At 50.8% G+C, this 120,353-nt stretch overlaps 3 protein-coding genes and 2 long non-coding RNA genes across 7 annotated transcripts; 1 reads left to right on the top strand and 4 right to left on the bottom strand.

The window, feature by feature from the left end:
* Positions 1-6,578: 6,578 nt before the first annotated feature.
* On the bottom strand, positions 6,579-13,131 carry LOC113607153 (uncharacterized). Of its 2 annotated transcripts, none has more exons than XR_003427827.1 (3): positions 12,519-13,131; positions 9,353-11,979; positions 6,579-6,841 (listed from the first exon to the last, which is right to left on the bottom strand). It is a non-coding gene; the product is annotated as an uncharacterized LOC113607153 (long non-coding RNA). The 2 variants fall into 2 exon arrangements; XR_003427828.1 differs by lacking the exon at positions 6,579-6,841 and adding an exon at positions 8,511-8,604.
* A 513-nt stretch (positions 13,132-13,644) lies between these two features.
* On the bottom strand, positions 13,645-18,057 carry LOC113607152 (uncharacterized). The gene is made up of 3 exons (XR_003427826.1): positions 17,804-18,057; positions 16,557-16,636; positions 13,645-13,820 (listed from the first exon to the last, which is right to left on the bottom strand). It is a non-coding gene; the product is annotated as an uncharacterized LOC113607152 (long non-coding RNA).
* An 82-nt stretch (positions 18,058-18,139) lies between these two features.
* ANKK1 (ankyrin repeat and kinase domain containing 1) lies at positions 18,140-31,703 on the top strand. Of its 2 annotated transcripts, none has more exons than XM_027082278.1 (8): positions 18,140-18,397; positions 24,296-24,590; positions 25,987-26,138; positions 26,389-26,438; positions 27,061-27,216; positions 27,919-28,037; positions 28,674-28,710; positions 29,607-31,703. In XM_027082278.1, the coding sequence occupies exons 1-8, from the start codon at positions 18,216-18,218 to the stop codon at positions 30,818-30,820; spliced, it is 2,205 nt and encodes a 734-aa protein (XP_026938079.1). In that variant the 5' UTR covers positions 18,140-18,215; the 3' UTR covers positions 30,821-31,703. The 2 variants fall into 2 exon arrangements, with proteins under 2 accessions (XP_026938079.1, XP_026938078.1); XM_027082277.1 differs by having other exon boundaries at positions 29,604-31,703.
* Positions 31,704-39,584: 7,881 nt separating this feature from the next.
* Positions 39,585-41,567, bottom strand: LOC113606965 (uncharacterized). The gene is made up of 3 exons (XM_027081847.1): positions 39,928-41,567; positions 39,755-39,838; positions 39,585-39,629 (listed from the first exon to the last, which is right to left on the bottom strand). Exons 1-3 carry the CDS (start codon positions 40,939-40,941, stop codon positions 39,585-39,587), a joined length of 1,143 nt encoding a protein of 380 aa, XP_026937648.1. The 5' UTR covers positions 40,942-41,567.
* On the bottom strand, positions 41,326-54,338 carry DRD2 (dopamine receptor D2). The gene is made up of 7 exons (XM_027082276.1): positions 53,797-54,338; positions 48,698-48,807; positions 47,508-47,644; positions 46,157-46,347; positions 45,169-45,255; positions 43,280-43,607; positions 41,326-41,547 (listed from the first exon to the last, which is right to left on the bottom strand). Exons 1-7 carry the CDS (start codon positions 54,202-54,204, stop codon positions 41,354-41,356), a joined length of 1,455 nt encoding a protein of 484 aa, XP_026938077.1. The 5' UTR covers positions 54,205-54,338; the 3' UTR covers positions 41,326-41,353.
* Between the last annotated feature and the right edge of the window lie 66,015 nt (positions 54,339-120,353).

The raw sequence follows: 120,353 nt of genomic DNA, 5'->3' as shown, positions 1-120,353 counted from the left end.
CTCAGTACCATCACTTGACTGTTTTAGGGTAGGAGGTGGGACCTGCACTGTAGAGTGAATGCCAAGTGTCCCAGACCAAAGTTCCCAAGGCCTGTGGTCCTACTTACCCTGCTACCTGGCAACTGTGTGACTTTGGGCAAGACACTCAACCTCTCTGAGCTTTGGTTGCTGCTTTTGGAAAAGCTAGAGTAATACCTGTCCAACCTATCTCCAACATTACCGTGAAGATTGAATGAAGTTTTGGAGGTAAAGCCACGAGGAACTGCAAAATGCTACACAAATATAAGAGATTTCTAGGCTCCATCTTGAGATTGAGGGGGTTGACTTTGATGTCATCTGAGTTAAATTTAAGGCGGCTGGAAAAAGGTAAGCACACGTCCTTTAAGGAATCAGAACTGGATGTTTTTGGACCATGTAAGAAAGGAAATCCTCTTCCTGCGAGATTTTTTTCAACAAATGGGTCTTCGCAAGTGTGATAGCCCTTGGAAACCAAGAGAGAGAATTGTCACTTTGTGGGACTGGAAGGAAATCAGTAGCCCTGAGAGTCTCACTCTGGGATCGGGCTCACTGGAGTACTCTGTGTTGGTGCCCTACGGTCCCTGGGTGGCAGGCAAGTGACAGGCCACATTAGAGAGGCTGGGACTTGCCCACTCAGTCCCATCATGTGAACAAACACACTTCAAGAGGCTACTGAATTGCAGAGGGAGATGGCTTGGTGCTAACTAGAGCACAGAGAAGAAAATTAGAGGCTGCAAAATTTGCTGGTTTTGGAGAGATTCAGTGGAGCTTTAAAAATGGAAAAGCCTGCCTGTGTACGTAGCCAGCAGGCTTGTCTCCTCCGATTTGAAGTTCAGACCCCTCCTTCTCCCTCTCTTTGGCTGCACTCCTCCTCCGCGGCTCATGAAAATGGCTATTATACATGTAATCTCTTCCCCGAAGAGTGGGGAAAGCCAAATTATATTATTAGCTTTGCCTCGGAGAGCCTGCCAAGGGCAGCCATCCCTCTGCTTCGGAGGAGGGTCTGGCTGCACCTGAGGAGTGCCCTCCTCTCGCAGGTGGAGAGAGATGTTTACACACTGGTGTCTCCGTCTCGCTGCGGAGCCAACCCGCCCTAGCCTCGTCACCTCTAACACATGCTACCATACAGGGCTCCCAGGCAGGGCTCCCAGTTTCTTTTCCCTGGAAGAAACTACCTACGTGTTGAAGAAGGGGCTCCTCTCCTCGTGACTGGAGCCCCTGCACCTCCTAACCACCCTCAGGATCGTGGCTTATTCTGAGAAGGTGGTCTGTTGGTTCCACGGGCAGTGGGATTGTCCATCCTAAAGAGATGTGACCGAGATGGAACTTAATAACCATCCTGAAGCCACAGCAGAGGTGTCAGGTCACGGATGGTGAACACCTGTCCTAGATTAGGTGACACCGGCTCTTCTACAGGGCAGCAAGGCAGGAGTGAGGTTAGATACTGGGAGGAAAGGGTAGGACATGCTGTTGTAGGCACTTTCCTGAGGATCTGTTAGGACAAGACCTTCCTGGCTTGGAGAACCAAAGGAAGAGAGTGCCACCTGAAGTATCCTGAGGCCAGGTGACGTTTACTCCTCATGACTTTTTTCAGCAAAAGTTCTCATTTTCTAAATGCCTTGAAAATACGGGCTCTTCAGAGGGCCCAGTAAGCGGAGAGAGTATTTGGAGGTGAGGAAAACATTTACAAGTCACTCCCTTTCCCAAGGCGAGAGGCTCTTGGTCCTCCTGGGCGGCGACTGGCCAGCCTGTTCTGCACCAGGCACTGTAACAAGTGCCTGAAGATCCAGCCCATATAAGCCTCACGAAGACCCAGCGGGGTGGGCATTAGCTCACTTCATGGGTAAAGAAACTAAAATGTGAAGACAGTAAGTACTTCTTACCCAGGATCACCTAGCAGGTAGGTTAGGGAGTCCGAATTTGACCCCAGCCTGGATTTTAACACCTTCTACATTAAAAACATACCTCCACTTACTCAACGTGGTTTGAAGGAAGATTATCTAGTTTCTCCAAACCTCAGTTTCCTCTCTGTCAAATGGGAGGAACGGTCCCTACTTACAGAGTTCTTGGGTTTGGATATAACATATATGCAGTGCCTTGCACAGGTGACTGGAAGAGCAAAGGCATTTCCTTAAGAGTGACTATTATTTTGAAGCCTGAAATTACCGTGATCACGTTATCTGCCGCCTTCCACCCTCACCAATCTGCTCATCCTCCTAGGTATTCATCTCAAGGCAGGCAAGCAGCTGTGTGGCACTTATGTTTGCTCTTCTCTGCCTCCTATGCCTGACGGCAAACATGAGGATCCCTCCAGACTGGGCTGCCGACCTGCCTTCTTATACTACCTCGGAGGCGGGGAGGTCTGAAAGCCCCAGGGTGGGGCAGGGTGGGGTTCTGAGTAGAGATCACGGCAGCTCAGCGGTGCTCCTTGCCAGCAGCAGTGTGACTGGGGCCTTCCAAGACCTGGGGCCGAGCTGCATTTACGCCAGCAGGACCCAGTGTACAGTGGGCTGGGAGCCCTATGCAGGAAGGGCCACAGGTGCTGGGATCAGTGCCCCCAAGTCCCCTCCCCAAACAGATGCTCCCTGTCACTTCCTATTTGACCTCAGTTTAGAATCAAGAAAACCTATTGATTCCAAGGACTGTGCCTGCGGTACCCACTCATCAGGATATTGAGAGTTCTTTTTCCCTCAAGCCCAAGCCCTGAGTGCCCTGGAAAGGAGGTGTGGGTCACAGAAGGACCCACAGGGGACAGCTCCCACTCCTGTTGCTGCTGCCATGTGCCAGGGAAGAGCTGGGCTTCTGTGATCTGAAGCCTGCTGGATGACATTCTATTTTAACAAGACCTCAAATTTGATCTCCATTTCAAGAAGGGGAAATGAAGAATGGGTTCTCCCTGGAGCCCGTCTGCCCCTTGGTCTGATTTGGCCCTGAGGCCAGGATCCCACTTCTCTGGCAGCTCCCTGGTCTCAGCTCTGGCCGGGGGCGGGGAGAGGGCCTTGGGCGCCAGCTGGGTGTGGGAGCAGTGACTGCTGATGCGCCCTGACAGCCACCCCCGCCTCAGGTCGGCCCAGTTCCACCCCCGCCTCAGGTCGGCCCAGTTGCGGAGAGGGACCCCGTCCCCTCGTGAGTGTGGCTGTCTGCCCGCTGTGCCTGACTGCGCTCAGCCTGAACATTCCTCCCCGTCACATGTCTGTTGGTCTCCAGCTTCACACTTGCGCTTTTAATCTTCAGCAGCTCTATCTGCTCATTTAGATCCCTCACGTCCCCTCAAGCCACAAGTCCACCCAGACACACGCACACACAGGCAGACTTCACGTGTCTGCATCCGAGAGATGAACTTCCATGTAAAATGGATGAGTTCACACGCAATGGGGATGTAGGCTAGATCAAAGGCACGGCAAGAGAGTGAGAAATGTTGGAATGAGTGATGAGGACAAAGGTTCCTAGAATGTCCAAGCTGAAAATAATTCAGGGACCATCTACTCCACTATCAGCTTTATTGGAAGCCATCTGATTTCAATTGCTAAATACAATTCACTGCTCAAAAATGTGTCACCCCGCCCACCCTCCCCCATTTTACAAATAAGGAAATCAAGATTCCAAAAGGCCAGGTGAGCCGTCCTCCATGTATGAGAGGCCTCTGAACCAAGGTGCAGAGAAGGGCAGGGACCCAAGGGGGCCGCTGGGAAGCAGTAAATGCAGCGGCCGGAGTGCAAGTGCCCCGCATACTGATGCCTGGTTTCAAAGCCCAGCTTCACCTCTTACAATTTCATACCTTCAATTGCCTTGTCTGTAAAAAGTGGGGGAGGTATGACAGCTATTCATGGGTTTATGGTAAGGATTAAATGAGATGATTTCTGTAAAGTTCTCAGCATCATGCTGGGCATACAGTAAGCCCTCGGGAAATGGTAGCTACTACTGTTGTCATTATATTGGAGCCAGCTGCCTCTGTGGATGCCCCCTCTCTGTGCCTGCGTGTATATGAATAAAGGGGTGAAAAGAATGCTTTTTCAATTTTCTGAAATTTTGCTGATAAAGCATTCACATTTTTTCACTTAAACTACTGTAAGATTTATATATATTCCTTACACTGGATATGAGTAAGAGCCATGATTCATAAGTTTTAGGTACAATTTAAAATAAGCATATCTATTATTACCAAAATTACACATGGCCTTAGCACATGACCCATCCAGGGTGATCTCACTGAGTCTTGGAGTTGGCTTAGTTTTAGGGTCATATTCTGGTACTGTTACCAAACCAAACTTGGGTCCACCCGCCTGCACACAGTAAAGCCAATCTACTAACACTGGGTTGTGGTGAAGGAAAGTGCAGCGTTTATTGCAGGTGCCAAGCAAGGAGTCCAGGCTGCTCATGCTCAAAAGACCCAAACTCCCCAGTGGTTTTCAGGCAAAGGTTTTTAAAGACAGGGTGAGGGAGCGGGGGGATTGTGAGGTTCATGATCAACTCATGGACATTCTTCTGATTGGTTGGTGGTGAGGTAATCGGAATCAACATCATCAACCTTCTGGTTCCAACCAGTCTGGGGTCTACCTGCTTGTGGTCAGCATGCAGTTAACCTCTTCCACCTGGAAGGGATTTCAGTCTCTGTAAAACAGCTCAAAGGATATGGCTCAGAATATGGCCTCAGAGGAGGAACTAAAGGTCCTTGACTTTGTTTAATAGCTAAACTATTATTATTTTGTCTTGCTTGACTGTTTTCTTTTCTGCATTTTCTCACTTTTCTGATTAAATTTATTCTTTGGAAATCAGGGAAGGCCTAGGAGGCTAAAGTTTTTCTACAGACAAGAGGCAGGCAGAGGACATGGGTGGGGGGGGGGTCTTTCCCAGGAAGGTCCCATAGGGTCCTGCTGGGTTACAGGACTGACCCTGGCTCCCACATCTTTGTGGTTCATCATGGTGCTCCAGCACCTCCAGGAAGCCTGAGGAAGATTTGCTGAGTGGCAGTGCCCCACCATGCCCTCTTTTCTCTTAGGCCAGCTCCCCAATGTGTTCTGTCTGCATATATTCTGCTCGTTCCCATCCTCTTGATTCTGCTTCTGCTGTTCCCCCAACTCAAAAGACCTTCATCCCTTTCCTTAAATCTTACACATCCTCAAAGCCCTGACGTAATAAAAATGGCAGGTACCTTTCATTAAATGCTTACTAGGTTTCAGATCCTGGCTAATGAGGTGGGCACTATAATTATTCTCTCTTTACAGGGAGGAAACTAAGGCATGGAGGGGTGAAGCAACTTGTGGAAGATCGGTCCCTGAAACTGAGTCCCCCTAAGTCTGAGTTCCTCTGCTGAGTTTATGATTAACCTTTCTATCCAACACTTTACTCCTTTTCTTTTCCTGAATCTGTTCCCCTCAAGATTGAGGAGTATCAAAGAAAGGGGGGAATTGAACAAACCCCTGTGTCCCTGTCCTTTGAAGTAAAGGCTTTTGATTTAGTCTCCCAGGCCTCCCTTGAGTCTCAAAAGGCTGGCTCAAGAGTTAATGATTAGGAAATGTGAAGATGTAGAAACAAAGGGCAGCTGTTGGGCTGGAAAACTGGTAACAATTTAGACTATAAATCCACCACACAGCAGAACCACTGAACTCCCAGTTCCCTGAAAGATACAGACAAAGGCCTGACACACGTTCCTAAGTTGTTTTTACAGGAAGCAGACCCCACCAGATGGAAACTGCTGACTGCAGGCACAGACCCCAGACTGGTTGAAACCAGAAGGTTGATGATGCTTGAAACTTCACCTTGATGCCAAACAATCCGGGAATTGTGCACAAGCCGATCGCTCACCCTGCAGCCTCCTCCCTCACACTGCCTGTAAAACCCCTTCTCTGAAATCCATTGGGGAGTTCAGGTTTTTGAGCACGAGCTGCCCATTCTCCTTGCTTGGCACCCTGCAATAAAGTCTGTACTTTCCTTAACTACAATCCAATTGTCAGTAGATTCACACTCAGGTGAGTGGACCCAAGTTTGTTTTGGTAACACCCTGGATCCTTCCAGGCACTCATACATTTGTGCCAAGCCCTTTCTAGCCCACACTTTTTTGTCCTTCCTCTGAATTTCTGTCTCAGTGTGCTGCACTTTTAAATACTTCGATGTGAAATTCTTGTCTGTGTCTTTATTTTTTCTCTACAACTAGAATGTAAATTCTAGTTGGAGGACCTGGAAGATTTCTCCCATGAGAAGTCTTGTGAACAAGAAAAAGAGAGTTAGGCATAAATAGAAGGCGTTTAATAACCTTATTCAAAGGCTATGTCATCTGGAGGGCACATCCTTGAGTATGTGCTTGGCTCTGTCCTCAAGAGCATGTGGGTGAGTCACCAGTAGTGACAGTGGCTTCCCTCTCAGTCATGACATTATCTTGTCTGGATCCCAAGCCACTGGGTCCCCCACTCCTCAGAGGAGTATGTGGCTGCTGCACATTTCTTCGTCATAATATCCACAGGACATGGAATGAGATGGTCCCCCTTTGTGTTTCCTCTTGTTACCAAGCCCAAGCTCATACTTCTCTCCACATGACAGGCCAATAAATTAGAGATGAGGTGTTGGGGCAAGGAATAAGGACTTTATTTGGAAATCCAGCAGACTGAGAAGACGGTGGACTAGTGTCCCAAAGAACCATTTTGCCCAGCTTTGGATGTTAGTTTCTCTTATGGAACAAAGAGGAGGAGGTGAGGAGGTAAAGTTTAAAAGGCAGTAAGTTGTTGCCATTGTTTCCTGGTTCCAGTCAGACTCTGGTGGGGGTGTGTTAATTTCTTCTTTCCTGCAGCCATTCCTGGGTGGGCCTGGTCAGGATGTTTCCTGTGAACTAAACAAAGGTATTTTAGCTCAATGCTCGGGCATGGGAGGCAGGGTTCCCAGAGATTATGTATACTTTAAGTTATTGGCAACATCCCTTTAGTGGTTAACTTGTCTCAAAAGCAATAGAATACAAAGATTAAACTAAAAGGAACAGATCCAATATGGAGTCAGATATGTTCTTCCCTGTTACGCTCTGGGCAAATGTAAGCCAGAGCCTTATTGAAAAGTCCCACCCAGCAGTCCTGGTGTCTCAAGCAGAGGCTTCAGCCCTGCCGTCTGTTTCCTGTGGCAGGAAAATAATAGCCTCACACAGGGAAGTACTTTTAACTTCTTTAAAGGGCTTTCATGTCATTGCTCTCATTTCATGTGTACAATACCCCTGTCAGGTAGGTATTATTATTTCCCATTTGAAGCTAAGGAAAGAGAAGCCCAGAAATTCAATGTCTTGTCCAGAATTTCCCGAGGAAACCATGGCTGGGCCGGAACCAGAATCTGGCCTTTCCCTTGAACCTTGTTGCCCACCACCCAGCCCTGCCTCCCCTCTCATTCATTGTCGGCCCCAAACTATGGCAACAGTGAAGCAGCAGTTCTTCCCCCTGAGCATGTGGGAAGAATGAAACTCTAACCCCTTTAAGGTTTTATCTGAAAGCCTTGCTAATCCATCAGCAGTCTGTTAGATAGCAGCTTAAATCTCCCCACCACTAAGGAGGACCCTCCCAACGGATTCCCAAACACATTAGAGGAGGTGTGAGGTGGCATGAGCGCGGAAGCTGGGGCACTTTCTCTGAGAAATGGAGGTGCTCAGATTTCCAGACACTGCTGTCCCCTCTCAGACAGGGTGGGGGAGCCCAGGGTCTGCCCAAGCAACTCCTCAGCCAAGGTCACTTAAATGACAGATTGATCCTGAAAAGCTCCTCGTTGATCCTGAATAAGCCCCTTATTCATTCAGTGAGCACCTACTATGTGCCAAGCACCGTGCTGGATACTGTAAAATGACTCTGGGTGAAATGGATGATATTTCCTCATCCACTGCTATGATACTTATAGCAGGGCAGTATCAGGGTGACAAACAAGTCAGACACAAGCAAAAACTCTCCTTGGAGCTATTGTGATCTTGACCTCTGATCCATTCACCTGACCTCAAGGATTAGAGGAACATCCACTGAGGACAAGGATCCTCCAAACCCCAGCCCTTGGATGACAGGAGTTATCACTCCAAAGTCCAGGTATGGCAAGGTGCCTGGTGTCCTTCAAGCAAAAGGAAACATTTAGAAGACTTCAGACTGCTGTGGGAGTGCTCTCAGTATTACAGTTTATAAATGGAGGGATCATATGTCTGATGAAACAGTTCCTCTCCTATATGGTCTTTATTCCTACTGAACTCAGCTGTGACTTTTTCTCCCAAGGGCAGTTTGGAAGTGCATCAGGAGAAATGTGGTCTTCCCTCTTTACCCAATCAGTGGAAGGCACTGACCCCCTCTGAGCACCAGTGAATAAACTCTGATAACTAGAGCTAGACTTGGTCTCACCTTTCCCTTAGATGTTTGCTGGGGACAACCTCCTCCATGAAAGTGCTATGTGTTTAGGATCTCTAGTCCTTGTTGGACCACACATCTGAGGCTCTGGATCATTAAAAATGCAATTTAAAAAAAAGGACCTTTTTTTTTTTTTTTTTCTTCTCAGAACTGGCGGAATCATATTCAGGTCAGGAACTGAAGCAGGAATGGTGTTTTTGAAATAAAGACTTTCAAATAGTTGGGCTGTTTGCTGCTGTAACCTGAGTCATTGAGAAAAGAAGATCAGCATCTGCAGGGGTGGCCAGGGAACACTGTGTGTTCAGCAGCAGGAGGCCAAACAAGGTGGCCCCAGTGGGTTCTTCCTGAAGGCACTCTGGGACCAGACTGGACCAAGAGCCTGAGGCCCAGCTCTGCCCTAGTCATGTTTATGACCTCAGACTGACCAGCTACCTTCTCTGGGTCAGGACCTTTGACTTGCTATTTCCTTGTAGACTGGACAGTTGATATGCTTGCCCAGCACCCATTCCCCCTGTTGTACAAATGACACCTCAGTCTTCCTTGGGGAACCACTCCTCCCCATGCGTGGACCACATGATTTAGATGGAGCTGATTTGTTTGTTTGTTTGTTTGTTTGCGGTACGTGGGCCTCTCACTGTTGTGGCCTCTCCCGTCGTGGAGCACAGGCTCTGGACACGCAGGCTCAGTGGCCATGGCTCACGGTCCCAGCCACTCCGCGGCATGTGAGATCTTCCCAGACCGGGGCACGAACCCATGCGCCCTGCATCGGCAGGCGGACTCTCAACCACTGCGCCACCAGGGAAGCCCTAGATGGAGTTGATTTTAACCCTGGTTCCAGAGATGGGTGTGGAATTTAAGCCAATCATAGCATTGTACATCCCTTTCATCATAGTGATTGGTTCAGAGGTGGTCATGTGACCTGAAGAGGGCCAATCAGAGCTCAGCCCAGACATGGAGAACAAAGGAAAGAGAGGAGCACTTACGTTCACTGAGGTTGCTCAGAGGACTAGGACCCGAGTTTGGAGCTGTGCTGGTGGAGATTTTGACATCCTTGAGAAGGCCTTCACTGAGAATGGAGTCAGCATAGAGGAAAGCAGAACCAACAGATGGAGTTAAAGAGAGCCCTGACATCATTGTTGGAGCCCCCAGATCCAGCTGTGCCTGAGGTTATCACTGGGCTTCCCAGTTATGTGAGATAACAAGTCCCCCTTTTGCTTCAGCCAGTTTGAATTGTCACTGTTACCAAAAGAGCACTTATCAATACCCTCCACCTGATTCCCCTTGTCCCCTTTACCTTGATTGAGATCTACTTACCCTAAAAGTGTCAGTGTAAATGTTATGTGCTCCTGCAGCTTGGCCCTGGGGTGTGGGCAGAAGTGGAAACTGTAACAGGAGGAGGAACTCACTGGGAAAAGACAGGACCCTGGAGAAATGTCAGAGGGACCCCAAAAGTCAGCCTCTACCCCTGAGCTTCACCTTTCCATTTCTTCATTCCTTTCTTCACTGTCAGATATGACTTGAGCTCCCTCCAAGCTATATGCCATGTGCTGAGAACACAGCAGTGAACAAGACACACCACAATTCCTGTCCAGGAGCTTACATTCTACTAGTCTATTTGAGATTTGACTTTTAAGAGCTGTGTTCTTCACAATCACCTAAACCAATTGGTGAACAAACAAAATCTTTTTTTGGTTTCTTTTAGTGTGCCCAAAGTAGTCTAATTTTCCAAATCTTAAAAAAAGGAAGAAAGACCTTTACTAAACAGCAAGGAAACAAAAAAGAAACACAATACAAGAAGCATGAAATCAGTCGCATCTTAGAAGTTCTTCTCTTCTCCTTCAGAGCCAGCAAGCTTCCAGCACTTCCTATTGTACTGTTACCTACCTGGGTTCTTGGACTCTTTAATCAAGAGGAATTGATAAGAGGCCACATGAGGAATTCAGGCAAGGCTTTACTGGGGCCCCTGCTGCAGCATGAGAGAGTAAGAACAAGCAACAGGTGCCCTACCTAGCTCGATCCCTCAAACAGGGTGAGGGTAGAGATGGATCTGTGTGTCGGGCGGGAGGCGTGGCTCGGGTGGTCTGCCCATCCCCTTGGTCCTGCCGTGTGCAGAGATCACGCGCAGTACCCTGCTTTGGCTCCGGGCACCTCGGCACCTTGGAAGGGCAGTTGGGTTTGGCCTTTCTGTATCTTGTTCATGACTTGCCCCAACTGCGCATGCACGCAGTTATTTTAGTCCCTTATAGTTTCTTCATACTCTGTTGCTCGAGGAGATGTTTGTCCAGGTGCAAGCACTGCAGCAAAGGCCCCAGGTCCCAGCCTGTCTTGGTACAACCTGAGAAAGCCACCTTTTAGCAATTGGGTCTCTCTGTGGCCCCACTCCTCCTGGCTCCCACCAACCCTGGAAGGGCCCAGAGGAAAGAGGAGGCTGGCCGATGCCCAGGAAGACAGTCCAGCCCAGACCATTCTCAAGGTTGACGTCTGGGGGGGGTATTTTCCCTCCAGGGTCCCTGCTAAAGGGAGTCTCAGTTTCTTTCTTCACATCTCCCTGCCTGACTTGTTATTAAATTAATTCAAAGCTCCTTTGTAACTCCTGGAGAAGGTATTGACGTGATCTCTTGGATCCAGGGTAGAGCTCTAAGCCTGAGGAGGCCCAGTGTAGGCCCTGGCCATGGCCAAGCGTCTCTTCTAAGCTGACTGAGGTGGCAGGGTTCTTGGGACATTTGTTTCTTGTTTTGATAGGGACCCAACCAGGATCACAAGCCCCCAAGGCTACAAAGAACCTGTGGTCATAATTATGACAATGAGAACTGTCTTTCCTGAAACACAGGGTTTCCATTTCTGCCTTCTTGACACTTAAAATAGTTTTTATCAAAAGCCGTTCTAAGGGGAGCCTGGTGTTTTATATCAGGGGGAAAGAATGGAAATCCTGCCAAATCCAGAAATGCTTGTACTCCATCCTTGGTTTATCCCATTCTCACTCCTGCTTCTGTACTCATTTTGGTCCTAAGAGGGGCTCTTCTTCTGAAGAAATAAGACCATCAGCCTGGGTAGAAACAAACCCAGCAGACATATATGCCGGCCCCTCGCCGTCGGGCCCTCCTGACTAGCAGCAGGCCAGGTGGGGACATCCTGTGGCTCCCTTGAAGGCGTGCTGGTGCCCCTGGCTTTGCAGCCCAGCCCACACCTGATGCCTGCACATCTCAACTGCTGGACCACAATCTCACAAGCCTCGGTGAGGTATGCTGAATAGAGAGAGCACTGAAATAATTCTGAGAATGGTAAGTAGATCTTTTTTCTGGCTTTCTCTGAATGACTATTTCAAATGTGGTTTATCAGATGTAATTCTGGTTTTATCCAGAAGTACCAGCTTACCTGACCAAATCACCTGGGTGAGAGTATTGAGTTTTAGAAGGAACTGGATGGCTTCCTCCCACCATCCTCTCCTGCCTCAGACATTTTAACACAGTGGCCTTTGCTCTCCCTCTTTAGGGCTTCTGTGTGTCCATGGGGGGCCAGGTATTTTCCAGGCTTTCCGTGGTAAATGTTAGATTACTCACTCTCTTTCCGCTGTAATGGAAAGATTTTTCTTCTGAGAATGTAATGTTGCCTGGAAATAACAAGGAGAAAAGGGAGGAGGAGGGGGAGGGGAAATGAGAGGAGGATGAAGAAGATAGAAGGAAATTAGAGGATGAGATGGAGGAAGAGGGCTTTACAGGCACTGTTAAAACTTTTTGTTTTGAGATAATTATAGATAAACATGCAGTTGTAAGAAATAATGCAGAGATCCCTTGCACCTTTCACCAAGCGAATGGTAACACCTTACATAACTATAACACAATATCACAACCAGGAAATTGACAATGATACAATCCACAAATCTTATTCACAATTTCACCAGTTTTAATGCACTCGTGTGTGTGTGTGTGTGTGTGTGTGTGTGTTGAGTTCATTGCAGTTTTATCACTTGTGTAATTCTTGTGACCACCACTACTGTCAAGATACAGACAGTACCTTGTGCTGCCCTTTTCTAGCCACGTCCACTCCACCCCCCACCTCTGACAACCACTAATCTGTTCTCTATCTCTAGAAATTTGTCATTCCAAAAATCTAATATAAATGTAATCTTTTGAGATTGGCTTTATTCACTCAACAGAAATCCCTGGAGATTCATCACGTTGTTATGTGCATCGCTAGTTCCTTCTTTTTTATTGCTGAGTAGTGTTCCGCAGTGTCCGTATCCCAGTTTGTTTAACATTCACCTGTTGAAGGATATCTAGGCTGTTTTCAGATTTCAGCTACTCCAAATAAATTTGCTATGAAAATTGAGGTTAAGGTTTTTGTGTGAACATGCGTTTTCGTTTCTCTAGGACAGATGCCCAACGTGCTTTTGCTAGCTTGTGTGGTAACTGTATGTTTAGTTTTATAACAAACTTCTAGAGTGGCTGTACAATTTTCCATTCCCACCAGCAACATGTCAGTGATCCTCACTTGCATTTGGTGATGTCTTTTTTTAATTTGAGTCAATCTCATAGGTGTGTAGTGATGCAGTTTGCATTTCCTTAATGGCTAATGTTAACATCGTTTCATGCACTTATTAGCCATTGTTACTGAATGCAAGTTCATGGACCCGACACACAGTGAGGCTAAACAAACCAAAGCGTCGAAGGGTGGAGCAGAGAAAGGTTTATTGGAGGGCCACGCAAGGAGATGGGTGGCTCATGCCCAAAAAACCCCAAACTCCTTGTAAGTTTTCAGCAAAGCATTTTTTTTTATATATCTTTATTGGAGTGTAATTGCTTTTCAATGTTGTAATGTTTGTGTTGGTTTCTGCTGTATAACAAAGTGAATCAGCTGTACGTATACATATATCCCCATATCCCTTCCCTCTCGCGTCTCCCTCCCACCCTCCCTATCCCACCCCTCTAGGTGGTCACAAAGCATTGAGCTGATCTCCCTGTGCTATGCAGCTGCTTCCCATTAGCTATTTTACATTTGGTAGTGTATATATGTCCATGCCACTCTCTCACTTACCCTTCCCCCTCCCTGTGTCAAGTCCATTCTCTACATCTGCATCTTTATTCCTGTCCTAGGTTCTTCAGAACCTTTTTTTTTTTTTTTTTTAGATCCATATATATGTGTTAGCATACGGTATTTGTTTTTCTTCACTCTGTATGACGGACTCTAGGTCCATCCACCTCACTACAAATAACTCAATTTCGTTTTTTTTATGGCTGAGTAATATTGCATTGTACCTATGTGCCACAACTTCTTTATCCATTCATCTGTCGATGGACACATAGGCTGCTTCCATGTCCTGGCTATTGTAAATAGTCAGCAAAGCATTTTTAAAGGCCAGATGAGGGAGGGGCATGGTTGTTTGTTGCACACTTCTTGGTGTAGGAATCCTTTGTTCTTGCAGCTGTCCACCTAGGTCAGGTCACAATGTTCCTGTAAACATCCAACAAGACAAATGTTATTCTCTGTTCTGCACTTTTTATCTCTATTTGAATGGAAAAGTGTTATACCCTTAAACGTCAGAGACTTGAGAATGGGCTATCCTGTATATTTCAGTCTACAGGCAACATTCTAAACTTGAAGCAAAAGCAATAGAATACAAACATTACGGTAAAAGAAACAGACCTAATATGGAGTCTGGTTTGTTCTTCCCTATCACACCATCTGTATATCCTCTTCATTGAAATGTCTGTTCATGTCTTTTCTCCATTTTCTAATGGGATAGCTTTTTTGTTTGTTTGTTTTTACTGTTGCATTTGAAGGGTTCCTTAGATATCTAGAACATTAGCACTTAGTCAAATATGTGCTTTGCAAATATTTTCTCTTCATCTGCAGTTTGACATTTCATCCTCATGCTAGGATCTTTCACACTCTGAAACTTTTTAATTTTGAGTAAGTTCAATTCCTCAACTCTTCCTTTTGTGGGTTCTGCTTTTGGTGTTAAGCCTAAGAACTTTTTGCCTAACCCTAGGTTCAGAATATTTTCACCTATTCTTTTTTCTAAAAGTTTTATAGTTTTACATTTTACATTTAAGTCAATGATCCATTTTGAGATAATTTCTTGATAATGTGAGGTTGAGGTTGGTTCATGTTTTTGCCTATGGGTGTCCTTTTAGGTATATTTTTAAAAGGTTAATCCTTTCAGCAACCATCTGAAATGAGTATTGTATTATATTATCATCCCATTTCACAGATGGAGGAACCTAGAGAGATTTGGTAATGTGACCAAGGTCCGACTGCTGACAGGTGGTAGGAAAAAAGCCATGGTTTGAAAGCAGGTCTACCTGACTCACATGCTCTTGCAGTTAAGCCCTGCTGCCACCGCCTCATTCCTTCCCTTTCTTTCTGGGAGAGCCTTCCTTCCTGGGCAGGTGTCCCGGTTTCTTGAACACATTCCTTCATCTTGACTAACCTTGCCCTCACCTCGGTTCATGGGCTACCAGACATTGGAGCCTGCCACAACTCATCCAGGTATCCTGTGACATGTTTGCAGGGTGGAGAATGGGGACAGATTGGGGAACTTCCCTGTATGCAAAGAGCTTGTCATTCTGGTCTGGGGAAAGGCTCATACTGGATTTCAGCATCTTTCAAAGTATTGCAGAGCTGCACTACCAACTCACTGGTCTGGGGGTGGCAGGCCCTCCCCCAGAACAATCAGACACCAAAATTCATTTAATAATTCTGAGTCCAGAAAATTTTCATCCCTGATCTGCCAAAGTAAAATATATTGATAGAGCCAACAGGAAGGACTCGGAGCATCTTGGAGCAAAATTCCTATGGTTAGAACATGTTTCTTGCTCTTTCTGGTAGGACTGGATCATGGTCAGACTACCCTAGTAGTTCATTTCCATTCATCACACCCATCCCCGTTCATGGGTAGGAGGGCAGTGAATGCGGAGCTTTCCTCTGCAGCTCTCTGCTCTCCACCCACTGGCTGTGGACTTCCTAGGCAGGCAGGACCTAGTAACTTCTGCATTCAGACCACTGGGGAAAAAAATCAGCAGTCTATAGATTGTCGTTGTTCTTTCCCAGATCCCTAAGTATCACCCTACCTATTAATGAGGGATCCAGGAACTCTTTGCCTCTGTGACTTTACATTCAGAAAGAGCCCCTCCCCTTACTTCTCTCAGAGTTTTTCCAAAGACTACTAGGCTTTTGTCCTGGCCCACTTTAGAGAGCCCAGCTACAGGTATATATCTATTTTGTAGTTATAGGTACATGCACATATCTATCTTGCCAGATTCTTCAAACGCCTCGGAGGTGCCTGATCCCTCAGCTTGGCTGTTTCAACAGATAGGTCAACAGTAACACATGCCAGGTCCTTTGTGTCCCTCCGCCCACCCTGTAAAGAAATGAAGAAGAGTTTTCTTCGGGATTCTGACACCTGCCTTGAGCCCTGGGTATCTCCTCCCACAGGGATGATTCCCCGGCACTCCCGTGATGGTCTCTGCAGAGGGCCAATGGCAGATTCTGGTTTCTTGCTCTCCCTAGAGAGCCACTTCAAGTGTAACTGGTCCAAGGGGAATTTCCTTGATGGATTCAGGCCATTTGACCCTGGTATTTCCCCCAGTGGCCTAGACAGATCATGTTGAGGGTCAGAGATCAACCTTCCTTAGGTCCCATGGGCCACCTTCCCAATCTCCATGCTCACCCACCCAGCAGAAGCTGAGACGCATTCTCCTTGGTCTCCTGATCTCCTTGACAATAATATCCTCTGTCATCTTCCAAGCTTCCCTGGGGGAGGGTCTGAGACTTGTTGGGAGTAGGCAGGGCTGCTCCAGGGGCAGTAAGTTCTGTCGGGCCCTGTCTTGCTCCAGCCAAAGCAAGCCAGGGCCTCCCTCTGACATTGTCTTTGGGGGTATGTCTCCTGCTCTGGAACAGTTTCCATCGCCTCCACCCTCTTCCAGGGAGCACGACCCCCTTCCCTCCTTTTCCCCCATATCCTTTAAAGGCTCCTGTTATGCCCAACCCTTTCCACAGGGACCAAACAGACCTGGGTTTGAATCTCAACTCCCACTTACTAGTTATGTGGCCATTCACTACTTACTGTCTTCAAGCCTGGTCCCCCCATCCCTCACAAATGGGGAGATATTAACCTCATGCTGTTGTTGTGGATTTAAACAAGATCATATCTATAAAGTTTGTACAGCAGGTAAAGGAACTACTGACCTTGGAACAAAGTTAAGGCTCAATAGTGGCACTGTCTCCGGGCCAATCTTCAGTTTTCACTCTGCCCACCAGAATTCATCCTGGGGAAGGCGGGTAAATTGTTATGGGAAGCGCAAGTGCCCCAACTCCCACATGGGGTCCCTGCTCACCTATCATGGCCATGCTGCTCCCCAGGAGTCTGGCAGGAGTCAGGATATAGGGCTCTACAGGTTAGGGCCAAAGGCAAGGCATGTCCTCCTCTGGTAGGCAGGCTCCTCAAACTTGAGGATGGTCACCTGGGGGTTCCCTGTGGACTTTGGCTCACCTGCCCAGCTGCAGGTGAGAAGTGACCTACCCTCCACTGCTCTGTGACAGTTCCTTTAGCAGCACCTGCCCTGGAATGGCCCTGGGAAAGCCACCTGTTCAAGCACTTATAATTTTCTCTGTTCTGGGGGGTCTCTCAGGTGAGCGGGCAAGTCCATGGACCCAAAACCCAGAGATACCCCGCGCCCCGCCCAGGCTCAGCACCAGGAAGCTTTCCTGTATCCTCACCTGTATCCCCAGACAAGGACCAAGAGACCTCCCACAGTGGATGCCAGGAAAGAGGAAGGAAGTAGGGAGTTCGGAGAAAGGAAGGGGAGGCCACCCAGATGTGCTTCCGCAGGACACCTCCCTTCCCTCTGCCATTGGCTAACTTTACCCACCAGGACAGCTTCACATCTGTCCAGAAGCCACGTTTGCCTCTGCAGGTGCATCTTCTCCCCTCCTGCCCCAAGTCTCCGCACGGAGCCCTTGACCAGATTCCTCCACAGCCCCACCCTGCTCTGTGTTCGTCTCCTCCCAGGCTGCCCCAGTCATGCTCCAGCTGCTCCCTGAGCCTCAGCTCTGGCCCCTGGCAACAAGCCACCCCAGTAACTGGGCTAAGGAGTTCACCTCCCCCATGGTCAACCCCAGACCCAGCACTCATCCCTCTCAGGTCGGGGCCAAAAGCAGTGCCGAGAAGGGGAGCTCCCGCCTCTCACCCCATGGGTCCTGCTGACCCCTCCTTGGTGACCTTTTGCATGCAGAGACTGACTGGCAAGGAAACAAAAAAGCCGTCAGCAACAAAGGAAGCGTTAAGTCAGCCAAGCCAGCTGATCCAGACCAGAGGATCCGCGTTACAACGTTTTACTCCAGACTTGCTGTGGAGGCGTGGGTTCCAGGCCCCCAGCTCTACAGTGGAGACCCCTGGCAGGGCCCCGAACCTTTTATAAAGCCTCAGGACTTACAAGTTGAATGAATAAATGAATCTACTTCCGCGTAGAGTTAGGTCCAAATCAAAGGGGGCCAACTGCTCCGGCCAGACTCCTGTTTCTAATTTCAGGACACCTTCCACTCCCAGCACCTACCCAGGATCAAGCCGAGGGGACACAATCACGGGCCGAGACTGAGGAAGGATACTGGGGCGGGGCAGAGTCTTTTGGGGTGCTGCGCAGAGACGAACCCTCTTTCCGGTCCGCGCCCCCATCGCTGCCCGCGGCCTCAGGGCTCAGGCTGGCTTTCCCCGCCCTCGCAGGGCTGAACCAGTTCCTCCCTGCTGGCAACCCCACCCTCCTGGAACCTGCCTCGCAGGAAGCGGAGGGTGCAGCCCGGCCGGCCGGGAGCGCGCGGGGCTTGGAGGGCCCGGGCCGTGCCGACCCCATGGCCGCGGGCGTGGAGCAGCGGCTGGGCGGCCTCCCCGTCTTCACCCGCGACGACTTCGAGGGCACCTGGCGCCCAGTGGCGAGCGGCGGCTTCAGCCAGGTGTTCCAGGCGCGGCACAAGCGCTGGCGGACCGAGTACGCCATCAAGTGCTCCCGCTGCCTCCAGCCTGACAGCATCAGGTACCCGCCTGCCTACCCCCTCCTTTTGCGGAGGGAAACCCGAGGCCCGGGGAGCTCCCGAGGGAGGGGCGGCCGGGTTGAGGCTGAGGACTGTTCTCTCCACTTTCCTAAACTCTGTCCTGTGGCCTGAGCTCCCCAGGCACAGCCCTGTCTGTTTCTGGCTCTGAAATAAACTTGGCTCTGTTTGTGGAATCAAACCTATGTGTGAAATCCACAGAGGTCAAAGGTGAGCAGGAACTACCCTCCAAATACGCCTTTGTTCCATTCAACCTCCCAAACTGGTCCCGCCTGCTTCTTTCCAGCCTCACCTTCCTTCCAGGTGTCGGCTCGGTGATGACTGCTCTAGATGACCCTCTGCCACCCTCCTACCCACCCCCTAACTCGCAGCGCAGGCAGGGCTGGGCTTGCTCAGAGCCTGTGGCACTTGGCTCAGTGATGCTCAGTGACCTGGGGGGAATCACAGGTTCCACACCAGGGGCAACTCTTGTCTGGTGTGGTCCCAGCCCAGCCCGTGCAGGCTGATGGGGGCTTGCAGGGGGTGGTGGTGGAGGCTGCCCAGCCTGCTGGCCTGAGAGCCTGTCCAGCCCTCACAACGGCACTGCCAGCAGGTCAATCCTGGAATGCTGCTGTCTCCGTCCTTGTTTTTGTCTCTGGCTTCTCCCAGGTCCAGGTCCCATTATATGTACTATGACCACTCCCTGGCAGGCCTCCTTTTCCCTCTTACTACCTCTTTCCCATTGCTTCCACCCATCTCTGCCTTCCCATTGCTTCAACCCATCTTTGCTGGTACTGGCTGTGCCCTCGCCCCTCGTGCAGCCATGGAGACTCTGGGATGTGAAGTCTGAGATGATGACCATGTCCTCCTCCCAAGCCTCCTGGGACATCACCTAGAGCGCCTTGGGGGTGCAGGGAGCAACTCCTATTGGCATCTTTCCTGGTCATTCTCTGTGGTCACTATGCAAGCTCCCAAGACACAGCCTCCGGTCCCACACACCCAAGTCCCTTCTCTCACTCCCAGACCCCCACCTGCTTAATGAATAAGGGCAAAGTGAGATAGCCCCAGACTCACCCACCTTCCTCCCTCAACATCCTGGCTTGGGAGTAGAGTCAGGTTATTCTAGGATCTATTCAAATCATTTACAGCCTTTGAAGCATTGACAAGACTACTCATGAGACATTGACAGTAACTCCCATCTCAATTCCCTTCCCAATTCCAGGAATCCTTGGGTGGAAAGGGCTAAGGGATTTACGGTAATCAATGCCTGCCACGTGTGGAGTGCTATACGAGGAGTTTCATGAGTATGACTTCACTGAATCCTCCTTCCATCATCTCATTCATTGGTCCTCCTGATGAATGTTTGTTGCTCACCTACTATGTGCCAGGCTCTGTGCTGGACCCTGAGATGTAATGATGAATGCCACAGATATAGCCCTCTAAATGTTCTCCTGGAGCTTGCAGATAGGGGAGAAAAGACATTAATCAGACAACCCCACGTGTAAATGTAAGCGTGCTGCTGTGCGAGGTGTAAGAAAGGAGAGAGCTGTGGTTCCATGAAGGCTTATTATTGGAGTTTGAGATCAGAAAAGGCTTCTCTGAGGAAGATACACTTGAGCAGAAATATGAAAGATGAGTCTGAGTTAAGTGGGTGAAGAGAGGAAAGCTTTCCATGTTGAGTTTAAGGTGCCTTTAAACAACCAAGAACTGTCAAGTAGACTTCAGAGTAAAGCTGTGAGCTGACAGTATTAAAATTTGTGAATCATTTGTTATAGGTGTATTTGAAGCTAGGACGTAGGTGACGTTCACTCATTCTAAGCACTAAGTGAACAAAACAAAGTCTCTGCCCTGGTGGAGTTTATAATCTAATGAAGGAAGACAGAAAACTAACAAACAAACAAATATTTTTATCTATATCCCTTACAAACCACCTGACATTTTCTTTGATTAAAATACCTAAGGAGAGTTGAGTAGTCTGATCTTCCAAAAAAAAATTTTGATCTTCCAATAAATAGTAATTTGTGGGCTTTTTTGCCCAAAATGTTAAGATTTTATTTACCAAGCTTCTTTGCTGTACAGAAAGGAAAAATGCTGTTACAGTCTCAGTGTAAGTGGTAGCCACACATGGTTGACTTACCAATCGCAGCTCTCCGCCCTACCACAAGGGTCTTACACGAAACTCTGACAATGCTTATAATTTTGTCATCGCCTATAAATTTCTTATAATGCTTGGTGGTAGATTTCCGAGAGGGACTAAATGGGTGAAGGCAGAATGTCACAGGAACTCTTCTTTGGTTCTTTGCGTGGGTGGGTGTCCTAGGGTTTGTATCACAGCTACCTTAAAAGAAAAGCTACCAACTCTATTTGAGCAGTCCAGCCAATACGGAACTCAAGAACAGATAAAGCAAGGTAGGGTTTTTGTGCAGGTTGTTTGGAGTCTTTCCTTCAGCTTTCCTAGTTTCTTCCTCCCCTTCATCCTCCTCATTTTCTTCATTTATCACCTTCTCTGTCACATCCAAATTCTCCCCTCCCTTCACTTCATCCCCTTCCCCTTCTGCATCTTCCTGTTCACCATCAGACTCTCCCTTCTCACTGTTTTTCTCCTCTTCCTGTGGGCATCTTCTCCTCCTTCATTCTCTTCTGGGGGGATAAGGATTGATGGAACAGGGTTGCTATTTTCTATAGGCTTGAAATCCTCCCTAATTAAGTACTATTTGAGAATAGAGATTTGAAGCAAAGAAAGAGCAAACCATGTGTCTCTCTCAGGCGCTCTTAGTGTTCTAGGCAGAGGGACGAGCAAATGCAAAAGGTCCTGAGGAGGGAACAAGCTTGACATGGTGGGGCAGGTCATAGAGGGCTTTGTAGGCCATTGTAAGAACTTTAAATTTTATTCTGCATGAGAAGAGAGCCACTGGACTGTCCTGAGCAGAGCAGTGACATGCTCTGACTGACATTTTAAAGTACCACTCTGGCTGCTGGTGGAGGGGAAGAGAGAGAAGCAAAGGCACCAGTTAGGAGGCTTGGGCCAAGATGCCAATGGATAGAGGTGGTCACCAGTGGTCAGATTCTTGCTATATTTTGAAGGTAGAGCTGACGGAATGTGCTGAGGGGCAGCTTGTGGGAAGGAGAGGAAGAGAGGAGTCCAGGATAAGCAAGATCTTTGAGGGCTAGAGGGATGGAGGCCCCGTTCACTGAGATGGAGAAGGCTGAGGGGGGAGCGGGTTTGAGGGGAGAATCAAGAGTTCAGCTTTAGACATGTAAAGTGTCGAATACCCAGTTGGAGATGCTGAGATTGCCTAGAGACAGAGTACGGAACAAGGAGAGGAAAGAAGAGGGCCTGGGACTGGGCCTAATGATCAGGTCACACAATAGGAACCCGCAAAGTAGGCACTGACCCTACACTGAGAACGAGAAAATTGCTTGTAGGCTCCAGCAACATGGGGGTCATCGGTGACTAGCAACAGCCTGTCAGTGAGGTATTAAGACCAGAAACCAGATGAAAGGGGTTGGGGGGAGATGAAGAAAAGAGAAAGACAACAGGTGTAGCAAACAATTTCAAGAAGTCGGGGTGTCCAGGGGAGTTGTGCAAGTTACTGCTGTTCCCATTTTACAGTTAAGAAACTGAGGCCCAGAGAGTTTGCTTGTTCAAGTTCATACAGAGAATAAGGTGAAATTGGGATTCGAAAGCAGGGCAACGCGATCCCAGATCCCTTGCTTTTTCCACTTCATGACAGGTGTCTTCTCAGTTCTTGTGACTTCAAAAGTACAAGAGGAGACAGATAAAAGAAAAAATATGCAGAGGTTTGAGGGGAGAGTCCTTGAACAGTAGAGCAGTAAAGACAAGAACGGCAGAAACCAGGACTAGCCAACCTGTCCAGATGCGAGGGAGAGCAGGTGCTTTTCCCTGGAGCAGAGGAGTCTCTGGCTGGCTTCCCAGGGAGGCCCTGTGAGCACATTTCCAGCAGCCTCTGACTGCAGTGCCAGTGCAGCTTTGCAAATACTCTGCTTTTTAAAGATGTCATTTCTCCTTAATCTTCATCCCCGCAATCCCAGAACAATTTATAACAATTTGCATATTTGCTGTTTTGTGGCACATACAGTGAAAAGTTTGCAAATGCTTATTTTGTAAGGCTTTCCTTTAAGTATGGACTTCTGTTCAGTTCAACAAAGATGCCTTGTGCTGTACGTGGCCATGTGCTGTGGGGAGTACCAAGATGAAAACTTATACTTCATCTCCAAAATGGAATCCCATGCAGCCATTACCGAGCTTGCTTTGAGAGAATAACGATGCAGGAAGTGCTCTGCTACACCAACAGGGAAAAGCAGATCGCAGAACAGCCCACACTATGTGATGGCAAGAGGGAGTGGAGGAGAAAGGAGTGACAGGGAGGGAGAAAAGGAGAGAGGTTCCTTGAAATGTATTGTAAAAGGATACGCTAAATTATGAACAGAGGCCAACTCTAGAGGGTTGGGTTACTGATGATTTAATTATTATTACTATTTTTATTATTATTTTTTGGCTGTACCATGAGGCTTGCAGGATCTTAGTTCCCCGACTAGGGATCGAACCCAGGCCCCACAGTGAAAGCACTGAGTCCTAACCACTGGACCGCCAGGGAATTCCCTAATTTTCTTTTCTATTCCCTAGATGTTCTACAAGGTATATATATTACTTTCACCATCAAAAAGTCAATAAATGATATATTTTTTCAATATTTTTTTCAATATTTTTTATTGAGATATAGTTGATGTACAATGTTGTGTTAATTTCTGCTGTACAGCAAAGTGATTCAGTTATACATATATATATACATATATATATACATTATTTTTTTAATATTCCTTTCCATTATGGTTTATCATAGGATATTGAATATAGTTCTCTGTGCTATACAGTAGGATCTTGTTGTTTATCTGTTCTCTATATAAAAGCTTACATCTGCTAACCCCACCTCCCAGTCCATCCCTTCCCCAACTCCCTGCCCCTTGGCAATCGCCAGTCTGTTCTCTGTGTCCTTGATTCTGTTTCACAGATAGGTTCATTTGTGTCATATTTTAGATTCCACATATAAATGATATCATATGGTATTTGTCTTTCTCTTTCTGACTTACTTCATTTAGTATGATAATCTCTAGTTGTATCCATGTTGCTACACATGTGGCATTATTTCATTTTTTATGGCTGAGTAGTATTCCATTGCATATATGTTCCATATCTTCTTTATCCACTCATCTGTCGATGGGCATTTAGGTTGTTTCCATGTCTTGGCTATTGTGAATAGTGCTGCTATGAACATAGGGGTACATGTATCTTTTTGAGTTACAGTTTTGTCTGGATATATGCCGAGGAGTGGGATTGCTGGATCACACGGTAGCTCTATTTTTAGTCTTCTGTTTTCCATAGTGACTGCACCAATTTACATTCCCACCAAAAGTGTAGGAGGGTTCCCTTTTTTCCACATCCTCTCCAGGATTTGTTATTTGTAGACTTTTTAATGATGGCCATTCTGACCATTGTGAGGTGGTTCCTCAATAAATCATATTTTAAAAGAGAAGCAGGAGGCATAATTTTGGTCCTCCACGGGCTTGCGATCTCCTAGGGGAGGTAGACATATAGAAGTGGCCAGAATAAATGGCAGGCTTTTTGTGGCCACGTCTGTAGAATGGGCTGGCTCCTGCATTTGCAGACCCCTTTACTTCCTGTCTTGTTGCATCTGGGCCCTAATCTATGCATCCACTGGGCATCCTCTCGTGTCTCTCTTTCCCCCTCCATTACCTCGCAAGCTCCCAAGGCATCTCTGGGTCTGCACAGCCTGGGATCAAGTCTAGTTTGTGTGTCCTGCTAGTTGCTCTTGTAATTAAAGGGTCAGCTCCTTCCGTCTCTCGCTCCTGTCCCTCCATAGCTCTGACGTGAATTGCCTCATTGAAGAAGCAACCAAGATGGAGAAGATCAAGTTTCAGTACATCGTGTCCATCTACGGGGTATGCGAGCAGCCCCTGGGTGTTGTGATGGAGTTCATGGCCAACGGCTCCCTGGAGAAGATGCTGCCCACTCACAGCCTCTGCTGGCAGCTCAAGTTCCGCATCATCCATGAGACCGGCTTGGCCATGAACTTCCTCCACAGCATGAACCCACCACTTCTCCACCTGGACCTCAAGCCAGGCAACATCCTCCTGGACAGCCACATGCATGTCAAGGTAAGGACCCTAGTGAACCTCTCTGCCCCCTTTCACTCCAGAGCCTTCTCCAGATGAACAGGATTATTTACTGCCTGTCAAGAGTTTTTGTTGTTGTTCTTGTTGTTTTTAATATTTATTTATTTGGCTGCACCAGGTCTTCGTTGCGGCATGTGTGACCTTTAGTTGCAGCATACGGGATCTTTAGTTGCGGCATGCAGGAGCTTTTTAGTTGCGGCATGCATGTGGGATCTAGTTCCCTGACCAGGGATCGCATTGGAAGTGTGGAGTCTTAGCCACTGGACCACCAGGGAAGTCCCCTGTCAAGAGTTTTAAGCAGCTCCCTTCATGGATAAATGCCGAAGGCAGGGATCACACCTAAACAGATAGATGCACAATGAAATTTGGTGCATGACACTGGGTATCAGGACGTCTGCAAAACCCCTCTTTGAATGCCAGTCTTCCATTTCTAATGTGGGTAGAATAATCTCTATCCCATTCTTTGCTTCAAGTGAGAATGTGTGTACATGAGATGTTCTTAAGAAAGGTCATGATGGCCATTTTTTCAGTTCCTAAAACACGCCCCGCTTTCATTTCTGCCCCAGGACCTTTGCACATGCTGTTTCCACTGCCAGGAACAGTGTTCCCCCACTCCCTCTTTATCCAGCAAAGGCCTACACATCTTTCAGGTCTCAGCTTAAACAGCACCTCCTCAGGGAGGTTTTCCCTGATCCACTCCCGTGGGCCCCTGTTATATACCCTCCCCGTACCTCTCTTTTTATACTGCTAACCCCAATTGTAAGTATATAGTCATTTGTGAAACTATTTCATTAGCGACTATACCCCCTATTTGAATAAGCACTTAGGAGAGTAATGGGCGCGAGGGTTTCATCATTCTTATCTGCTGCCTGACCCTCAGTATCCAGCCTAGTTGGCACTCAGTGAATTGTCACTTTATTGATGTATGAATGAATCAATGGATGGAAGCAAAGTCAGAGATAAATATACATGGTGTCAATGCTTCAGGGCCCATGAAAGTGGGATGAACAGAAGCTCACCGAAGACGCCACTTTATCCACAGTCCCTTGGGGTAATGGCCACACCTTCCAAGTACTTACCATGTGCCGGGCACTGTTCTAAGTGCCTTTTGTATATTTCCTTATTTAATCCTCATGATAGCACTGTGAGTTAAGTACTTATCTTGTTTCCCTTTTATAGATGAGGAACTGGAGGTTCTGAGAAAATAAGTAACTTGTTCAAGGTCATCCTGTGGTACATGGCAGTGCTGGGAGAGAGCTTATGGTCTCAGCGGCTACACTACAGTGGCAGTGAAGATAGTGGGAGGGATGAGAAACTCAGGCAGTTTTCTAGAGGCAGGACTGTATTTCCCCCCATCCCCATCCGGGCTTCCTCCCAGGTTTCAGACTTCGGCCTGTCCAAGTGGATGGAACAGTCGGCCCGGATGCAGTACCTCAAGAGGTCAGCTCTGCAGGGCACCCTCAGCTACATCCCCCCTGAGATGTTCCTGGAGAGCAACAAGGGTCCAGGTCCCAAATACGATGTGTACAGGTGAGATGGAGGCTGGGCTCCAGGCCACATACCCAGGGCGTAGCTTGTTGTCAACGCCCTGCCTGGACCCCAAGGCCCAAAGGGCAGGGCAGGGCAAGGATGAGGCCTGGCCCCTCCCTGCCCACGTAGGAGGAGGAGGGATGCGGGGGGATTCTGGCTGGAGAGGCATTGCCTAGGTTTGTGTGGTCCATGGGGCCCCCCTGCTGGATGTCCGAGACGCCACTCAGGGGGCGCTTTCCCCCATCTGCAGCTTCGGGATCGTCATCTGGGAGATCCTCACTCAGAAGAAACCGTATTCAGGTAGCACGCGACAGCGGCACTGTCAGCTGGGGTCCCGGAAGGGACTGGGAGGCTGGGGGTTCGTGGGGGCAGGGGCAGGCGGCAGGTTTTTCTTGGGGACCATATTGCTCTTTAAGGGTTCCCCTCCTCTCACCCTCCTTCCTTCCTCCCCCTACTTTCTAGAGCTCACATGACGGTGAAAGAAAGGGCAGCCCTCAGCCCAGGCCATACTCTCTGCCTCTAGTTCCTTTGCTTCAAAGTGTTCTTTCCTGTTTCTCTCACCCCCAACCCTGCCACCCAGGTGTCAGGCAAATAGATTGTCAGGTAATTTGGATAATCCAGCAAAGTTCAAAATCAGAGCCTGTAACTAGGCCTGCTGGTCAGTCCTGCCATCTTTGGACAGCAAAAGCCCGCAGTGAGGGGCCATGGCCGGTCTCGGCCTGGGAGGGGTTGGAGCTGGACCAGAGACCCAGCTGCTCCAATCTGAGCCTCAAGCCAGCCTGCAATCTAGTTGTTAACTTACTGTGCATTTATGGGCCCCTGCTGTGTGCACCACCCTGTCGGGATCCTCAGAGCCCCCATCCCCTGCCCATCCCCTCTGGCCCTGCCTCAGTACCCGCATAGCCTGGGCCCCCTCTCACAGGCTTCAACATGATGACCATTATGGTGCGAGTGGCCGCAGGCCTGCGGCCCTCCCTGCAGCCTGTCTCTGATGAGTGGCCGGCGGAGGCCCAGCATATGGTGGACCTGATGAGGCGCTGTTGGGACCAGGACCCCAAGAAGAGGCCCTGCTTTCCAGGTTCTCATCAGCCTGATGTACACAGGGATGAGGGAGATGGGTGGGGCTGGGGGGGCCCACGGGCCAGGAGCGGTGGTTGAAGCCCCGGGCCACTCCTGAGAGCTCTGCAGGGAGGGCCCTGCGTGGCACTAGGGCAGACTCTGTACCACAGTGCGGTGTTGGCAGGGGGTGGGAGGGTGGGGGGTGTGGATGGCAGAGGGCCGGTGGCAGCTGAGGACTGCGGTCTGGTCTCTTTGGGTTAATGTGTAACCTTATGGGAGGTAGAATAGAAAACCTTCATTGCTGGAAGGCATCTGGGCCCGGCTCTGTTGCTTCCGAGGCTCCAGTTAGCCTGCGTCCTCTCAGGCTGCAGCGTCCTCATTGGTAAAATGTTCCCAAACCATGAGATCACAGGCGGGATGGGTCTTGCAGTCATCCACTCCTTTAGGAACTATGCAAACGTATGCACGTGTGTAAGCGTGAGCATCTTAGCAATGCTTTATGGAACAGGTCTGACCCTCCAAAAGGGCCAGGGACTTGCCAAACGTGGCCCCACTGAGCCAAGGCAGGACCCTAGCTTGCCGGCCTTCTGGTGCACATGTGTGGATGCCCCTGAGCCCAGGGATGGGTTTTGGGAGGGGGGACGTGGGACATATTAGGGTATTTAAAATGGGGAAGAACTGCAGCCCAGCCTGTCACTTTCTTTTGCTTTTTTTGGAGCAGACATCACAGTGGAGACAGACACGCTGCTGTCCCTGCTCCAGAGTCCTGTGGCTGACCCAGAGAGCGAGGCCCTGGCCAGGAAGGTGTCCTGCACAGCGTGTCTGCGCCGGCCCCGGGAGGTGAGTGCGTGTGGGGCGGGCCTGGTCTCCGGCAGGCGCTGAGGATGCACGCACAGGTCCCTCCTCGTGAGGCTGCCTGGCTGAGGGGCAGGTGGGGACCGGAGCCAGTGCACGCTCTGCTGGCCAAGCCGGGCAGCCACTCGGGGACACCTTTTCTTAAGTTGCTCGAAGATGCTCTAAGGGCTGGCGGTAGCCGTGGCTCAGAGCCTCTGAGAAGGACGTGCCATCCCTCACATGCGTGACATTAAACAGAGCCTGTCCTGCAGAGGGAGACCTCGGCTCTCCCAGGCTCTCACCCCCTATGGGTCGGCGTCATCCTGGCTCTGCTGTCCTTTCCCTCACCTGGGAACCAGCTGTGGGCTTCCGTGGGGCTCTAGGCTGAACCCACAGGGCCGCCCTGCCTTCCCTGTGGTCCAAGGGGAAGTCAAGGCCCTGGGCCACCTCTTCCTGGCAGGGCCGCCTCTGCTCGGGGATTTCCCCTAGACACAGCGGTGGCAGGGATGAGAGAGGAGGGGGTCTCCTAGGACAGGGTGGAATGTGAGTCCTGACAGGTGAAGGGAGTAGTGGAGGCCGGCATAGGCCAGAACTGCCCTGATCCTCTGATCCGCCCCCTGTCTTCTGGTTCTCCCTCCCCAGGTCAGTGAGGAGATCAGCCAGGAGCTAACAGACAGCGGTGAGTCCAGAGTGCGCAGCTGGAACCAGAGAACCCACAGCGGAGGAGAAAGTGGACTCAAACCATATCCTGTCCCCACCTCCCCCCAAGGCCTGTCACAAATCAGGAGTCCGGGTTCCCTTTCCTGGCACCCGGCCCTGTGCTCCAGAAATGCACATGCCCCCGGGGGCCTGGCTCTGCTTCCCCTTCAAGTCTGTGTCCTTTTGAGGCCGGACTCCTCCCTTCCTGGCCAGGGAGGAGCACTGGTTTTCAACTCCGGTTGCATATTAGAATTATTTGGGGAATGAAAAAGTATACGATGCCTGAGCCACCCTAGAATAATTTAATCAGAATCTCTGGGGGTTTGGGCTGAGCAGTGATTTTCATTTGTTTGTTTTTTTTGTTTTGGAAATTGTTGCTTTTAATTCTAATACACCACTGGGTAGAGCAGGAGGAAGTGGGTCCTTAATGGCTCAGGAGGAGTTCAGATCTCGGAGCTCAGCTGCAAATTTATCTCCAATTTGCATTTATTTACTTTGTGCCAAGCACTGCTGGGGGAGTTCTTACCTACATGATATGATTTGTCCTCCCAGTGGTAGCATGAGGTTGGGCATTGTTCGTGTCCCCTTACGGATCAGGAGCTGGAAACTCAAAGAGGCAGAGAACACGTGATGCCAAGAGGTAGAGTCAGGATTTGCACCCCGGCCTCTTTCTGCCTCATCCTTACGGGAAGAGCTGCCAGAGTCAGTTCTCTAGGGCAGTGGAGCCTGCATAGAGATCCGGGATGCCGGGAAAGACGTTGCCCTCACTCCTATGTCTTTGTTCCTGGCTGGTACTTCCGGGAGGCGGGGGGATGGCGGAGATGACCTCTGGACAGGTCAGAGGTCCTCTTCTCAATCTCACCTTCCTCCCAGCAGACTCAGGAGACTACTTGAAGCGGGTCCTGACTCTCTCAGACGGCGAGAGCCTGGTCCTGCGTGATGAGCAGCTGCGCATCCGTGAGAACAAGGTCACTGCCCTCCACGTCCTGGTGGCTCAGGGCCGCCTGGAGCGGGTGAGGCTTCTGCTGGCCCAGGAGGTTGACGTGGACTGCCAGACGGCCTGTGGCTACACTCCCCTCCTCGTCGCCACCCAGGACCAGCACCCCGACCTCTGTGCCCTGCTCCTGAAGCACGGTGCCGACGCCAACCTGGTGGACGAGGACGGCTGGGCCCCGCTGCACTTCGCAGCCCAGAATGGGGACGACCGCACTGCCCGCCTCCTCCTGGACCACGGGGCCCGTGTGGATGCCCAGGAGCACGGGGGGTGGACCCCGCTCCACCTGGCTGTACAGAACAACTTTGAGAATGTGGCACGGCTTCTGGTCTCCCGTCAGGCTGACCCCAACCTGCAGGAGGCTGAGGGCAAGACCCCTCTCCACGTGGCCGCCTACTTTGGCCATGTCAGCCTGGTCAAGCTACTAACAGGCCAGGGGGCCAAGCTGGATGCTCGGCAGAGAAACCTGAGGACACCGCTGCACCTGGCGGTGGAGCGAGGCAAAGTGAGGGCCATCCAACACCTGTTAAAGAGTGGGGCGGCCGCTGATGCCCTTGACCAGAGAGGCTACAGCCCACTGCACATCGCCACTGCCAGGGGCAAGCACCTTGTTGGCAAGATGCTACTCAGGTACGGCGCCAGCCTCGAGCTGCCGACCCACCAGGGCTGGACGCCCCTGCATCTAGCAGCCTACAAGGGCCACCTGGAGATCATCCACCTGCTGGCTGAGAGCCATGCAGACGTGGGGGCTCCCGGAGGCATGAACTGGACCCCCCTGCACCTGGCTGCCCGTCATGGGGCAGAGGTGGTGGTGTCGGCACTGCTGCAGTGTGGGGCTGACCCCAATGCTCCCGAGCAGTCAGGCTGGACGCCCCTCCACCTGGCGGTCCAGAGGGGGGCCTTCCTGAGCGTCATCAACCTCCTGGAGCACCATGCAGACGTCCACGCCCGCAACAAGGTGGGCTGGACGCCTGCCCACCTGGCCGCCCTCAAGGGCAACATGGCCATCCTCAGAGTGCTAGTCAAGGCCGGTGCCCAGCTAGACACCCAGGACGGGGTAGGCTGCACACCCCTGCAGCTGGCCCTCTGGAGCTAAAAGCAGGGCACTGTCGCCTTCCTCGAGGGCAAGAAGCCCTCACTGGCCATTCTGGCCGGGGCTGAGCCTGGAGCCCAGAAGGAAGTTTAGACAACCTGCAGTCTCCTTACCTGTAAGGAAGAGAGGTTGGTGCAAGTGACGCTGGGCTTCTGGCAGGGCCCCTTCCCTGTCCTTGCCAGCTGCCCCTTACACCTTGACAGGAGACGGGAACCTGGTCCCCTGGGTGGTGGAGGGATGGGGAGAGGAACACTGAGGTTGTAGCTGGGGAAGGGGCCCCCGGCTCAGAGATCTCCTTTCAGCCCTTCCTCCACGTGTGTCTCTAGCCAACTCTCAGCCTCTTCCTCCTGTACCTGGACTCAAGCCCCCGAAGTGAGTTCCCTCTTTATTCCCAAGGTTCCTGCCACCTTTAACCACTTGCCCCTGAGTCCACAGGGGCCCTTGCATCCTAGAACTCTCTCTGAAGAAGGAGGGAGGCACAGAGGAGAGGGAAGTGTTCCCTCCCAGCTCACGTCTGTGTGACTTGGCCCCTTTCTCCGGGCGCGGTCAGGACAACCAGACACCCGTGCTCTGTGCAAGGGCAGGAGCTGAAATTTCGGAGGGATTTTCCACTTCCAGTTGAAAGCCCCAGCCAGGAGCCTGTTGCTGCACCGACCACCTTCCTGGCGGCTCTGGTCCCAGGGCCCAGGTCTGCCGTACAGTCTCCTGCGGGGAAGGAAGGGTCTGCTCCAACCGCCCACGAGTGATCCTACATGGGACGCTTGGTTCCTGGTCCCCCTGCCTCAGCCTTCACCCTTGGCTGTGTCCAGTTATGCGGCCGGTTTCAAATCTATCATAAAGCTGTGGACCTGAGTCCCCGCCTCAGAGGTGGACTGACCCGTGGCGCCAGGCCGGCTGTGGGGGCTGGTCTGGCGTGTGCTTGTGCGCGTGTGCGGTGTGTATATGATCGTGCGTGAGTTCCCGCTGGGGAGGAGGCGGGGGCAGATGTGGGGAGGTGGGCGGTGGTGATGTCACCTGGAGGGGAGGTGTCTGGGCTTGGTGTGGAGCTGCCGGGCAGGGACTTCCTCGGCAACGGCTCAGGGAGCTCTGTCCTGCCCCCGTCAGCTGGCCTGGCCTGGTCTGCGAGTTGCAGGGCAGGTTGCGGCAGGCCTGGGATTGCTCAGACTAGCCTTGTGTGACCAGTCCTGGGCTCAGCGGCCAGCAGCTTCTCCCTCCTCTCTGGCTGTGCCGGGGCTGGCCCACCGTTGGGAGGGGACAGGGCGGGACTGCAGGTGGGAGCAGGGCAGGTGCCCTAGGGGTCCTCTACGTCTCCTCTCTCCCTCTTCACACTGCTGGAGCAGCCCCTCCAACTCAAGGATATTGTGTAATTGTCAGAGAAGAGGAATCTTCTGCCCCAGCCACTGGCCAGCTCCAACCCCCGCCAACACGCAGGCTTGCCTTTGAGTGTCACCCTCATGGGCTGAGTGTGGGGCCACCAATCACCAGCATCGCGTGGGCGTGGGGTGAGAGAGGCAGAGCAGAAGACACCTGTCGCCCCACGGACATGCTGAGTGCGAGTCCGTTCTAGCAGAGCTGGTGGCACAGGTCTCCCATCCTGTGGTCTCTGGGCTGTGGTACCAGCCTCATGGACGCTTCACCAAGCCACAGACTACAGCCCCCACAGAGAGTCCTGAGAGCAGCTCTGAATGGGGTTGTGCCCTAGAACAAAGGCTGTAAATCAGGCCTGCGCATCAGGATCTCCTGGGTGAGGTGCGGCAGGGTTTTTAAAGTACCCGGCCCTACCCTTGACCAGTTAAACCAGAATCCCAGGGCAGGATCCTGGTATTAGCTGGAGAGCAGCCAGGGCTGAGGACCACCACCAGGGGGCGTCCCGTGGTTTCTTGCTGGGCCCTTAGCATCGCCATGAAGACAGTCACCAGCCCCTGGGAGTTCTGTCTCTCCTAGAACGGCTGGCGCAGGAAAAGGAAAGGCAGAGGGCACAGCGCTGGTTGCTTCTCCTCACACCCTGAGGTCTGAGTCTAGCTCCAAGGCGAGGATTCTGCACGAGCCAGAGAAGGGGCGTGGGGCTGCATGTTCAAAGCCAGGCGAGCTGGGAACAACTCGTGCGAATGTCAGGAGTGAACCACGGAAGGACAATGGTGTCTGGCTTATCCTGGTGGGAAGAGTTTGAGGGAAGACTGAAGAATGCAGTTAGAAAAGGTAAATGATTTTTTTTTCTTGCACCTGTGGTCCTGTAAATGGCAGAGGTCCCATGGAGATGCACATGGGACCATGCCTAGGATTCATTTCAACTCTGATGATCCCAGGGTCTAAGCAGAGATCCTCAGACCCCTGCTTTCTCTACTCCCTTCCTCCAAGAGATAACTGAGGTCACAATTTCAGGCCAGCTCCAGCCAACACAGCCCTATCATTGCTTTTCATCACCACCTTCTCCCTTCCCAAGCCACCCCTAGCCAGACACAGACCCTACAGACACACAGCATCTACCCTGAGTCCCATTTCAACAGAGCTGCCTTCTAGAGGTTTCCTAGGGAGGTTTAGAATTGGATTTTAGTAAGGCCTTTGCAATTCCCAAGGAGAGGATCTCGCTTGAATTTCGAACCTGTTTAGGGGAGATTGGGGTAGACGAGGATGCGAACCCCGAATTTCCTACTGGACGTTTCCACGTGAAGATCCTATAGACCCTTAAACTCAGTGTCGCAAACTGAACCTCCCCGTCCCCTCCCAAGCCTGCTCCTGGTTCTTCTTAGCTGAGGGGACTCCTAACCCAGGAGTCTTTCCGGACCAGCACTGTCCAACAGAACTTTCTGGGAGGACGGAAACCTTCCACATCTGCCATTAACTCCATGTGCTGCTGAGCACTTCAAATGTGGCTGATGCAACTGAGGAACGCTTTTTTTTTTTTTTTTTTTTTTTTTTGCGGCACACGGGCCTCTCACCGCTGTGGCCTCTCCCGTTGCAGAGCGCAGGCTCCGGACGCGCAGGCTCAGCGGCCATGGCTCACGGGCCCAGCCGCTCCGCGGCATGTGGGATCTTCCCGGACGGGGCACGAACCCGCGTCCCCTGCAACGGCAGGCGGACTCAACCGATGCACCACCAGGGAAGCCCAGGGACCCAATTTTTAATTTCAACAAGTTAAATTTAAGCAGCTACAGGTGGCTGGTGAACAGACAGCGCAGTCTACACTCTTCCTCTCCATCTCCCCCCATCCAGTCAGTCACCCAGCTGAGTGGGGTTCATCAGGAAGGGCTTTCCGGAAGCTGCAATGTTAGAGGAGGACAAGGGCATAGCAGACGAGGGGCAAGACCTGGACTAGGTGGGAGAGGCCGGGGCACGGGAGACTGCGGAATGTGAAAGAGCAATCCAGCTGTTTGTGGGTGCAGACAGCACAGCGGAAGAGCGGGGGCGGGGGAGGGCGGGTACTTCATTAGGAGACCGTGACGCCATTCATGATTCCAGAGCTTGGACTCAACATGAGGGTCAACTGTGAGCTCCGAGCAGAGGGAGTGTGCTATCGGAATGAACCGCGTATTCCAAAGACCCTCAGCCATGTGTAGGGTAAGGAAACAGGTGGTGGAGAAGGGGGTCCTGCCTGTGAAGGGCCTTGTAGTCTGGCCGAGCTGGGGTGAGGTCTTTACCTAGACTGAGCTCCGCCTCTCTCTTTGTAATGCGTATCGTTGAGGGGATGAAATTAGATCACGCACATCCCCGGCTGGCACTGGGACTCCCTTTACTTTGCTTCTCCTCCATTGTTCTGGTTCTGTCCTTTCTCACCGTCATCCTGGCCACCCACTCACTACCCTTTATCTAGACAGGAGCCTCCTTCCGCATTCTCAGGGCTGCTGCTTAAGCCAATCCATCCCTCCCCAAGGAGGGCCCTGGGAGAAGGCGCCACCTATCTGGCCGTCCCCAGAGATGCAGACGGCCCTGTTTGTTCTGCCTGGGAGGCCTTCTGTGCTGGGAGGAGCCGTCCCTCAGGGGGCTTCTCCTGGTTGTGAGGCCAGGAGACCAGAAGGGACAGGGAGGTTGGCAAGCTGTAGCAACAGGAGTTAAAGTGCAGCACGAAGTCCAAAGAGGCTTCTGTGATGTCTCAGCAGGCAGACCGGCTCTGGGAACCAGCGGCGTCTGCCCCCGAGTCCCGACACCTGTGTAACGTCACACTGCAGTCACCAAGGGTTCCCCCAGGGATCAGCGGAAAACGCCTTGGACTGAAAAGGCACCCTAGAAGCATCAAGGAAATGAGGGGGCTGGGAGACTGTGTCCCTCCGAAGCCGACCTGGGGGGTGGAGCTCCTGGAAACAGTGACAGGGGCTGGCGGAAGAGGAGGCCGGTCTCTGGGCCTGTGGCCGGGAGTGGAGGAGGGGGCAGCCAGCGGGCAGAGCACCAGAGGGGCCCCAGGGCTCCCTGAACACGCGGAGGGCAGCTCTGGTCCTCTGTTCGAGACCATTCCTTCCCTCCCTGCCCCCACCAGCGCCCATAGAACACAACTCCCGCCGTGTTCGGGCCTCCAGCAGGGGCTCCAGCGCCCCCGGGCCAGGGTTCCTCTGGTCCTACAGCTGGTCCTGCCACCCTGCTCACAAGCACAGGCCCCCTCCACCCGCCCCCCACCCCCCGCTGTGCTCCTGGGTCAGGGTCCTGCCTATTCTTCAAGACCCAACTTGCCTGTCCCTGCATGTGAAGCCTTCTCTGACTGCCCAGCTGGAGATGGTCACTCTGTCCCAACACCCCCTGCGGTGAGGTTCCCGCCTGGTTGTGAGCGCATCACTGCATCGACTTCTTTCCGCATTAGACCCGGTCCTCCCTCTGCCCTCCGTCTGTACCTGCTGGATAGGATACAGGCAGCGGGGTTGTCACTGTGACTTAGGGGAGAGAGGTAGCTGCCCGTCTGGGCTGAGATGAGGAGGGAAGCTGTTGGGGGCTGGGTATCGGAAAGGCTCTGAAGCTGGGCCAGCCGCTAGCGTGTGACCCTCGGCTGCTAAGCCTTACTTAGACTTGGCTGCCTCATCTAACGGAGATAATGCTTATCTCATTGGCTTGCGGTAATGATCGACCCGGATGCCCTGTGGTCAGAGGGCAAAGCTGTTAGCAAGCATTCAACACAGTATCTTGCAGTTTCTCCCAAGTCAGAGGAATTGTTCTCTTGGAAGGAGGCACAGACGACCTAGCCTCCTGCAGCCTTTTGGCGAGGATACTCTTGGAAGCGGCTTTGCCAGCCTATTCAGGGGAGGAAGGGCCGGTTCTTCTTCAGTGCCTCGGTGTGTACTGAGACTCTGAGACCTCTTGGGACACACCTAAGGTAGTGTCAGGTCAGCTGTAGGGCAGGGCAAGCCCCACCAGTGGGTCATGCCGACTGACACACAGCTGAGAGGCCCCAGGAGCCAGACAGGGGGTTCAATGTCAGCAAAGCAAGGTGGCCACGTCTGCATCTACCAGGAGAGGGTAGGGTCCAGGGCTGATGTTCCGATGGGCAGAGGCAGCGAGAGGGCTCAGCCTGCACAGAGAGGACAAATGGATGAAGACAGCAACTGCACAGTGGGTAGGGTGTAGGGTGGGGAGAAGAGGTTTGTACGTGAGGCTGAGAAGGGCCAGGTCAGGACCTGCTGCGGGGAGAACTAGACCACAGAACATGTCTCCTCCAGGCAATTTCCTCCCTCTCCTGCCCACTCCATCTTCTCCCTGCCCCGGATGCAGCACAGAGCCGGACTATTCTCATGGGGCCAACAGGACAGTGTTTGGAGTGGGGCCTGGTCAGGAAAACCCAGAAGTTCTGCATGCTATAGCTTTGTTCCTACAAAATCCCCTGCCTCTCCCATGTCCCAGGTGGTAACACCTCTGTCCCCCCCCCCGCTTCATCGGCGACATCTGACTCCCACTGCCCCTGAGGTTCTGGGGAGGCTGCCTCCCTTTCTCCAGCCTCACACACACATCTCCAGGTTTCAGGACAGAGCCGGGGTGAAGACTGGAGAAAGCGCAGGCAAGTGTGGTGGTCACACAGCATTTCCTGCAGACTCGGAGCTGCATGGCTCCAACCACGTAAAAGGCCTTTCCAGATGCCCTCCACGCCAGGGGTTCTGCCCAGCAGCTCTCACCCTGCTTTATTTGCCAAGTAGCAAAGGTGGGATGGGAGAGGGAATGGGAAGCTGCTCCTACCAGGTACCTCCTTCTCCCTGCCCCCGATCACCCCACAAAGCCAGAGTGGATCTCCCTCTGCAAAGATGGTCTACCCTCTTCCTGCCAGCTTCCTGCTTCCCTGGATCCCCCAGAAGCAGAGCCAGGGGCACCTGGTCGGCGGGAGAGGAACTTCGGGTGCATGGATGCACAGAGGCTGGCCTCCCACTTCTGAGACGCCCACTACTGAAAGCTGCTTCCCCTAACCTGCGCCCCCCCCACCCCAGCACCTACTCATTTACTCTTGCAGCCCCAGTGGCCATCAGGCTGTTCATAGTCACCCCAAGGGCCGCATCCTAAAAGTCTGGTCCCAAATGGTTTTTCTTTTTCTCTCTCCTTTAAAAAAATTTTTTTCTGACTACAGTAGCCTCTCGCAACTTCACCTGGGGCGGGTCAGGGAAAGGGCAGGATGAATAATAAAAGATGCAGAGTTGAAAGACCTGGGCAACCACCTTCCCTGTATGAAAGGCTTCTCCTCCCCCAGGGGTTATGAGGACAGGACAGCACTTGGGGTGAGGCCCACGCAACATAGATGGTTGCCAACATTACGGACACAGCCTGGGTCCTGGGACCAGGGAGGGCAGAGAGGCAGTGGGGCACAGGGCCTGGCCACACATCCCCAGGACAGGGGTGGTGTGGGAAGAGCTCCCCAGATAGGTGAGCACACTAGAAAGGCCCCCAAGGTGTGCCAGTCCTCAAAGTCCCTGTGTGCAGGCAACTGACTGCCCTGTTCTGAGCCCACCAGGCAGCAGGCTATGCGCTTGCTTCTCTGGGGGGCCTCCTGCCTCACCATTGAGGAAGTCCTCTACCGTCACACTTCTTGCCCTCACCAGGTCCCTACCTACTTGTTCCGGGCCAAGGCATGCCGGGGCTGCTGTCTCCCACTCAGCCTCATCATCTAGGTTAAGAGCGCCCTGGGGCGGGGCAGCGTGTGCTGTGGCAGTGGCCGCCACACCCAGCCGGGGCTCCGCCAGGAGCTTCTACCACTATCGTGTGATTGTGGGTAACGCCCGGCGTCCACTGGATTGTGAACCTGCGAAGGCAGGGATGTTGACCCCCTTTTCCACTGTTCATTCCCGGCACCTCGCTCAGGGTCTGGAGCACAATAAACAGTTACTCAATAAACATTCGCCGAGTGAGATGCATGGTGAGGCAATGCAGTTTACCCTGCGCTGCTGCCTTCTCCATTCCCAGGACACCTCCCCAGCCCATCGCCACCTGGGACTTCTCTAGAGCCCACTAGGGGACGAATAAGGGCCTGAAGCTTGAAGACCTGCAGTCCCAAACGGACACCTGAGAGGAGGATGCAAAGTGCTCCACTGTGCCTGACCGGGAAGGCTCACACCTGAAGTGGGGCTTCCTTGCTGTGCTCTGGGAGAGGGGGCTGGGGGGTGCAGACTCCCCCTTCTGTAAAGGCAGATCAGTGATCCTTTGATTAAAAGGCATTCTACAGACAAAGACGAGCACAGAGGCAGAAGCACAGGGACAGGCGGTGAGGAGAGAAAAATCGGAGCTGCAGCCTGCCCAGCCGCTGGCTTGCTACTGCCCTCGCTGTCAGGGCCTCTTGCGAGACAGCCAGAGCCTGGGCCGCCCCCTTCCACCTGGTGTTCCTGGGTCGCACACCATCCCTCTGCCCCTGAAGCACCGAGTGGGGAGAGGGGGGAGCCCAGCCCTCCCCCTGCCCACTCCAGCTGTCAATCTGCTGTCTGGAAGAAAGACTTGAAGCTTCATGACAGCTGTGGGCAACTTTCCCTGCCCCGCCTCCCGCCCCTGCCTGCCCTCTTCCCCTCTGCTCCCTGTCAGTGCTCTTCCCAAACTGCTTTCAGGCTGCCTTCCCTCCTCCTTCCTTCCTTCCTTCCCTCCTTCCTTCCTTCCTTCCCTCCTTCCTTCCTTCCCTCCCTCCTTCCCTCCCTCCCTCCCTCCTTCCTTCCTTCCTCCCTCCCTCCCTTCTCTTCTTCTCTCTCCATCCTTTCGTCATCTCTTACAACTCCCACAGCTAATAAACCTATGTGACCTCCTGAGATTTCTAATGATGAGCTTTTAAGCTCCCATCCAGGTCAAGATCATTCATAGACTGAGTGTGTGTGCGCACGTGTGTGCGTGTGTGTGTGCGTGTATCTGTGTGTGTGTGTGCACGCGTGCACACGCGCGCCTTGGCTATGGGGTGGGTAACAGAGCTGACAGGTCTCGGGGGGGGGATCTAGCCCCCTTGGGGTTCTGGTGCCTTCCGCAGGAGGGGGTCACTGGGTTATTGACCCCCCGTTCCAGCTAGACCAGGAGCCTGTTTTGCCCACCTTCTGGAATCGGGTATTCTGGGGACAGGAGCCTCTCCCAGGGCTTCGTGCTACATTCAGGTTCAGGGAGAAGATCAAAGTCCATAATTAAGTGTTCAGGGCAAGTTAAGTGCTCCAAACTTTGGTGCTAAAAATATTGTATTTAGCATGCAAATTATGCCCTGACAGCTCCCCGGAGCCTGAGCCCGTGGGTGCCAGCACCTTGTTTGTTATCACCGCTGTTATTCTCAAGGTGGTAAGAATATTCCTCCTTCACTGGGTTGATTTACATTTCATTTTTAAAAAGCCAAATTTCTGTTGTTGGGTCAGTGCCAAGTCATGGCCCCAGAAGGCTTGGAGCTGCGACTGGTCTGGAGCCCAAGAGGCAGGAGGACACGAGGCCACGTTACGCAGGGCCTCCCCGCCTGCCCCGGAGGAAGGGGGTCCTGATGCGAGACAGGGGAAGGGGCAGACACAGACGTGGGCACAGCCGCACCTCGAAGGCCACCTTTCCCACAGAGCCTTCTCTGCCCTGGTGGACGAGCAGGGCTAAGGACTGGGCCTGCAGAGGTGCCAGGACCTGGAGAAGAGGAGAAGGGAAGTGGGGATAGCCTGGCTTGCCTCTGGTAGGACCCTGCTGCTCTGGCAATGAGGGGACCCGTGGGCTACTGGAAACGTTCTCCCCTTCCATCTTGGCTGGTGGTTGAAGATCAGGACCACCCAACTGCAGCTCTGAGAGCGCTCACGTCCCTCAAGAGGAGAGGGCTGGATGAGGGGAGAAACACACAGGCACACACGTCTTCTCCTTGGCCCTCCTGCAGCAGCTCCTCTCCTCCTTTCCCCCACAGTCCTGTGCCCGCTGATGGGGGCCAGGGCCACCTTCTCTGGAGGGTCTGCAGAAAGGCTCTCCAACTCTGACCCCCAGCACAGACACGGACCTTTGGCCACACCGGGTGCAGAGACTGGAGGTGACACTGCACCCTCCGCTTGAGGGGCCCTGCATGTGACTCTTGTCAAAGTTTTATTAGTTTGGAGCATGTGTAGTGATGTTACAGAGTTTGGGGCCTGGGGGCTCCCCCAAGCTGCAGCTTCCCCTCCTCCCTCTGGCAGGGCCAGGGCAGGCCGAACGGTATTCAGCAGCCGCTTAGCCATGGGCTCCTCTAAGGCGGAGGCAGTGGAAAGAAAGGGGGACAAGAGGACTGGAGAGTGGAGAGGCGGAAGGAAGAGAGAAGGACGTGGTTTGCGGCAGAGGGTGTCAGGAGCAGTCTCCCATAGGACCTCAGACACCCCCAACCAAGCCCCAAACACGTCATGTGCCCGCCTTCCCTGCCAGCTCTCCCAGGTTGGCCCGACATGTGCTACAGAGAGGCACCTACGTCCATCAGGGGGGCAGCAGAGTGGGCTTGGGATAGGGGTGGTCCTCTCCCCGCAGACCCTCCTGGGCTCTTGGAGTATGGAAACCTCACGGGGAGCTGGGTGGGGTCGGGACCCACTGCTGTGGATGGAAGTAGCAGCTCCTGCCAGGCTCGGTGGGGGAGAACGGGTGAAGTTTTGGGCTTGGGCTTCTCTGGGGTCCATCCAGACCTGGTATGTACATGGGTCTCCCTGGCCTGAAGTTGCCTGGGGCCTTGGCAAGAGCTCTGGCTTCCCTGGTGTAGGCCTTGGGGGGTGTGAAGTGTCCATCGCTCCCCACTGCCCGCTCCAGCACAGGCCTGTGAAGACCAGGCCAGCATGGCCTCTGAGCTTTGACACTGGCCCAGCAACCCCAGAGCCCCAGAGAAAGGTCAGAGAAGGCGGCTGTGTCTTTGGTGCCAAGGAGAGAGGGTCTGGAAGTGGGAGGGGGCTCCGTGAGCTGCCTCTGAGCCAGGGGTCCGGCCCGAGGGCTGGCACCGTGCCTGGCTCTCTAGCACTGCCCTGGTAGAGCGAGGGTGTGCGGTCAGTGAGGGCCGTGGAGCCAAGCTAACGCCGCAGGGCCTGCGGGCGAGGAGAAGGCCGAGTCTGCCCCGTGTCACCCTGCCCACGGATCCCAGGGCCCGAGGCAGGGCCGCTGGGCAGGGAGTTGGGAAGCAGGCTGCTGTGCAGGTGGGCAGCTGGGTCAGCAGTGTAGGATCTTCAGGAAGGCCTTGCGGAACTCAATGTTGAAGGTGGTGTAGATGATGGGGTTCACGGCGCTGTTGACATAGCCCAGCCACGTGAAGGCGCTGTACAGGACGGGTGGGATGTTGCAGTCACAGTGTATGTTCAGGATGTGGGTGATGAAGAAGGGCAGCCAGCAGATGATGAACACGCCTGGGGGAGAGGGGGGCAGTCAGGGGTGCCTGGGGCCGGGGAGGGCCTGGGTGGGGAGGCTGCGCCGGGTGGGGCAGAGGGGGAGGACCCGGATCGCTTGCTTCAGGCCCCGCCCAGGCGCCAAGGCTGCAAGAGCACCACAGGGGGAGCCGCGGACTTGGATGCTGGACCTGCCTCTGGCCCCAGTTTGCAGTCATCTCACCTCCCTCGGCCTTGTTTTCCTGCCTGTGCAGTGCATATAACGATACCCACTAATAAGGGAGGATAAAGGGCTTGAAAACAAATCCGAATGCTTAACACCCTGACACGGGTCAGCTGGTAGAAATGGCTGTATCTACTCTACTTCCTCGTCGTATTTGAGACGACCTTCCGCAGAAGCTGCGAGTGGAGAGTCTGTTCACTGCCGTGGGGAACGCGCGGTTGGGGCCAGAGGGAGAGCTGGGTGCACAGCCACTTAGTCCTCTTGGCATCCCCACGAGGAAGGCGGGAAACCGAGGCTCGGGACAGCTCTGTGATGCGCGCAAGGCCACTCCACTCTTGGTGGCAAAGCCGAGACCTGAACTCCAGTCTATCAAGGTCCCCAAGTGGCCAGGCGCTTGCTACGCTTTCCCCCAGCTTCCCCAGCCCTTGGTGGACACCCCTTGCTAATCCCCGCCTGGTGACACAAGGCTGTCACGAGTCCGACCTCCTGCCCACCTCTCTGCCTGCCTAACTCAGGACCTCCTGTTCGGTGGGACGCTCCGTGGGGAGGCACCGTCTGCACAGAATGCCACACGGGCACACGGGAATTCCCCGGGGCTGGAGCAGTGCCTGGGAAGGGCAGGGCCACAAAGCAGAGACCCCCAGGACTGGAGCAGAGGCCCTGGCCAGAGCCCGCTCTGCCTCTCCCAGCCGCGCGATCACGGGTTGGTCCCCTAACCCGCTATGACCACGAGCTCTCATTTGTAAAACCAGAATAGTGACACCTGTCCTTCTCATGTCATAGGACTGTTGGGAGGCCAAAGGGATGGTGAGTGTGGGTGGGTGTCACAACTGCCCTGGGTGCTGCCTGGAAGGCAGAGACACATCAGTCCCTCCATCCTGTCCCCGTCACCCATATCAGTCCAGCCCTGGATCTTGACCGAGAATTTATTCTAAAGCCTTGTCTCACTCACTCTCATTTAGATCGGGGGCCCCCTCACAGCCCTGTTTATCGTTCACAGCTTTGGTCCCACCGGGTCTTGCTTGAGGCAAGTGAGTTTCCTGATTCCTCAACAAAAGCAATATTAACAACGCTTGTGTGTACGGCTTTGTAGTTTGTAAAATGCTTTCACCACCGTGTATCATCTGATGACCACGACAACCCTGAAAAGTAACCTACTCTCTACTGATGGGGAGATGAGAGAGAGAAATGACCTACCCAGGGTCACAAGGTTCTGGGGGTCATTATGGTAAACTGGTCAAGTTCAGATTCTGAAGTGGGACTGCCTGAGTTTAAATCATGTGTCCTCTTTGATCAAGTTACAAAAGCTCTCTGAACCTCAGTTTCCACATCTTTAAAATGAGCATAATTGTAGAATCTACCTAGTCAGATGTGTCCGTGGGCTTGACCTGTGCCTGAAAAGTGCCAGTCCTGTGACCTAGCAGCCATGATTGGGGGGGATGGTAAGTAATGGGACCTAGAGTGACGGGTCCATTGCTCAGCCAGGGCTGGGCAGAGGCGGGCTGTGTCCCGCAGCCAGGGCCGACTCACCGAGAACTATGGCGAGCATCTGGGTGGCCTTCTTCTCCTTCTGCTGGGAGAGCTTCCTGCGGCTTATGGTCTTGAGAGAGGTCCGGGTTTTGCCGTTGGGCATGGTCTGGATCTCAAAGAACTTGGCAATCCTGGTGTGGTCTTTGGCATGTCCGTTCTTCTCTGGTTTGGCAGGACTGTCAGGTGTGCTGTGGAGGCCGTGGTGGGATGCGTTGGGGAGGGTCAGCTGGTGGTGGCTGGGCGCGATGGGGCTGTACCGGGTCCTCTCGGGCGGGCTGGTGCTGGAGAGCATCTCCATTTCCAGTTCCTGGGCTCGGCGGGCAGCCTCCTGCGCAGAGGCAGAGAGCTCTGGGTAGAGCCAGGCAAGTTCTCAGCCATTGCCACCCAGCCTCACCCGGCCCCTCTGGCCTCACCTGGCCTCACCCAGCCCCACCCGGACCTTCATTATCCCCCTACGGAGACTCCTACAAGCACCCAGGGTCACTCTGCCAGCGAGGCAAGGGGGAGGATCATTTTGGGAGGCAGGGACTGTCTGGGGGCAGGACCCAGGGCCCAAGGCAGTCCCCACCTGCCAGGTCTCCCTGGCTCCCTTCTCAGAGCAATCCCCAGGCAGCCTCAGCGACCCCACCACCATTCTATGGGGGCTTTGTACCTGGCGCTTCTCTGTTAGGAACTAAGCAACACTCACTGAGTGCCAGCTAAGGGCCAGGCGCCAGCCTCCAGGACCTCATGTTCTAACTGCATGAGGGCAACCCTGTTCTTCCTGCCAGGCCGAAACAGGGGCTGTCAGGCTGACCCGAGGCCCCTGTACCAGCACTCACAGGTGAGCTCCATTTCTCCTGGTAGACTGACGCAGGGGCCGAAGGGTGGACCCCTGGGTCCCCACATCTTCCTCGCTGGGCTGATCTTGAGGGCCCTGACCTCAGGTCCTTCCTCATGCTCCCTTATTCCAGGACTTAGGGTCTCAGCCTGAGCTTCTGAAATGCAGCCTCACTTCGTGCCCAGGTGCCCCGATCCTGAGTGCCTGTCTCGGCCCCTGTATCTCAAACGGTTGCTTGGAGCCCTGCCCTTGCAGGTGAACAGTGAATGTTCAAGTGAAGAGCAGGGGCCCTGCTTCCTGAGAACACCTGACCTGGACTTGGTGTGCGTTCTCTGTGGGTTCCCTGGCCCATCCTCTTCTCACCCCCCAGGGGATGGGACATCTGCTGCTTGGACCCTGGTGCTCCTATCACTGAGCAGACCCTGGGGTCTGCTGGGATTCTGCATCTCTGGGCTCTACTTACAGGCTGCACTTTACTGTGAGCCCCATGCCCGCTCTGCTCCCTCCTCCCCCAGCACCCAGCCTCCAGCCCCAGAACCTGCCTGTCTGTAAGGCAGCGTATGCAAGTGGAAAGAACACGGGCATGGATTTCAGAGAGTCACTTAGGTCTGGACTCAACTACTCACTCTCTCACTCACTGTTTGGCCTGGGTGAGTTACCTAACCTCTCTGAGCCTCTCTTTCTCTTCTATAAAATGAAGACCCATAAGATCAAGAAGACTTAACCTCTCAGGGTCGCCGTGAGGATTTGATGAGATACTAGGAAGATGGTAGGTGCTCAGTTAATGGTCATAGCCATTATTATTATTGTTATTGTTATACGGCCAAGTCCTTTCTCCCAACCATTTCCTTGTGCTAGGGGTCCCTCTCTGTGCCTTGCAGAATTGAGCTGTCTTGCTCCTTGCCTGCTTACGAGTGTGTGTGGTAAGCCTGGCCTCGGCTGAAACAAAGTGGGGGATCCTGAGAGGTGCTTATCCCTTTGAGCAGCTGGTGAGGTCTTCGAGAATCATGGCAGGTGCATTTCCCTAGAGGCAGAGACCAGGCTCCAGGTCCCTGACCTGGACACTTACCACTCTCCGCCTGTTCACAGGGAAACTCCCATTAGACTTCATGATAACGGTGCAGAGTTTCATGTCCTCAGGGTGAGTGCAGTTGCCCTGTGGAGTGAGCCAGCACATGGGTCATGACGGGGAGGGGGCTGGGGACAGAATCCCAATGCAGGATAGTCAGACTGGGCACAGGAGCTCAGAGGAGGGCAGAGATTAGGAGGTTGGGGGCCTGAGGAGGCAATCGAGGCAAGGGTGGGCTCGGTACTGTGATGGGAAGAGGTGGGCAGAGTGAGGGACAGCAGGGCCCTGACTTTTGTGTGGCACCTGCTAAGGGTCTGGCACCCTAGTAGGCATGCTCAATCCCTCTCACACCGAATCCTCAAGACCACCCTGTGAGATCTGTATTTTCATTCACGTTTAACAGATGAGGAAACAGGCTCAGAGAAGTTGAGCAACTTGCCCAAGGTCACTCAGCAAAAAAGTGGCGGTGCCAGGATTTGAACCTGATGTGTCTAAGCCCAAAGCACTTGTTCCTTCTGTGCCCACATACCGTCTTCCTCAGGGAGGGCTGAGCGGAGGGAAGTCACAAGACACAAGTATGGAAAAGAAAGGGAGGCAGAGGAGGGAAGTAGGCGGGAGCAGGTGAGGTAGAAGGAGGTTTGAACAGAAGAGGACAGAGCATGGGAGATAAAGGAGATGGGATGGAGGCCTCAGAGGGGCAGAAAGGGAGACAGAAGGGCCAGAGTGAGGACAGGAGAAAGGGAGGACAGCAAAGCCGTGGAGTTCCAGGAGCTGCTGGGTTCAGACAGTGGTCTCCATGCAGAGTCCTCTCCCCCCAGGTGGTCTCCGCCCACTCCCCACCTCCGACCCCTGGAGATTCAAGTCGCCCACTGAGGTCCCAGCCTTCGAAATCTGCCCGCGCCCGGCTCCTCGGAGCTCCTCCAGCCTGGACCCCATGCACCCCTGGGTCACGGTTAGGCAGGGATGTCGGGGGAGGGGAGCTCGGGACCTTGAGCGGGGCCTTCAGGTTGGCCCTGAAAGCCCGGCTGCTGCGCTTAGTGTTGACCCGCTTGCGCCGCCTGCGGAGGACGATGTAGATCTTGATGTAGACCAGCAGGGTGACGAGGAAGGGCACGTAGAAGGAGACGATGGAGGAGTAGACCACGAAGGCGGGGTTGGCGATGATGCATTCGTTCTGGTCTGGGGGGAGGAGAGCCCCAGGTGGGTGTGTCAGCAGGCCGCCCGGGCCACAGCGCCTTCCCAGTTACCGGGAATATGACTAGACGCCTAAGGCGGCCTGGAAACGTTAGATGTAAGTAAATGTGCAGCATAAATCAGAGTATTAAAAACAACCATGAGCAGAAAGCCAAGCTGTGATGACTGTTTCCAAGCGTTTCCATTAATATCCCCTCGTTACTTCATCATTAGTTTTGTCATCCATGAGCACACGAGTGGCGCCACGGTTTTGGGGACAAAATGACGGAAGAAAATGATAGAAGCAGAGTAACCTATTATTGTAGCCTTTCCTGTGTATTGGCGGGAGGTCTGACACCTTTTAATTTTAGGGGCAAGATGACTTGGTCCTCTTTGCTGAACTCACCTGTGTTCCAATGTCTTTCCAAGTTCCCTTCCAGATCTAGCAGATGTCTATCCTCTCTCCCAGGGCCTTTCCAGATTAATCCAAGCACGTTTAGCCCTATTCCTGCTTCTTGGAATTCCCATGACACTTAGATCTTGAACCGCATGCTTTCAAGGCTTCCTTGTGTCCTGTCCGGTGATGGTCTCTGGAGGCACACCGGTGTCATCTATCTCCCTGACGGTCGCTGTGCCTCTTCTGTCGGAGGCGCTCCTGACTGCCTTGCACAGGACACAGTCACAGTGAGCTAGCCCTCCTACTTGTTTCTACCTTTCCTGCTCCAGGTGGCTCAGGCCTGGCCTGGGATTGGCCGGCCCAGAGGCTGCAGCTTCATTATACAAACACTATTGTCAGGGGTGATGGAGACCCGGCAGCCTCCTACCCTGTGTGCACACCCACAGACAGGCACACACGTGCATTTTGCAAGGCTGTCTGGTCTGCTTCAGTTCAAAGTTGAAAATGGCCAGGCGTCCTTCTGAAGCATTATCCCCACTCCTCACCCAGCTCCCTTGTGCTCCAGGCCATTGTTCCTCTCTGACCTTACCAGGTACAACTCGGAGTCAGGCTTGGCCCAGGAGACTCAGCCTGGCCTCAGTCCGAGGTGGCGGACAGGCTCCTGATGGGTCACCACCCATGTCCGCACCAGGGTTTAGCTCCCTCAAGGTCCTGCACAGGGCCAGGGCTGGGGCCAGCTGAGCCCCAGGCAACCAGAGGCAGGACTCACCTGTGTTGTTGAGTCCGAAGAGCAGCGGGCAGGAGATGGTGAAGGACAGGACCCAGACGATGGTGATCATGACGGTGACTCGGCGCTTGGAGCTGTAGCGCGTGTTGTAGAGCATGGGCATGGCCACAGCTGTGTACCTGTGAGGGCGCGGGGCGGGAACCTTGAGTCTGGGGTGCAGGCCCAGGGACCACTCACTCCACAACATTGGCACAACAGAGACCCCACTTTGGGAGGATGGAAAGTTGGTCCACCTCCTGTTTACTCTACATCAACGCTCTCCTGCCCCCAACTCAGCAAGGACAGTTGGTGACTGCCAATCAAGTGTTTGCTGACTGACCGGCTACCATTCCATCCTGGACCGTATCTGCCACTCCAGTCTCCCTGCTTGGATTTTAGGCTTTTCGAGGGGCCATGGCCTGGGTCTTTGCACCTTTGAAACTGTACCCCCCGCACCTGTGCTGGGCCCGTGACGGGTAGAAGTGTTCGATGATGGATTGGTAGCCAGGACCCTCAGGGCAAGGGTTAGGTCTCATTCAGCAAAAAATAATAACAATGGTAATTGTTTGTGATGCCACACATCGCCCTACCCAGCGCTTCTGAGACATTAGTTCCATTCATCTTCCAAGAATCCAGCAGAGGGTGTAGAGCCAGGGCCTCTGGGAGTCCATGTGGCCCATGTGTGCAAATTAGTAAAAGGCTCTGGGGATAGAGCTTAGCCAGGTGGGCAGAACCTGGGCTCCCTTGGCCTTGTGCCCTGTGCTGGACGCAAAATGCACAACCAGATACGAGACCCGCACGTGGGCAGGTACCACCATGCCTGGTCTGTAGACAGCGAAACTAGGGCTCTGAAAACATCTGCCATCTGCCCGAGGTCACGCAAGTAAGAAGTGATAGCGCTAGGGCTTCAGTCAGGTCAGGGGCTTTCTCCTCTGTGCCTGTCCCTGTCTGGGTATTCTTTGCAGCATCACTGCCCATAGACAGTCTCCCTTTAGGGGGCCTGTCCTCTCCCACACACGTGCACACACTCACGCGTGCACGCGTACATGCACACACGCACACACAGACACGCGGACTCACAGGCACACAGCCAGCCGTATAGCATCATGGACAGAGCCTGACCCTGCAGAAGAGGTGGGGCAGCCCAAGAGGTGAAGGGTCTAGGTCCCCTCCCCCATCCTGGCTGGGCTCACCTGTCGATGCTGATGGCACACAGGTTCAGGATGCTTGCCGTGCACATCATGACGTCCAGAGTGACAAAGATATCACAGTGGATCCTGCTGAATTTCCACTCGCCCACCACCTAGGACAAGGCAACATAATGGGCGGACAGGAGAGGAGATTGGCTCAGGCACTGTAGCTCGGTGTCCCGGGGCAGACCGGGCCATGGGCTCAGTGGGGGTCTCGTGGGGCTCTGGCCGAGGGAGGCTCTACAGGGGCAGCCATGGGGAGCTGTACCCACAGGTGTCTGAGGCCCTTGCCCCGGCCCCTTCTCCTCCTAGACACATAAGGCCACTTTGTGCCAAGAACTTGGCGAGAAGAAAGATGACCAACTTAAGTGCCTCAGCTTTGAACCCTCACCTGTAAAACGTTTGTGTGAACACCCTGTGATCCTCATGTTACCAGTGAGGAAACCGAGCCTCAGAAAAGTGCAGTGACTCGCCTAAGGCCTTTCAGCTCAGCTCCTGCCCTGCCCTGGCCCAGGTTTCTAGGGGAGCCGGGCTGCTCCTTGGTGTATGGCACAGAGTTGGGACCCAGTAAGTGTCTGTTAAGAACAGTGGTGAAGACAGTGACTATGAAGCAGTGAAGACGTTTCTGCTCCTTGTTACACTTAGAGAGTGAAAGAAGGCAAGCCTGGACTAGAGCTTTCAGAAGAGCAGGACGGGCTGGGGAAGGAGTGTAATGACACATCCCTGCTTCAGTGTAAAATGAGGAGCCCAGCTCTCGGCAAGAGCGTTTTGCACCCCTCTTCCCCCCCGACAGACACATTCCTACCCCCCATGCACACCCACACCCTGACACCTCCCATTTACACACACAGGCACACACAGCAGGCTGGCCCTGGCGGCCGTGGAAGGTTGGAGCAGGCCCCATCCCTGAGGACAGAGTCAGGACAGGGAGATACGACTTGCACTACTACCTATCGGAGAAAAGGGGAGCAGGAAAGCCCCTCCCCGTGACGGGAGCAGAGCAGGACCCACTCTGTGGGGCACAGCAGGGCAGCAGGGCTAATTATAATGCTTACTCTCAGCTCTGGCCTCTTAGCTGCTCTCAGGCATAAAACCAATTGCTGGCATTTAAGCACAGCGATGGGAACTGCTTGGAGGAAACTGCAGCTTTTCCCAGAAGACAGGAGGCCTCTCGTGTCGCCACGCTGGCCAGGTGAGCTGGATATCCGGGGGCCAGGGAGGCGGGCACAGGTGGACGGGGATAGAAGAGGCTTCCCTGGCATCAACAGAGTCTACCTTTAAGACACTACTGAGAGGGTCCCAGGCCCACATGGTCTGTGCTCCACCTTGGCGCCCTCCTAGGACTAGTATTTCCAAACTGCTGTCATTCCCCTGGGGTTCTAGGTCTGAGATATCAGGGCCGTCTTCTCCATCCTCCCTGCTTCCTTCCGTCCTCCCTGCCTTCTCTTCTACAGACACTTATTGGACAACTTACTATGCGGCTGGCTCTGTCCTAGACTCTGGGGCACAGTGGTGAACAATCCTGACACAGCCTTCAGGGAGCTCTCAATCCCTGCCCGCCATAAGGCTTCCTGGAGGACAGAAGAAGGCGGGGCTTCCTCCGAGGTTCCAGGAGCAGCTGCTCTAGAACGCAGTTAGGGGCTTCTGGATCAAAGGCTCAAGAAAGCGTGTGGATAGCCACTGTTTACAGAGCGTCTCCTGTGGGCACATACTTCATCTCATTTATTGTGCTTAAAGCTTGGACAAGAGGGGATTGCTTGTGCCCATTCTTGGATGAGGGAATGCAGCTGAGGAGTACACCCAGCTAGTACGCAGCAGGGCTGGAATTTGAAGCAAGCTCTTTGGGCAGCACATCCTATGCTCTCTCCTGAGCTGCCTTGGAGGGGACAATCTAGCTTGTCAAAAGAGGAGATGATTATGTAAAAAGTACTAGATAAACACAAAGTGAGAAAGGAGAGATTGTAACGGCAAGGGTAGACTAACGGGGTCAGGGAGGAAAAGGACTTGCCCAAGAGCACCTGATCATTTAGTAACAAAGGGAGTACCGTCCCCCAGCTATACTAGTCCCACTTCAGGGCTGTTTCCTCCACACCTTTGGACATTCTTCAATATTCTTGCACAGAATGAGACCGGTGGGATGGGCCTCAAGCTGCCTCGGCTAAATCCTAACAATAACTTATACACATGTGTCAGGAACGGTTCCAAACACTTTACACTCATTTCTATGGAATGTGACGGCAAACCTCGGAGGCCACCGCCCCTCGAAACCTCCAGCAGCTACACCCCTGCCCCTACACCCCACTCTGGGGCTTTGCACACTTTTTCCTCTGCCTGCAGTGCAAGTGCCTTTGCTCCTCTCCTGGCTAATTCTTCTGAAAGCATCACCTCTGCCTGCGAGCCTTCCCCAACGCCTCCAGGCCTGGTCCTATTCTCCCCGCCCCGTTGTGCTCCCACATCTCCTGTGGAGGCTGCTCCCTCGTCATCTCCATCGGGCTGCACTATAATGGCCCTGCCATGGCCTTGGAACCCAGCCCCAGGAATGGGGCAGGATGCAGACATGCTCACACCTGTTGACTGAGCGAGTCAAGAACAGGGATCTGAGTCTGCCCATTTTCTCAATCGCATCTGCTTTTCTGGAAAATTCACGAGGCAAAGCCTCCTCTCAAGGGCTTGCGAGGCCAAAATGGCCTATGCAGACAAGCAGGCCCTGGCTCTCTTCTCTCAGTGTCTCCAGGTGGAAAGTGGTAGGGTCAGGAATCGAACCCGGTTCTCTCATTCCAAAACCAGCGTGCTTCCCGTACACTGAGCAGAATAAATGGTGCACATCCAGCCCCACCTAACCAGATGCCGACATGGCAGCCATCAGAGGCATTTAGCATCGCTGGGAATGGAACAGGATGGAAAATTCTGGACAACGAGATTGTCTCTGGAGAGGGTACAGTATATGGTTGGGAGGATACTTTAACAGGATGTGGGGATAGGGTGAGACTCCACTTGAGACATTCTCTAGGGACAATAAGTACCCGAGACAATGTTGCAGGGCCCACTGTCCAGCTCTTGTTTGATGGGAGAGTTTGAGCACTGCCCTCTGAGATGCCATTCTTCACCCTCCCCTGAAACACTGAGCTTCACCTTTAAAATAATGTGAACAGGTATGTTTAAAATATGTGTGTCGAGAACCTATAGATTCCTAGGAGCCCTAAAGCTCAGATGTGGCTCTCCCTTAGAGGCTCTGGGTAGGGGTGGTGGGTCTGGAAGCCCCAGATCCCACACCCAGAGTCCTGGGCAGAGCAAGCCTCCCTCTGGAAGAGGACACCTCTTTGCCTGGGCATGGGGAGGGTCTTTCAATGTGCAGAGGTGTGGCTACCTATCAGCATCTTCATCTTCATCACCGTTGTCATGACTACTTTTACACGGTGCTTCCTATATGCCTGCCGCCATTCTAAGCACTTCTCATATATTAACGCATGAGATTCTCAAACAATGCTATGACATAAGCACTGTGATTATCTTCATTTCTAGATGAGGAAACCAGGCGCAGAGAGGTTATTTGCTTGGCCAGATACCCATCATTTTTCACCTGATGGTCTGCGGCCTGGGAACCTCCTTTTCAGGGGAGCAGGCGGGGAACAAGTGTAAGAATCAAGAAGGCGTTCCTCAAGGAGAGGCCCTCAAACAGGATGTGGGATGGACAGAGTCTAGGGGTCTCCACAAACGTGCAGTCATGGAATAATTGGACGGCTGGCTGGTGGCGCCTGTATGCTTTTAGGTTGTATTGTATCTATTGTCTGTTTCTTGTTGGTTGTCTCTTAACATTCCGGTCATTTTGAAAGTTCCAGCCTGTCTGAGCCGTGCTAAAGGAAACCAAGGGAGTGATAGCCCAGAGCTCCATGTAGGCCCGTGTGGTAGTGACAACAGGAGCCTCTGGGGACATGGAGACCGTAAGACCAGCCTCTCCTCCCCACCTCCGCTTCTTCTGCTAGATGTGTCCTCTGCTCAAACCTACAAAGGTTTCATGTTTTCTTTGAAAGGTGGAAGCCTTCCCTCCCAGGCAGGGGCTTGTCTCTACGGCACAGGTAAATTTCCCTCTCGCCCGGGGCGGGGAGGTAACAGCTCAGAGATCTTAGTGACCTTGGCATTGGCTTTTTCCTGAATGCCTGGTCAGCTTCCCTTGAATCCAGACTCCACCCCCAGAACCCAGGGCAGAGAAAGTGGCGGGATTTAGCCTGTGCCCACCCAGATCCCCCAGGCCCTCCCTCATCTGCCTGCCAACTCTGGAAAGTGTCCTCCTGGAGGTGGGTCCCCACTTCAGGACTTCTCAGTGATTTCCCCCTTTGCTGTGTGATCCAGGTAAAGACAGGCAACTTCTCAAAGCTTCTGTTTCCTCTTCCTTAAAGTGAGAAGAATGATATCGAGTCAGAATCAGCACGAGTATTTGCTGAGTATGTGTCCGTGGAATGCCCGGCAGCACCTGGCCCACAGCAGGGGCTGCGTACTCACTATTCCGGGCTCAGGGCTGGGCTCTGTTCCCGGCCGAGCAATGCGTCACCATGTGGTCCTTCCCCAGGAAAGGGGGTATAGCACAGTTCACAGCGGCCTTGAGCTGGAGGTCCCAGACACAGCCTAGGACACACGGAGGAGTGGGGAGGGCAGGGAGGAGAGCGTGGGGCAACAGCCCGCATTCCGAAGCAGGGAGAGAAGGGTGAAGATTCCAGGCCCGGGAGCACGAGCCTCCGCCATCCTCAGGGATCCTTGTCCATGACTCCCGTTCTCAACACGACCTAATGAACCAACTCTGGGGCCCGAATTCCAGCCGCTGTGTGAGGCTGGAGAAGTCACCTAACTTCTCTGACCATCTGGCTCACCGCCCAGAAGATGCTGTGAGGGCTCGGTGGGGAGATGCTGTATGTGAAGGACTAACGCGAGGCCTGGCACTTACTAAGCACCTTACAACGGGTAGTCAGGATTGTTAAGGAGACGATCTACCCAATTTGTAAGACTGAGCCCAGAGTGGAGGAGAAGGCGCACTCTTGGAGGGAGCCGGTGAGGAGCCTGGACCCTCCCCGGGAAGGCGCCCGAGCACAGCAGGGGCCCAGACTTACCTCCAGGTAGACCACCCAGGGCATGACGAGCGTGGCCACCAGGAGGTCGGCCACAGCGAGGCTGACGATCAGGTAGTTGGTGGTGGTCTGCAGCGCCTTCTCGCGGGACACGGCCATGCACACCAGCACGTTGCCGAAGACGATGACGAAAATGAGCAGGGTTAGCAGCATGGCGTAGTAGTTGTAGTGGGGCCTGTCGGCTTTCCCTTCGGACCCGTTGAAGGGCCGGCTCCAGTTCCGGCTCTCCAGATCGTCATCGTACCAGGACAGGTTCAGCGGATCCATGGGAGCAGCGGGGCCACTGGGTAGCCAGGCTCTGGCCAGGAGAAACGGACACAGGGCGTAAGCAGGAGGGCCTCCCAAAGCATGCTGCCACCCACAGAGGGCTCCGGGGCTAAAACGTACCATGGGAGGTTAAAAGAGAATTCTCCAGCCTCAGGATTTAAGGTTTGCATCCCCAAATCTTTTTAAAACACTGGGGCCTGCTGCCACTCTTCTGCTAGCAAGTTCTTGCAGATGGTAAAACAAATGAGAAAGTACAATTTTTTAACTATAATAGATGATCTTGAAAAGAGCTGATCATTCATTCACCCATTTATTTAACAAAAAATTAAGTGCATCCCATGCCCCACACAAGTTAGTGAGGAGTTCAGCTTCTAGTGGGAAGACTAGAGATATGCATTCATTCATTCTTAGTTCTATAAATGTTTATTGAACATTGTTCTGTATAATGCTAGAAACATAGTCAGGAACAAAATATGCATAGTTCTCCAGCTCACATTCTAAAAGGAACAATAGGGGCTTCCCTGGTGGCGCAGTGTTTGAGAGTCCGCCTGCCGATGCAGGGGACACGGGTTCGTGCCCCGGTCTGGGAGGATCCCACATGCCGCGGAGCGGCTGGGCCCGTGAGCCATGACTGCTAAGCCTGCACGTCCGGAGCCTGTGCTCCACAACGGGAGAGGCCACAGCAGTGAGAGGCCCGCGTACCGCAAAAAAATAAAAAATAAAAATAAATAAAAGGAACAATAGCCAATTAACCAAACAATTAAATCTATGGGTGGTAGGCGCTAGGAAACGGAATGGGGAGAGAGACACAACCTAGTTTAGGGATTCAGAGAAGGCTTTCCTGAGGAAGTGATGCCCAACTGACACCTACAGGATGCAGTCAGGTAAAGAGTTGGGAGCCAGGGGAAGGTCCACATATAGGAAGCAGGTAAGCAAATTTCAGAGCTGGAGAGCAGGTGCCATGTTGGAGGGCTGGCGGGAGATTCGGGACAGCTGGAGCACAGAGGGCTTGGGATGGGCTGAACTGGAGGCTGCAACAGCCTCCACCACAGAGGGCCTTGTAATTCACTCTAGGAGTTTAGACTTGACCCTAAGGGCAGCAGGAGCCACACGATCAGATTTGCCTTTCAGAGAGAAGAGTCTGACTGCTGCGTAGAGAATGGAAGTGTGGCACTCAGTGGGGTGGCAGGACCAGCTGCAGGAACCCAAGGAAGAGATGATGAGGTTCTGTATTTGTGCACTGAGAGCCCTGAGGAATGGGCGTCGCATCTCAGCGGGGAAGCACTTCCTGAAGGAGGCGTCATCGGAGATGAAGTAGAAGGAGTTAACCGGGCAACTGAGTGCAGGGGAGATGTTCCAGCCAGAGAGAACACAACATGGTCCCAAACAGCAAATAATTCTCTTTGGCTAAAAATGTAGGGCATGATGATGAAGCTGGGGAAAATTAAACTGGAGGGCTGTTCTTGGGCCAGAACGGGTCTTGTAAACTTGGAGCCCCTGAAAGCCTGGGTGCAGAGGAATGACTCCATTGGATTGCTGCTTTGCCCAGGTCGCTGGCTGTGCGGTGCAGAGGGGATGTTAGCGGTAAGTGAGGTTGTGACTGTAATTCAGGTGAGATGGTGATTGTCTGAATGAAGGCATGGGAATGAGCATGGAGAGGCGTGTTCAGAGTCACTAGCTAACTTGGAAGTCAATTTCATGGAATTTGGTCATTGGATAGGTGTGGGGTGGGAGAGGGGAGGGGGCAGGCAGGGAGACAAAGGAGACGAGGATAACTCCGGACTGCGCTCTTGGAGGCTTGGTGATGCCTGCTCACTGAGAAAAGAAAGCAGAGGGGCTCAGAGGCAGTGGGCATTGATGAGCCTGACAGCCTGTGTTTCAGTTGTGATTGAAACATAATGCACATATAATATAGTTGGCTTTCCTGCTAACAAAAGTGTTCCTCCTTCACACAATGGAACTAAATGATCAGTATTTCAAGGCATTCCACACAAAGCCCCACGACTTCCAGGTGCTTTGCTACCCAAATGGATTTGAAATCCAGCAACTTATGCCATTCGATTTGAACATGGTACCATGTCCAAATCAGGGAGGAGGGCCCACCAGCCGCAATGGGTCAGAGGGGACGCCGGAGAAGGGTATGCCCACCTCTACACCCTCATCCCTCTGACGCATCTGCTCCGCCAGCTCTCAGCAGAGGAGTACAGATGATGTCCAGCCCAGCACCACCACTCCGGAGCCCCTTAGAGAAAACAAAATGCCTAATTCCATGTGGGGTGACATGGAATGCCACCATGCAACAAGTCTTCCAGTTCCACGGTAGTGAAGCACTATGTCATACTGATGCTGCACTGGGCAAAGCCCGCTGGTACCTTTCCCCATTTGGAGCACACAGAGGGAGACCTGCACGTATGTACTGATCAGGCAGCAGGGGCTGATCGCGCCATTCATTTGCTCAGTCAGCATCTCTTGAGCTTGCTGGGCATAAAGCATTGCGCCAGGCACAGTCAGGGGCCTGGAGACGCGGAGACACACTCCCCTCCCCCAGGATCCTGCCTGTTCCTCTCTGCCCCTCCTCCCACCTCTTTAGTCCCTCTCTGGGTAGGGCCGGGAGCATCTGATGGGAACTCTCAGCACCCTGTCTCCCCCACCCCACCCATTCTCCATGCCCAACCAGACTACTGTTTCTGCAACAGGATCCTGACCCTGCCCTGTGATGACAGCTTCATCTGCTTGCAAAGGAGATGATACTTTGCCAAGTTTTTTTCTTTTCGATATAGTATCTCATGTATCCTCAAAATAACCTCGAAGGCTTGTAATTCTTATCTCCACTCTACAAATCAGAAAAGTGTCTGGAAAACTTCTTTTCTCTTGCCCCTACTGGCCAATCCCTACCCATCTTTCAGAGCAAGCCTTGCTCAGAATCCTCCTGCCCTGGAATCAATCCCAAGTCCTCCTGGCTGGACCATCTCCCATCTTCCTCGGGGCTCCCAAGGCATTGTCTCATGGTTGCATTCTGGAACATTCCCCATTTTTGTGTCTGTTTTGTTCACTGGGGTGTAAACATTTCAAGGATTACACCGTGTCTTGCTCATGCCTCATCTTATTCGTGGAATAAACAAAAAAGCATACTCTCTTATTTTTCTCTTCCAACTCCTAATGCTGTGATTTGCAGGCAGTAAGTGTTTAACAGCTGTTTGCAGAATTGAATGAAAGGCTCTGTGAGTCCAACTGGGAAGAAAACCCCTCCACACTTGAAATGTAACTGTTAACATAACCCATCAGATCAACAAGTGACCAAAGAAAGATGCAGCCCAAGAATATCATGGGTGTTACATGTTGGTCCCCAGAAAGCAGACTGAGGAGGAGGGCAGCACACAGGAAATCTATTGGGGATACAGGGATACTCAGACACCAGAGAGCATGTGCGCATGGGCACAGCCAGAGTGTTCATGGAAGGCTTCCTGGAGAGGGGAGAGCTTCAGCTGAGACTTACACTATGGGTACAGTTTCAATGGCAAATGTGAGCGTTGCTGGTTGGGGGCGGGGGAGGGGGTGGTGGCTGGCGGTTAGCACTTATTCCTCTGTGCGGCTGGTTACTCTGCAAAGCAAGTCTCACCAAGGCTAGAAAGGCCTCATGCATTTAATTGTCAAACTGAGCATTCATTCTCAATTGTGCTTGTTGCTTTTTCGCTGATACAAATGTAATACAATTACATTGTAGAAAAAATGAGAAAATATGGAATATGCCTAAATACCTGTAGATTAACCAGATCGCAGGGTGAGCTCCAGCTTCTCCTGTGTCCTTCCGAGTTGGGGCTGACACCTCTCACCCACAGGGGATGCCTGGCTAGCTCTCAGGCTGATTCGGGGTTCGGGCGTCAGCAAACCCACCTCCACAGATGGGGTACTCTGGCATAAGAGACACTAGTATAACATAGGAGCTGAAGACCAAAACACCTGGGTTAAATCCCAGCTCTAGCCTTACTAGCTCGGGGGTGTCGGCCAGATTATTTGGCCTTCCTGAGCCTCAGTTTTCCCATCTGCAAAATAGGGAGAGCAATTACTCTTGTGAGGATTAAGTAAGATGAGGCATATGTGGCCGGCACAGGTGAACCCTCATGGAAAAACCAAACCAGGCTAAATAATTCAATGAAACAAGCGATTAGACAACAGGCCTGAGGCTCCTAGAGATGAAGTGGCAGGCGCTGTCCAAATGCAGCCCATCAGGCTCACAGGTCCTGCTGGGCTCCTCCTGTGACATCCTGTTGCCTCCTACCGCTTATCCTTGAGAAGTCTGTAGACTTTTACAGGCCTAGGCAAAGGGAGAGGGATTCCGAGATGCAGCAATCGAGCCCTCGGGAAGGAGTGAAGGAAAGAAAAGACGAAATGTATTCCTGGGCAGTGTGCAGGATGAACCTGAGAGACCCTCGGATGGGGTCGCAGCTGGCCTGGAAGAGTCAGCTTTCCCAGGCCACCTGCTCTAACCAGGGGCTGTGATACCAACGGCCATACTTCTTAGGCTTTAAGACAGAATTAAATGTAAGATGCACCACTGTCTTAGGTACCCCTAGGGAAGAAAAAATGCCATCTTAACGCTGACACTGCTTTAAGATGGGGTTGATCGTGAAAATGTGTTCTGATTTCAGAGACATCAGAATGTTAGAGAGGATATGCATCTTAGAATTGATAAAAGATAGTGACCTCCTGGAATTTCTCTTCTGGCATTTTCTCAGGAGGCCTGAGAAAACTGCTGGTCCCCAGGCTCCCCCTGTCCCATCCCCAGCCCCTCCTCTTTCCCTCCTGCCCAGGGCTCCAAGGGGCATCAGTCAGAAGAAAGCACAAAGGAGAGGTCAGGCTATGGTCTTCCTCGCTCCAAGGGCACCCGAGGGACCCCTCAGATCCCTGCCCCTGCCCTGCACCTCGGACTTCTCCATCTGTGTCAGAGCCTGTGCCTGTCGGGGAAGGGGAGGGCTCCAGGTAAATCCGGCCTGGTCCCGGGTCTGGAGAAGCCAGGTGAGATCAGTGCCTACTCTGGGGCTCCTGGAGGTGGGAAATGCCGCCCAACAGCTCGCACCCTGGATGTGCCAGGATGGTCCAAATGTCTTGATCTTTTTAAAAAAGGAGATGGGCTAAATGTATGACCCAAGGAGAATTATTCTTACAGTTAGAAGACCTCAGATAAATAAGATCCCATATCATAGAAAAAATTTCTTTTGTGAGAACAAGCCTTTTGATTTGGGATTATGAAAATGTGATCAACTTGCTCACCAACCTCCACACGCCACCTCCACCTTCCTCCCAGGCGGCTCCTGCCTCGTGCGTAGAAGCTCCGATCGCAGTCCCCAGTCAATGTCATTTAGTGAGCGCCAAACACAGGCACAGTCACAGCCATTGCTAAGCTCTCAGCGGGTTAGCTACTGGGTCCTATCTCCTCGGAGAGGGATGGATGACCTGAGCCTGCTGCTGTGGACTGAATCGTGTCCCTGCAAGGTTCGTCTGAAGTCCTAACCCTCCATGTGAGGTTTTTTGGAGATGAGGCCTTTGGTCAGGAAGAGGTCATGAAGGTAGGGTCCTCACGATCGGATGACTGCCCTTCTAAGTAGAGACACTAGAGAGCTTGACCTCTCTCCCTGCCGTAGGAGCAGCCACGAGGAGAAGCCATCAGAGAGCCAGGAAGGGAGGGCACACCAGAACCTGACCGTCCTAGCACCCTGATCTCAGACTTCCAGCCTCCAGAACTATGAGAAAATAAATTTCTCTTGTTCAAGCCACCCAGTCTAGGGTGTTTTATGAAGGCAGCCTGAGCTGACAAAGACCCCTGCAGATGCAGGCCTCACTCACGGAGCGGCTGCCTCTCCCCCAGAGTACCATCCTCACCTTCCCTGGGCAGCAAAGTGGGGCAACTGCTGTTCCCGACACCAGTTTTGCCAGCAGAGGTTCCCAGATGAGGATCCAGGCATGCTCTGGGGCCACCTAAGCTCTTCTTTCTTAGCTGCCCTGGCATGTGGGAAAGTGGAGGGAGCCGGAAGCACAGGGAAACTCCATCTGTGTGGGTGCCAGAAATCACCTGCGCCTTGCGTGTCTCCAGGACTCATTGCCCTGCCTCCACGCAGAAGGGCAAAGACCTACTGAAAGATCTTCCAGAATCATTCATGCTGGTGGTCAGTAGCCCTCCGTCAAGTTCTCCCTAATGGCCCGCCCAACTCTAGCCTGCTGTGGCACCTGCTCTCTTCAGAGCCTATGCAACAGAGCTCCCTCACGAGCTGTCTGGGATGATGGAGTTGTATGGGGTTATCGGGGCAAGTGGAGTGTGGGCCCAGGTGTGTCCAGCCCCCAGTGCCTCTGCCATTACCCTACCTGCTTTCCAACTGTTAGCATTTTCTGTGTGTGCTCTAATTTGAAAACTAGCTAGCTCTCAAGTTGAGGAGTGCTGTGTGAGCCCAGACAGCCACCCGGGGCTGAGCTGGCCCACGGAGGCGGCCCAGGCCAGCGGCCCACCGTGCTCAGACCAGCCACTGCACAGGGGGTGGGGGATGGGGCAGATACTGCAGCTGGGAGGAGGGTGGCCAACCCCCAGCCTGTAAACAGAAACAGCTTCTCACAAGTGTGTTGGAAGAGAGAAACTCCTTTGGAGCTCACAGTTCGAGGCTGATACCCCGAACTGGTATTTTCTCTTAGGAGAGACTTGGAGGCCGGTCCCTGGTCCCTAGCCGGGTGGGGTGGGGCGAAAAGGGTCAATCTGTTAGGGCACCTGGGACCCTGGAGGAGAGCTGGGTGGTCGGGAGGAGAGAGGAGAGGATTCCATTCTCTGGTTTTGACTGCATCCGGCAGCGAAACTCTGGGGCGCCGGCCGGGAGGAGGGGGGCAAGGAACGCTTGGTGCTGTATAAGCTCAAGCAACCTGTTTCCCTGGTGCTGCCTCCCCCGAGAGGTTGGCATTGAAAGGAATAAAACTGTCTAATTAAAATTTAACAATCCCTTATCGGGCTCGATGGCGGGTGAGACACTGCTGTCTTAAACACATCACTTTTCCCTCTTTTCTGAGACTTGAAGCATTTCAATGAAAAAGAAGAAGGGGGGGCAGGGGGGAAGCGCTTCGCATTTGCATTTCAAAAGCAGCTTGCTGGAGTTGGGTGGGAATTGGGAGTGAGGGGTAAGGGGCTCCTCCCCACGACCCTGGTGATTCAGGTCACCCTCTGCACCTCCAGACAAAGGTCCAGGCTGTGACTTGGGTCTGGGCCCTTCCCCAGCTCCTCAGGCCGCTCTGGGAAAGAAGGGTGGGAGGGGAAACGGTAGGGAGAAGCCCCGAGTTCCTTCTTTCTCCAAAGGAAAAAGGAGAAGAGTCACCGAATGAGGCCTCACTTACTGAACCCAGGAGGGTGGCCTCAGCAGGGGTTCCCAGAGCCCTGGGTCAGGCAGCCTCGAGAGCCCTCTGGGCCCAGACCTTGGGAAGGCTGGTGACGGGCACAGTCACGTCTTACCTGGAAAGGCTGCCCAGCCGGGGGCTGGGGAGGTGGGGAAGGATCTGTGGGAGGAGGGGTGGAGGAGGAGTGGAGAGGAATGTTGGGGAGGAGAACAGGGGAGACTGAGCTGTGAGGCTAGGGTGAGCATCTTTCTCCTCGCCCCGAGCGTCTTTCCCGGCGTCCCGCGCAGGGGAGCTGGGGGGTGAGGCGTGGGTCTGGCTCAGGCAGCAGCAGCTGGAAGAGATACGGTTGCTTTTTTGCAGCTGTTGGCGTGGGATGCTCCGGGGCTCGGGCAAGGCCCAGCTCCCAGGAATTCCTAGGCTCCATGAGCTCAGGAGTGAGACTCTCCCCGTGGCTGCCGCACCCACCCCCGGAACCTGAGTGCTGCTGTGGGCTGGGGACAGATCTGGACTGCTGTAAGAGACCTAGGCTAGTGGGGAAACCTGCCTGTGATGGCCTGTGGGGAGGGGAGGCCACACACTGACGCCAGCCCCAGGTGCCAGGCCTGGAGAGCCGCCCTGGTCCAGCCTGAAGTTCCACAGGGGCAGCTCGGCAGCAGAACTTAGGTTATCTCTGGCGAGAATTGCCCAGGTTTCCTTAGAAAGGGTGGAACAGCTCGGGTAAATCTCTCTCCCATTCTCTGGCTGTGTCTGGCTCCACCCAGCTGGAGCCAGGATGGTGGGCACTGTCTCGAGGGCCGTCAGGGGACCAACCTGAAGCTGGTGAGCTGGTGATGCTGCTTCCAGGCCAGGCATCGCCTCCCACCTCACAGCAAACAGAAGCTACCCTGGCACGCCCGCCCATTCCACTTCCTGTCGTCAGATCCACCCACGACCGGCAGAGGGACCACCTGCTCCCGCCCCTGGGCTTCCAGTGTCCTGACTCCCAGCAAGGTCCAGGCCTTCCGCCTGGGCTCAGGGCCCGTTCTGGCTGACCCCCCCTCCTCCTTCCCACCTTTCAGGACAGCCCCTCCCCATGCAAGGCTCCCTGATGCTTCAGCTCAGAGCTGTCCCCTTGCTCAAGGCCCTCCCAGCACACGTGCTCCATGGTGGCAGTGATCACAGGTGTAATTGTTGTTACTTGTCTAATTATTTGTTTAGTGTCTGTGCTTCTCGCCAAGGTGTGAGCTACACCAGTGTGCGGCTCACAGCTGTCTTATCATGGTTTTCTCACCTCCCGGCAGGGCACCTGGCAACGGCAGGTGTTCCATAAATGTCTGAGAGGCGCCACAGGAGCTAGTATCCCACTCCAGCGTAAAGGAGTCAGCTCCTAGGTCTTTTCCTACCCCGGTTGTTGTTTCTCCCCTGGGTCCTCCTTATGGGGTACCAGGAGCCTCCTCTGAGATCTCTCCCTGGCCCCCTGGATCCCAGTCACGAGGTAGCTGGGCTTGGGTGCCCAGCTTGCTGGGACTCATCCGCGGAGCCGTCCAGGTGGGCCATCCCTGGGCACGCAGTGTGAACAGGCCTTGAAAGGAAAAGAGAACGCCCCGCGTGAAGGGGAGTGTAGGTATGTGGGGAAGTGGGTGGGAGATGACCTGAATTGTGTAGGAAGAGGAAGCACAGAGCGTGGTGGGGATGGCTTCTGGGCGGCAGGAAGGCCTGGGTACCCAGGGTTTCACAGCGTCTAGACTAGCGCCTCCTGTGGGCGTGAAGCCTCAGCCGGCCAAGGCGGGGGCCTGGAGCCAGCTGCTCACCGAGCACAGGCTAGCGGCTGTAAAGCCTTCCCAGGGGCACACTGGGTGCAGCTGAGACTCGGCCCGTCAAAGGGGCCGCAGGGGGCGGCATGTCCCAGGGAGAGGCTTTCCAGCAGCTGTGGAAAGGGGGCCCTGAGTGAGAACTCGTCTGAGAGCAGGAGACCAGAGCGGAGAGTGACCGGGCCTCCTCACCTCTGAGGCTTCAGCCCGGATGCCCCCTCTGCGGTTCTGCTTCTTCCCTGGGTGGCCAGTGTCCCTGGGTCTGGCCATGTGTCCCTAGGTATGTGAAGTGCTTGGAGAGGACTTCATGGCCTCCTGGCCTCGCCCCGGGTCTCCCGGGGGCTGGGCCTGGGGTCCCTGAGTCTGCAGCAGAACGAGGAACGTGTGCAGGAAGGGGTGTCTGCCTGACAGCCCCATCCCTGTGGATTTCGATGGTTCCGTAAAAACGTCTCCTCACAAACTGTCAAAGTGTCACAAATTAATTAACTGTTAGCGGGAGTGACTCAGGGTGGGGAGGGGTAGGGAGTGTGGCTCCCGTACCGCTAAGGGGTGGGTGACGGCGGCACTGTTCTCTGCCTGCTGTGCCTTCTGATGAGGAATCCTGGGCGCTCAGCGCCGTGCAAGGGAAGGGCAGAGCCGTGGGGCAGCTCACGTGCCGAGAAGCAAACAGCAGGTGGGAAGCAGGGTGGAGGGCGTGGGGCTCAGGACCCCCTCCCCGAGGAAGGGCACACGGAGGGGAGGAAGCATCTAGACACTGCTCAGGGAATCTACAGTCAGAGCGGAGTCTACAGGCTGGCACTGTTTTCTATTTTCTTTTCTCTCTCTTTCCCTCCCTCCTCAATTCCCCCTCCCCACCCCTGGGGAAGAAAAGAATTGGGAAGTTGAGCTTGGTTTGCCCTGGGGCCTGGGCCGGGTCACAGGAGTCCAGGAGGCAGGCCCACTTAGCTGCCTGCTCTCCAGCTGGAGAGGAGGGAGGGCGGGGGGCTCAGACCAGACTCCTTGACCTTTACTTTAATTTCAGGAAAGAACTGAGAAAACATGCTCTTGAAAGTCAAGAGGGAGACAAATCCTGAACCTTATTGCTCTAGAAGGACAAAAAACAGTCCTCGCTATTTGGCAGAAAATGGCTCTGCTATATGAAAAGACACCCCTGCTCATAAACACAGAGAGAGGGGCCAGTCCAAATAACAGCCAACGTCCATCACGCCGCTGGGAACCCTCGGGAAGCCCCTTTCCACGTCCCCCCATCCTTCAGCTCCAGCAGGCTTGCTCTGGGGACACTGGGGACATTTCCACAAGGGATAAAGCCCTTTCTGAAAGGGGGTGAGGTGGCAAGCAAGCTTTAACTTTGTGACACCCACACAAATAGCTATTTGGTGTCGGTATCTCAAAGACAATGGAGGGTAAAACTTCACCGCAGGAACGCAATCAGCAACATCCAGATTGTGGAACACGTGCCAGAGCAAACGACCTGGTTTCTTCCAAAAATAAATTGCAAGGAAACAAAAGAAGAAATGGGGGTGGGGAGAGAACGTTTATAATAACAGAAACTTAAAAGCCTATCAGCCAGTTGCAACATGTGGACCTTATTGGAATCCTGATTCAAGAGAAACCAACTTTTCACCATCCTTGACATTCATGAGGCTACTGAATATTTGGAGTACATTTTTTGATGATATTAAGGAATTACGGATACCAATTTTTAGGTGTGGCAAAGGCATTCCAGTTAATTATTTTCAAGGCCTTATCTTTTAGAGATATACACTGAAATATTTACAGTTGAAATGAAATGATGTCTGGGATTTATTTGACAATAATATGAGATGGTGCAGATGAAAGGTGCAGATGAAACAAAATCCTCTGTAAGCTGATTGTGGTTAAAGCTGGGTAATGGATACATTGGGGTTCGTTTTACTATTCTTTCTAATTGTGATTATGTTTAAACTTTTCTATAGCAACCTATTTTTAAAAATCGAAGCTGCTCTTTAAACCTCACCACCCACTCTCTTTCCCCCCACCCCATCCCCCCACCCCCCGCACACCCCCCCCATCCAACCCCCGGCAAAAAACACAGATGTAAGCCAGCCTTCAAGTTAGCCTTCTGATCCTGTTCACTTGTTATAAATGCTGACTTCCTTTCTTGCCTGACGGACCATCCCCCTGTCCCCATCACTCCTGTGCCCTGTCCAGCAGCTGGTGCCCCGGGACCCTTCCTTGGTCTAATGGGCTGTCTCTTCCCTTTCACAGAGGATGAGGCTTGGCTGGTAGGGACGGGAGGTAGGGGTGGATGCCCAGTTTAATGACAAACGTAACGGCTACTGAGCTCCTATTCTATGCCAGTCACGGTGTGAAGCGCTGAGCACGTGCATCTCATTTTACCTGCGCAGCAGCCCCATAAGATTAGATATTATTTCCATGTTACAGATGAAGAAACAGGCACAGAGAGGGTGAGTAACTTGCCCAAGTTCATCCAAGTGCAGTGGCTTATGAACACAGGTGTATCTGCCTCCAGAACCCAGGCTCTTCTCCTTGTGCCAGGGGTTGAGTCTGGGTCTAGCAGGGGTCTAGAGTGGGAGGGAGTGAGGTCTGCGGGCCCAGGTCCCACTTGCACGCAGGAGAGCGATGTCTTTATCTCACTGCAAACACAGCTCCTTCAAGGGCGTGTCCAGAGCCTCACTTCACCAGGCTGTTAGGTCTTAGACAGGTATTCACAGGAGACCTCTAGGAACCCCTCACAGCCTTATAAAGAGGGAAGATGAGGTCCAGGCCACACCCAAGTTTCCTCAGAGTCCTGAGAGCCCTTAGGCAACCGGATGTTTTCCAGAAATGAACACTCCTGGAGTCTCCAGAGCATTAGGCTGGCTGGACCAAGAGAGGCAGAGGAGGGCAGCCGCGCAGGATTCTGGGTAGAGAGGAAGAGAGCTGGCTGTCTCCAGGCTCATCCCTTTGGGCCAGTTCAGCCCACCTTCCTCCTGCTCCTTCCTGGGTTTCCTTTCCTTCCATGGGGTGCGGGTGTAGGCCCACCAACAGGGGCGGCACTGTGGGTCCGGGCATCTGGCCCCGCCTGCTGAGGGGCACACGGCACAGCCACAGAAGGCAGCGGAGGCAGTTTCCCGGCTGCAGCAACAGGCTGGGGGTCCTGGGCAGAGCCCCTACCTTCCTCTCCCACATGACGGAAGTAGGTCAGAAGGGCAGTCTCAGCGATGGGCACAGAGTCCTGATGGCAAGCTGTGTGCCCACTGGCACTGCATTACCCTCCCCCCCATCCCTGTCCTCAACATTGAGGCTTTTAAGCAGTGCTGACCAGAAAATAAAGAAGAGTGGCTTCCTTCTATCCTGGGAATTGAAGGAGAGCAATCAATACGGCCTGTTTTTTTCTTAATCAGACACAAAGATAGACCTGGGTTTCAGTCTCGTCTCCAATACTTGCTAGCAGTGTGGTCTTGACGGTGTAATAGCTCTGGGTCTCAGTTTTCCCATCTGTAAAATGGAGACAATAAATCTCTCCTGATTGGAGTGGTTGTGAAATTAACTGAGAAAATGCAAATGAAGAGGCCAATAAGATGCTCAGTAATCAGCAACTAATACCACTGCTGGGGGTGAGGGGTGCGGTGCGGAGCTCTGCCGGGTCCCAGCAAAAGAACAGCTGAGTGTCTCCTCTGGGCCAAAGACTATGTTAGAGTCTTGATGTATCTCGTTTAACCTTCACATTAACTCCCTGAGGAAGGTGGTCTCACCCTGTTTTAGAGCCACGCAAAGCAGCACTATTGCTGTCAACGCCCACCAGCACTACCAGCAAAAGACCCACGCTGGGATGAGGGGCCCTGAGAGAAAGAGACCCCCTATTTCTCTGTGGCCCCCAATCCTCTGAACACTCTGGAGAGACTCCAGCCACAGCCAACATTTAGTTCCCACCAACCAGCCCTGAGCTAAAAGCCCTGAGATGTTGGGGCACCTGGCAGGTGACCTTGGTTACAAGTCTTCTCAGCCTGTATCACGAGGATTTGCAGCAACCTTGCCTCTTCCCTCTAAGTCTTCAAGGAAAAGCCCTACTTGGCCTGCAGCCTTCCTTGTAAATTCTGTGGGTACAACAGCTATGGGATGTATCTACGCAGTTTTTTTTGTTTTTTTTTTTTATTGGTGTATAGTTGTTTTACAATGTTGTGTCGGTTTCTACTATACTGCGAAGTGGAGTTCCCTGCACTGTACAGCACTCCTCATTAGTTATCTATTTTATACATATTAGTGTATATATGTTAATACCAATATCCCAATTCATCCCACCCCACCCTTTCCCCTCTTGGTGTCCATACGTTTGTTCTCTACATCTGTGTCTCTACTTCTGCCTTGCAAACCGGTTCATCTGTACCATTGTCTAGATTCCACATATATGCGTTAATAGACGATATTTGTTTTTCTGGGACGTCTCTACTCTTGAAGGCAGAGGTGGGCCAGGTACCCAGTGAGACCCCGGGGACTCTGAGGTATGCAGCCACCATCAGCACTGGATTATTTCATCTAACTGCAGGGATCTGACAGGCAGAGAGAGAAGGATAATCCAGTTCCCTAATCCTCAATTTAATAATTAATAATAATTTAATGAGAGCAGTCATACCTAATTTCAGAGAGTGGTGGAAGAATCACATAAACTGACATATATCAAAGTGTCCTGCAAAGTCTAAAGTCCTATAAAAATGTTAGTGTGCTATCAGCACTTCAACTTAGACCTTCCTTTGTCATCTGTAAATTGATCCTACTGACATCCTCTCTAAGGCGGCACGGAGGCTGGTGCCGTTCGCTGGCTGTTTGCACATGTTCTTTGGTACTTCCTTGCTTCTGTGTCTGTCCCAACCCTGTGATGTGTCTGTGGGGCTTGATGGGCAGAGGTTGTCTTAGACCCATGTATATCCTTAGCGTCTACTGAGAAGGATACCAGCTTGCTAAGTGGTAACGAGTGTCGGTGGTGCTGGTGGGTGTTGACAGCAATAGTGCTGCTTTGCGTGGCTCTAAAACAGGGTGAGACCACCTTCCTCGTGGGGCTATTTTGAAGGTTAAACGAGATACATCAAGCTTTTAGCATAGTCTCTGGTCCGGAGGAGACACTCAGTTGTTCCTATTCTCTTGATGGCTAACCTGGAAAAATGTGGAGTATTGAATTTTACTCATCAAAGAAACCTTAGAAAATATCAGATGTAGCCCCTTTATTTCACAGATTAAAAAAACTAAGACCCAGAAAAGTGAAAGGACTCACTCAGGTTCACAGAGCTGGTTGCTTTCATTACCGGGATTGCAGTTAAGGTCTCTAGATGGGTCCCCTGCATGACCCTACTTGGCCCTCTCTGTGGCTCATACAAAGGGCTCAATAAATGGCAGGTGTTAGCTACTGACACGGCCACTATCATCGTCATCATCATCTGCATCTTCAAAGCTACTGTCAGCTAAAGGAGAATGACTCTGGAGGCTCTGTGGGTATCTCTCCTGAGTCTAACCTGAATTCATCCAACTTCTTGTGTATGCTCATCTCTCCCAGAGATATGTCAGCAGAGATGGGCAACAGCAGGCATCTGGGAACCTGTTACGTATCCGGTCCCCACCCAGCCTGTTCACCCCCTGGAAATAATCCTTTCTTTATAAGAGTTGCTCTCTAAGTCTGACACTCTTCTCTTGCTTTCCTCTGGATGTTGATGAAGCCGTGTAGACCACAGGTCATGTGCTCATGGATGGTGTCTTGAACATCTGCTCAGGGAGCAGCCCAGGGCCACGGGGCTGTCAGGTTGCTTTGCGGGATGCTGCTCCTTGAGACAATTTTTGGGGAGGTTTTTCCTATCCTGTTCTTCCCCAGGAGTCTGGGGAAAGGGCTGAACCTCTGGACTTGTTGCTCAGCAGCCTGACATGGGCAAGGGTGGAGACAATACCAGAGACCAACAATCCGAATCCAGGAATGCTTCATGAGACACGGAGGATTCCCAGTCAGGAGAGCTGCTCAGCTACAGAGGACAATGGATGTGACCAGAAACCCTGTTCACCCAGGCCCTCTTTGGGTACCTTTAATCCAGAGACCCACCTATGGAGTCGGGGGAGAGAGGAAGGGAGGGAAGGAGAGACGTGAGGAAAAAGTGCCCGTCGGGCATGTCACTAAGAAAACACCTCTGGCTCGAATTGTCACACTGGCTTCCCATCCTGAGAATATCTGAGGCAGAACATAAACACTTCAGTCTTCTCTTAGGACTCCTGGGACACAGATGAGCTAAGTTTTCTGAGCCCGACGTTGCAAACAACATAATGTCGCTAATCAAACTTCCGGTGCGCCCACCCTATTTGATCAATCAGCCAGCTTTTTGATGCACTAAGTGAAGATGAATTAACAGTAATGAGGCTGTGACAGCTCCCTGAGGCACAGGCTGACGGAGAGCTCTGATGGCTGTGGCAGGAGGGAGGGGAAGCTCTTCTCAGGGATTAGTTCGAGCTGCCAAGTTTGTGAAGATAACTCACTGATGCCAAGGCACCTCGGCTTCTATCCGCAAGCCAGGTGCTCTCACACACACAGAGTCGTTGTCCAAGAAATCTAAGCCATTGGGTATCTGAGAAGCAGAATTGGCTATCTTCCTCCAGGGAGCCACACGCCATAAGAGGTAATGACTTTGGGCAGGCCAGAACACACCAGAACATACCAGAACATGGGATCGATCCATTTTGTTGTATGGGTAAAGTGGAGGCTGGCAATGACAGGCTAGTAAAATCCTTTCTCTTTGCAAGGTTGCCAACTACTTAGTTTAGTTTCTGCCAGCCCATTAACAGACTCGGCACTGGTCAGCTAACCCTTTCATACCAGAAGGTGCCACATTCAGTTTGCAGATATGTGTTGTTGGGTTTACAGAGCATTGTTGAAAGACTGTAATTTGTTGCCAATATTTAAAATTTGGAGACTTCACAGGAGAATACGGGTTCCCATCAAAAGAATCACAGGATTCTGTAAACACTGGGTCGGCATTCCCAAGAGGCGACCGCAAGCCGGGGCCAATAAACGCAGCCCTTTTTACACAGAGCACACACTAACTGAAGAAGGCGGTGGCCCTCGCCGACCAGAGGAGGGTTCAGCTTCGGGGAAGAGACTGTTTCTGCACTCCAAGGATGGAAGCGGGGGGAAGGAGCTACTTCTCTACCCCATGCTCTTCGACCCTACATTCCCCCCACTCGCCCCAGCTGGTAAGGGGTGAGGGCCGAGGCTTTGGCAGAGTGCCCCTCCTCCTGTCACTACATCCTGCCCCAGCTAGCTGGGGCACAGTGTCCTCGAGTTTACCACAGTCCCCGCCAATCTTTATAACCCTACACCCGGCTGGCGTCACTCAGTTTACGTCTGTTTCCAGGCCCCAGCATACATTTCAGTTTGCATCACCTGTTTTATAACAGTATCCAGGGTAACCAAGTCGCAAAGACATTGCTGGACTACAAAGGCTGGTCTGAACGGTGCTCTAGTATCTTCCCACCCGATCCTCACTATTGAGTCTGGTGGCCGCAGCAAGATGGGAGCCTCAGGGCTGGGGAGGCTTTAGGAAACACTGGTGCCTTTTGGACAAAGCAGAGATTTTTCTACCACTCCCCAGCCCTGCCTGAAGACTCCAGCCCTCTCTCTGGAGGCCCCTGTCCTACTGTTTCCGAAGCACAGACCCTCTTGGGGCCCTTTCTGCCCAGCTGATACTCAAAGTGACATAGGAAAAACAAACATCTCTCCCCCAAGTCTGCCTTTGCTTTAGACTTTCTCTGGTTGATCATCTAATTACATTTGTGGCCCAGAAAGCGGTAATCTCTTCAGCAACGGGTGCACACCGCAGGCTGAGACAAAACATTCCATCTTCCTGGCATGTGACAAACCGAGGTCTGGAGTTTACCTTGTGTACCAACCTGATAGGCAGGCTGGGCTGACCCCAGAGAGGTGCTAGGCACGTTATCTTTGCTGCCTTCTTCACTCTGCGCGGTGCTGGGCTCCCTGAGGGAAGACTGGCTCTATCGCCTCCACCCTCCTTCCTTATCTGTAATTCTAACAAATATACCAGGGTTCGCTTACTGTCGTCTCCAGTATAGACGGGAATGACAGTAAACAGCAGACCCACCTACTGCTGGTGCCTCCTGCTTCCATTTCAGGGAATACCAGCATCTTGAATTTTTTGAAAGGATGATGCTCAGTGGTCCCTGCTTCTTCCAGATTCCTTTCTCACTCGTGGTCTCTGAGGCCACCTCCTCTAAGTAGCCTTCCATGATCTCCTTCAAGGGAGAATTACTTGCTGATTCCTCTTCCACTTCACATACAGGATTTTTTCTCTTTGGCGTTTGTGGTAGCAAAACCTGAAAGTCTGTCTCTTCCCTTCTCCTGTGCTCTTTCATGGCAAGGTCTGTATCTTCTTCTCCTTTGGCTCCTCTAGCATCTGGTACATGAGTAGGAGCCCCACAGATAACAACTAAATTAAGAAGAAAGATCATGTACTTTCAAAGCTCTCCAAGGTCCTCCACGTTGCTGGCCCATTGGATTAGTCATCACTCCCAGGAAAGGATGCTTGACGGGTGCCCATGGCACACAGTCTGTTAACTGTACGAAGCTGTGCTCTGCCTGTGCTCCCGGTACACCTGGAGAGCTGTCTGCTTTCCTGTCAGTTAGATCTGATCCCAAACCCGTGCATGCTAGTTGTCCTTGTAATTGCCATTAATCTAGTTCACTGTTTAATAAACAATAAAATATTAATACCAAGTTAAAACATTGATTCCATTAAAACTAATTTGAATGGATTGGGGACATTTTTTGATAAAGAAAAATCGCTTAAAATCCTGACTAGTTACTTGTGAATGAGATAACTCTAAAAATTCTGAAAATCTAGGAGTCTACACTTACGTTCTTTTGTAAGTTTAAATCTTTGCTTTTAAAAATAAAAGTAAAAATACTGGAAGTTGTAAATAAGGCATTATAGGAATTCTAATGCAACTAAGATGAGGCAAAACTCCAGTTGGTAGACTCATAACTCAAAGAAAAAACTCAAGATATACACCAAAAGTCTAGTAAATTAGTGGACATGAATGTTCTAAGGTAACATGAAATGTCTGAAGTATCATTTTTTTTTTAACATCTTTATTGGGGTATAATTGCTTTACAATGGTGTGTTAGTTTCTGCTTTATAACAAATGAAGTATCATTTTTTAATGCATCTTCTCTTTAATGAACTTTTTCAACTGGTCAATCCACCATGCTGGGCAAGAGGGCTTCTACTGTATTGTCTGGCCAGCACATTAGCTTTTTCTGTCTGTTTACAGAAATAGCCCTGTCTCCCTAACAGGGCTATTGAGGAAATGGGATGCCTGACACTTCTATAGCCCAAATGCCTGTTCTTTGCACCCCTGAGCCATCTATAAATGGTGGTTGGTGGTGAAGGTGACTTCTCATTTATTCCATGTGTGTTTGTGGCCCCTATTACATGCAGCACCGATCAAGAGCTGGGGATACAGAACTGAAATGAGGCAAGGGCCCCTGTTCTCATGGAGTCTACCATCTGGACAGAGTGGCTCAACACCTGAGGCTCGCTTGTGAGCACAAGCTGGACAGAGTGGGTCGGAAAGAGGAAACAATCTGGGCAGGAGAGGTGCCATGGCTACTGTGGTATGCTAAACAAATGCACTTCCTACCACTTTTGTAGCTGAATGGGATCTTTCACTCTGTGGGGCAAATTTTTGGCAGAAGTAAAGGCTCTGGGAGAAATATAAGAAAGTGGAGAAGTATTAAAGCAAGACTGCTCACTCCATCACAAATACTTCAGATGGGTATCCCACATTCTGCAAATACCTGACTAGTACTCTTCAAAAGTCTCAAGGTCACAAAAGACAAGGAAAGACTAAGGGACTCTCACAGGTTGGAGGAGACTAAGGAGATAGGACAACTAAATGCAATATGGGATTCTGATTGGATCCTGGACCAGAAAAAGGGTGTCAGTGGAAAAACTGGCAAAATGCAAATTAAACCTGTCAGTTATTTGCATTGAACCAACCTTACTTTCTTAGTTTAGATAACTGTGCTGCGGCTAGGTAGGATGCTAACATTAGGGGAAGCTAGGTGAAGGGTATACAGGAACTCTACTACCTTTGGAACTCTTCGGCAAGTCTAAAATTATCTCAAACAAGAATAGGCATCCCGGTGTGGAGCACTGAATGGTCAGGAGGGCAGCACCTCCGGTACACAGGTGTCTGGGTGAAGGGGCAGGGCCCCAGCTCCTATCGGTGGACAAGGGTGCCAGAGCGGCTTCTAAGCAAAGAGGAGGTTCCCCATCCATTCCTCCATGGATGGAGCACAGACAGAGCATCACGTAGGTGTCACGCTGCTAGTTCAAGGGGCAGGGGGCAGAGGAGAAAGAGGCAAATTAATATCTGCCAATTGACTAATACCAGTCATTTTAATCACCTACTGTGTTCTGGGCATAGTGATCTCCTTATATAGTTATTCTCCTTTAATTATCATAATGTCCCCATTTCTCAGGAGACTGAGGCCCAGAGAGGGTCAACAGTGTATCCACAGTCCCAGCTGGTAGGAGGTGGAAGCAGAACTCTATCCAAGGGCAGCTTGTCCCCAGACCTGAGCGGAATACAGAGATGCTGAGAGTGGCTTGCCTTGGAGACGCTTTCCAGCCACAGCTCTGGTGCATTTCCAGGGGCCTGAGTCTATGAGTTGCCTACTGTCCTGGCCCAGGAAGTTTTTCTCTCTGCCTGTCCTCTGCCCCTCCTCCTGTGGCTTCCTGGCAGACCACAGGGCCTGCATCACTCCTGCTGGGACACATGGACTCTGCTTCATGCATGGGAAGCAAACGGAGGGTCTTAGGCTCTACCTGTCCACTCACCCCTTTCCAGGGCCCCCTGGAGCTGCTCTCTGAGCCCCAGGTCCACAGATTCCATCCCTAATCACCCAGACACCCTCGCCATCCAAGTTTTTCTTATAGTCATTTTTGCAGAGAAGACCCGTTTCTAGCCCTATGGCACTGAGGGTCAGACATGAGGCTGCCGCCAGTACTGGACAAAGCTGACTCTTATCTACAACAACAGCAACAGCAGCAGTAACAGTAATAGCATCTGTTCCTTAACCATTGGCTGTGTACTCTGTGCTGTATACTTAACACTCCTTTTTCCTAATTCTTAAAACAACCTTAAGGAATAAATACTATTAATCCTTTCATTACAGATGAAGCGGGGGAGTCTAAGAGGGTTCATAACTTAGTGCAGCTGGTAAGCAGAGTGGGAGATTGAAGCCTGGATATGTCTAGTAGTAGAACCCCTCTTGTCCACTGGGCTGAGGCCCCCACCAACTACTAGGAAAGCAAGACACTCTCTTAGAGATTTCACCACTGCTCAGCCTCATGACGGTCCTCCAAAGTCAAGACGATGACCCCATTTAACAATACAGGTTGATACGAGTAGTTGTGAAAACAAGAAGAATCGGGCAGCATTTATCATGCTGATGTGGGAAGACAGAATGCCAACTCTCCCGGAGTAAGTGCAGCTGGTTCCCACCTGTCATTCCACCCAGAAGCTTCGTGACCACACGGCTGGTAAACGGCAGATCCAAGGTTCAAAGCCAGGCCCCTTGGGTTCCCCAAAGCCCACATTCCTTCCGCCATCACCAAAGCCAGGTCCCAGTGGCTTCGGTCCATTGGTAATGCACAATCAGACAGGAGGAAGCCCCGGTGAGCTGTGTAGCCGTACTGGCACCATTTAGGAAGCAGGCGTCTGTGGCAAATGAAGATGATGCTGGAACCACCTGAGGTGTTTCCAAAGTGGGAGGAGCTCCACGGAACCACCCTCACTCTCCCCTCTGGCTGCCCCCCTGCCACATGTGCTGACGGGCTGGTGTCAGAGAAACCCTAACTGGCCTCCTGTGATCTCGTTTACAGCCTTAACCGAAGCAGAGCTAGAACTCGGCCGAGAACACTGAGCTGATACTGATCTGTGCAGAAGCTCTCAGAGCCCTCAGAAACGGACCTGTAGCATATCACAGCCCTAGGAAGTCCAAACCTGCCCCGATTCTGCTCCAACCTCCAAAGATAGCAGCCCCCACACACACTGAGCCTGGACTGGGAGAGGCGTGCACCAAGGGCCGGACACCCACTCCCTGCTCGAGTGCGTTCAGTTCCTCTGTCCCCGAGTCTGTCCCCACGGCTGCACTGGCAGTTGCACAGCTTTGAGAAGTGTTTTTTTTCAAATCATAAAATCATCTCCCACTCCTGCGCCTTTCCTGGCCTGCTCCCTCGGGTTTCCTTTTCTTTTTTTCCCATAAATTAATTAATTAATTTGTTTGTTTGTTTGTTTATTTATTTGGGGCTGCGTTGGGTCTTCGTTGCTGCATGAGGGCTTTCTCTAGTTGCGGCGAGCGGGGGCTACTCTGTTGTGGTGCGCGGGCTTCTCACTGAGGTGGCTTCTCTTGTTGCGGAGCACGGGCTCTAGGTGCACGGGCTTCAGTAGTTGTGGCTCGCGGGCTCAAGAGTGTAAGCTCGGTAGTTGTGGCTCACGGGCTTAGTTGCTCCACAGCGTGTGGGATCCTCCCGGACCAGGGATCGAACCCGTGTCCCCTGTATTGGCAGGCAGAATCTTAACCACTGCGCCACCAGGGAACTCCCTCGTGTTTCCTATTGAATTTGCATCTCTGTTGCACAGGATGCCTGGCATGGTTGATGGCAGTGGCTGTGAGAACAAGAGAAAAAACTTTGCCAATTCTCAAGGTTTCTGTATCACACTTCTGGAAAAAAAAAAACCAAACAAACAGAAAAGATGCTGCTTTCTCAGCACTCTGGGAGCACACTGGCCAGGTAGCCAAGCCGCTAACACCTGGCACCCGAGCAGCGCTCTGGGGCTGAGTGCGTACCGGTGACAAGACAGAAGGACACAAGAGGCCAGCTCTGCCCTGCACCTCCAGCCGTGTGACCTCTGAGCCTCAGTTTCCTTTTCTAACAATTACGTGTGGCTGCCCTGGAGGAGCTCCAAAGCTCCATCCTTCTAGTGCCCTCCCACCTGCTACGATGTGAGCTCCAGCCAGGTTGGTGCTGAGGGCCCGTGGTGGAAGGAGAGTAATCAGAGGGCCCAGGCAGTCCTCCCAGTCAGTCTGGGGACAGCTGTCTGCTATGGTTACTGCCCATTAAAGCAGATGTCTGTGGTCATGGTGAGGGTAAGGCCCCATAAAAAGATCCCTAGAGGTCTCTGGGAGTGAGGTCAGCAACAGGGAACACGCTCAGAGGACCCTCAGGCTGAGAGGTCCCCACTGTTCTGTGAGATGGAGCCAACAAACGGAGTTGGGTGAGTCACAGGGATAACGAGCTCCGAGACAGGAAGGCTCAACCATCCTCTGACACCCTTCTGAGTCCTGAAGAGATCTCTGGTCCACAGGCCAGCAGAGCATCCACGCCCAGAGGGGAGCCCAGAGCAATGGGGAGGGGTCCAGCTTCACCCTGAGGCGGCCCAGCCTTGGAGCCAACTGGCTGGTGACTGTGCCCAGAGGAGCTGTGTCTGGAGACCACGCTCCCCTCTGGGGGTGGGGGTGGGGAATCCCTGGCTATTCCTGCAAGTACAGGGATTCCTGGCACCCTCCCAGAGCTGCTCCCCACTCTAGTAAGCCCAGGAGTCCCTGCCACGATATTTGCCCCTCGGAAGGAGCTGGTGTCTCAGTAATTGCAACGTGGTGCTCCCTCGGGAGCAGCATTAATCACCTCTCCCAGCCCAGCCCACCCAAGAGAGAAGGAACTGGGGAAAAGGCTGAACCAGGGGGGTCTGGGGCTGCTAACTGCCCCACCCAAGGACAAGGGCAACGCAGTCTGCCTGGGGCCTTCCTCAAGCACAGTCCCGCATCCCTCCCAGAGAGGCCTGGGCTCAGACTTCACTCAGGTCCTCCCGAGGTGGGAAGGGGTGACAAGGAGAAGGGCAGCTCTCCGTGGCTGCCCCGGAGGAGCGTGGCCTGTGCAGCGAGACCAGGCCCAGAGGCCCCAAGTGGACGGAGGCGATGTGAAGAGGGGGCTGGAACTCGGAGTCTCTCCTTCCGCTGCCACCTCCAGGCTCACCTCCCGATCCCCTGCACGGTCTCCTAAGACCACCTCCCCAAGCCACGGCTTTGAGATCCCGTCATCGCCTTGCTCGAGATACCTCCAACCCCTTCCCCGAAGGGGACAGTCGAGATTCCTCTCTTTTCGACCTCCCTAAATTAAACCTGCTGCTCTCCTGTGGAAAGGCGACTCTAGTCGGAGCTGATCTGCGCTTTTCCACCCTCCTCTTTGCCTCATCCTCCCCATTCCCTCAACTTTGAAAGTCACCACTTCTCCACCTGCCACTGTTCCCGCTGGCTACATCCCACTGACCCTTCAAGGGGCAAAGCCTACCTCCTAGAAGACACCTTCTCTGACCGCCTGGGCTCACGGGCACCTCCTCCCCTGCACCCCTTCCTCCCTCAGAGTTCCAGTGTGGGGTTCAGACCAGGTGACATTCTTAACTATCCTTCCTCATAAAGCTGGGGAGCAGCCTAGATCCCTGGGGAGGGGGTGCCCATGACGCACTGGGCAGGTGGATGGTGGGCAGGTCAGACGGCAAGGGCTCAGCGTTCACGAGGCTCAGGCGGGACAAGCGTCCGTGCCGTGCACTGAACCATGGAAGCAGCCGTCCTTCCAGCCGGCGCCGGTCCCTGCGGTCAAGGGCGGGTTGAACAGGGCAGCGCTTCTCCCACTGGGTACACACCCGTAGCAGGTGCTCAGGAGAATTTGCTGAATCAATAAATGCTGTGCTAGCAGAGCGATAGAGTGACATGGAGCTGTTCCCACCACGAAGACCTCTGCCCGGGGGGAACAGCTGGGAATTTAAGACCAAGATTTTAAGCTGGAGTCATAGCTGAAGAAAAAGCACAGCTAGCCTTAATATCTGGCAAGAGATTATGCTCAGACAAGCCAGACGGGTCTTCTAAGAACTGGAGCCAGAGACACAACCAGAGAAGTGAAAAGTCACTCCCAAGTCAGAGGAAGGTGGCAGGAAGGAGTCTGGGGGAGCAGAGACCCATGCCGGTGCGGGAGAACTGACGGCTTCCTGAGCTACTGCTCAGACTGGCACCAACCCGCCTGTGGCACTGGTCACACCAAGCTGTTAACCAATCATTTGCATTTTGTAAGCATCTCTCCCTAGCATCACACCTGGCACCTGGGGGCTCCCTCAATAAACAGTGCTCAGGAGTGAAGTAGGGGGCGGGGCAGGTAAACTGGAGAGAACAGCTGCTCTTAAAGGATGCCCCACAGTCTATCACCATCATATGAGAATGTGCCAGAACTTCCAGCATTTCAAAAGAAGGTCAGAATCCAGACACGTATTTGAAATCCTCCTATTTTAAAATGCTGGCAACTAATTCATCGCATCGTTTGAACCAAAGCACTTTGATAGGTCAGACCCAGCTTGCATCCTCCACTCACACCATCCAAAACACCAAAGTTAAACAAACAGCCACAGTCTAAAGACATTGTGTTTAAATGAATCACTTCGCTGTACACCTGAAACTAATGCAACATTGTAAATCAACTATACTCCAATAAAAAAATAATAATAAAGTCATTGTTGCTTTCTTCAAAGGCCTCACAACAGCCTTCTGTCCAAGCAGGGCAGGGGTATTACTCCCTTTTTAAAAGTTAAGGAAGTTGGATCAGAGAGGCTTATTAATTTGCCCAAGGTCACCCAGCTAGTTAGTAGCAAAGGCAGGATCAGAACTCACACCTCACTCTTTCTCACAGGCTCTTTCCACAAAGCCCACATTGTCTCCAGGTCCCAAAGGACAGCAGAGTCAAAGCAGCACTCAGAAGCGTCTGACTCACAGGGACCTGTGCCATCAGCTGCTTGATCATGGTGTCCCCAGAAGAGAAGTGAATGGTCATCTACTAAATGCTTACTTATCTATGTAAGCAGAGGAGTCGGTCAAGTGAACAGAAGTCTGACTTGAATCACCGAGAAAGAGAGTCATCACCCCTCAATCAATTCCCAGACTTGAGCCCATTTATTTACCCAGAATCCCTTGAATGAAGGGGAGGCCAGGTCCCCTTGAGGAAGAACCTTAATATACTGTGAAAAATTAATAGTTAATCTTTCTCCCAGCCTTCCCCAAAGGGATCTACAGCCTGTTACCAGGGTGACTGTGCACTGGAAGAAAAGGAAATAATCTGACTTTTCAGGAATTGCAGGCATTCCTCGTTTTATTGCACTTTGAAGATACTGCATTTTTTACAAATTGGTTTGTGGCAACCCTGCATCGTCAGATCATGGTTAGCATTTTTTAGCAATAAAGTATTTTTTAATTAAGGTATGTACTTTTTTGGGACATAATGTTATTGCACATAATAAACTACAGTATAGTGTGAACATAACTTTATACGCACTGCAAAACCAAAAAATTCATGTGATTCACTTTATTGAGATATTTGCTTTATTATGGTGATCTGGAACTGAACCTGCAATATCTCTGAGGTCTGCCTATACTGTAGTCTGGCTCTGAACCAACACTAATCCCCAGAAACCCAAAACAACACTGTGGTCTACCAGGCCTAGTAGGGGCTTATGGAGGCCAGGTGATCAGTGGGACTTTGAGCTCAGTCCTTCTCACAATAGGTCCAGTGGGTCCCCAAACCCATCCTGTGTTTTTTTTTCCCCAGACCGCGAATGCGTAATTAAGCTAGACATACTCAGCAACTGGCAGAAGACCAGCTGGATTCCCTTGAGCTCTTAAAAAAACATGGAAATAAGTCAACAAGTTTTTTTTTTTTTTTTTTTTGGTGGTACGCGGGCTTCTCACTGCTGTGGCCCCGCCTGTTGCGGAGCACAGGCTCAGCGGCCATGGCTCATGGGCCCAGCCGCTCCGCGGCATGTGGGATCTTCCCAGACCGGGGCACGAACCCATGTCCCCTGCATCGGCAGGCAGACTCTCAACCACTGCACCACCAGGGAAGCCCCCTCCTTTTTTTACTTACTGTTTATTATCCATTAGGGGCCCAACCCTGCAAGATAGGTGTTAACAAGGAGAAATTGATAATATGCAAACGTCTTCCATCCAGTTGAGAAGACAGTCCCAAATTTTATGATTTTATTGTCCTATAAGATATTAATAAGTTTTGTATCTAATCTAGCAGTCTTATTCCAGCTTGCTTCATTTCTTCCACCGATATTTTTTTTTCTTTTACCCTCTTTTGAATCTTGCTTTGTCATCTCACCGGTTCCCTCATTAATGAGCTAAATAAATTGTTGACATGTAATGGCCTGAGAAATATGTTTTTAACCTTTGGAAAATTATTACTTTAACAGTTTACGTGACTCAAAAATTAAGCACTGACAGGAACATCCAGCAGCTGGGGATGGAGCGGTGAACTCCGCCGCCTCATTTCTCTGCCCCTCGTCTGGCTCCCCGCCAGCCCAGCACAGGGCTCACACCCGGCCTGCCTGGAGCACAGCTTCTACCATGCCTCCTCTAACGGCGATTCATGGCTTCAGGCTCTGCGCTTGTGGTTGCACCACTGCCCTCAAAGTGCGAGGTTGGCTGACTCCGGATTATGCGTGGGAGACAGGCACTTTCTAAGCAATTGGAAGCATGAGAACCTCTCCAGGAGTCGGAGATGAAGGCCATGAGAAAGGGTAATGCTATCTGGGCAAGCTAGGGGCCGGTGGATCCTTTATATAAATAACGTAACAAACATCCATGTAGGAGAAGCAGCAGCTGCTACCAAGCACATCTCCTGTGGGGTCTCCATGAGACGGGGTGAGCTTGTCTGAACGGTATCCCCTTGCTTTCCAAGTTGGGGACCAGGGCCACTTGGATGCGTGTGCGTGTGTGTGTGTGTGTGTGTGTGTCTCTGTGTTTGAGGACCGAACGATGACATCTGCTGATCCAGTCCACCTCCAGCTCCCCAAGGTCTGACTCAATCCCCACATCTTCTGGAAGGCTCCCTGACCACCTGACATATCCGTAGCGCCGCCCTTCTCTGAAAGAGCGTTTGCTGTGTACGGCACCTCACACTGTATTTTATTATCCTATTAGAAGGCCTAGGTCTTAATCCCGGTTCTGCATCCTATTTGCTGTGTGACTTTGGCACTCAATATCTCTCTCGCTCTTGGGCTTCCCTGGTGGCGCAGTGGTTGAGAGGCCGCCTACCGAGGCAGGGGACACGGGTTCGTGCCCCGGTCCGGGAGGATCCCACATGCCGCGGGGCGGCTGGGCCCGTGAGCCATGGCCACTGAGCCTGCACGTCCAGAGCCTGTGCTCCACAATGGGAGAGGTCACAACAGTGAGAGGCCAGCGTACCGCAAAAAAAAAAAAAAAAAAAATCTCGCTCTCAAAGCCAGTTTTCTCACCTTTATGGAGGTGAGATTTTGAAATGGAGATAAAAACACAATACCTTTCTCTGCTTCTTGAGGCAGTAAGGATCAAGTCTTAGACTCACATCCTGGCTCTACACATGCAATAAAAAATATTGGGAAATCTACTTAACAGCTGTTGCTCATTTTACTCATATATGAAATGGGGATGATGACAACAGCAAAGATTGCTGCAAAGATTAAGTGAGATAATGTGTTAAGTGATTGTTGCTACATAACATACTATAAACATTCAGTAAGGGTTAATTGTTTGAACTGAAAATGCTTTGAAGCAGTAGGATTCTTATAGAATTGGAAGTTTTGTAATTATGATTGACTATTAATCTTGTATTATTCTCTGAATGTTTCAGATGTGTTAGTTTCGCCTCCTCCTCAGGTAGTTTTCAAGCTTCAGAAATCCTTTAACAATATTTACTGAAGACCTTCAAGGTGCCAGGCAATGTGGATACCAAACTAAGACACAGTCATTGTCTTCAAGGATATCTCAGCTCAGTGGGAGAGGCAAGTACAGAGGTGATTAAAATGTTACATGAGAGAGGTGACAGCACATGGGAGGGTCACCTAACCAAGCTGGAGTCTCTGAAGGTCACAGACTCAAAACAGATCCCCTTCCGGTTCTTCATGCCCCTGTACTCTGCTCCTAGGATAGGATTTTATACATAATAGGAGTTCAATACATATCTGTTGAATAAACATGTTGAAAAAACCCAAGAATTCTTTCTTAGGTCATGCAGAATCCCTGTGGTGGAAGGAAGAGAGGAAGGGAACTTTAATTAGGAACCTGACACCTGGGCTTCCCTGGTGGCGCAGTGGTTGAGAGTCTGCCTGCTGATGCAGGGGACACGGGTTCATGCCCCGGTCTGGGAAGATCCCACATGCCACGGAGCGGCTGGGCCCGTGAGCCATGGCCACTGAGCCTGCGCGTCTGGAGCCTGTGCTCCGCAACGGGAGAGGCCACAACAGTGAGAGGCCCGCGTACTGCAAAAAAAAAAAAAGAGAACCTGACACCTACCAAATCCTGAGTGAGGCATTTCACATGAGGACCGTGGTGTGCTGGAGCTGGCTGTGCAGATCCCTCCTCCCAACTGAGTTCAAGGACTCCAAGTTGGCAGCTTGAAATCAGCCACAGTTTGAGTATTTACATAACAAAATCAGTAAATGCTACAAACCAGATTACTTTTTCTTGGAAAGCTGGTTGTTAAAACATTTACCAGCACAAAACCTCATGGATCTCCCACAAAATAATCTATTTTACAGATGAGGAAATTAGCGTTCGGAGAGGTTAAGTAATTTGCCCCAGATCACACAAGCCATGGGAGGCAGACTTTGAATTTGAACTGGTTTCACTCCAAAGCCCTGGCTTTTCCCTTTGTCACTTATAACTGCCTCCCTCCCCTGTCAGGCCCCAGTGGGCTTGACCAGGAGCCGATTAGCACATCCTCTGTACCTTATCCTGTCTGAAGGGCGAGAGCAGAAAAGCTTCATCCTCTACTCAGTCTCCTTGTGAAAACAGGGATCCCTGGACCCAGGCCAAGGAATCCCATGATATCTGCCTTTTTAGTATCCACTTTGAAGATCCTTGTTCAGTTCCACCAAGGATGAATAAACCTATGAAAAGATGCTCAACCTCACTAGTCATTAGAAAAATGCAAATCAAAAGCACAGTGAGATATCACTTCACACCATTAAGACGGCCACTATTTAAAAAACAGAAAATAACAGGTGTTGGCAAGGATTTGGAGAAATTGGGCACTGTTGTGGAAATATAAAATGATGGAACGTCTCTGGGAAACAGTATGGAGGTTCCTCAAAAAATTAGAGTTACCAGCAATTCTACTTTTGAGTATACGTCTAAAAAGTATTAAAACAACATCTCAAAGAGATATTTGCACACTCATGTTCATGGCAGTATTATTCACAATAGCCAAGAGGTGGAAGCAGCCCTAGTGTCTATCACTGGATGAATGAACCTTTAAAAATATGATATGTACGTACGATGGAATACTATCCAGCCTTGAAAAGGCAGGAAATTCTCACATGTGCTACAACGTAGATGAGCCTTGAAGACACGATGCTAAGTGAAATAAGCCAGTCACAAAAGGACAAATATCGTGATTTCACTTTTAGGAGGCATCTACAGTAGTCAAACTCATTGAAACAGAAAGTGAAACGGTGGTTGCCGGGGGCTGAGCAGAGGGGGAAACGGGGAATTGGTGTTTATGGGTATAGCGTTTCAGCGTTACAAAATGATAAAGTTCTGGAAATCTGTTACAAACAATGTGAATGCACTTAACACTACTGAACTGTACACTTAAAAATGGTTAAGATGGGGCTTCCCTGGTGGCGCAGTGGTTGAGAGTCCGCCTGCCGATGCAGGGGACACGGGTTCGTGCCCCGGTCCAGGAAGATCCCACATGCCGCGGAGCGGCTGGGCCCTTGAGCCATGGCTGCTGAGCCTGCGCGTCCGGAGCCTGTACTCTGCAGTGGGAGAGGCCACGGCAGTGAGGGGCCCGGGTACCGCAAAAAAAAAAAAAAAAAAAAAATGGTTAAGATGGTGAATTTTATGTCATATGGGTTTATTTTTTACCACGATAAAAAAACAAAAGAAAAAGCAATTAATGGTGGTTCCAAATGGAATTCACCTTCCCCTCTCCCCGGCCCCACCAAAAGAATGAATGAACCACAGGGCTCGCCGTGGGTCTTTGCTGTGCTGCTTCTGGGAGGCAGCCCATCTCCATGGGAGCCAGTGGGCCGAGAGACTGACCTCAGACAATCCAAGATCCACCCAGCCCTGGAAGTGATTGTCATCTAAGAGTCTCCCAGGAGGAATTTGAGACATAAAATGTCGGTAACTTGCCCAAGTCTCCACAGCTAACTAGGGCAACCTTAAGTAGTTTTACGAGAATTCTAAAATCAAATGCATTCATTTTATTTAACAAATATGTGTCTGTGCCTACTGGATGCAAAGCATTTTGCTAGGCCCTGCAGGGTGATAAAAAGACAACACGGTCCTCAGAGCTTATGTGCGTGTGGGAGAGGCAGATGAGCGCTGGGGAGCTGTTGGAAAGGTTACGAGCTGCTTTTGAATCCTGACTGTGCCACTTCCTTGGATCAGCCGCTCCACTTCCCAGAGGCTCAGCAGACCCACCTGTAAGATGGAGATGGGTCTGCGGCCATACCACCCTGTGTGCGCCTGATCCCATCTGTAAAATGGAGATGGTATCTCTTCCCTCAGTGGGTCTGAATGTTAAAGGATACATGTATCGTAGAGTGTGTTGCGTTATTCAATGAATATTCATTCTTTTGATCAGAGAGAGCTACAAGTAAACAGCAAGAAGGACAGCTCCCAGCAATAAAAACAATGACCCTGTGCTCTCATATAGCACTTTTCAGTGGTCTGTATGTGTCTGTATCTTTCTAGGCAGGAGGCTTGAGGATTAATCTAAGGGTTGATAGTACTTCAGTTTCCACCCAGTTGAAGGAGCGCAATAGAACTGGCTCTTAGCCCGCGCCAGCTTCGCTGATTCCAACACCTCCTTCCCTTCCTCCAGGCCCCTGTAACTTGATAACTTAGTCCGAGAACCTGAGCTGGAATCCTCACCATCACCAACACCCCCAGGACCAGGACCAGAGCAGCTGGACTTTCCGGGCAACAAAGGCTCCATTTGCATCTTAATGAAAAAGGTGGAGAGGGAGAGGGAAACCCAGGCTGTTGACTATGAGTGAGATCACTTTCCCTGTAAGGTTTCCATTTGTTTGCCTTCTGCAGCTTCTGCCAGAGCCGCCTCTGAGCGCTATCTGCACCGCAGAATCCAAGCCTCAGAAACAGCTAATTTGTAAATTATGTGCCATCCAAGTGGCAGCTCTCCAGGCTAGTGGTTTGATGCTCGTCCAGGTCCCTCTGCAGGTAGCGGTTCTAAGGGGCTGATGGGCTTTGTCGCCTTGGCTCTGCTCATTAGAGCCTGGGCCAATTACCGCCCAGCCCTGGAAGCTGAACCTACCAGGAGCCTCTCATTCCCAGGGCTTGCTCACTGGGCTTGGGGCAGGGCCCCGCCAGGACCAGCCTGGGCTGGGGAGGGGTTCCGAAGACCTGCGTCCGCCCTCCTAGACCCAGTGGAGGTGAGGGGGCAAGACTCTCTAAAAGGGATTTAAAAGGACAGAAGGAGACTTTCTTAGCTCCCCCTGGGGCTCCCAGCTAGCTGGCGACACAGCCAAGACCTGTAATTAGAAAAACAACTGCCTGAGGCAGTAGCTCTGCTGGTTGACTGTAAGTAACCTGAGTATTTAGCAATGTTTATATATGAACATACAGTGTAATTTTTAAAATTATACGATCATTTTCCAGGCCCCATGTTTTGATAAATGCCTCTCTCCCCAGTTTCCTTATTTCATGCCTTGACTCTCCTGCCTTTGTAATCTCTGGCCCACATGGGTGACACAGTATGCCAGGTGTAGGTCTACAAATATCACTAGGAAAAAAAAAGAGAAAAAGGCTGTGTTTACTGCTTCTCGATGTTTTTGCCATGTGGAGACACAGCCCTTGATGGGTTTTGACGGCGAGGCCACGAGGGTTACTCTTGCACGGGCATGCAGATTTACTCGTCCTCCAGATGTGTCAGCCACGATCCTCAGACTAATTTATCTGAAAGGACTTGTATCAGTTGTGATCTAGAAAAAAAATATGCTGGTCCATCACAAGTTATGTTCTGAGTACTTGTGTGTGTGTGTGTGTGTGTGTGTGTGTGTGTGTGCGCATATAAATTAGAATTCATTGAATTTCCATTATTGTGCATAGCGCTATGGAATATATATATATATTCTCCAATTTCCCCAAGTTCCAAATTTTTGTAATACATGCCCTCTTTCCTTCATACATTCACTCTACAACATTCAGGGTCTACTAAACACCAAGGACAGGAAGTTGCCCTAACTGACCTCACATGCTGGAGGCAGGGGTGGGGTGGGTTGGGGGGAGAGACAAGGGTGAGTTATTATAATACATTGTGGCAGGTACTGTAATAAAAGTGAAGCAGATAAACCTACCACATGGGAGAACCTAATGTGGCCCAGGGGCAGCATGGGGGGCAGCTGAACCAGACAGACCTGGGCTCAATACCAGCTTCAGTTCCTAGCAGCTGTGTGGCCTTGAGTACATTTACTTAATATCTCTGAGCCTCGGTTTTCTCGTCTGTAAAATGGGGTTAATAATTCCTATCTTTTAAGGGCTGTCACGAGGATTAAAGATGATGTGTATAATGCACGTAGCATAGTCAGGATTTTAAACTGGTAGATATTATTCACTCGGGTAATTTGAATACTACTGTAGGTAAGAAAGCATCTGATTATAAAACTGACACCTAAAGAGTAGATGTGTTTCAAAGCAACATTTGACTCTCAAAGGTAGCTCTGAGTGAAGGGAGGTAGAATTAGAGCAGCTGTTGCTGGTCCTGGTCTGTTTGCACCGGAAGGGACCTCATCCAAACCAATCCCATCATTTTAGAAATAAGAATCAGAGGACAGGGAGGTTAAATATCCCTAGGGCACCTGCTTAGGGTTGACCCAACTTTAGTCAGGCTCCTCTGAGAGTTCTTTTTCGACTAGACCTTGTCCTTGGGCCCTGTCTTTGCCCAGCCCAGTTTTAGCAAGAATCCTGCTGTCAGTTAGAGAGAATTCGCCCTCCTTGATAACTGATCACACTGGCCTGTCTCCAGCAAGAATCCCCCTACCCCTGATGTCTCCTCTTAGTAATCTTCCATCCACTGTTCCCCCCACAATTCTGCTCATAGGTTGTAAACCCCCAGCTGTCTTTGTATATTCGGAGTTGAGGAGGACCTCTCTCCCCTCTTGTGAGAGTCTCGACACCTATGACAACAGTCCTGAATCAAGTCTTCCCTGCTGTTTTCACAAATGTCAGAATAATGTTTTCTGAGACTAGAACCTAAGACTCCTGACTCTCTAGACCCCTATAAAGGCTCATGTGGGTCTTGTTTGCATAAATAGAAAGGAAATTAGTGGGCTGCCAGAACGGATCACCTGGGCAGTGGGCTCCAATGAGCAGTGCCATGATCTGGCAGAAATACACTGGATTCCAGCTCTGCCTTTTATCTCTTTGCTTTTTGTGTCCATGTGTTAGGTTTTCCTGGGTCTCTGTCTGGTGGACTGAAACTCAGAGGATATGCTTAGAGGCACCATCAAATTGGCTGTCTTCAGACAAGTTGCTCATTTTGACCATTATCCCAGTTTATTCACCTGCTCCCAGGGCCCAAGCAGCCAGTACTGTTGGCTGGGGATCCATGGAGATCCCACCAGCCTCCAAAAGCCCCCTCCATCTGCTGCTCAAGAGCTCCTGGATCCTTTTCTGAAATGTCTAGGGGCACTGCTGCGGGGCCCTCCTCACTGCCAGCCTTGTTGATGGGGCCCCTCCCTCGCCTGTTGGAGCCTCACTGCTCAGAAGAGGCACGTGGACACCACTGGCCACATGTCCTCTGTCCTTGCCCTTTTTCACCTCTCTCCCTACCAGGCATGGACCCCTGGGGCTATGACATTACCATGGAGACTGAATGGGGAGATGCTGCAGAGGACAGGTAACTGCTTGGGAAACCAGAGAAGCTGGGAGGCCCAGGCATTGTGGGTGCTCAAGATGCTGGTGCAGGTCCCAAGCCAGGCCCCAGGTTGAGCCTCTAAGACTTCAAATCCCAAAGCTGGCTGAGAGCAGCTCCTCCCCTGATCACAGCACCCTCACCCCACCCCAAACACACCTGTCACAGTGAGGGCATTCACTTTTCTCTCCAGGCTAACTCAAGTCACTTAACATGTAATTACTGAGTATCTGCTAAGAACCAGGTCATTAGAGACCAACATCCAGATTGGAAAGCTCAGGAGGGTAGGCTTGGAGGGCCCAGCCCCACTGGGAGACACTGTAAGCAGCTCCAAACGCTGCCATGCTGTCTTCTAAGGCAGGGCCCCAAGAAGGTGAATCTGCAAGGCTGTGGGTTCCTTATTTGCAGGCATGTAATCCATGCTAAGGGCCCAGAAAGCTCCCTAGCACCATCAGCATCTCCCAGGTCCTGGAGGACCTGCCAGCTGGACAAACTTAATGATGGGGTCCCCTCGGGGTCTATGGTTTATAATGCAGAGTGTCTGCTAGCCTCTGCCTGTGGTCTCAGCCCTTCCTCTCCAGGGAGATCCCATACCTCCCTTCCTCCACACCCAGCAAAACTGAGCTCTGAGGCAGGCGTCAGGAAGGCCACCGCACAGTTGCCTCTGGCCCCACCGCATCAGGCAGCAGTAGTAAAATGAATTCTGGGAACACACCCTGCACAGATCAAGCCCTGTCCAGATGCACAGTTTGCTATTATTGTTACTATCGCCTGATGGAGACCAGGGATTCCATGGCAGACTGGAGTATGTGAGAGAAGAACACTGCTTTGTGCCAAGTACACTGAGTTAGAAGACTTGGTTTTTGGTCCTGACTCTGCCCCCAGGAGACCTTGGATGAGTCCCTTGGCCGACTGGAGCCTCAGTGTTCTCACCTGTGAAATGAGTGGGTTAGACTGAGGACCTGGGCACCCAGGAGGCATTTAATAAATGCTTGTAGGATGAATATTGAGTGAACAACTCCACATCCTCGAGCTCCTTTTATCAGACACTTTATATTTACACCCAGCCACCAGCCTCACTGGGCCTGAGTCAAATTGCTGCAGGAATCCAGGTTCCCACGGGCCCCCCCTTTCTGAAACACTTGAGGGACCCCCTCCTTCTCTTCTCTTTCTCCAAACTTTTCCTAGCTTCCCCCTTATTAACCACCAAGGCAGGAAGTCAATGAATCTCTCTCTTTTTTAAAAAAGCTATTTTTTGATGTGGACCATTTTTAAAGTCTTTATTGAATTTGTTACAATATTGCTTCTGTTTTATGTTTTGGTTTTTTGGCCACGAGGCATGCGGGATCTTAGCTCCCCAACCAGGGATCGAACCCACACCCCCTGCATTGGAAGGCGAAGCCTCAACCACTGGACCACCAGGGAAGTCCCAGTGAATCTCTTTTAATCCTGAACTCCCAGTCTTACTAATTGCTTTCTTTCTTGTCCTTATTTGCTTTCTAACTCAGGAGATGAGGCTTCCATTAGATAAGCAAGCAGCTGTTCCAAGAACAGGTATCTAGAAGAGAAATGGTCCTGCCCCGAAAGAGGCAAAGGATGTCTCTAGAGACAAGGAAACAGGGTGGCAGGAAGTTCCCTGTGGTGGGTTGAACAGTGTCCCCCAAATTCACATCCACCCAGAACCACAGAATCTGACCTTATTTGGAAATAGGGTCTTGCAAAGGTAATTAGTAAAGGATCTAGATAGGATTGTATGGGATTAGGGTGGGTCCTAAGTCCAATAGCTGGTATCCTTGTAAGAGAAGAGGAGACAGGCCTTCCCTGGTGGTGCACTGGTTAAGAATCCACCTGCCAATGCAGGGGACACGGGTTCGAGCCCTGGTCCAGGAAGATCCCACATGCTGTGGAGCAACTAAGCCCGTGCACCACAAGTACTGAGCCTGCGCTCTAGAGCCCGCGTGCCACAACTACTGAAGCCCACGAGCCACAACTACTGAAGCCTGCGTGCCTAGAGCCTGTGCTCCACAACAAGAGAAGCCACCACAGTGAGAAACCAGCACCAGCAACAGAGAGTAACCCCCGCTCGCCGCAACTAGAGGAAGCCCGTGCATAGCAACGAAGACCCAATGCAGTCAAAAATAAATAAGTAAATAAATTTATTAAAAAAGAGAGAGAGAGAGAAGAGGAGACGACCCAGGGAGACAAAGACGATGCGGAGATAGAGGCAGAGACTGGAGTTATGCTACCACGAGTCAAGGAAGCCAGGAGCCCTGAGAAGCTGAAAGAGTCAAGGATAGAGCTTAGAGTCTTCAGAGGGAGCACAGCCCTGCTGGCACCTTGATTTCAGGCTTCTTGATGCCCCAGGGCTCAGGGAACTCACACAGGTTTGCAGCCATCCTTCTCCATGTGCTTTTCTTATCACATTTGGGAGCCAAGCAAAAGTGCTTAGAAAAGAAGGCTATGGACGTTTGGTTTCTCTGGGCTGGTTGCCGGGTTTTATCTAGTCCCTTCAGAGTGCTGGAACCCAGTTCCTTTAGGATGTGATATATCAGCTTTTGAGCAAATCTCAGCCTGCTCTGCGAGAGAACGGTATTCATTCCTTCATTTACACAGTAATTATTTACTGACAGCCTACTAACCGCCAAGTGTGTGCTAAGCGTAGGGCACAGAGCTCCCCCTTCTCCTGTCCCCTCCTTGCTGCCCAGCACTAAGATCTGACTGATGCCAAAGGAGTAATCAGTGCACCGTATTATGCTATTGTGAATGACAATAACATAACATTCAAAGGGCTTTTGCATGTCATCTGATATACTGAGGGAGCACCGACTTGCCTACAATCTGTTTCTTTGTGAGAAAACGGGAACATTAACAGCCATTAATGCAGCCCCATCACTCAAAACTGTAAGTCCCTCAAAATATATGTTTCAACTTGGTCCTACTTCATTTCACTTATCTGTATTTTCCAGGCAATTAGAGTAGAGCTGAGTAATAAGTGTCATCAACTCAGAAATTCTGGACCTAAAAATAGGAAGACAGGACAAGGGGATAAGTTTTGGAGATGGTTACATTGAGGAAACTTTTGATGCAGCTCCCTGAGGCCAAGCCATGTGGCAAACACCATCTCTGGCTGCCAGGCACAGTGGGCTCGGTGTGGCGGGGAACGGGCTGGGTAACTGGCAGGCCGGGGATCCGGGTTTGGTCCGCCGCTGTGCAGCCGTGAGACCCTAGATGCATCCTTTACCTCTCTGGGCACCATTTTCTCATCCATGCATGAAGAATTAGTCCAGGTCCCTGAAGTTCTTTACAACCTTGGCATGCTGGGAGCTCTCTAGTCTAAACCTCTGGAGGAACTTTCTAGCCTGCCTTAAGAATATGGGGGCGTTCAAAGATGAGCAGAAGACAGCATGTCCTCCTATCTCATTATTGTAGGTATGTGGGGTGCGGGGGGATTTCCCTGATCACGGTCTCGTCATATGCAGTGCAGTGAGCTGGTACCTAAGCCTGGAGAGGTAAGGACTGCATTTTTGCCTTCAAGGAATTTATCATCTAGTGGAGAAAGAGACCAGTAAACAGGCAAGTACAGCACAGTATGATAAATCTTACACTTCATGCTATGGAAATAATAAAGAAGGGGTTCCTAGCCCAGGCTGGTGGGACGGTGTAGGGGGAAAATCACTGAAGTCTGCCTGGAAGAGGTGATACCTGTGCTCAGTTTTAAAGACTGACTAGAAGTAACCCTTTCAGGTCAAGGGCTGGAGCATTCAGTCAGAGAAAACAACACGCTCAAAGGCTGGATGTGGTACAGTGAGCACAGAGGGACAACAAATGTCCACAGATACATTTTCTTTCCTCTTTCTTGTAATCTCCACCCTTTTCACCTCTCCCGTTTACAGCTTTATACCCACCTGCCTCCCTCTTTTCTCTTTCCTTCTCCTCTTTCTCTTCCCTTCTCTGCAGATAAAGAGAGGAATGTAATCTAATGAGTTCATGAGCTAATGAGGGAGCAGAGCAGAAATCCAGCGTGCTGAGGCCTGGAAAGGTGTGTGCTGGGTCACAGCAGGGACTCCTCCCCTCCCAGCCTCAACGGAGGGCACCACTTCTCTGCAGCTCTTCCCTATGACTCATGGCTGCCTCCTCCACCCTGTTGTAAGACCCTTAAGGCACATCCAACCCCTCCATCCCTGTGTGTCAGTGTCACCCATAGATTCCTGGTCACTTCTACTTCACTGAAGACTCTGGCACCTAGCTCACTATCTTCCACTCCAGCCCACATCCTGCCATTGACTGGGTGGAATCAGCTTCAAACACCTTGGCCTCTCAGCTCCTTGACCCCCTCGTCTCCAAGGACACACTCCACTTCAATTCACCTGTTCGCACGATTTCATCCTGAACCGTGTCATCACCCAGGACTGCTCCTCTCTGACGTCAGAAATTTGGTTCTCTCCCTCTGTGATCACAATTGCCTCTGCATCCCAGTTCAATGGCTCAATTACTCCAAGTATAGCAGGTCTCTGACCTCATCCACACCGTCAGTCCACTGATTCTATCAGTAATTCCCCCTTAATATCCACAGCCTGTCTTCACTTTCCTTGTGAAGAAAGGAAAGTGAAGATTGGATCAGATTTCTGGCCCGACATTCAGACACTTTCACCAATATCCTTCATTCCCTTGCCTCACTGTCCTTAAATCACCCTTGGCTTCTCCGTTCCCTTCATCCTCCTTGGTCCATCAATCACAAGTTCTGCTGAATTTTAAATAATTTTTCAAATCACCCATGTCTTTGCATCTCCACTGCCCACCAGTCTCCAGCATGACTGTCCCAGACAATTGGAAACCCTTCTCGCTGTTCTGCTTCCAACCTCCTTTTCTGTCATCAGGTCTCCCACTGGGCAGCCTCTGTGATTTTTTTTTTAACACAGATGAAATCAATTGAGTTATTCTGCTGCCTAAAACCCAACGCTTCAGAATGACTTCTTGTTGCCCTCAGGGTGGAGCCCAATCTCCTTCCGAAGGTCTCAGGGTTCATAGTCTGGCCCCGGCCTATGCCTCTAGCCTCACCTTAGACCACCCCCAGCTCAAACTCCTCTCTTCAGCCCTTAGTTTCTTTGAATTCTCCATGCTCCAACCTGAGGTTGGTGACAGCAGGGCGTGGCAGAAGGGGCCCCGGGGCAACAGTGAATTCTAGTCCTGTTCTGCCACGCTCCCTTGCTGTGTGACAGTGGCTCCTTCCAAGAAGAACTCTGTGAATCAAATCCCACATTGTCTAATTTCCTCATCTGCAGTGACGTTCTTCTTCCCTCCAGAAGAGAGAAGATAAAATTTGGAGATTGGGAAGGATCCTGTGGACATTTCAATGCTTCCTAATAATTATGATAAGAATAATGATAGTGAATGTTTACTAAGAGTTTACTATGTGCCAGGTACTAGGCTAAGTACTTCATATGCATGATTCATTCACTTCCTATAAAACCTTATGAAGCGAGTGCCATGGTCATCCCTATGCTATGGAGGAAAAACTGAATCTCAAAGGTAGTGATTTGATTGAAGTCACATAGCTGGTTTCTGGCAGAACACAGCTCTGAAGCTGCATCAATCTGGCTTCCAACTTCATCGTCTGAATCACTTCATTATACTGAACAGTTAGATGGGCAGGGCGTGGGTATCCCATTTTTTTAATAAGTGATTTTAGGAAAAATAGGTTCAGACAGTTATTGCTTTTGAAGGGTCTCAGGTAAATGATGATTATCTGTACTTTTTAAACTAAGGCTCAGTCCAGTTCCCCAAACTCTAAATTTCGGTTTCAAAACTAACTACCCAGAATTCCCTGGCAGTCCAGTGGTTAGGACTTGGCGCCTTCACTGCTGTGGCCCAGGTTCAAGCCCTGGTCGGGGAACTAAGATCCCACAAGCCATGTGACGTGGCCAAAAAAAACACAAAAAACTAACTACCTAGAGCTGCAAAGACCACCCCCAACAACCGTTCGATCCTGTTTGTCTTCACTTAACCTCTCTGAGCCTCAGTGGTCGCATCTGCAAAATGGGGTTACAATAACTACTTCAATGGCTTGTTGTAAGGATCAACAGGAATAGTGTATGTGAAAGTGAGTTACAAGTGAAAGAGATTGCTATTGTCTCACGGGTTTTGAAAATTAAAAGGGAGTTCCAAATGCAGAGCATTATTACTATTTCTCCTTAAAGAATAAGACAATTACTTAAAATGCTTAAAAATGCACGCAGACTGTAGGATCCCCCTGCCTTGAATGCTCTTCCTTCTGATATAAACATAGCTCACTCTCCCACATCCTTTAAGTCTTTTCTCAAATGTCATTTTCTCAGTGACATCCATCCTGATCACCTATTTAATAATGCAAGCTTTCCTTTCCTTCTACCCTCCAGCTCTCCACATCACCTAACCCTAATCGATTTTGTCTTTTTCCAAGTACTTATTGCCTTCCAACATATGACTTTACTTTTTATACTTATTGTTTACCATTTTTCTCCCACCAGAATGTAAGTTTCAGAAGGGCAGGGATCTTTGTTTTGTTCATTGATGTATTTGTAACCAAGATGAGTGCCTAGTACACAGTAAGTGCTCAATAATTTTTGCTCAATGAAAGAATAAAAAGTGAAATGCATGTTGAATGGCTGCCACACCAGAAGACATTCAGGCAAGACTGAGTACAGAATAAAGAAGGCAGAATAAAGAAATACAGAATAACTGAAGTACAGAATAACTGAAGGCAGAATAAAGAAATCAACAGCCTGGTCTGGAAAGATGATGGCAGAGGTTCATGAACATAATGTGTGAAACATGAGTTTTTTCGAATCCCAGAATAACAAAACCAGAGAGCACCCCTTAAAATTCACAGAGGCAGTTTTAGTCCAGTAAGAGGAATTCATCTTTATACATGAATAGTGAAGAGACTCCATGTTATTGTAGAAGAAAAGTATGAATAATTTCAGAGTGTGTATTAGTTTTCTACTATGTATAATAAATTACTTAAAATCCTACAAAAAAAGTATTATCTTACAGCTTCTGTGGGTCAGTAGTTCAGGCAGCTCAGCTGGGTGGCTCTAGCTCAGGGTCTCTTAAAAGGTTGCAGTTAAGACCTTGGCAGTGGCCATGGTCATTGAAGGCTTGTCTGGGGAGGAAAGATCTGCTTCCAAGATGGTTCATCCACGTGGCTGTTGGAAGGAAGCCTCAGTTCCTTGCCATGCAGACCTTTCCATAGGGCTGCTTATGTGTCCTGATGACGTGGCAGCCGACTTTCCCCAGAATAAGTGATCCAAAAAAGGACAAGGTGAAAGTCATGATATCTTTTATGATCTATCCTCAGAAGTCACAATCTGTTACTTATGCATTATTCTATTGGTACACAGGTCTTCCCTATTTAATGCAGGAGATTACACAAGAACATGAAAAGCAGGAGGTGGGGAGTATTGAGGGCCATCTTGGAGGCTGGTTACCACAGAACGAAACTCAGGAAGAATCTAGAATGTGTGGCAGCAGCATGGATCTATGGAGAGCAGTGATCACCTCCCACCACCCCGTCGGCTCACCAGAGAGGACTGGCCAAAGGGAAGACTTTGGGCCATGAGTCATCCAGAGCAGGTCAGCTCTACACATTGCTCAAGGTAAGATGTGTATGGAAACATGGATCCGTTTCCGGGGGCCTGACTTCTTCCGCTTGGGACCCTGGATGCTGGTTTCCGGTTGCCAATACATTTCTCTTGTTGGCCCTGCCATTAATGAGGGAAAGAGCAGGGGGAGCTCAGAGTCCAAGAAGGGAGTGACCACATGACCTGAGGAAGATGATCAGGGAACAGGATACCAGCATGCCCTCAGAAATCTCCTACCATTGCTAAACGGTAAGTCTTTTTAATTGGCCAGAAGGAGCTGTGTCAATTAGGAAAGAGTCCTCCCCAAGGAAGGATTCATAAGAAAAGAAAAAGGCCAAAAAGAGGGTGTTGCTTTCATGATTGGAGAGTCTTAAGACCACAGCTGTTGTGTTCCATCCTCCTTTCTTAGGCAAGACCATACTTCATCCAAAAAATGGGTAGCATTTTCTCCTGTAATTAATGACTCCAAAAGATGGACGGTGAATTCCTGCCAGCTTCAGGGATCTTCTCAGTGTGAGGTTCTTTAGCCTTCTCAACCTGGGAAAGAAAAAGAAACGTCTCCTTGTCCTTGGACACCAGTATATTCTACTTATTTTTCATTTTTAATAAAAAGTGGTCTGTGCCGGAGTGCACTGCACCGTGTAACAATGACAGTCAAGAAGGCTCCAATCATGAGAAGGCAGATGAAGGAGAAGCCAGGAAGAAAACTAAGTCTGTGCAAAGCCATCACCATGAAGACCAACGCCTCTTCCTGGCTCGTGCGTGGTAAGATGGAAGTCAGCGGAACCTAATTCAATGGGATGACAAGCAATTTGAACCCCTCTCACTCAGGATGAGTAAGAGCTTCTGACAGGCGAGTGCCAAAGAACTGTGGTGCACATAAATGGAGGGTGTAGGAAAGAAATGTAAGCTTGAATTCTGTGAAAGTTTTAGAAACATGCTTAATTTCAGAGATGTAAAATCAGGGACTGAATTTGTGCAAAAGGAAAACAGCTGAAAATGTTCCCGCTGAAATTTCTTTTTTTTTTTTTTTTTTTTTTTTTTTTTTTGCGGTACGCGGGCCTCTCACTGTTGTGGCCTCTCCCGTTGCGGAGCACAGGCTCCGGATGCACAGGCTCAGCGGCCATGGCTCACAGGCCCAGCCACTCCACGGCATGTGGGATATTCCCGGACTGGGGCACAAACCCGTGTCCCCTGCATGGGCAGGCGGACGCTCAACCGCCGCGCCACCAGGGAAGCCCTGAAATTTCTTAATGATAACAATAACAGTCATTAGAGTTAACATTTATGGAGTGCTTCCTTTTGCCAGGGACTCTCAAATGTCTTACATCTAAATGTCTTAATTAATCACTACAACGCAATGAAGTCAGTATTAACATCCCCACTTACAGATGAGAAACTCAAGACGACAGAGGTTAACCAAGTTGTTTAAGGTAACAGAGCTAGTAAGTATTACAGTCAGGATTCAAACTTTGGCTGTTTTACCCCTAAGCCCACAGCCTTAATTACCATGTGATATCGTTTTCTGTTTTTTTATATTTTGACCATTTTAGTTCCCTGACCAGAAATCAAACCCATGTCCCCTGCAGTGGAAGCTCAGAGTGTTAACCACTGGACCACCAGGGAAGTCCCAAGCTATATTGTTTTTAAAGGGTTTAAAAAAAGGGATGAAATGTTGGTAAGTATCATTCATAGAATTCATGGTGAGATTCAACAAGACAGGTTACAAGTCTTCTCGCTCATTATAAGGCGAACACCATCATCCCACCATTTCAGTGGAGCCTACAGTGCTGCTGAATCTTAAGAATTCCAATCTAGTAGGCAGCATATAAATAATTCCTTAACTTTATTCCTGAAGAAATTGATGCTTAGGTCAAGTGCCCTGCTCAGGGCCACCTGGGCCTCTACTGCCTCTGTCCACCAGAAAAGCACTGACCTCCAAGCAAACTCTTGTGAGTTACTCCTGCATCTGTGCAGGGTCCCAGGCCATCCCACCCCCACCCCCATCTTCTGTAAAATCTAGGAGCTTAGTCTTGAAGCTGTGACAAGTTTTCATCCCGTGGTAATAAGAAAGTAACACCAAAGGCCTAAAGGTTGGAAGGAGTCTGGGTTTCACCTTTTGGACAGTTCAGTTCACCTCAGAGGTGTGAGCTGGGACGTGATGCCATCACTTTCAGTGTTTTCAGGAAAGCCCCGTCTTTATCAGTCCACAGCTCTTCTCCTGCCCCTCCACCCTCCTGCCTCCCCTCTGCCCCCAGTGCTAGCTGAGGTTCATTTCTGGGGCATTTCATCCAAAGACTCCCAGATCAAGGTGCAGAACTACTTCTTAGATAGTCTTAGATCTTTAAGAATCCCAAGAAGTTATTTCATCCTTTCTTCCCCCTCTGCTATCTCTTCCTTTCCTGGTATCATACGCAAAGGTCAGGCTACTTCAGTTTATCAAAGAAAATACTTTCTTAACCACATTCTCTTCCCTTATTCTATATGCCGCTTACATAGGTCAGAGAGGAGTATTGCTTTAACATCAGACGGTCTGGCTTTGAATCTCCCTATTAGCCCTGTGACCTTGTGCAAGCCACTTACCTCTCTAAGCCCACACTTCTTCCTCTGTAAAATGGGGGTAATAATAGGGCCTGTTTCATAGAGTTGTTGCAGGATAAGGAGTTGAAATAAAAAACAAAAGTCACGTGCTCAGCACAACACCCTGCACATAACAAATGCATGATAAATGGTAGCTGTTATGATGATTAAGCCAGCAATGGAGGGACTGGTGAGCAGGGCCACTTGTCAAAAGCAGCCCTTCTAAGGAAGCCTGTGAGTAAGCCACTTTCCCAGACCAAAGGATCCCAGGGAATTGCTAGTGATGTTGCTGCCTGGGGTAACAGAAAGGAGAGGAGGCAATTATACAGCGTGTAACAAAAATAATTTCGTTTCTAATGCCTTTCCCCTGCTGGGTCACTTAGAATCCAAACAATAGCAACAAGGCGGGTGTGGAAATGAGAAGGGCAGGCGGGTTCTAAAGGAGCCCAATGACAAATGGATGGGCCCCAGGACTCACCTTGGCTCCCAGACTTCTACAGAGGAGTGTCCTTGGGCCTATGGCTGCCATTCTGTGCTGAACCACAGCACCCTGGAAGGGGGGACTGCCCAGGCTGGCTGCAGATGTATCGACAGGGCCCCTGGGAGCTGAGTCTGCCTGACTTCACTTAAGCATCTTCTGTCTGGGAACAAGCTGAAATCACTCAGAGGACTCCAGGGAAAGCCAGGGGTCCTGCCTCCTTTCCCTCCCCATCACTGCAGACAGCAAAGAATACCCCTGTCTCTTCCTGGAAAAAGTGAAAATCCCTGCAGGTGCCGTCACATTATGACAAATTGCCCAACTGCACCAAGCTGCCTTATACAGGCATATTAAACATCAACCTCTTCCAAGGGCCCCCAAGAGTTTACTTTTCCTTGGCTCCCACATCCATTACACTGCCCCACACTCTCGGATGTCCCCACGGCCTCCAGGGCTCTGAGCTTGGGACACTGCACAGCCTCTTCCATCCAGGGGAGGGGGGAGTCCCCAGGCCCCAGTGTGTCATCTCTGGCTCCGTCCTGTTCACTGAAGCCAGCAGGGACCTCTGCTCCTTCAGAGAAACATTCCCATGTCTCCCAGGCAGAGAAGAGGCTGCACCCTCCCAGGGACTTCCCAGCTGCCAAGGGTGTTGATTTACCCCATTTATCAGATTGAGGTGAAAGGGAGAAGAAGAAGGGAAATGTACAGACCAGAAGGGCAAGTTTCTCTCCTTTCTCTGAACCCAAACAGGAGCAAATCAAGTGGCTGAATCTTGTAGTCTTACTCCTCCACCCACATGTACTGACACTATAATCAAGCTATTTTCCAAGCCTATGAATTTAGATAATATGATTCTATTGTTAAAAAAAAAAAAAAGAAATCTTCAGTTACATTGGTGATGGGGACAGGTTAGAGGCAGGGGTGTACAAACACTGGATTCCAATGCTATTGCAGTAATTTAAAAGGCTGGAGAGAATATCAGTCTACCACCCAGAATTGGTAAATGAGCAACTTGCACACCCTTAGTGGCTCCATTTAGTATCTTGGGGAGCTGGAGAGCTCATACAGAATCCCAAAGCAAATGTTGGAGTTCCCCCCCCCCCCCCCGCAGAGCCATAAGAGGCCCTGTGGGGGTGAGGGGAGGGAACTATGATACTGCGGGTCAACTAAGTGAGAGTCCACATATAGGGGAGGGTGCCTGCTGGGAAGCTGAACCAAGCTGCGCCCTTCCTGCTGCCTGGGGTTTCCAAGCATTTCCTGGATGCTGGATGCTCTCCTGCTAAGCAGAGCTCCTGGTAAGATAGAGAAGCTTTGGTTGCCAAGCTCAGTCCTGATGCCCTGGAACTAGAAAGCTTATACAACTCCTAAGGTTTTGGAGAACCTTAATAACAGGAGAGAGACACCATATTTCTGGACTAAAGAAAAAACTGCCATGTTTGGGGTCAGGGACATCCAGCATGACTTCTGAGGAAGTCCAAGTAATCTAAGGATTTAAAGTCCTGGTAACTATGTCTGAGGGGAAATGGGACTGACGGGGCAGTCAGCCTGTTATTGTCAAGCCCTCAAATATTAGGTTGCTGTGACCTGTGATATACAACCTGATTCTGGGAGATGCTGGAGATATGGCTTGGGGTCCTGGCATTATACAACCTCAACTTAGATTCTCCTCTCCCTTCCTAGGTGCTGAAATACCTTCACTGCTGGAGACTCATGAGTATTAAGCCACAAGCAAGGGAGAAATGAAGGGTGGCATGTCAGAAAATATGAGTCACTGGAAGGGGCAGGATTGGCTCAAGAAAGTCTCATCATCCTCACCCCACCCCCCAACCCCTGCCGCATATGTTCTCTGTGCTATCTTCACAGCCATTCTCCTTCCTCAACACCAAAACACGACTTTCGCTTGCAGGGAAGATGACGACTGCTCTTTCCAGACTGAGTCCACATGCCTTTCCTCTTACACAGGTTTATCCAGAGAACAGTGACCAGTCTAGCTTCAGCAGGTCAATCCCAGGTATATGTGAGGCCAAATTTTTAATGAGATCCTGAGCTCCCTTTGTTTCCACTGGTAGGAGGAAGAACAGAGGGTTTCTCTCAAGTTCAGATTTTCTTACATCATTGCACGTTTTAGACAGAAATAATTCAACCTCGCAGGTGAAGATAGAAAACTGACTAGCCTACAAGCATCATTACTGGCCTTATTCACCCCTACGAGCTTCCCGGCTTTTACAGAGCACAAGAACCAAATCAATACAGTCAATATGTCACTGCCAGCAGGGCACGAGTGGCTACCAGCCTTGGGGAGCATGGCATGCTACTAAGCTGAACTAATCGCTCCTTGGCATTTCAGGAGCAGTTGGGTTAGCAGATCACAGCACAAGCATACTGAACGACGATAATTCCCCCAGGAGGGGAGGGGAGGAAGAACACACTGGGTTGGCCCCCAAAGGAGCCTTAGTATTTACACAGGTCGACGTAAACCATATTGGTGATTTTTAGAGAGGCTAAAACTCTGTTTTAAAAAGAAGGAAAGCCCAGGCAGATCCTCTGGGAGGGGAGATTGTGCTGCATCCTCTATTGCAGCAAAGGGATTGAATCAGGGCTATGGTCCCTCCATCAACAGTCCCACACCTGAAGAATTCAACATGCATAACTGCAGAAGGCAAGGGGGTGGATTAAAGATCTTAATCATGCTCCCCCTAGTCAAAGAAGTATGAACTTAAGTGAGAGATGATTTCTTCACCCAGTGTACACATGGATCCCCAGAAATATTGTTAAAATATACATGCCTGGGCCTCAGCTTGAAACTCTCATTCAGCAGCTCTTCAGACAAGAACCAAAAATATGCATTTTAAACCAGCTTCCCCAGTGATTCAGACACAGAGGTTTCATTAAAACAGAAACCAGCCCTTACAGAAATGCTGTCCCAGACCTCTACAACGAATCAGAATCTCCCATGTTTCAGGCACCTTTCTCCCCCTGGGCTGTGCAGGGAAGACATAAGGAACTCAGAATGTTCTTGAAGAGATCAAGGCTGGAGCCACCAGTGAGGGCTGGCCCTCACTTGGTTCTCGGTCTAACTGTCTCAAATGTCTTCCCTGTCAGATGCCTGATTTCAAAGCTGGCATCAACAGCCCTCTCCCAGTCACATAAACCTGGAATCTTGAATCCTAAACAGAGGAGTCAAACGCGGGGGGCCGGGACCCAGAAAATCAGCTTTCTGATTCTCTTGCAATTGGTCACATTCACGATGGGCTTCTCTCTCTGCCCAGCCTCATTCAGTAGCAGCAACAGGGAGAAAAATGAGAAGAATGATTTCTTTTTCAAGTGGTCCTAATGCTGAAGGATGAATCAGGGGTAAGCGAGTATTTGCATCCAAAGGGGTAAGAATCACTGATCACATAGTTCCTGGGAAGGAGCAAGAATTAGCGTGGAAGGTTGGTAGCCTAGTCAAAATCCAGAAAAGGTTGGATCTGCAGAAGGAACTAGAGAGGGATCCGCAAAGTGTCTTGCATCTCACCAACCTCAGGAGCCCCTAGGGCAAAAGATAGCGGGGTGCTAGGTGGGGCAACAGTGACTCACTCGCTCAGATAGCTTCCCTGTGTCTGAGAGAAAGGGCCTGTCCCAACGCAGCTGCAGTGCTGTGACTTGTGTCCACGGCGAAGCCTGTTGTGTAGACGCACATGCACCCCTCTTACCTCTGCTCTTCAAGAGGAACCGCTCACAGGCTGCCCGACGCAGGCAGGGATGGACGCGCGCTCTGTCTGGCGCTTAGAGCGGCCTCTTGTCTCTGCACACCGCCCTATTGAGGCTCTTGGTCCATTCCAGAGTAGGAGAGTCACCCTCCGCCTCTGCTGCTATCATCACCCCCATTCCCAGGTCGAGATGGGTCTGAAACCCCAGCCTCCCTCCTCGACTGAATCTCAAACGGAGAGATGGTGAAGCAGAACGTAAATCCAGGACCAAGGACAGCGGCACATTAGGCGTGGAAGAGTAGAGCCAGAATCAGCCTCTTCCCTACCCTTGGCTTCGGTCCTTAGAAACTGAAAAGTCTCGGATCGCACAAATGCAGAGCTGCTAAGAACAACCCTTCTCCCTCCGGGGCGGCCGGAACTCCGGCCGCGCGCCTTGGGGTCCCGGGCTCGGGTGCCGGGTGGAAAGTGCCCTCCCGAGATGGGCCGGGAGCCGGCAGCCCTGCGAAAAGGCGGCTCCACGGGGCTCTCTCCCGGCGCTCTGCCGGGAGGCTGCCCGGGCACTGCCCACCCGTGTCCGGAGCGAGGGTTCGCACCCGGCTGGCAAGAAGGATGCCAAGAGGGTGGGAGAGGGGACAGTCGCTGTGTTCCCTTCACCCCCGGGGAAGCGGCCCGACGGAGGGTCCGTGGAGAGAGCCCGACCTCAGGCGGGGAGGTCCCCTGGCAGACGGCGCCAGAGTGGCCAGACAAACTTCTGGTCCCAGACGCGCCGCCCTTTGAGCTCCCTCCTCCTCTCCCAGCGACCTTGCCTGGGCCCGGACCGCCTGTCCCTGCATACTGCCGGCGCTTACCTTCAAGCCATAGGGCGCCCAGGGGCAGAGACGGCGCCGGCTGCTCGAGGCTTCCGGCTCCCGCCGCATCCACGCGCGGCCGCCCCTCCGGCAGCCGTCCGGGGCCGCCGCTCTCCTCGGCGGGTCCCTGGCTCCCGGCCCCGCCGCGCCGCTCAGAGCCCCGGCGGCTAGCCACTTGGCCGGCTCCGGCCCGCGGGGAGCAGTGGACTGGCCGCGGCGGGGCAGGGCGGGGCGGGGGGTGGCCGGGAGCTGGGCGGGCGAGCGGCGCAGGGACCCGGCGCGGAGGCGGCGCGGTGCCCGCGACAGTCGGCCGGCTCTGGCACCAAGGCTGGACAGCTCCGCGGCGCCTGAGCTCAGGGAGCGCAGGAGGGAGGGGGGCGGGGCCGCCTGGGCCACGGGGCGCCTCGGGCCCCGCCCCTGGGACAGGCCCCGCCCCGCCCCCTGCGCGCTTGGGTGCAAGCCTCCCGCGCCTGGGCCTGCCAGGAAGGGCCAGGGGGTGGGAGATGCCGCCATCCCTGGTTTTGAGGCTGGTGGGAGCCGAGGCGCGAATTGAGCTGTCCCACCACACCCCCAAAGTTACACCCCGTATATGCAGGGCTGCAGTGACAGGTGTCCTCATCGCCTGAGGAGTCAGAAGACAAGGGCTGGGGGAGACACCTGGCATCCAGAAGGTCAGGGAAGGAGAGGTCCAGGGCCTGTCTTCAGACAGCTGGTCAAAGCTGTGCTAAGTTCTGTTGCTTAACTCTTCCAGGGGAAAGCCTGCTTGGAGTTGACCTGAGATGGAAATTCTGAAGGATGCCCGAGATTGCAGCTCACCTTTGACTCCAAAGGGAGTAGGGTGTTGGCACGGGAGGGAGGTGGTGGTGAGGGCTGCTCTGCTGCTGGTCCTCTGGCCCTGGTCTTGTGCCACCTTCCTCTCACCTTTCCACCTTCCCTTTATTTCTGCTTCTGCAATCAGAGTTGAGCATTGAGCAACAGGGATTTGAACTTTGTGGGTCCACTTATCCTGCTGTATTGTTCAACAGTAAGTAGTACAGTACTACGCTGTAGGGGGTTAGTTCAATCCATGCCTGCAGACCCGTGGATAAGGAGGGTGGACTGTAAATTGTATGTGGATTTTTGAGGATTGGCACCCTTAACCCCCAAGTTGTTCAAGGGTTAACTGCAGTTACTGACTGCCCTTCTTTGCCGGGCTCTATGTCAGATTCAGGGGTCACAGAGAGGAATGAAACCAGGCTCCTGCTCTCACCGCCTGCCAATCCAGAATGGAGACCTCCAGGAAATACCCGCAACATACCTGTGGCTTATACAGGTTCTGTGCAACACACAAAAAGGGAAACCTCACAGGCGCTAAGCATTGAAGTAGCAAATACCACAGTTCCCTAGGGGAAGAAGGCAGCATTCCAGGCAAGCGGCAGAGCACAGACGAAGAGTTAAAACTACACATCAGGGAGTCAGTCCATCGTGGCTGGAGTCAAGCCACTCCAGGGCTTTGGGGCTCTAGGTCCCAAAGCTTAAATTTGACTCAGCATTTCTTCCACTGACACACACAATTATCAAAAATTAGAGTTGGAAAAAAAATTAGCATTCATCTAACCCCCCACTCTCATCCCTCTACAAGAGGGAACTGAGGCCCAAAGAAATGGAGTCCCTTCCAGATGCCACAGAGATCCAGTGCTGGACCAGTCCCCATCTCCTGAGGCTCAGACCAGCACATCCCCCATCTCTGGAGGCAACTGGGGGAGGGGGAGGAGACATAAGTGGGTGTGGCGTGCTTCTTCTGCTCCTTGCCTTTGGCACTATATGTGGATCTGGCTGTCTGCATCTCTCTGCAGGCTTGATAGGGAGACATTACGACAATCAGGAGTCCTAACATTGTGCCATATTTGCTTATAAAGAGATAAAACATTCCAGACATAGTTGAAATCTCAGTGTTCCCCCTTGTATACCCTCACGTCATTCTTCCCAAGGTTTAAAATCCACTTGGTGCCTCCCAGCTCAGCATCTCTACATTGGTCCGTCGAGGGACAGAGCCACTCCGTGGACAGGGCACCCCTCTCCTGACCAGTCAGAGGACCTGGATTGATGTCCTGCTTCTGTCACCTGCCAGTTGTGTGACCTTGGCCAAATAGTTTAGTCTCTTGAAGCCTCACATCTCCCCATCTTTCATTTGGGGCTAAAAATACCTTTCTCTCTGGACTACACTGAGGATAACAGATGAGGAAGTATTAGATAAGCTATAACATGGGCAGCCCCTGGCTGATCCGAGGTGGGGAGGGTAGCTGTGCTCATCCAGTAAGCAGACGATGACTTCCATGGGGTGCGCCAACCCAAAGACATGGTAGCTCTGTGCTGCCTTTTCTACCTCAGGCTTGCATGGCTGAGTGGATTTCATGCTGGCTCTGAGTGAGACGGATGGATCTTTTAGTTTTCAATTAACAAATGCCTCGCTCTTTAAACAAGCGGCACAACAAACAGATGCCCTGAATGATTGATGACAGGGAACATCTGTGGCCAAGCAGGCGGCTGCACCGGAGTCTCTGGCTTCCCGGGCTGGCAGGGCCCTCTGGGGGTCATTTGGTGCCTCCTCTCCCCTCCAGGCAGAACTGTCCCCAGTCCAAGTAGGCCAGGTGGGGGCAGGGTGGTCCTTTTCCTTATAGCTTTCTTGGAAAGGGGGACACGAGAGACTCCTTAAGTTTCTGTATGTTCCAGAAACTTCCAGAGTCACGAAGTTGTTCCTGATGTGCTACCTACATCTTTATTTTTTACGCTTTATCCTTGAAAATGGGAAGCAAATGTTTAGCAGTGGGTATTAGGGGCAGAGGATGAGTTGAGGCGGGTAGGGATTTTGCTGGCCCATGGTAGTGAGGAAACAAAGGATGGATCCAACAGAAAGGAAGGAAAATCTAGAACTGCCTCTGTGGTCCAAGAATGTCCTCTAGCTGGAGGAGGAGGCATAGCTAGGGCTTGGAAGGGAGTCCCTTGCTGGTCTCTATCAAATTCTGATGCACCCACAGAGAGAAACACACACAGGCTGTCACAGGCCCCCTTCTGAAAATCATTCCACAGAAGATAAGGGAAATGCTCTCAATAGAGAGGTTGGAAGCAGAGCAGGATCAGGGAAGCAGCACCACTGGGGTCACGCAACAGTTCACGGCCACATTTCACGCCCTTGGGAGCATTCTGAACATCTCTGAGCCTCAGTTTCCTCAGTTGGAAAGTGGAGATACAGATCCTTATCGCAGTGTTATCATGAAGAGCAAGTGGGAATGACAACCGACATATTGGTGCTTAATCAATACATTTTGCCTGTTTTCTGCTCTCACCAAAAACTTCAACCAGAGTAGCACTGACAGAAATACATAAAGCTCTATGTGGTGTTCCAGCCTACTTTTCAGATTTCTTAACCTACTTCGCAGATGAAAACTCAGTCTCTATTTTCAAGCTCTGGGAATGTTTCTTTTTTCGCCCTCTTCTCTTTTGTCATTTTGTGCTTATCCCATTTGCAAATGACTTTGAGAATGCTTAGGTGTCAATCCTTCTAGATCAGTGGAGGTGTGGGGCAAAAAGAAATGCACGTGTCCTTTTCATACTTCATTATTTTTATCAAAGTGCAGAAAACCTTAGAGAGGTAGAGAGTTCTTGGTTACCAATGTTGCTGAGAGATCCACAGCCCCATGTCAGAATAGTCCAGTGAGGGGACTGAAGGAAGAGGGGGCTGATCCTCCCAAGGGAGGGGTGGGGAAGGAGAGGATTCTTTCCAAAGGAGAGGTTTGGAGCACGCTTGCTTTTTGACCAAGACAGGAGAGTAGAGGGAGTTACCTGAGAGTTTTGATATCTGCATGTGCAATTCACCCTTAGAGACGGATTTCCTCCCTGGGCTTTTCCACATCAGTGTGAAATGGACATTTGTAGATATTCTTTACATCCTCCTATTTTGGAACAATAAAGAATACAGGTGTGACCCACTTTAAGAAAGTCTATTATACAACTCTTCAGAGTTACAAAACAAATAAATTAAAATGCAATCATTCACATGAAAAATTTATTGAATTACTTGAAGGGAAGAGGTCACAAAAATATACACCTTATCTGTACACCCAAGTTCATAGCAGCATTATTCATAATAGCCAGAAGGTAGAAGCACCTCAAGTGTCCATCAACAGATGAATGGATAAACAAAATGTAGTATGTACATATAATGGGATATTATTCAGTCTTAAAAGGCCAGGAATCCTGTCACATGCTACAAGATGGATGAAACTTGAGGACATTATGCTAAGTGAGATAATCCACTCACAAAAGGACAAATATTGTACGATCCCACTTACATGAGGTACCCAGGGAAGGAAGAGATTCGAGTAGTAGTTGCCAGGGGCTGGAAGGAGTGGTGAATAGGAAGTTAGTGTTTAAAAGGTATAGCGTTTCCGTTTGGGAAGATGAAACAGTTCTGAGGATGGATGGTGGTGATGGTTGCACAACAATGTGAACGTATTTATGCTTAAACATGGTTAAGATGGTAAATTATATGTTATGTATATTTTATTATAATAGAAAATGTATAAACCTTGTGTTTCAATAGCCACTGTGGTCGCCATACATGTGAAAATAAAATAAAACATCTTGGAGATTACCAGTAGGTGGAAAAGTGACTATTTAGAAAACAATCAATTTATATATAACTTGGGAAGTTGTATTTAGGGAAGTTCAATCAGTACTGCCTTGCATTTCCTCAGCCCTTTCTGTGATCTCATCTACCTTCCAATAGCCTTGTGATGTCAAGAATATCATGAATTGGGGAGAGCGCTGGAAGGTTAAAGGGCTTCCCCTTCCAGAGGACGGGAATAGGCAATGAAACTAGAGTGATAGTTTTCTGATAGTCTGCACATTCAAGCACTCAGGTCTGTTTGCTTTTTAAATTTTTATTGAAATATAGTTGATTGTGTTAATTAGTTGTTAGTTTCAGATGTACAGCAAAGTGACTCAATTATACATACATATATATATTCTTTTTTTTTTAATGCATGCTCTCATGCCATTTTTTTTCTTTTTTGGTTGCGTTGGATCTTCATTGCTGTGTGTGGGCTTTCTCTAGTTGTGGCGCGTGGGGGTTACTCTTCGTAGCGGTGCACGGGCTTCTCATTGTGGTGGCTTCTCTTGTTGCAGAGCATGGGCTCTAGGTATGCAGGCTTCATTAGTTGTGGCTCACGGGCTTCGTTGCTCCGTGGCATGTGGGATCTTTTCAGACCAGGGCTCGAACCTGTGTCCCCTGTGTTGGCAGGCGGATTCTTAACCATGCGCCACCAGAGAAGCCCATATATTCTTTTTTTACATTCTCTTCCATTATAGGTTATTACAAGATTTTGAGTATAGTTCCCTGTGCTCTACAGTAGGTCCTTGTTGGTTATCTATTTTGTATACAGTAGTGTGTACATGTTAATCTCAAACTCCTAATCAAGCACTCAGGTTTTGAATGGAGTTGTACAGTTCAGAGAAATCTCTGATAGTGAAGAAAAGCTCAATGTGAGCTTTCCTTATTGAAGGTGAGCAAATCGAGAGCAGAGGTATTTTTATTCTGAAAGCCAACCAGCAGCACTCAGGATTCTTTCTCACTCTCTGCTCCTTTGCATATGTTTGCCATGGCTGAGGGCTCTACCTAGCTGCTCATGCCCTCGCTGCCTCCAACACGGTCTGGGTGTCAGTCAGGGGATGTGGATGTAAGAAATGAACAATTTGGGCACCTTAAGGGCAAAAAGGGAAGTCATCGAAAATACTGTAGTAGCTCACAGAATCACAAGGGAGATTACAACACCAGCCTTATAAAACAGGCAGCAACAAAAGAGCTAGACACTGTAGGGTCTTCAACTAAAATCAAGCCCACCCAGCGGTCCAGTGAGAACTCAGTTATTGCAGATAAACACAGGGCACCAGATGGCATCAGCACCGCTGCTGGCATCAGGCACTGGCATTCCCCTGGCACTCTGTCATGCTGCTTCTGGAAACTGAAGTTGTGGCTACTTGGGCTGCCTCTGGAATGGATGTTCTGCTCTCCCTGCTTCTCTGAGTCACCAGCTCCTGAGTCAAAATCTGGGACATCTGCCTCTAATTGAGCTGACCAAGAACCACACAGTTTAGGAAGGGACAAAAGCTGCAAAGCCTAATAGCAGTGATCCACTATGTCCTAGATCCAAAGGAAACAAGAAATGACTCAGTTCTGTCCATTCTACTTTCTGAATGCACCCTTGCTGCCACCAGTGCAATCCAGGTCAGCAGCAGCATCTCAGGCAGTTATTACCAAAGCCTTTTCTCGGGTCTCCCACCTCTGGCCCATCTTCCACGCTGCATAAGAAGGCTGTTTCTAAAACATACATTTGATCATGTCACCCCTGCTGAAAACCCTGCAAAGTCTTTCCCTTGCCTTTGAGATAAATTCTACTCTTGTTAAAATGGATTAAATCTGCCATATCTGTCCCTTGCCTCTCTCCAGTCTCATCTCTGCTGGTGTCCCCTCTGCAGAGAATGAATCAGTGAGTTTAGGAAAGAGTCACAGAGATGATCTACCCCAGTTTCCCAAATATCAGTCCTTAGATTGGATGCAATGCAAACACCTGGGAAACTAAGAGAAATATAGGTCTAAGATCCCAAATGCCAGACCTGTTCTATAAGAATTTAGAAAGTGGGGGTTCTGATATTTATAAAAACCCAACCAGTGGTTCTGAGCATCAGCCAGATGGGGAAACACTAATCTAATCAATACCCCTCATTTTACAGACATGGGAGCCAAGGCCCGGACAGGTTAAATATTCGATGTATATGAATCAAGTTTGGTGTTGTAATGAAGCAAAACTTCAAGCAAAGTTGATCTCACCCATTTAGTGCTCTACGTATCATTATTGGACCACGTGGTAATTAGGCATAAATAGTGGGTGTGTTATTCAGAGGGAAGACTATTACTACAGTTATAGAAACCAAGTATTTGGGGAGGGTCAACTTGATGGGGAGAGGGAAAGGAAACATTGGGAAAGATTGGCGTGCTAGTCTGAGGCTCCATAGAGGGCCCCCAGGTCTATCTTCTGGTCTCTGACAGATCTGATGACGGGTAGGGCTGTCTACAGATTTGGAGAGTCAGTTGGGAGCTGAGTTGATGGGATGTGATTCAAGGCAAGCCCTTAGATAAGACCGGTGAGAGACAAAAGAGCCCTTGAACCCTTCCTCCAGTGAGGCAGGGACTGGACTGGGTGGGACATCATGGGAAGAGGAAGGAAGCAGGATTGTAGACCTTGGGTCCTTCTGCTGCAAGAACAAGCCAAGGGATGGGACTTAAAGAAATCCCTTTCTCTGCCTACTTTCAAGCAGAAGCTTCTTCCTCACACACTGGAATTGCCCATTGAGTCATATTCCAGGCCCATCTCCAGGACTGTGTCCACACTGCTCTCTTTGTCTGAGATGACTGACTTCCCCCCACCCCCACCTATATGTCTGATTCCCACTAGTCTTTCAGAGTCCAGCTCAAACTGTTGTGTTCCATAGGCCTTTCCTCATCTCCCTCACCCCACCTTCATCTCCCTCACCCCTCCCCAGTTTTAATAAACTCATGCAGCTCTTTGTGACATTCATGACATCATTATTTGTGTTCTTGTCTTATTTCTTGACTAAAGAGTGAGATCCCCTGGCTCACCTGCATCCCTCCCTCCATCCGCCAGCACAGAACCAACCCATCACAAGGTAGACTCTCAACAAACGTTTTTTCAGAGAAATCTCCCCAGTTAGTCATCCATTTGGCTTAACGAACAAACACCCCTGAGGGCTTAAAGGAGAGTTTTCTGTTGTACCCAATTTAGTGTGAGTTGTTTTGTTTTGATTTCTTTCCAAGTTTGTAGCTGAGAGCCTCTGGGGATGTGGAAGCTTTGATGCAGGTAGGAATGGGGAGAGTTGGAAGTCAAGGAAGAGAGCAGTCCAAATGCCCAGAGTGTGGACAAAGGGTAGCAGGACAGGTGGGTTCAACTGTCAGGGATTTTGAGAGAGTAGTTGGGTGTTGACTTGACTCTGAGGTTCCAGGAAGGAGGAAAGTGGTGAGTGAAGGAGGGAAAGGTGGGGAGAGGTGAGAGGTAGGAGAGAAGGAAGGAGAAAGGCGAGGAGAATGATGAGATCAAAGACATCTAGCCCCTCTTTGTTCTGTGACATATTCTTGTTTTGGGCATAGCACCTTCTCCTCTGCAAAGAGCTATACCGAAAGAAGCCACCCCACCAGTCACCCAGTCCTGGCTGAGCCCCTGGTCTGCTTGGATTACAAGGAAGAGCACACAAGTTCAGGAGGAGAGACTCCCTTGCCCGTGTCCTGACCTTCCCTCAAAGCCAAGTGACTGGTTTTCCTGTCTGACTCTCCCGCTCCCTGTTCTATCACAAAATTGCTACAGGAGTCTGTGCTGAGATGGCCAAACCCATGGAGGGCTCCAAAAGCTGTGTGCTGTTACCTAGCTCTGAGACTTTGAACGAGTTGCTTAACTAGGTCTCAGTTTCCTTATCTGTAAAATGGATATAATAGTTTATTTTTAAAGGTTTTTGTGAAAATTAAATGTGATCCTGTATGGGGGAGCTCCCTGAGAAAGAATACTTGGCCCTCAGGAAGTGCTCCTTAAGTGGGATTTACTATTATTAGTGATGGACTTGACTTATCAGGCAGGTGACTTAGTAGGAATTATGGAGTAAACCCACCTGCTTCCACGGGCATCCTCTTCTCTCCTGTGACTCTCCTGGGGAACATCCTCCCCAGCTAGGGGGATGGCCATCCTTCCTCATCTTTTCCCACCCTGCCCAGCTTCCAGCAACATCCAGCAAGCCCTCCTAGAGGGTCTTGGCTTACCTCTATGCCACTCATGCTGGCAACCTGAGAACTATTTGGGTTTTCCTGAGCCCACTAGATAATCTTGTAATTACCTATGGGCAATATCATTTGCTTAAAACCATGACTGTCTTAAGCATGGTTTAAGGAATATTACTGCTCAGACAGACAGCTGGGGAAAGCCACCTGCAAGGAGGCAGCAGCAGCAGTACCTTCCATCCTTTAGGGAAGCGTTCCCAGCATCATGCCAGGTATGGCAGGCACAGGCGCAGTAGCTGAGCTGTGTTGGGCTCTGCAGGACGAGCTTTGCTGGCACACTTGCCTAGCTCGGACCCTGGTCCCCTCCCACCTGGACCATTGTAATTGCCTCCTCACTGCTCTCTCTGCCTCCAAACTTACCCCTAGATCCAACTTTGGCCCAGCGTCAAGAGAGAGCCATCCAAAGGCAGATGTAACCATATTATCCCTCTGCTAAACTCTTCAAGGCCTGCCTATCGGCTACCAGGGAGTGTGGTCCTCCTTGTCTGCTCCTGACAAAGAGCAGCCTCCATCTGCCTCCACCCACATCTCCAGCCTCATCTCTTGCCCCTCCTCTTCTCCCACTTTACTCTGCAGCAGTGCCTAACCATGCCGTGGGCCCTCACATCCACTGACATTTGCTTGTACTCTTCCCTCTGGCTGGAATGTTTTCCTCTCCCCAGGCATCCTTCTCTCCAGCAGGTCCCTGATGGGGTCCTCAGAGCACATTAAGTACTTCTACCCAATCACACTTCCCATTACGTTGCAATTACTAGAAAGGATTATCTTACCCATCTTTAGTTTCTCAGTGCCTAGCATGGGGCCAGAAATAGAGAAAACTACTCAGTGAGTGTTGAGCTGAGTTTATCTGCTGAGGTCTCAAGCCTGCCTGAACATCCTCATAGCTGTGCCCAACCAGCTGGATGGACCATCTATGTCCCTCCATTTGGACACCCCCTCCTTTGCCCATGATTACACCACTGCTCTGCTGCCTGTTGCCCAGTCTTCCAGACAACCACCTGCCAGACTAGCCAGCCCTCCAGACCTACAACCCCATGTTTTCTGGGGCCTGCTCTTTTAACTGCACATGGTCTTTACTGCTACTCTGTCTTCCTTCTCCTTTGTTTGGTTCTCTGCTAGCTGTGGGGTATAGATTAGCAAAACTCAAACCAGGAAATGAAGGAACCAGCAGAACAGTGTTCAAGGTCTCAACTTAAGACCATTGCCAGGGAGAAAAGTCTCCATGCTGGAGATCTCAGATTTCCTCTTCCAGGTCTGCTCTCTACTGTTCTCCACCTGCACCAGCCCTGGAGCTGAACTTCAGGGACCACATCAAGGCCCCCCCTGCACCTGGTTGGACCACAGGAAGGAAATCAGAAAAAGGGAAGAGGATGAGGTCAGAGTTGGCCCCAGATGGTGGCTTCCTTGCCTCTCTATTCCCTGGGGGGCTTTCTGCAAACCTGGAGGGACTGCCCTTGAGCACCTCAGTGACTCTCATCACTGTAGGTCCTCGCCCCTGGACCTTGACACTCTCCATGCCTTCCCTGGGATCCAGGCTATTCTGTCACTGTCTTTGTCCTCCAGGGAGTTTTCTAAGAGTTTGAGAAAACTACACTTGCCCCTGATCCAAGTCTGAATGTGTTGGTCGTTGTTTATAAAAAGAGGAAACAACACTTCTCTGGGGCTTACTCTGCTGCAGGTGCTGTGCTTCCCATGTTGGTGTTTAATTTAATCCCCACAACCCTTGGTGTCACAAGTGGTGTAATGGGCTCTGGGACTGTTTGAAGAGGGAGAACTAGGATTAAAGCTGGGTTCCTCAAACTCCAAGCCCAGTGCTTTGTCCCTCATGTTTTCATGGAGCATCTATGTCAAGGATGGCAAAGAGATTTTATCTCACGTGTCAGTTCTGACTGACTTAGTTACTGCCTGCAGTGCTGTGGTGAGAATGATTACGAGGCCACATCTGTGCTCAATGGGAGAGAGTATCATGATAAATTAGAGATGTCTGGCATGGGGAGAGCAGGAGGGAGTGACAGGCAGTACATGTGCCACATATTTGCTGCCCTTGGTCAAAGCCATTTCTGTGGCAGCCACATGGGCTTAGTGACAGGCACCATTGCAACTAGGACTTCTCTGCTTCACATCACTCTCCTGCCACATGGAGGAGCGTGCCTCTTCTCAACCAGAATTCAAGTCTCAGCGTTGCTACTTATCTGCCGTATGATCTCAGGCAAGTTACTGCATCCCTTTGAGCCTGAGTTGCTTTGTCAGGAAAATACAACATAGTGTTGTACTTACTTATAAAGTAGGTTTCAGTAAGTCTGACTTGGCGTAATGCTTGTAGAGCCCCTAGTACAATGCCTTATACACAATAGGCATTTGACAAATAGTAGTAGCAATAAGTTGTTGTTGGCTATCATACTATCAAGGCCGGTCGCCCACAGTGTTGCACCAGCTTCTGGTTTCTAGGACCTGCCAAGGGAAGAAATGCCCAGGCCTCCCAGCTAGCCCAGACACTCATTCAAGGGCCATTATGTCTGTGATTGTCAGTACTGTTTACCATGAAGTCCCATTACTCTCCACTCTATTGTTAGACATCTCAAATCCTCCCCAGGGGCTCCCCCTCCTTAACGTGATTACCTGTCTTGAGTGTTTCATTAAGCTCTTTTTCATAGAGAGGCTGATAAATATCTGGTAGAACATGGAAGCTCATTATCATCTTAATTGGAGAAGATGGCCTGATAAATAACATACGTAATTTAATTGCCAAGGTAAACCCCATAAAAGTTCATGAGAAATCAAAAACCCATAATCAAAGTTTTGAAATTTCTGGACAGGTAATTCCCAGGTTTGGACGCAATAGGGGTCAGGTTACTGCAGCACAGCAGGCTGCTGACTTTTCCCTGCTCTGGACAAGATCAGAGCCATCGCCTTTTCCAGTAGAGGAGAACGTGGCTCATGGATCCAGTATTTTCTTTAGACATGTATTCATTCTGTTAAGCGTTTCTTAAGGGTCTGGTTCTTTTCTAGTGAGTTAGGGCTGCCTCATCGTCTAAGGACATCTGTTGTTTTCCCCACATGATGAGAGTCCCAGGAACTAACTCTTCTGGCTTTAGATTTCCTCTTTCCAGAAATACCTGGGACCTTCTTTCCCCCACTGACCCAGCCATGCCTCACATCCACGCTCCTTCCTCCAATGTATCTCTCCTCTTCCACTGCCTAGGGCTTCCTCCACCACAATGCCAGATCCCATGGTTTCCCATAGAACCAACTTTTCAGTAAACAGAATTTCCTGTTCCCTCAGACTCTTCAACTGAATGGCTCTTCTCTTTCTAGCTTAACTGAAACTTGGCTTTTTCCTCCAAATTTTGTTTTCCCTGCAGGCTTATCGATTAGGAATTGCTCTTTCTTCCACAACCCACAAATGTCTCCATCAGGAGCCAGAGATGACATCCTCAGGCTCCCTAATGCAGCTTTCACAAATTTCGCCTCTACTTCCACGTAAAGTAAGGCCCGGGTCCCTCCCTCACTCCATCCCTATCTTCTCCAGGTCCCCTGGAGACAACCTCCCTCACAGTCTCCTACAACCCAGCCCTGCTGGAACCCTGGGGATTTCCTCATCTGCGTGAACCACCCATCCAAGCCCTGGGCCGCCCAGTGCCTCGACGGCCTTAGCCCTGACTACCTTCACCTCCTCTCAAGTTCAACTGTTTACAGCTACAGCCTGAGTCTGGTCAGCAGCTTGGATTGTGCCACTGCAAAAAGTTCAGATCCAAACGCCTCCCTGTCTGCCTTCAACCTCTTATCTTACCATCTCCAGTTCAGGCACTTGGACCCATCTCAGCCCCAGCCTCACCAGCACCTCTTGTTCCCTACACTCACTCACCCTGTCAGCCTCCACTTTCTTTCCATTCTTCTCTGTCTAGCCTGGACCACATGGTTTATTAGTTGAGCTACTCTATTGCCAATATTTTATTCTCTTGCCATTCTCAATCCTCAAGTAACCCACCTCATCAACTGGCTCCATATTTCCTCCCTCTCTCTCTCTCTCTCTCTCTCTCTCTGGCATGCAAACCTCTCTATTCTTAGCTCACAATTCTTTCTTCCCATCTTTGCTATGGTCCCCTGTAGGCAAAGCACTTTTCCCTGCCTGATTGATGTTCACATTGAGACTGCCACGTGACCGGTTTTGCACAGTGGAATGTGGGCAGAAGTGATAGTGTGTCTGCTCTGAACCAAGGCCTTAAGAGCCTTGCTTGTTTCTGATCCTCTCTCTTCAGCCTCTGACAACATGATGAGAAAAACATGCTCGGCTAGCTCACTGGCCCAAGGATGGAAGGCACATGGAAGAGCCCTAGATATGCAGACCTGCAACACAGTGCAGAACCACCCTGCAGACACATGAGTGAGTCAAATAAATGTTTATTCTTACCATAAGCCACTGGGGCTGGGGCTCGCTTACTCCGCAGCATTATTGCATTATTAGTATGGACTAATACAGCCTCCGATATCTTAATCTCCTTCTTTCCTTCCAGATAGTCCCCATCAGTATTTAAATATGTCTAAGTCTCTTCCATCTTACAAAGCAAACCCTGCATCCCCGCTTGTCCTCTTCTAGCTATTGCCCTGCTCACCCATACTCTTCTCAAGTAAGATTCTAGGAAGAAGTGTCTCTTCTCATTGTGCCTCATTCTTGCTTCATCTTACTGTTGTCTGGCTTTGCTCCACTACTTCCCTGAAACTGCTCTTGCCAGGGTCACTATTTTTTCAGCAGTGTTTACTGAGCACCTACACTGTGCTCTGGCTGGACACTGAGGATGCAAATATGAAAAGATAAGCAAGAGTTCTGTCAGCCCATGGAGCTCATGGCCCAGGGGCACCTAGACAGGCAATCAGACAATTACAAGCTAGCGTGCTGAGAGCGGTACTGAGACAAAGAGTGCACGTGTCAAATCAAAACTGCAGTGAGGTATCACCTCACACCAGTCAGAATGGCCATTACTAAAACATCGACAAATAACAAATGCTGGAAAGGGTGTGGAGAAAAGGGAACCCTCCTACACTCTTGGTGGGAGTGTAAGTTGGTGCAGCCACTGTGGAAAACAGTATGGAGTTTCCTCAGAAAACTAAAAATAGAATTACCATATGATTCAGCAATTTCACTCCTGGACATATATCTGGACAAAACCAAAATTCAAAAAGGTACATGCACTCCTAAATTCATAGCAGCACTATTCACAATAGCCAAGACACGGAAGCAACCTAAATGTCCATTGACAGATGACTTGATAAAGAATATGTGGTACATTTATACAATGGAATACTACTCAGCCATAAAAAAAGAATGAAATAATGCCATTTGCAGCAACATGGATGCAACTAGAGATTATCATACTAAGTAAAGTAAGTCAGAAAGAGAAAGATAAATACCATATGATATCACTTATATGTGGGATCTAAAATATGACACAAATGAACCTATCTATGAAACAGAATCAGGGACATAAAGAACAGATTGGTGGTTGCCAAGGGGGAGGGGGTTGGGGGAGGGATGGAGTGGGAGGTTGGGGTTAGCAGATGTAAACTTTTATATATAGAATGGATAAACAAGGTCCTACTTTATAACACAGAGAACTATATTCAACATTCTATGATAAACCATAATGGAAAAGAATATTTTAAAAAGAATGTGTATATATATATATGTGTGTGTGTGTGTGTGTATATATATATATATATATATATATATATAACTGAACCACTTTGCTCTACAACAGTAATTAACACAACATTGTAAATCAACTATACTTCAATTTAATAAAAAAAAAGGAGTGCACATGGGAGGGCACAAACACAGGATGGGAGGTCAGAGAAGTATCCTTGGAGTAGGGGACATCAAATTTGAGAAATAAAGAAAGGGAGGACTTAGCCAGGCAAAGAAGGGAAGAAAGTTCCAACTAAAGTAGAAAAAAATGATATTTTTGAAGACACAAATCCCATTAAATCACTGCCTTCCTTAGAGCCTTCAAAAGTTCCTCCTTGTACTCATGCCGCTGCAGGAGGGCAAGTTCTTGTTCACCATTTTATCCCCACTAGGCTCACAGTAGGAATTTGATAACTATTTCATAACACAAAATAGTTAAATTACAAAATACAAAAGAGGTAATATATTCACAGGTGAAACATGAGAAGCACAAAGCAGAATGTTATTTGCTGGATTCCCTGGAAGACTATTATTGATTACTGAGTGTTATAACAAAACGAGCATTTGCATAATGTTTAGTTTAATGTTGGTTGCACAATTGGTGCTTAATAAATGCTTGTTGAATACATGTAGTGTTTGGTAATTTAAGGGACTTAAAAATTATATTATGTTGTAATTCTCACATCATCTCTGAAAAAAAATGTCACGGAGAAAATTTCTCAAATGTTAAGTCAATTTCCCAAGATCACTCAACTAGGAAGTAGTGAAGTCGCAATTGGATCTTAGGGCTTCCAGTGGCAAAATCTACACTCTTTCCATGAAGCACGTAGACTCCAGACACACGTAAATTGTAGCATCGGGCAGGCTGTCTCACAGCTGAGACTTGAGCTAGACTGTGACAGATCAGTAGCATTTGGTTAGACCATGAGAGGTGCAGAGAAGGAATTCTTGGTGAGAGGACCAGCATGAACACAGGAATAAGGAAGGGGAAAACATTCTTTCAAGGGACAGTGAGGAGACTGGTCAGCTTGAGGCAGAGGGACCACATGGCTGGAGCAGGGCCACATCCAAGGATCAGAATGAACTCAAAGTCCTGACTCTAAAGAGCTCCTCTTTCACCCTAATAATTGAGCATCAAATGGTTTCTGACTACAGGCATTAGGGCAAAAAGGAATCATGATAACTAACACAAGAATTGTTATCCAAGCGGAGAAAGCACACCACAAGCTCATCTATGCTCAATTGTACAAGCCTCCATAGGACACTGATATATATTCATTGTGCTAGATGTGTGTGCAAGTACCAAAGTGGGCCCCCCTGGTAGGATCAGCAGCAGATGCCTATTTCTTAGACAAAGCTGTATGACTCACTGGAATTCATAGGACTTAAATAGACTTTATCTGCTTGCAAATCTTTCAATGGGTATAAAGTTTCAGTTATACAATATGAATAAGTTCTAGAGATTCGCTGTACAACATAGTGCCTATATTTAAAAATACTGTGCACTTAAAATTTGGTTAAGAAGGTAGATTCCATGTTAAGTGTTATTAACGCACAGGCACACACACAAACCACAAAGAGGCACAAGGAAACTTTTGGAGGTGATACATTTGTCTATTACCTTGATTGAGGTAGCTGGTTTCCCAGGTATATGCATAAGTCCAAACTCATCAAATTATATACATTAAATATGTGTGGGGTTTTTTGGTATATAAATTATACCTCAACAAAGCTGTCCAAAAAAATTAAAAGAAGCCTCTGAGATGAAACTAGAGAATGTAGCTTTGTTATACAAGGACCAGGAAGGAAGTGGTACCAGAATTGGTGATGTCCTGGGGTCAGGCAGTGCTGCATGGAGCTGGGAGTGGCAGCACGCATGGAGGGGGACAGTCTGAACGCCCTTGCAGAGTCAGTTGAAGCCCATAAGTGTTAAAATTGATATTCCATGTCAGTTGCCTTTTATACGACTTCCCCTTCTCAACTTAGAATAATTTCTTCACACTTAACAGGAAGCTCAAGATTTTCCTGGCATCAAATTTTTTCAGCTTACATTTCAGTGATTTTGTGTCTTATAACTTTCACTTCCTTATTACCCAAGCAATACTTGTTTACAGATAAACTACTGTAGAAACTACAGTTGAACAAAAAGGAAGGAATGAAATTTACCCACAATCCCAGCACCCAGAGATAAGTGTTAATAACTAATATATTTTCTCCAGGATCTTTGTATAATTTTAAACATAAAAATAAGACCATACTATACATACAGTCTTATATCCTGATTTTTTATTTGACAATATAACATTGAACATCTTTCTGTGCCAATAAATATTCT

This window comes from Aethalodelphis obliquidens, unplaced genomic scaffold, assembly GCF_003676395.1.
Source record: "Aethalodelphis obliquidens isolate GAN/ISIS:26980383/991018 unplaced genomic scaffold, ASM367639v1 scaffold46, whole genome shotgun sequence".
Taxonomy (NCBI): domain Eukaryota; kingdom Metazoa; phylum Chordata; class Mammalia; order Artiodactyla; family Delphinidae; genus Aethalodelphis; species Aethalodelphis obliquidens.
Note: the sequence above shows the minus strand (reverse complement) of the source record. Positions and strands in the feature narration are given on the sequence as shown.

What these genes read in the sequence shown, in the direction of transcription:
- DRD2 (XM_027082276.1), bottom strand. Translation starts at nt 54,204, where the DNA reads ATGGTACGTTTTAGCCCCGGAGCCCTCTGTGGGTGGCAGCATGCTTTG. An exon ending in TGTGCCATCAGCATCGACAG is followed by an intron (nt 47,645 to 48,697) that starts GTGAGCCCAGCC and finishes GCGCCCTCACAG; the next exon opens with GTACACAGCTGTGGCCATGC. An exon ending in CTGTGAACAGGCGGAGAGTG is followed by an intron (nt 43,608 to 45,168) that starts GTAAGTGTCCAG and finishes GCCTCTGCGCAG; the next exon opens with GAGGCTGCCCGCCGAGCCCA.
- LOC113606965 (XM_027081847.1), bottom strand. Translation starts at nt 40,941, where the DNA reads ATGGACACTTCACACCCCCCAAGGCCTACACCAGGGAAGCCAGAGCTC. An exon ending in GGAAGGGGAGAACGTTTCCA is followed by an intron (nt 39,839 to 39,927) that starts GTAGCCCACGGG and finishes CCTCTTCTCCAG; the next exon opens with GTCCTGGCACCTCTGCAGGC. An exon ending in TGGGAAAGGTGGCCTTCGAG is followed by an intron (nt 39,630 to 39,754) that starts GTGCGGCTGTGC and finishes CTTGGGCTCCAG; the next exon opens with ACCAGTCGCAGCTCCAAGCC.
- ANKK1 (XM_027082277.1), top strand. Translation starts at nt 18,216, where the DNA reads ATGGCCGCGGGCGTGGAGCAGCGGCTGGGCGGCCTCCCCGTCTTCACC. An exon ending in CCCAAATACGATGTGTACAG is followed by an intron (nt 26,139 to 26,388) that starts GTGAGATGGAGG and finishes CCCCATCTGCAG; the next exon opens with CTTCGGGATCGTCATCTGGG. An exon ending in TCAGAAGAAACCGTATTCAG is followed by an intron (nt 26,439 to 27,060) that starts GTAGCACGCGAC and finishes CCCCTCTCACAG; the next exon opens with GCTTCAACATGATGACCATT.